Source organism: Artibeus jamaicensis, unplaced genomic scaffold, assembly GCF_021234435.1.
Source record: "Artibeus jamaicensis isolate MK-2021 breed Jamaican fruit bat unplaced genomic scaffold, CSHL_Jam_final contig_391, whole genome shotgun sequence".
In the NCBI taxonomy this organism is placed as follows: Eukaryota; Metazoa; Chordata; class Mammalia; order Chiroptera; family Phyllostomidae; genus Artibeus; species Artibeus jamaicensis.
The window spans coordinates 5,873,355-6,017,533 of NW_026521814.1; the positions used below are offsets into that span (position 1 = coordinate 5,873,355).

General features: G+C 37.3%; 1 protein-coding gene and 2 pseudogenes across 1 annotated transcript; 1 reads left to right on the forward strand and 2 right to left on the reverse strand.

The window, feature by feature from the left end:
• Positions 1 to 8,392: 8,392 nt before the first annotated feature.
• On the reverse strand, positions 8,393 to 8,710 carry LOC128627415 (60S ribosomal protein L35a-like; annotated as a pseudogene).
• Positions 8,711 to 31,736: 23,026 nt separating this feature from the next.
• XIRP2 (xin actin binding repeat containing 2) lies at positions 31,737 to 103,581 on the forward strand. Its single transcript, XM_037140708.2, has 9 exons — positions 31,737 to 31,795; positions 57,982 to 58,142; positions 63,663 to 63,806; positions 87,153 to 87,263; positions 87,652 to 87,724; positions 88,794 to 88,924; positions 89,558 to 98,948; positions 101,039 to 101,172; positions 103,518 to 103,581. Exons 2-8 carry the CDS (start codon positions 58,086 to 58,088, stop codon positions 101,131 to 101,133), a joined length of 10,002 nt encoding a protein of 3,333 aa, XP_036996603.2. The 5' UTR covers positions 31,737 to 31,795; positions 57,982 to 58,085; the 3' UTR covers positions 101,134 to 101,172; positions 103,518 to 103,581.
• LOC119045855 (uncharacterized) lies at positions 58,944 to 59,015 on the reverse strand (annotated as a pseudogene).
• Positions 103,582 to 144,179: the final 40,598 nt, after the last annotated feature.

The following is a 144,179-nucleotide window of genomic DNA, read 5'->3' on the forward strand; positions in this document are numbered from 1 at the left end:
TGTCATACTTAATTTTAAAACATGCTATCATCAAAGAAAGAGAAAAATAAATATAAATATTCCTCTTGAAAGCCATTCATTCATTTTACTTCCTTGCAATTGGAAAGAACTAAATATTATTCTTAAACATTCTACTTGTAAAATCAGAAATGTATATCTATCCCTAGAGAATATTTTTGGCATGTTGTTTTCATTTGTCCATTCATTCATTCAGCAAGTATTTATTAAGTGCCTATATGTGCCAAGTACTATTCTAGGTGCTTTTAGATATCAATGAATAAAGGAGACAAAAGAGAAAAAAAACCTATCCTTGTGCAGCTTGAATTCCAAACAGGAAAAACACACCATGAACAATAATAGCAAAGAAGTAAAATACCTCTCAGAAGGTAGTAAGTGTTATAAAAACTATAGACTAGGATAGAGAGGATGAGGCATAGCAGAGGTTTGCAGTTTTAATTAGGACGGTCATGATTAGCCACAACAGAAAGATGACTTGTAAGCAAAAACTTGGATAAAATATTTTCCCTTTAGCATTATCCTTAAAAGCATACAAAGTCATATTTCTAATGTGTTCAAGACAAATACATCCAGGAAGATTTGAGGCAGAATCCTTCCTGAGTGATGCCAAGACCCATGATTGGAGCAATTATGTTGCTAGTTTCTCTGCAGTTACTTGAAGCAGAGGAAAGATGTCTGTCAGTAAAACCCTCATACCTTACCACTGCCACCGTACGAAGTGTATAGAGCTCCACCTCCCCTCATTCTCAATATGTGTCCTATGGATTTGGGGTATTTGTTCCTCTATTCTGGTCTCCGGAGGATAGGCCCAGACAGGAGGAAACGTGTTTAGGCAGAATCACAGGCTGAAGACTTGGCGCCCATAGGTGGGAACCCAACCAGGAATTGGTTATTCCAGGGAAAGGGACATGAGAATTGTTAGCTAATAGGTTTAAAGTTAGAATGTCAGTACAAAGATGAAACACAAGAACTGCACATCTTAAATTGAGTTCATGATTCCATGTGTTTATCCAGGTTGGCATAGCTCATATGACCGTCAGTGTTCCCAAATAAAGGCAACATTAGAGGCTCACCAATGTGGTAGGTCTGCCCTGGACAAGACTGTTAACAGGTGTTAGGTGATGCAATCCTAGCTGGGTTTAAGGATAAAAAAAATGCAGTTGCTAAGGATTAGTGCATGACTAAGAAAACTCATTACCTTGAGACAGTGATTTTCAATGAAAGGGAAGATGGAAAGTAGAGAGAGGCAAAGAGGACAAGAAAGGGAAGAAGGAAGAAAAAAGAACTAAGAGAATCAAAAACAGGAATGGAGGAAGAAATGCAGGAAGAGAAAGAAAAATTATAATGCAGTTCTGTGGAGCTTTTGAGAAGCAGCTAGAATACAATGATTTAAGAACTGCTTTTTGGCGTCAGAGACAAACGCACTGGGGAAGCAGTAGCAATGCCTGTAAATTCAGCAAATGTCTGTTGAACATACACCATGGACCTGCCCATGTGTTTGATTGAGGAGTGGGGTATGTAAAGATACAGACCCTGGTCCTGAGTAGCTTATAGTTTAAGGAGGCAGATACATAAAAACATACCAGTATTAAAAGATGAACAATGCTACAGCAGAAAGACTCACAGAAAGTAACAACTTCAGTCTCTGGGCCCAGAGATGCTTCATAAAAGTGTTGATTTTCTTCTCTTTTCATTTTTTCCACTGATTTTGAACCATAATCTGGAGAGAGCTAGAGCAGAAAGGAGGGATGTGTGAAAAGGAGGAACAGGAGAAAGAGTGGACATCCCATGTAGGTCCAGCAAAATCATGAATGGGCATTGAAAGTAAGAAAGATGGGGGAAATAAGGATGCTTCTATATGATTGATGCTTAGCAGTGCATTTCAATAAATTTCCTTCTATTTCCATAAGCTGGAGCCCAAGTGGGCTCTAGGTTATAAACTGGGTGTGAAAAAAATGCAGGTGAATTATACTCAGCCACCAGGTTAAGAAGGCTGGTTTGACTAAAAAAGGAAGGCTGTATTTTTGTGCTTTCAGGGTTGATTAAGATGTTTTTGACATATTTAAACAATGTTTACAAAATTAAAAGAGTTTTTTGGCATTTTTCACCATGATAAGAAGTTACCATTCTAGGGGATAATCTTAAGATCTAGATATCCCCAGACATGAGGAGAAGGGAAAAAAAACACTATGGGTATTAGGTAATTGGCAATTTTTTAAATCCAGTTTTCAAGGTTTTTCATTGTATTTGCTGATTTTGAGCCAAGTAATCTTATTAAAAATGTGTATTTTATCAATAATAGTTTATTATAGACATTTAATATTAGGAATAACTTATACAAAGATTTTACTATTTTATCATCACCTGAGGGCATTTTTTATTAGTTTTTATAGAGAGAGGAAGGGAAAGAGGAAGGGAGAGAGAGAGAAATGTCAATGTGAGAGAGAAGGATGAATCAGTTGCCAGTTGATTGCCTCCCATAAGCACCCAGACCAGGGATCATACGTGCCCAGAGTGGGGACTGAACCGGCAACCTAGGTGTGTGCCCTGACCAGGAATTGAACCCACAGCCCTTTGGTTATGTGACAATGCTCCAACCAACTGAGCCACACTGGACAAGGTGTGGCTCAGCTAAGATTTAAACATAATATTTAACATTTAAACATAATTTCTTATTTCTGGTTAGTGTAGCTTCACATGCCATTTAAAATATATAGTCCATGATGAACTATATAAATAATAACTTATTAATAATAAATGTTAAAACTCAAGTAATAACACATGGATCTTTTTTCTTTGTGGAGTTGCATTTACAAGGAGCTAGATGTTTCTATATTTGGCTCATTTTTCCACATCTATAAATATGAGGATGGGGCTAAAATAATGTTCTATGAATAAATTCTGCATGTCACAGTTAGAATTCTTTATTTGCAACTTGCAAACTGATGAAATAGTAGATGAGGTACACAAAGTCCTAGCCAGAGGGTCTCAGGAACTCTTGAAGAACACCACATAACTTTGCATTGCCTAAGACAAAAGGCCAGTTGTTCTATTTTTTGAAGATCATCTATTTTTAAAAAATCAGCTCTTGCCAAACACAATAGGAAACTCATTCCGTTTAATAGTTTATTTGGTCTAATATTTCAGCACTTAGAATTCTAAATGGCTCCAGAATTATTATTGGATATGTGATCACTCTCTAGTGATGCGGGTCAGACCATTGTTTTTCATAAACATTAGGGAATAACTTAATATACCACCTCCAAAGCTGTTTTCTGTCATCATGTCACAGTACTTTTGGCTCATGCTTAAATATCTTCACTCTCTATCCCTAATAATGACATATTGCTTTAGGGGAAGATGGTGTCAGGGGATGGAGCCCATTGCTTCTGGTAATACTATAAGCTGAAAACTACTAAGAAATTTTAATATTAATTTATAATAAATTTAGCTTGACAAATAGCTGGTAGAAGCAAAATATAAATCCTCTTTGGAGGATTACACCTTCAACCAATGCCTCAAACATGTTCCAGAGATAAATTTCCAAGGAACATGAACTCATCACCAAAATTCACAATATAGATGAGAAACAAGGTTATGTGCAAGTCAACAAGTATGACAAGGCAAAACTATACTTCCATAGACATCAGGTATAAACTATAGATAATAGCAAGAGAACTCTGTATATTATAGTATTTCATTTGTAGAGCGTCAAACATTCAAGTTAATTGGAAACAGATGTACTAGAAGTTGAATAATGCCTATCATTTTTTAAAAAGTTAGATCTTTTCTTTCTGTACACACAAAATCTCCTCTGGTTGGTCTAAAGAGTGAAACATAAAACTCAAAACTATAACAAATATTAGATAATATGTCCAGAAAGACATAGTAATGACTTTAGAGCAAACAGAGTTTTATAAAAACCACTAAAAGCAGCAACCAGGAAAAGAAAATATAAGATCAAATATTATAAAAACATATATATAAGCTTCTGTTTTATGAATATAACAACTAATTAAAAGACTAGGAAATAGAAAGAAAATATTACAGTACAAGTAACCAACAAAACACTCATAGCCAGGACATATAGAAATAATCTAAAAGAAGAGACAATAAGATTTAAAATTGGACAAATTACATAAACCAAAAAATATATAAGTGGGTAATAATAATATGAAAATGTGAATAGCACTAGTACTATTGGGAAAAATTAATCTAATTAAGCATAGTATTTCCCTCAGAATGGAAAAAAAAAGGTGTGTGATGGTTCACATTTTTAGGAGGTATAAAAAAATAGAACCACTCAGATGTTGATAGTAAAAAATGGCGTGGTCTCTGGAAGAGACACTTTCACAGTGTTACTTAAAATTCAAAATGTCACCCAAATATTCTCCATTGACTTTTATCTGTTCTTCTAAGTGTAATACTGCAAGTGAGTACAATCACCAGTGATAAAGGACATTTATTCAGTATTGATTTTGTGAGAGAAAAATTAAGGGCAATGATATGCCCATCAATAAGAAAATAATTAAGTAAATTATGGTTCATGCCTACCATGAAATATTACACAGAAATGTTAAAAATTAGATAGTTCAGTTGGCCCTAACATAGAAATGTTTCTAAGATATATATTTTAGGTTGTTGTGCCACTTGAATGTTTTACTGCAAGAGAACATTTGTGTATTACTAATTTAAAATAGAAAATTTTCATTTGTATTTATTTGTTTTATGTTTGTTTAAAGCCTTTTAGTCGAGGTTGTTTAGTGCAAGAGTATAGGATTGAGCATAGATTGGAAGATAAAATTCTAGTTACTTCTACACCTGAGAATGTTAATAGACAAAGGTGTTGGCAGTGTGAGTGTCCGTTGGAAGCTTTAGAATACAACTGAAATTAATTTCTGCATTGCACTTGGTGTACTGCTATTTCTCTTTATGTCATCAGAACTAGAGTTGCATGGAAGCCTATGGTTCAGTCAGCTCTATAGGTAATACTGGGAAGCACATGAAAACAGACACAACAATTTGCACAGTGCTGTTTGTTAAGGTATGCTCTTATGTTTTTTTAGATTGTGTGGTAATCTTGTTACTTGTAGAATTGTGAGAAGGTTACACATAAAGGTCTCTTTTCAAGTCAGATATGGTTAACCTCATGTCTCGTTTTTAAAAATTACTTTATTATTGTTCAAGTTCAGTTGTCTGCATTTACCCCCCTCCACTCCCCCCAACCCCAGCCAACCCCACCTCCCTCCCCTGCTTCCACCCCTTCTTGGTTTTGACATGCATAGGGCCCAGAGACATATGAAGAGATGCTCAGCTTCACTAGCCATCAGAGAAATGCAAATTGAAACCACAATGAGATACCACTTCACACCAGTCAGAATGGCCATCATAAACAAATCAATAAACAACAAGTGTTGGAGAGCATGTGGAGAAAAGGGAACCCTAGTGCACTGCTGGTGGAAATGTAGACCTGTGCAGCCACTGTGAAAAACACTATGGAATTTCCTCAGAAAACTAAAAATTGAGCTGCCTTTGACCCAGCAATTCTACTGCAGGGATTATACACTAAGAACCTTGAAACATCAATCCAAAGAACCTATGCATCCCAATGTTCATATCAGCAGAATTTGCAATAGCCAAGTGCAGGAAGCAACCTAAGTGCCCATCAGTAAATGAATGGATCAAAAAACTATGATACATTTACACAATGGAATTCTACACAGCAGAAAGAAAGAAGGAGCTCTTACCCTTTGCAACAGCATGGATGGAACTGGAGAGCATATGTAAGTGAAATGAGCCGGGCGGTGAGGGACAAATACCATATGAACTCACCTTGAAGTGGAACATAATCAACAAAACAAACAAGCAAGCAAAATGTAACCAGAGACATTGAAATTAAGAACAAATTGACAGTAACCAGAGGGGAGGTGGGAGGGGATAATGGGGGAATAGAGGGAAAGGGTTTTCAGGACCAACTATAAAGGATGCATGAAAAATTTAATTTTTAAAACAAAAGTAATTTAAAAATAAAAATAGAATAATTAAACAATAAATAGAATAACTTTAAAATAGAAAAATTCCTAAATGTGTGCCAGCTTTTTGATTAAATAAAGATATTAAAATTTTCATGACACTATGAGTGAACATCACTGTGGTTAAGAATTGTAAAATGCTGTAAAAAGTTAGGGTGAAAGACAAACACCATATGATCTCACTTATAAGAGGAATCTAATGAACAAAATAAACTATGAGCAAAATAGAACCGGAGACATGGAAACAGGGAACAGACTGACAGCATCTGGAGTGGAGGTGGGAGGAGGATAATGGTGGAAAGATGGGGAAGGAACTAGTCAAAGAACGTGCATGAATGACCCATGGACATGGAAATGGTGTGGGATTGACTGTGAAAGCTGAGGGGTGGACTCATGGAAGAGAGAAAAGGGAGAAAAACCGGGACAACTGTAAGAGAATAACAATAAAAAGAAATCCTAAAAATCAATAAGAAAACAACCCAACAGAAAAATGGGAAAATGATGTGAGCAAACACTTAATAAAAAGGATTTTCAGATGGCAAAAAAGTTGTTTGTATTTTATAATAGCAGTATAAACAAAAAGTATAATGTTAAAATGTAGTCATCTGTAAGGTGAAATTGACCTTTTGTTGTTTATTTGATTCCAAGTTTTTTAGAGAGCACTGTTGTTTCAATTTCTCTTCTATCTGGTGGAAGATTTTCAGAGAATTTTAAGTTTAAAAATGTTAGTGAATTAAGTGTTCTAGGAGAGATTAATATAAAATCATTTAACTTGAAATAAAATGTATTTTCAATCACAGTTAATTTTATGACATTTCATTGTCTGAAGAACATAGTCTAGATTCTTCGACAGGTTTGCAAAGTAGTGAATTCAATGTATATTCATTTATCACTAAGCAATCTAGACTGGGTCCCAGTGGCTCTCGGGCTTTGCTTAAATTGTTTTCACCTAAGCTGGTTCTTAATAAGCAATTTAGATATCTTAAGTAATACTGGAATTTGTTAATGGTATAAAAAGGCTCTCATTAAATATAAATCAATAGACTGAATTCCTATTGAGGCTAGTACATAGAATCACATAAGAAGTAATAGGAAATAAATTTGAAGGCAGAAAAAGGTTAACAAAATAAGACAGTCATGAGAAAACAGTTCTCTAGGGAACATAGGCATCTACATTTTAAGAGAGTGTATGTTCACACCAATTATGTGTTAGGTCTAGGCACTAACAATGCAAGGATGGATGAAACATCCTTTCTGAATGCTCAACTCTTAGAATCTTGACATGCATGTGTGAAAACACCTTCCTAGCATGATTGTTAGAATGCAAATTTTTCAGTACAGCTATAGTTTAAATCAAAATGTACCTTGATCTCATTTCAAACTTTCTAAATATTAGTGCATTATAATAAACTTCCCAACTGACTATTTTGCACTGTAGTCTAGACTGGTCAACAATCTTGAATTTTTGTTTGCTAAGGAAAATACCACTGAATCGTAGCAGCTCTGCTGCACCAAGACCTACCTTATGTTTGGACAGAGGCTGCAGTTGGGCTGGAGTGGGATTAAAATTTCCAATGTTGAGTATGGGCCAGTCAGCATGGAAGTAACTAACAGCATAATGCACAAGAACACAGGAAAAAACATACAGTAAAAATTCAGATTAGCAAAAAATCTCTCTGGATGTACAGAAATAAAACTACTTTCAAGTGGATCCTGGGATCCTCCCTCTCATTCCATACAGTCATTCAAGGGAAATATATGCTGAGCTTTTTTGTGGGAGGGAAGCCATGCTGCACCATCTAGGTTGAACTAGTTCATTTAATAAGCAATGGCTGAGCATCTCTTATAAACTAGACTCAGCAGACACATATATCTGTTAAGACTAATTATGCTTCCACAGAGTTTCCAGTTTAGTGCAAAAGACTGATAAGGAATAAAAATACTGAGATAAGTGCTAACCGAACTATAGAAATTCATATGTATGTATTCAAGCAACAAGTTCATGAAATGACTACTGTGTGCCAGGCGCCAGATATACTATGATGAATGAAAACATGGTCTCTGAATGTTTAGATTTCAAAAGAATTGGCTCCTTTTTTATTTACTCTTTTAAAAAGATTTTATTTACTCATTTTAAGGAGAGGGAAGAGAGGGAGAAAGAAAGGAAGAGAACCATCGACATGTGAAAGAAACATTCATCAGTTGGCTCTCCTTTGCATCTTGACCAAGGACTGAACTCACAGCCCAAGCATGTACCCCAACCCAGAATCCTTCCTCTTCCCCAAGCATCCCCAACCAACTAAGCCACAACAGTCAGGGCTGTTTGTTTATTTTCAGTAAGTTTAAATCCTTGAGGGCTACAGCATTACTTGGATTCTGTGTCCAATGGCTTTAGCAGAAAGGTTGCTTTGGAATTTGACACAAACCATGCCACTGTTTCCATGAACACAGGTTACTCTGATTTTCCTCAGTTTGCCACCAGGAGTCACTGTGTTGTTCTTTGCTTTGTACACATAAGCACATCACTTACCCAGATAGAATTCTGTTTCATCTCGAGCATAAACACCTTCAATTTTAAGAAGAGCTGTGTGCTCCTTCTGGTTCCAGACACCCCGTTTAGAGGTGGCAAAAATAGCCTTGGACCAGAGCCTTCCACACATATTTGTCATTATAGAAAGCCTATTCCCAGTGGGCTTCAAAGCTCAGCCCCAGGAATTCAACTCCCAGAAGAATTAGCTCCTGAGTCTGGCATGCTATTTTCCAAAATGTTTGTGTTAAAAGGCTGTCGGATGGCTGCAAGTTGAAATCAATGCTCTTTTCCTGTTGTCATATTTGTAAATCAATTTACAATAACACCTGAAGTAAACTCCTTGTCAATAACAGTTCTTTCTCTGACAGGAATCCTCCAGATACACACTTGCCTTTCATGCAGCTCAAGCTTACTTTCTAAACCAGCTGGATATTGTCACATATGTTTTCATGGCCTCAGTTTTACATGTATAATATTTTACTTCCTCACAACAGTAAATTTGATTTGGTTTGTATGCCCAGTATAACCTGGACTAGAAGAGCAAAGCAAGTCAACTCGAATCATAGTTAATCGTGACTAGAAAAACAGTTCAGTAGAAGCCTCAGCCCTAGAGATGGGAATAGCAGTTTCAGAAAGAGAAAGTAGGCCATAGAGAGGTGTTCACCACTCTGATGCCCCCCATGTAGTCACTTGGAGAAGTACAAGATTCTGCACAATGGAAAATGCTTAGATGTCTTAAAGGGAAGATGGCATTTTTCACCACTGGCATTAGAATAACAAAGTGATCCCAGGTTGTCTTCTCTAGATGTTCCTTCAAATACAGCCCCTCCCCCAGCTGCACATGCAGCCTCTACAGATATCAATATGAAGATTCTGGCACGTTTCACACTGTTATGCTTTGTATCTTATTCATAATTATATACCAATACATGCCTGGTGTGGATGATATGTTCAAAATACTTGTTGAATGAATAAATGAATTAATTTTGAAATATCTGAAGTATTGAATATAGTTGTCATTTTTTAACATATCAGAGTATGCTCATTCATACACAGACTCATGATAAAATCATTGAACATGAATTTTAGTGATAGGCAAGTGCAGGTTAAATCCTATACTTGGCATTTAAAAATTGTGCAACCTTGAGAAAGTCACTTTAACTACTCTTGGCTTTAGTTCCTACTCTTCAAAATAACAAAGCTCTGCCCTGGCTGGTGTAGCTTGGTGGATTGTGCATGGGCTGGGAACCAAAGGGTCACCAGTTCGATTCCCAGTCAGGGCACATGCCTGGGTTGCAGGCCAGATCCCCAGTAGGGGACACGTGAGAGGCAATCACACATTGATGTTTCTCTCCTTCTCTTTCTCCTTCCCTTCTCTCTAAAAATAAATAAATAAAATCTTAAAAAAAATAACAAAGCTCATAATTGCTATCTTTTAGGAATATCGTGGACATTGCTGTAAATATTACATATAAATAACTTAGTACACTGCATAGCACTCAAAATGGACTATTTTTCATACGCATTTAAAGCACAGATGTAGTTTGCCATCTAGGGATACTTCATGCTATAAAACTTTATAAGATGTACTTAAAATTAGAGTGAACTATTTTAAAGCATCTCTCTAAGATGTTTCCAAGTTCTTTGAATAGGTAAATAAGTTCATCTCATGAAAGGCAAGTGGTACTTGTATCCTCAGTGCCTAGTAGACATTCAATAAATATTATTTGGGTGAAAATATGATTTACTGGTTTTTGATAAGTTGATCAGTTATAGGTTGTGGTTTTGAGGCATAAACTTAAATTATAAACTGTGCAATAAAATTGTATGATATGGAGTCTGCCATATCCTTATTTTTGTGACCTGTAAACAGAACTCTTTTTTAAAAAAAAGAGAAACTTAACTGTCAACCTAAAATGATAATGAAAGGAAAATATGAATAGCTTTTTGATCAGTCAGTGACAATGGACAAGGAAACAGGCAACTCCTCAGCTAAAAATTCACAGAAGTGAAACTGACAGTTCTTGGTCTCTTCCTTCTAAGGACCATTGCATTATTTAGACTTGTATTTTTTCTTGCTTAATGTTTTTTTTTTTCAATTAACGGTCTAAAAAATGCCTATCCTAAACACTTAGCACTTTTTAGACTTTTTTTCTTAATATTTTTTCAATTTACAATCTAAAAATGCTCATTCTAAACCCTTCTTACATGTTTTCCCAATTCCCAATATAAATAAGTCATGTTGTTTTAAAAAGTTTACTATGCTTTTTTTACTTACAACAACAAATGTATCAAGTGCAATAAAGGCATGAAAACAGTATTCTTGACAGACACACAAAACAACAATTCAAGACATTTAAGACATTCAAGAAATTCTTTTAAAAAGTGATAGATGTGCCCTGGCTGGTGTAGCTCAGTGGATTCAGTGTGCAACTACAAACCAAAAGGTTGCTGGTTCAATTCCCAGTCGGGGCACATGCACGAGTTGTGGGCCAGGTCCCCAGTAAAGGATGGACAAAAGGCAATCACACATTGACGTTTCTCTCCCTCTCTTTCTCCTTCCCTTCCCCTCTTTCTAAAAATAAATTTAAAAATTCTTTTTTAGAGGACTTCTGGCCAAGATGGAGGCATAGGTGAAAACACTGTAACTCCTTGCACGATCAAGTTTAAAGACAACAAAGTTTTAGTAACAAAAATGCAACCAAAACACAGAAAATTGAACTGTACAGAAGTCCAACAACAACAAACCATTCCGCCAGACCAGTAAGAGGGGCAGAGACAGCAGCTGGCTGAGCGGGGTTGGGTAGGAAAAATCGCCAGGACTGACCCAGGTGTGCATGCAGCAGTTGGCAGACCCCAGGCGTAGGGTGGCAGCAGGGGGACCCAGTGAGGGCGCAAGGTGGCTGGCTAACCATGGTCACACATCCGCACGCAGATAAACCAGGAGAGGGAGCAAGCAGTGAGACGGACTACGCAGGCTAGGCCCCCAGCAATGGGAGTTAAAGCCTAAAGGCACCAATTAGAGAAACTTTCGGGGTCGAGGTGCTGGGAGAAGCTCCCAGGCTCACAGAGAGTTTGTTGGAGAGACCCACGGGGTCCTGGAGGGTGCACAGGCCTACACACCCGGGAGTCAGCACCAGTGGGGCCAGGTTTGCTTGACAAAAGCAGTAGAGGGGACTGAAATCTGAGAGAGAGCAGAACAAACGCCATTGCCCCTCTGTGACCCTGCCCCCATGTACAGCACCACAACCCAGCGACTGGGTTGCCCCACCCTGGTAAACACCTAAGACTCTGCCCTTCATACATAACAGGTGCGAACAGACCAAAACATGGCTCAAGAACAGCTCAAAGCCCCAGAGCCAGTAATTCTAACAAGCCAAGAAATAGCCAACCTATCAGATGCACAATTCAAAACACTGGTGATCAGGATGTTCACAGAATTGGTTGATTTCAGTCTCAAAGAGGGACAAATGAAGGCTAAACTAATTGAAATGAAGGGAAATGCACAGGAAAACAATAGGGATAGAAAGGAAACTGGGACTCAAATCAAGGGAGTGGACCAGAAGGAAGAAAGAAACATCCAACCAGAAAAGAATGAAGAAACAAGAATTCAAAAAAATGAGAAGAGTCTTAGGAACCTCCAGGACATCTTTAAATGCTCCAACATCCGAATTATAGGGGTACCAGAAAGGAAATAGGAAGAGCAACAAGTGGAAAACTTATTTGAGCAAATAATAAAGGAGAACTTCCCCAATCTGGCAAAGGAAATAGACTTCCAGGAAATCCAGGAAGCTCAGAGAGTTCCAAAGAAGTTGGATCCAAACACACCAAGGCACATCATAATTACATTAGCCAAAATTAAAATGAAGGAGAGAATCCTAGAAGCAGCAAGAGATAAGGGGACAGTCACCTACAAAGGAGTTCTCATCAGACTGTCAGCAGATTTCTCAAAAGAGACCTTATAGGCAAGAAGGGGCTGGAAAGAAGTATTCCAAGTCATGAAAGGCAAGGACCTACAACCAAGATTGCTCTATCCAGCAAAGTTTTCATTTAGAATGGAAGGACAGATAAAGTTCTTCTCAGATAAGGTCAAGTTCAAGGAGTTCATCATCACCAAGCCCTTATTATATGAAATGTTAAAGGGACTTATCTAAAAAAAAGAAGATAAAAAATATGAACAGTGAAAGGACAGCAAACTTACAGTTATTAATAACCACACCTACAACAAAAGCAAGCTAAAAGGACAGCTAGATCAGGAGCAAAACCATAGAAATGGAGATCACATGGAGGGTTAGCAATAGGAGAGTGGGAGGAGGAGAAAGGGGGAGAAGGTACAGAGAATAAGCATAGATGGTAGGTAGGAAATAGGGGGAGGGCAAGAATAGTATAGGAAATGTAGAAGCTAAAGAACTTGTGACACATGGACATAAACTAAAAGAGGGGAATGGTGGGGAAGGGGGTGTGCAGGGTGGAGGGGAACGAAGGGGGAAAAAAGAACAACTGTAATGGCATAATCAATAAAATACATTTTAAAAATCTTTTTTTAAAAAAGTAGTAGATGTGGGAATGGCTGGAGTGGGGAAGAGTGGTGGGGGGAAATGGAGACAACTATACTTGAACAATAATAAAAAGTTTTTAAAAAATGACTCTGAGCCTAGGTCTAGGTACAGGAAAATAAAAAGTGATTCATGAGACAGCCCAGCATTCCCAGTTATGTACTGTTGAGCCATTCCTCATATCCTCTCAACTTTCATTCATTCATTTATTCATTTATTCACCTAATTATCTATATGCCTTTTTGTAATTTTATATTTCATAAAACAAATATATGCTTTGGTATAAATGTAGTATTCTTTTTTTTTTAATTTTTTTTTATTGATTATGCCATTACATTTGCTCTATTCCCCCCTCCCTTCCCCTCCACCCTGCATACCCCTCCCCCACCATTTCCCCCTTTAGTTCATGAACATGTGTCTCAATTTCTTTAGATTCTGTATTTCCCCTACTATTCTTACCCTCCCCCCTATGTATTTTCTATCTACTGTCTATGCTACTTATTTTCTGTACCTTCTCCCCCCTTCCCCTCCTCCCACTCCCCTATTGCTAACCCTCCCTGAGATCTTCATTTCTATGGTTCTGCTCCTGATCTAGCTATCCTCTTAGTTTGCTTTTGTTTTAGGTGTGGTTCTTAATAACTGTGAGTTTGCTGTCCTTTCACTGTTCGTCTTTTTTATCTTCTTTTTCTTAGGTAAGTCCCTGTAACATTTCATATAATAAGGGCTTGGTGATGATGAACTCCTTGAATTTGGTCTTATCTGAGAAGCACTTTATCTGTCCTTCCATTCTAAATGAAGTTTTGCTGGGTAGAGCAATCTTGGTTGTAGATCTTTGGTTTTCATGACTTGGAATACCTCTTTCCAGCCCCTTCTTGCCTGTAAGGTCTCTTTGGAGAAATCAGCTGACAGTCTGATGGGAACTCCTTTGTAGGTGACTGTCCCCTTAGCTCTTGCTGCTTCTAAGATTCTCTCCTTCATTTTAATCTTGGCTAATGTAATTATGATGTGCCTTGGTGTGTTCCTTCTTGAGTCCAACTTCTTTGGGACTCTCTGAGCTTCCTGGATTTCTCGGAAGTCTATTTCCTTTGCCATCTTGGGGAAATTCTCCTTTATTATTTGTTCAAATAATTTTTCAACTGGTGGTTGTGCCTTTCCCCCTTCTGGTACCCCTATAATTCGGATGTTGGAACGTTTAAAGATGTCCTGGAGGTTCCTAATCTTCTCCTCATTTTTCTGAATTCTTATTTCTTCATTCCTTTCTGTTTGACCATTTTTTTCTTCCTTCTGGTTCTCTCCCTTGATTTGAGTCCCAATTTTCTTTCCATTACTATTGGAATCTTTTGTATCCCCATTCATTTCAATTAATTTAGCTTCCATATGTTTCTCTAATTTGTGGCTAAAGTCAACCAGTTCTGTAAGGATCCTTATAACCAGTGTTTTGAACTGTGCATCTGAAAGACTGGCTATTTCTTCATCACTTAGGTCTATCGGTTCTGGGGCTCTGAGTTGTCCTAGAGCCATTTTTGGTCTGTTCGTGCTGTTAAGTGAGCGGAGCGAAGCCTTAGTTGTTTACCAGGACTGGGCGACCCAGGTCGCTGGTTTGTGACGCTGTGTGTGGGGGCAGGGTCAGAGAGGGAGTAATGGCGTTCCTCTCCGCCAGCCCAGCGTTTCCAGTCACTCCGCACGCCTGGGGTTTATCCGATCGGAATTGCGCAAGCCTGCTGCCCCACGCCAGCTTCCCTTCTCACTGGCTTCTCCCCACGTAAATGCGCGCGACCGACCGATCGCTGGGCCTCTTTCCTGTGCGCTCCCGCAGCCAGCTGGCTGGCGATCAGCGCCCTCGGTTGCCTGCGCGCACCGCGCACCGCCCCGGGAATTTTTTCTTGCTAACCTGCTCCGCTGCTGGCCTCGCTCCTCGTACCGGTCCAGCCGAGTATCTAGTTGTCCTTTGGACTCCGTATTGTCGATTTTCCGTGTGGCTTGGTTGTGACTGCTGTTAAAAATAGTTGTTCTTAGATTTGGTTGTGCACAGAGGCGAGGTGGATCCTCCATCTACGTCTCCATCTTGGCGGAAGTCTGTATTCTTGCTTGGGATAACATTTGATACTAGTATGTTCACTGGGATGTTCCCATCTCAAAGTCAGTATCCAATTTATAGGGATGTTGTTCTTCATTTACATGAGGTAAAGGGAAGAAAACTACACATATATCTTGCAGTATAACTATACATGAATAATAGCTGGAGGTACCATTTATCTTCAGTTTTTTTAAGCACCAAAGAGAGAGAGGGAAGTCCACTACAAATAAGCACTTTAAAAAAAGAGTTTTGGAAATCCAGAATCTTTGCCTTTCTTTCCCCTTACACTTAAAGGAACTGTGTAGTGTTATTAATACCATGCTCTTAAAAAGAAAACAGTGAAATTCCTTGACAAGGCTGCTGGAGAACTTTATGAAAATTTCTGCAATAGGAGGAATAAACAGTATATGAGTGTAGAAGCCCATGAATGGATTCAAGAAGAATATAATTGTACTGCTTCATTTTGGCCATAGTGACATATTTTAGCTTGATATCTGTCTAGGATTTTTGATAAAAATATGGTAGGAGGGGCTATTAAAAGTACAAAAAAATCTATGAAAACTATTTTTCATCTCACTGAAAATAAAGTGCATCAAATGTAAAGTTATTTATCCACTTAATAAATGCTTGAAACCATTTCACCCAGGTTTTCAAACTTCCTGGCAGAGAGATTTTCATAGTAATTTCTTACAATCCTTTGTATTTCTATGCTATCTATTGTATTCTCTCCTCTTTCATTTCTGAGTTTATTTATTTGGGTCCTCTCTCTTTCTTTCTTCAACTGTATGGTTAAAATCTTGTCAGTTTTGTTTATCTTTTCAAAGAACCAGCCTCTGGGTTTATTGATCCTTTGAATGTTTTTTTTAGTCTCTATGTCATTTAATTCTGCTCTGATCTTGGTTATTTTGTCCTTCTACTCTCTCTGGGCTTTGTTTGCTGTTGTTCTTTCAGTTCTTGTAGCTGTAAGGTTAGGTTGTTTATTTGAAATCTTTCTATCTTTTTTGGGTAGGCCTGTATAGCTATGAAAGCATATACCATGTGCATGGATTAGAAGAATAAATATCATCAAAATGCCCATACTACACAAAGCAATGTAGAGATTCAACAATATCCCTATTAAAACACCAATAATGTATTTCACAGATCCAGAACAAACATTTCAAAAATTTTTATGGAACCATAAACAAACCCAAATAGCCTCAAAATTTTGAGAAAGAATAACAAAGTAGGAGGGATCACAATACCTGACATCAAATTATATTACAAGGCCACTATAATCAAAATAGTCTGGTACTGGCATAAGAACAGACACGTAGATCAATGGAACAGAATAGAGGGCCCAGAAATAAATCATGTCTCTATGGTCAATTAATATTTGATAAAGGGGGCAAAGGTATAAAACAGAGTAAAAATAGCCTCTTCAACAGATGGTGTTGGGAGAGCTGGACAGCTACAAGCAAAAAATGAAATTGACCACCAACTTACACCATACACAAAAATAAACTCAAGATGGATAAAAGACTTACCTAAATATAAGTCATGACACCATAAAAGTCCTAGAGGAGAACACAGGCATGAAAATCTCAGATATTCCACACAGCAATATTTTCACCTATATGCCCCCTAGAGTAAGGGACATAAAGGAAACAATAAACAAGTGGGACTTCCTCAAAAGTATAACCTTCTGCACAGCTAAAGAAAATATCATTAAAATAAAAAGGGAATCAACTGTATGGGAAAATGTATTTGCCAATGATAACTCACACAATGGTCTGATCTCCAAAATATATAAAGAACTCACAAGATTCCACTCCAAGAAAACAAAAAATCCAATTAAAAAGTAGGCAAAGGACCTGAACCGCCAGTTCTCCAAGGAGGACCTACAGAGGGCCCAGAGACATATAAAGGGATGCTCAGCATCACTAGCCATCACAGAGTTGTGAATTAAAACCACAATGAGATACCACTTCACACAGGTCAGAATGGCCTGTGTGAACAAATCAACAAATAATAAGTTCTGGCAAGTTTGTGGTGAAAAGGGAAACCTAGTACATTGTTGGTGGGAATGCAGACTGGTGTAACCACTGGGGAAAACACTATGGAATTTCCTCAGAAAACTAAAAATTGAACTGCCTTTTGACCCAGAAATTCCACTTCTAGGGTTATATTCTAAGAACCCTGAAACACCAATCCGAAAGAACCTATGCATCCCAATGTTCATATAAGCAGAATTTATAATAGCCAAGTGCTGGAAGCAACCTAAGTGCCCATCGGTAAATAAATGGATCAAAAAACTATGACACATTTACACAATGGAATTCTACACAGCAGAAAGAAAGAAGGAGCTCCTACCCTTCACAACTGGAGAACATTATGCTAGTGAAATAAGTCAGGCAGTAAAAGACAAATATCGTATGGTCTCACCTATAAGTGGAACCTAATCACCAAACAAGCAAGCAAGCAAAATATAACCTGAGACATTGAAATAAAGAACAAACTGACAGTTGCCAGAGAGGAGGGGCAAGGGGGAGGGGGATAACAGGGGAAAGAAGGGGAAGAGTCATCAAGGAACATGTATAAAGGACCCATGGACAATGCCAAAGGGGAGTAGGATTGAGGGCGGGAGGTGTGGGTCAGCAGGGGACAGTGGGGGTGGGAGGGGATGGGGACAACTATATTTGAAAAACAATAAAAATACATAAATGCTTTAAAACAGTGTTCCTTTTTAAAAAAAATTTAATATATATTTTTATTTTATTGATTATGCCATTACAGTTGTTCTATTCCCCCCTCCGTTCCCCTTTACCCTACACACCCCTCCCCCACAATTCCCCCCTTTAGTTCATGAACACGTGTCTCAAGTTCTTTAGATTCTGTATTTCCCCTACTATTCTTACCCTCCCCCTATCTATTTTCAATCTACCATCTATGCTACTTATTTTCTGTACCTTCTCCCACCATCTCCTCCTCCCACTCCCCTGTTGCTAACCCTCCATGTGATCTCCATTTCTATGGTTCCACTCCTGATCTAGCTGTCCTCTTAATTTGCTTTTGTTTTAGGTGTGGTTGTTAATAACTGTGAGTTTGCTGTCCTTTCACTGTTCATCTTTTTTATCTTCTTTTTCTTAGGTAAGTCCCTTTAACATTTCATATAATAAGGGCTTGGTGATGATGAACTCCTTGAATATGATCTTATCTGAGAAGGAACATATGAAGGCTAAACTAATTGAAATGAATGGTAATGTACAGGAAACCAATAGTAATGGAAAGGAAACTGAGACTCAAATCAAGGGAGTGGACCAGAAAAAGGGAAAAAATAACCAAACAGAAAATTATGAAGAAACAAGATTTCAAAAAAATGAGGAGAGGCTTAGGAACCTCCAGGACATCTTTAAACGCTCCAACATCCAAATTACAGGGGTACCAGAAGGGGAAGAGGAACAGCCACGAGTGGAAAGCTTATTTGAACAAATAATAAAGGAGAACTTCCCCATTCTGGCAAAGGAAAGAGACTTCCAGGACATCCAGGAAGCTCAGAGAGTCCCAAAGAACTTGGACCCAAGAAGGAACACACCAAGGCACATCATAATTATATTAGCCAAGATTAAAATGAAGGAGAGAATCCTAGAAGCAGCAAGAGATAAGGGGACAGTCACCTACAAAGGAGTTCCCATCAGACTGTCAGCAGATTTATCAAAAGAGACCTTACAGGCAAGAAGGGGCTGGAAAGAAGTATTCCAAGTCATGAAAACCAAAGACCTACAACCAAGATTGCTCTATCCAGCAAAGTTTTCATTTAGAATGGAAGGACAGATAAAACAGTGTTCTAATTATACTGTAACATTAGCAGTTGCCATTGGTATCTACAATTGCACATAAAGATAACAAAAAATGTGTAGTCAATTATATGTCTTATTAGATTACAAAGTTAATATCCTTACAAAATTAACCTTAAAATAGCTAAATTTTGGCCTCTGAGACTACATACCATATTTTTTGGACTATAGGATGCACTTACCCCCAAATTTGGGAAGAAAATTAGGTTGCGTTTTATAGTCCAAATGTTGCTTACCTGGATCACTGTGGGGGGTGGCAGCCTATGTTATTTATGTTATTAAATACTTTACCACAATTGTTGTTTCAAAATTTATTCCTATTTTTCTCCTCTAAAACCTAGGTGCATCTTATGGTCCAGTGTGTCTTACAGTCCAAAAAATTCAGTAGTTTTCTCTGTTTTTTTTTTCATACTTTCTATCCTTGTTTATAAGTACCAGTGTGTTTGCAGCAAGAGTCTAGAATATTTTGGGATTCAGTTGAAGGATACTAAGTATATTTTTACCATATGATACTTACATTTTGCAAAGTTTAAAGAACTAGACTTATGTGACATTTTGAAATTTAACTCAAATGGATTTGAAGACCATGAAATGGAGCAATATCAGTGTGTTTATGCATCTGTTCATCAAACCAACATTTACTGAGCACACACAGTGTACCAGGCCCTATGAAAGGCACTGGGTGTTCATAAATGGCAGGACAGGAATGGACCCACCCTCAAAGGGTTTACTATCTAGTTGTAATTCACATGTTTATTGCACTTTCACAATATGTAAAGCATCTTCACAAACATTGCATTATCTACTCAGTTTTTTAGATAGCTAATATTACCAGCATATCAATGATATTATTAAAACTTGGGGATTTTAAGACTGTGATGTTTGGAAATAAGTACCATAGGTACATTTTTGGTGGTTATTCAACCACCGAAAATAGCCATTTATATTTGATTTCACTTAACATTTTGTCAGTAAGTCTCCAATCAAAAGACAAGAACTATACAGTGATTTGAACAGGGACAGAGAGCAGGCTGGCAGCTGGCAGGGTTGGGGGTGGGGGTTGGGTGAGGGAGGGTGATGGGATTGAACAAAAAGGGAGGAAAAGGATGAAAACACATGGACATGGACAACAGTGTGGCAATTGCCAGGTAGGGTGGTGGGGTGACTTGGAGGAGGGTATAGGGGAGATAAATGGTGATAGAAGGAGACTTGACTTGAGGTGGTGAACACACAATACAATACACAGATGATGTGTTATAGAGTTGTACACCTGAAACCTATGTAATTTATTGACCAATGTTACTCCAATAAATTCAATAAAAAGAAAAAAAGTGACAGGAAAATAGGAATTATTACCTATCACACTAGATGGGGTGACAGGGGATTGGGAACCAGAGGGTAAAGAAAACACTAATGAATATAAATAAAGGAAACACTCATTACCTCTATGGGTAACATATAGCACCCAAGAAAGAAACAAGTCAGTCACACCTACTAGAATGACTATCACCAAGAAGACAAGAAAAAACAAGTGAAGGTGAAAATGTGGACAATAGGTGACTATTGTGCACTGTTGGTGGGACTGTAAATGGGTGCAGCCACTATGGAAAACAGTGTAAAATTTCCTCAAAAATTTTAAAATAGAATGGTCATAAAGGATCCTGCAATTCTATTTCTGAACACATATCCACAGAAAATGAAAACAGGATATTGAAGAGATACATGCACTGTCATACGTCTTGCAGCATAATTCGCAACAGCCAAGCTATGGAAATGAGCTGCCTGTCAGCGGATGAATGGATAAAGAAGTCATGACGATGAAATATTGTTAAGCCAGGAGAAAGAAGGAAATCCTGCCCTTTTCCATAACATGGATGGGATTTGAATTATACTAAGTGAGATAATTCAGTCAGAAAAAACAAATACTATATAACACCACTTATATGTAAATCTTAAAAAAAGACCTGTAAAAACAGTAAAATGGTGGTTACCAGGGATTGGGAGTGGAAGAGTAAGGAGCGAAGTTTAAGAGTACAAACCTGCAACTAATACACAAGTAAATTCTGCAGATCTGATGCACGGCATAGTGATTGTACACAACAATATTGTGTATAAACATCAAATTTGCTGAGAGATGAGATCTTAATTATTTCCACCACAAAAAAGAAATGATAATTATCGTTATACTTGATAGAGGCACCAGCAATGGTGCTAGCAATGATTAAAATGACAACTGTATTGCATATATAAATGCATACAATCAGTATGTTATACACCTTAAACTTCCACGATGTCATATGTCAAATATATTTCAATTTAAAAAGTCTGGAAAAGGGCCAAACCCTTTAAGACTGAGATCCAAACTTATCTGGAGAGGGCACTACTGTTGCCCAGTATCCATTGCCAGAGAGATTCATTCATTGCAGGGCTGCCCTGAGATAATGACCTGGACATCCCCTGTGGGGTTCTGTGGGATGGCCCATGAAGACGTGCTGTATGCTGCTGGCCACGGGGTGCTACAGGAGCCTGCCGGGAGACAGGATGCACAGAAACCAAGGCTTGTTTCCCTTCAGGGATCCTTCCAGGGTCCTCCACTGATGAAGTTCACTCTTCTGCCAGCTGGCAAGGGAGAAATGTCCCAGCATTGCTAGTAGAGCCACAGAGAATAGGTTTGGATCTTAGAGGAATAGAATGATCCATGGAACATTAGTTTGTCAAACAATACTTAGATAAATTATATCATTTACTTGTCACACAGTTGGAGCTATACATTTTATTCTTATATCAGGGATGAAGTCATTTAAAAATACATTTTATGTGATTATTTCTAAAAGGAAGAATTTTGAAATTTAATGTTTTGCTCATGATTATAAAGATAAGACTTACTAGTCATCAAAATCATTGAATTTGGGACCATACAATTTGGGTCTACTTCCTATTATACCTTTTTTGGGGGAAATATTTAACCTCCCTGTATCTCTGTTTCTTCATTAAAAGACAAACAAACAAGCAAAAAGACATCTCATATTTCTTATGAAGATTATATTAGATGATGTTTGCAATGTGCTTGGACTATAACTGGCACATACATAATTCTCCTTTTGAAAATACTGTTGTTATATTCTATTGAGTTACTGCTCTCAGTAAAAACAAGTTAAATATCTAAAATAAAGTATAAAAATCTACAAGCATCCTGGGAAGAAAATCATTCACATACAAAACAGCAAATATCAAGCTGTACAAAGTATTCAATCTCTGCAATCCTAGAAAACAGGAGAGTGATATGCAGGTTTGAGGGGAAGAAGAGTAGTGGTTTTTCTTATTTGCATATATAGGCAACAAAAAATGAAACAAAATATATCTGGCCTTTAAAAGTTCATCTATCTTTAAATGTATATTGTCTAATGGAAAATGACAGCATGTTTCTCATTTGAAAAAAATTTAAGGGAGGTTTGTTGTTTTGTTCTTATTTTAAATCTAATATGTAATTTTATACTAGGAAATAGAGAAAGTTTAAATCAAGTAAAAGTCATTGATATTCCTACTCAGAGAGAAATAAGTGTTTCCTTTTAGTTTTTTCTCTATGCTTATACATGTGTAAAAGCATATGGAAATACACATTTTAAAAATTGATGTTCTACAAGATGTGCAATGGTATACCACATGCTACTAGATGTGGATTGGTATTTGATTATAGTTTTATTAGTTATAGTAATTTTGGAGGTTTTCAAATATGTAGTCATTCTGTCAATGTTAGTTGTACTTCTTCCTTTCTAACTGGTAGGTCTCATATTTCTTTTCTGTGCCTTATCACATTGGCAAGGCACACCAGTAGCATAAGTGGAAGGGGTGAGAATAGACATTTTTGTCTCATTCTTAATAAAGACAAAAATGTTCATTTATTACCACTAAATCTAATGTTAACATAGGATTTTCTGTACATACTGGTTATAAAGTTTAAAAAGTTTCCTTTTATTCTTAGCCTGTTGAAACTTTTTAATTATAAATGAGTATCCAATGTGGTCAGACATGCTACTTCAGTTAATTTATAGTAAATGATTTATGATAAGTAATTTTATTTCCCATCTTTGAAGATATGAATGGATTTGCAATATTGTTAAGTTTAAAAAAAGGCAAATGTGGACCACTGAGTATATAATTTTTTCATTGTATAAAAATTAAAAAGTATAGTTTCATATATACATATATGTATACATGTGCTTTATGCATATATAAACCCATATATGTGCTTTTATAGAGAGAGAACATTTCAGGATACAGAAAAACTTAAGAGCAATCTGTTGCCTCCATGAAAAAGGACCGGGTGGTTGGGCTCGCAGAAAGGTTTTATTTATACGTACTCTTGTGCTGTGTGAAACGTTGTCTATATATAACTTTGAAAAACACATACCTCTGTTTTTTATAGTTATTGCCTTTAGACTTAAGTATTTTACCAGCTTGTAATATATTTTGAAGTACAAAGTGAACCTTTGAAATAATTTTTTCAATTATTTGAGGGTGTAAAGTTTGGGAAATTTCTTCTGTTTTGTTACACTTTCTAAGCACTGCCATTTGAGTTAGAACCTTTATTTTTATTGCACTTAGAAAAATGTTGATTTTAATGCCAGATTCATAGCATTTGAATTTATGTAGCTTTGTAAATGATAAATTTTTGGTTGGGGCTAGTGTACCATATTTGTGTACCAAATTTTTTACCTGACTTTTTCTTATATTTATTCTGGTGAAAATTAAAATTTGGTCACACCTTAAAATGCTTACCTTCCCCGTTCAAAGTCTTATTTCTCTTCTTCATACCACTTATTTCTACTCCTTCATAAACTTATCCCATATATATATATATATATATACACACATATACACACACACACATACATATATATGTGATATATGTGTGTGTATGTAGTTTCTAGAGCACATCAATGTTTTGTGTATCCTCAAACATTGTATGTAACACAGCACTTGGCATACAGGTGCCCCATAAATATTTGATAACTTGCTTACTCAATAAATGAATACATAAATGACTGACTGAATAAATTCATCAATCTCCCAAAAATCCAAACTCAAACAAAAACCCTCCATTCTTGGCATTTAATGACACAGAGTTTATTTTAATTCATGACTAGAGTTCTGAACCATTACTGAACCATATGGTTCTGAACCATATTAAGATGAGATAAGGTGAGCTCAGGCAAGGTGGATGCTAAACTCTATTATTTTCCATGTATATTTTTTCAAAGATTTTTTTTTGCATTTACATTCAATTTTTTATACTACAGTTACAATATTTGTTTGGTTTTAAGGAATTGCTTCATACAATAAGTTTCCCATTCTTCTATTCTGAATTTTGAAGCATCTTTTGTAGGCTGGCAGATATATTTTAGTTGTTTCCTCAGTGAGGTTATAGTGATCGTTATTTTTATCTGAGAAAATGTTTATATATTTAAAATAGGTCTCTATATCCCTCATATATAAATAACAGAAGCTTGTCTATAAAGAAAATTCTTCATTCAAAAATAAACAAAAGAAAAACATCTTATATACAATATTCCACTCCGTCTTAGTATACAAGGTCTTTGTGAAGAACCCTGAAGCCAGTGTGTCTTTTTCTTTATTCATTACATTTTATCTTTAAAGTTCAAAAATGTATAAGGGCATATCCAGATGTCTTGATGAGCCTCAGGTTTTATACTCTCAGATCTTTCCCTAGCTCAAAAACATTTTCTTTTAAATTTAATTATTTATTTCTTTGCTATTTTCCTTTCTCTTTCTGAAACAGTAGTGTTTCTTTGATCCTATCTACATCCTTCATATTTATCATTATCAAAGCCATCATTTTTATCTCTTTGATTTTGCTCGTGTACTATGGAAAAAATTCTCAGAAGTTTCTCTATTTCATTGATAGATTTTACTTCACTTTTTTCCTATGTGCTCTTTATAATCTCCAATGCTCTTTTAGTTTTTCTATTGATTTTTATATTTTCTTGCTACCTATTGTAGCTTTCCCTTTTCCATTCTTTCATTTGATCCTATTTTCTCTTTAATAACACCTATTAGAGTCCTGTAGAAGTCTCTCCTCCTGAATTTTTTGGAACACATCAGGAATGTAAGTTGTAACTTTTTCAACTTTTTCAGCTTTTTCAGAAATAAACTAATTTTCAAAGCTCCCTGAATAATTTCCCTCATTAAGTCAATGCTCCTTAACATCCTAGTAATGCCTCTTTATGATGTGTTGACTTACTATGTCTATCGTTCTCAATAACTAGTATTGGAAATTCTGTACGAATCTCAGCATATTTTCTTCTCCTCCTTCTTTTCTCTTTTTCCTTTCCTCCTCCTCATTTTTGTCCTTGTGTTCATTTTCTTTCTCACACAAATACATATACACACTCCCATTATTACCAATTTTTGCTCTTTTGTGCTGCTTTTTCTTTTTTAGTATTTTTATTGAAAGTTAATAAGAAGCCTATCAAGAACAGCTAGTCCTCTCATTTTTTAACCGGATAGCTCCCTAATTATAACTTATCTCTTTTTTTCAGGATATAATTTCACAGATTCCCTAGAGTTCTTTTATTTTCCCAGGTTTTTCTCATAAGACACGTGTCTGATCAAAAGTATATTTAAAGACTTAGGATGGTGTACACACTGAGGTACCTAGTGAAGACATTTTTTCTCTGTATTTTTTTATATTGAGAGCCAGATCACTAGAAATCTTCCTGAGTGTGTACTCCAATGAGAAGGTCAAGAGAATTTTTTCATTTGGTTTATTATCAGGTGATTACGCACCCCTATCTGCCTTTGACTCTCCCAGATTGTTCTGTTGTGTTAACATAGTTATAAATAGTGTTCCTTTCACTCTCAAAAGCACCCTGGTTTACATGATAAATTATATGATCATTTTACATAACTCCATGAGATATGATTTAAATATGAGTCATATGCCTAAACACCTTATTCACACTTCCTTTACATCATGATGTAATTCTAGTGGAATTCAACTTGAATAAGTAAAAATTATAGTTAATTAAGTTCAGCTACAATTCAATTAATACTACCCTAATCCTGCTCGCATGACTGAATGGATTATGCCACCAACAATGTTCAAAGCAGATTATTAAACCCTAGTTGGTACGCTAGTACTTTGTGTCTGCTAGATAATAATATTGAATTTGAGTATGGATATATTCAAATATTTTTAAATCTCAAAATTCTAAGATTTTTGTTCATCCTTTCTAAAAATCTTCGATAAGCCCTATTGGTCCAGAAACTACACATCAGATAGCTAAAATATAGTGTTTCCAGCTTTAAAGTCCCCGTTCACTCCCTCCTCATGTCTTTCAGGTGAGCACTAACAGTTAATTTTGCCACCACGAACAAGGCCAGAGCCTACCTCCCGTCACCTACCCCGGGCCTCAGCCACAGCACTTACAAATGTGGGAAAGAGGTGATGCTTCTGAAAGCATGGCATCTCACAGACTAAACAGTGATGGGATGAAACTTTCAGACTCAGGAGTGGATAAATAATGTATCCCAAATAATGTAAAAGTATAAACAGAATTTAGTCTCATCCCCACTTTTGCTGATTATTACAATAATTTTTTTATCTTTGGAGCAGTGACTAACTTCACTCATTTTTAGTTTCTTTCTCCACAAAGTGGATAACACCAAAATCTTTGGGTTGCTATGAGAACAAGAAAAAATAAATGTAAAGCACATAATTAAATCCCTGGTACAATTCTCTTATAGAGTATACATATTATTAAGGAAAAATGAAAGGAATAAGAAAGATTTATTGCTCTTCATGGAAGCTTTTAATATTAACAAACAAGAAGTGAACTAAATGAATTCTTAGGTACATCTATCTTTTATGTCAAGAATAGGCTTTAGCCAACAAATGGTAGCACCAGCAAAAGTAGAAAAGGGAATAAATTCATGATGACTGATGACCTAGTGCAACAGTACATAGAATTTTGAAAGCCCCTAACCAGATAGATTTTATTTCAAGATATTGAGAACACCAACAAATATAGGTTCATAAGTGGATTTAATTCATATATCAGTTTCATCTAGGGGAGAGGTCTTTATCTATAGTATGACTTAATATACTAACGGCTACGTTTTGTTAAGTGCTCTTTATCATAGACCTAAATAAGCCATGGATTTCAGTGTGTGAAGAAAACAGGGCTTATAGATAAAAGAAGCAAACTGGGACCATGGTGGGTGGCACATTGCCACCACTCAGGCATAAGTGGAACAAGTATTAAAAAATGTACATGTGGCTTGTCCGCTGCAAATGCAAAAACCCTTCTATTTTAATGGACTATGGCTATATGATTCGAGAGTGTCATATTGCTGCAGAAAATCTAGTGAGTACCTTCTGACACTTAATATAAAATATCTAAACCAAAGCTTTCTATTTCTTATCTACCTGTCTTGCAAGTTACTAAACTTGTCTCTGGCTGTCTCCAATCTGCTGTTAAACCTTTCATTGAGTTCTTAATTTCCATGTTGTTGTTACTTTGTAGTTTTAACTTTCTCGTGAAAATCTCTACACTTTCTACATTTAGTTATTTCCCGTATTTTCATAAATATATCAGTCGTATCATTTTAAAGTCTTAGCCTGCAAGTCAAATATCCACAACAGATGCTGCTTTTCTGTTGTTTTTCTCTTCATTGTCAGTCAACATGTACTCAAAGCAAGTTTAGTGTTTTTTTTTTTTAATTGAAAGTCAAGCACTGTGTTTTTGAAAACAAACGTGAAAAAGCTCCAGATGATACTACTTTCATCAGAGAAGTTCGGTGTTTTCTCTGCTAGGCAGACAGAGTGGAGGGGGGAAGTGGCTGACCACCTTTATTCAGGTTTTTATTCAGAATCTGTCAAGTCCTTTTCTCCTCAGCAATGAGACTGCAGGGATGATCTGCTCCACTTTTCAGAGATCTCCAGCTTGTATATTTAGTCTTACAGTCTGTGAAGCCTCAGAATGTGTCAAATATCTTGAGAGGAGACTTGTGTGAGTGCCCTTAAGCCACCAATGTTTCCACCCTGAGCTTGATCAAGTGCCAAAATCTTTGCTGTTCATCTGTCTTTTATCTTCCAGGGGCCAGGACAAGACTTTTTATTCAGCCTCTAGCGAACTATACACTATGGAGCACCTCCAGGTCATAGCAGTTGCTGCAGATTATTTTAGAGTCAAATGTCCTTTCCTTGAGGAATTTTAACTGTTACCTATATTCCTAGTGGATTCATATCTCCTACGTATAATGAAGAAGGGCGAGCAATTTCACTATACTTTTCCATGTTTGGGCTTATGATTGTAGCCTGCTATTCTGTGAAATTTTGAAACTTAGCAAATATCAAGGGGAGAAAATTTGAGGTCCTGCCACTCTCCAATGTTGTCACACCAGTCCCATGTAACTGCCCAGAGTTTTCTGTTTTTCTGTCCCCCTTCAGCAATGCTCTTCTGGGGCTGAGCTCATATTCTTAGCCCCAGCTGCATGCAGAATTGACAGCAATCCTCCAGGGACAGTCTCAAAGCCTCAGCTCACAGTTGGAAGTTTCATGCCTTTCTTGAATTATACTCCCTCTGGTCCTTATTATTTGGCTGATCTCTGATGCCTTACATATATTATTTCTGTAATCGATCTAGCTTTTCTAATTGTTCTTAGTGGGAGCATTGGTCTGATGCTAATTACTCCATCTCATTAGAAGCAACAGCCTTAATGTCGGTTTCACTGAGTACAACACAGGTTTTAATAAATAGAGTTATCTGGGCACTGTGAAAATAATTTAACGTATGTTTATGGATTGGGTAGGGAACAACATTTTCCACTGAATCTTTCTAAGATGTTTGATACCAGGAATCACCCCGTGGATCTTTCTACTTGTCTATCTATCTATCTATCTATCTATCTATCTATCTATCTATCTATCTATCTATCTATCTATCTATCCCCATCTACCAGTTCATCTATCTATCACCATCCATCCATTGCTTTCATAGTCATTTATTATATTGCTCTTAAATAAAAGAGGAAAATCAGTGTCTGAAACAAGTAAAATAATGAATGGTAAGAATCTAGGTGCTAATGTGTTCACTGTCCTCATAACTTAAAAGAATAAATCATGCTGTATGATAACTAATTAATTATATAACTGAAATATTTTCTTTGACCTTAGGTCAGTCAATTTATGTATGCCAATAAGGACCTAAGATTTGTTGGTTTTAATCCATTATCAACTATTTTATAATATTCTACCAAGCTTTCTTTTCTATCAATTATTTTTTTACTTTTAGTAATGTTAATTATTGAGCCTCTGGACTCCAATATTTATAATAAACATTGGAAATTATATAATGTGAAAAATATGAAAGAAAACAATTTGTGTGTTCTTGTTTAAACCAAACCTATTTTTCTTTCCTGAAGGGGCAAAAATGAAAAGTTTGAGGTAAGGTAATCTTGACCGAAACTTTTAAAAAATGTGTAAAAGTCTATCACTGTGACGGAAAAAAACAGCAGGTAGTTTTGAATGAGGAGAGAAAAATGAAGAAGCCAGAAGTTAGACCTTTGAATAAGTAACAACATTTAACCACAATAAGCATCATCAGCATCTATGTGCAAATATGAGAGTAAAGATGACTAGATTTGCATTGTAGGGTAGTCTCCTAATAACTTAAATTGAACTATTACTATTTTGGATGTAGTGCTGTTTTCTTAAGTATATAGAAGGTAGAGTAATAATAATTATTAAACAAATATTTATTCTAGGTTTAATCTATAATTAGCATTTTATATGTGTATTATGTCACTTAATCTTCAACCACTTAATAACACTTAATAACAACCACTGTAAGTATATAAACTTAGTCCTGTTTAGTGACAGAAAAGTAAAGTGAAGCTTAGACAACCTGTGGAAAATTTACCAGGTCACAGAGTTTACTTAGTGTGAAAGCTGTGCTGGAATCCTTTACTATAAATCATCATTGTCTTGTAGAATTTTCTGCAATAATGGAAGTGTTCTATATATACCCTAACAGGGGTGTCCAAGCTTTTGGCGTCACTGGGCCACACTAGAAGAAGAAGAGTTGTCTTGGGCCACACATGAAATACACAAACACTAACAGAAACTGATGAGCAAAAAAATGTGTTAAGTGAATTTATGATTTTATGTTTGGCCACATTCATAGCCATCCTGGGATGCATGTGGCCTGCGGGCCGTGGATTCAGCACCCTGGATACGTGGGTACTAGCCATACTAGTGACTGAGTATCTAAAATGTGGCAGTGAAACTAAGGAAGTGAATTTTAATTTTATTTAACTTTCATCAATTAAAATTTAAATAGTCACATGTGTCCAGTAGCTACCCCTGGATAGCACAACTCTGAAATAGTTAGGCTATGCTAACTCCTGGTCCTGAAAACTCTGGAGGAGTATACAGGACCACCATTTGAGAAACTTTCTTAGAGTTCATCAACTGGAATATCATTGCTGGATAGGAATTAATGTTGTATATGGAAAAGAATGTGGTGTATTACTACTGATCTTCATTAGGAAGCAATATGATAAATAGCTCATTTGTAAGCCTTTCGTATGAAATAAACTATGTACAACTCAGGTACTTTCCTTAAGTCAGAGGGCACTTTCCCCTTATTTGGATTTGTAGTGAGACCATTTGGATATACACTTAACACTCAACTAGAATAATAGAAAAGAGGAAAGATAGAAGAAGCTGGTTGGTTTATATTTCCTTAGAATGCATCAGATATTGGTATTACGGAGCTGAATGGCAATTCCAGTGCACTCTCTTACTTCCTTCCAGGTCAGTCCAGCAGGGTGCGCTGAGTAAGTAGAGCGGCAGCAAAGGACAATCAATATGATTCCCTCAAAAGCATGTGAGGCAACTCCTTTCCCCTGACTGCTCTTCCTCATGCCCAGTGATTAAAACAAACTGAGTAAAGAACAGCCTAAGTGAGCCCTTTATTCTCGCTAGGGAGAGGCTCCTCACCCCTTCTTCCCCCATTTTAAAAAATAAATAGCAACTGTTTTATTCCATAAACACTCCAATAGTGTTTTGCTTTATATGTTAAGCCTCAAAGTGCCAGCTGATGTTTCCCATACCTAAGAACATTTTATAAACAAAAACTATGTTTCCTCTTTCTGAGAACCCAAATTCCACCAAAATAAATTGGAAGTTTTTCTACGTTTTATTTTCATATTTTGACTCCTAAAAGATTTGAAACTATTAAAACAAAGGCAAATAATTCCAGTGCTTTCATCTCTTCTTTTCCTCATGGGTGCCAGTTCTTTTTCAGACTTTGTTAAGAAGTCGGGAGTTGGCTGGATGGCATGGATGGGAAGAGAGTTTGATTGACTGCACATGTGTTGGAGCCACGCATACATACATACCGAGGACAGTACGAGGCACAGTGCCCTGGGAGACACACTTCTGAGAAGTGTGGTTGACTCAGGCCCCACCTATACCCAGCTCAGTTCCTAAAAATAGGTGCCAACTTGCATCCGTTAGACACGGGGCTAAAATAAATTCGTCCGTCTCGTCCACTTGCTTCATAGACCCTTCAGTGGAGCTGGCCTCCACTCCACCAATCGCTTTCAGGGGACTGGGAAATTCGCTGTACACGAAACAAGGGAGGAAACTATTCTGTGAAGAACTGTAAAGATATTTGTCATTTCCACGAACTTGGGGTTAAGACTAACAATTACAAAAGGTACGTGTAGCATAGTCATTGATGTGTGTCTGCTCCCAGGGCTATAAAATGTTCTTGCTGATTGCTTTAAATCAAGGAAGACCATAGGTCAAATTGTACCTGTTATAAAAGGAAATATTCAGTCAGATTTTGTTTTCATGGCAATATTTAGCATTACTTTATATTATTGAATTTAGGGCTTTCTATATTAAACTCTTTGTAAAATTAGCATTTTTCATGTTTAGTATTGAAGAATATTGAGTCAAACTTGATAAATGGCCATGAATAAAAATTATGCTTCAGCTTATGGCTAAAGGGAAAAAAATTTAATTTTATTTTTATGAGCACAAATTGATAATATATGCAAAGATATATTTAAACATATAAACTATTAAACTTTAGTGAGGGAAAGGGAGTGTTTTAAATGCCTTTGACTGTTGCAGTTTGCTCAGAGAGATGTATGAAAATGATTCCTTCACCAGCCTTAGTTCGATCTTGTACTTCTTGCTCCAGCCACAGTCTCATCTCCTCTGGGAGTCTGACTGGAGAAAGGATTAAAGAATCAGGTTCTTACAAGTTTTGCAGAATTAATAAAAGTCCTGCCAGGTGAATCTGCCAGCCCTAATTATAGTACCTACAAACTTAAAGAGGGAAGACTATGATTTTACTTTAAAGGTATTATGACCTACATATATTTCAAACGGATTTTTCCGGTCTTCGATTGCCTGTGAACACCTTGTGTGGGTGTTGCGCTGTGCGTGTTTAGATGTTACATACTGGAGTGGCTTGGGGAGACATTATAACAATCTCTTAACACGCCAACTGAAAGCAAGGGCACTTTAAGATTACATAACACAGGGTTTAAATTTAGCTGGCTGGTACTGAACAGAAATTTTATTTTTACCAGAGCTCTATCTGGTCACTGATGAGCTGTGGTTTGTTTGAATTATTTTAAAATTTTATGTGTTGGGTGCCAAAGGACGAGTAAAATATTTACCTCAGCTACATTCAGAGCCATGGATTTTAACATGACAGAGCACCTGTTTTGAGTTATAAAGATATGATCACTGAGAGGCAAAAATATTGAGTGAGAAATGAGAAAGGCTTGAATTCTATCCTTAAATATTTCTCTATATGCCTGCCTAATATACAAATATTTTATCTTCTTGTCATGAACATGTAAATGAACAACTAAATCCATTGCTGGAAGTCAGTCAGCGTTTCGCGTGTCTGCGTTTCTGCAAAGGGCCAGCGGTGTGGGACAGGTGTCCTCTGGGGTGTGGAGCAAATGTCTCTGACTTCATCCAGCGTTGGGCCTCTTGAAGAAACAGCTCCCCTCAACCAACTGAAAAATGAAAGTAGACACTTTTTAATGATTATGGAGTTTTACTACAGAAAATGGTGATGTAAAACTGTCAATCTGGGCTTCAAGTCTTCCTTGATTATAAAGGAGGAGAGGGTCGGTTGCCTTTCCTCAGATTTACCTTTGGGTGAAAGGCCCACCAAATGTATAGGTCATTTGCCGTCGTTTATCATTGAGAGTGCTGCAGAGGGGGACGGGGTCCGGGTCCTTGGCAGTCGTGCACAATGAATTGAATGGACTACACAATCGGAGTTAAGTGAAGCAAGCGAGATTTATTGAGAAAACTACACGTCCCAAGCAGAGTTAAGTGAAGCAAGTGAGATTGATTAGCGAAAGTACACTGCCCAAGATAGGAGAGTAGGCCACTACTGCTTGCAGAAAATGGTCCCGTTGTCTCACAGGGTGCAGGTTTCATAGGGGGCTGTTTTTTTCTGAATCCTTGTTTTGTTTAGCAGGCTTTTTATAACGCCTGCGCAAGTGGTTGTAAGGCTTTTAGGCTTGTGCGCATGCGGTTTCCCACAATCCTCCTTGATTCTCACCCAGGAGTCAAGCTGCAATGCTAACTTACTATAGTAGCATAATAATGAAGCAAGGTGAAACAGCGGTCAGCTGCTGCTGGCGTGCGCATGCACGGGTGCCCACGCTGGGTGCCACGAGGCCTCTCTTGGTCACCAGGGCGCTGGACGCTGGCTGATGGCAGCTTGGCGACTCAGGGCTTCCTCCTTCCCATTGTCTCCTGCCTCAGCCACTGTCTGCTATTCAACAACTACATTTGTCTTCTCACTTACGTTTACCACAATTGAAAAACGCCGCACATCAACATTCTTACTTGTTTGGTAAAATATTACTTATGATGAAGCAATTTGGGGTTGGACTCCCCTGTTAACCTTGGTGCTGGAAATTGGTATCCTCCCCCCTGCCCCCCCCCCACAGAGATCTGACCATTAAGAAACCAATTTGTTATACTTGTTTGATAGCTAGGGGTCTTGTCTAAATTCAGTAATCCATAGAGCAAGGCAGACTATTAATAAGTGTCTGGAAGTGTAATTTCAAGATTTTTGATTGAGCAATCAGTGGGGGACAGAATTTAATTGGCATTACATTGTCCTTTTTATCTGCTTCCCACAGCTTTTTTTGAAAGCATTCAAATTACACCTTGAAATTTAATTAAATTGTAATTTGTTTTTCTCATTTTTGAAACAAACACTTGCTCATTCAAATTAAAGGTTCTTCCCTTGCAGAATGATGAGTAATTTTAAACTTTTCTGATTCAGAAATGACGCTAAGAACAATGATTTATTCCATATTAAGTTCTTGGTCTTTATAGGACTATGTGACATGTCTGTTTGTTTCCTGACACTACTTCTAGTGCCAAATGAATGGTGTTTTCTGACACCAACCATTTCTCCAAATCTCTGACACCAACTGCGTATACGGCAATTCAATTCTCACATTAACTCCCATAATTAAAGCATTGCCCCCACTTCAGACTCCAACCCAAGTTGAACTCGAGAACAGCCAAACTCAGCATGAGGCAAAGTGGAACAGTGTTTCCATGCCCTCTCTGAGCTTGCCTCCCATCAATAGCTGCACCAACCTGGTAGTTCACCAAACCCTATTGTTTAGGGTCTTAATCAAGATTTCAGTACAGAGGGTAGCTGACTAATTCGTTGGCCGCTGGTGACTGGATTCAATTGTTAGCCCTCTCCTCTTCTCAAAGGTAGGAAATGGGGTTCAGTGTTTTAACCCTCTAACCATTCGATTGGTTTTTCTGGCCACAGGTGCCCATCCTGAAGTTATCTCCATCCCCGTCCCCTGCTTTGTAGGGAGGCCAGGAGTCACTCATTAGCACCCTAAAGGCCTATCACTCAGGACACTCCAAGGGGTTTAGGAGCTCTGTTCCAGGAGCAGGGACAAATAGCAAATATTTATTTAATCTTAAACCACATATGCCCAATGTGTCACTTCCTTTTTTGAAATGCTACCTATGAATTCCAGAGTAAAAAATTCAGATTGTTTGTTTTCCTAGTCTTTGGAATCTATTTCTTATAAATTTAACTAACCTGAGCATTTTCATCATAAAAATAAGGACAATTAGATAGTTAAGCAATGAAAAGAGCAAAGGTTTTGTTTTCTTAACAAAAAGTTGAAAATAAGAAATTCAGTGAGTCATTTGTATCGGTTTTGACACAAGTGACAATGTGGCTATATTTAATGACTTCTTGGGACTTTATGGGCTTAAATAATGGCATAAAAATAATCTGCCAGTGAGCCCCACAGTAGACAATCCAAATTCCTGGTGGAGTTGCTGCTTCTTAAACTGTCACCAAAGATAAAAGGAATTTATTGCATAGATAACTCAAAGAACCTCAATGACCATTTGGTTCAACATTTTAATATCTAGATAAAAAAACTGAAGCACAGAAACATGAAATAATAACTCATAGGATTTAAGCAAAAAGAACTAGTACCAACTACTAAAAAAATTATTTGGGGAAGTTTCTCTGTTAGTCAAAGATCTAATAGCATCTTCCCTGCAAATTTGAAAATATCAGCATGTGTATCTAAATGCATTAATTTGATAGTTACCAACACAGAAAAGCTTTTAAAAATCACATCACCATTAATTATAAAAGTAAAGTCCAACATTTTAAATGGTTTCCAAACATGTCCTCAATGTTGTTCGTTTAAAGTTTAATCTATGCAGACTGAATAAAAGAAAATAATGTTTAAAGAACAATTATTTTGTTTTGTAATTTGTAGAAACTTAATTTTGCTGAATAAAATATAGATAGACCTCACATTCCAGAGTAGCTGTGTCTTTTAAAAAAAATTACATATATTAAATATTTTGTAAATAGTCACTTTCCCCATTGAAATGCATTATAACTCAGTATCTCTGTCCTTGATAATTTGTTTTTAGTGATCACTGTCATTATAAGAATTCAAATTTATTTTATCTAACCAGTAACACTTTTTGTCAAATAATTAGAAGATTTTGAGTAACCATATTAAATATGTGTTTAGTGAAACAGTGAAAAGTCTTGTTCTAAGAGCTAAGGATTACCTTTTTAATTGATCTGTTTTGTAAGTTTTAATTGATCTGTTTTGTAAGTTAGAATTTTTGACTGTAGACACAAGAGTCATATTGTCAAAGTGGAATATTCTGGGAAAGGGACAAGAATAAAGTGTTCGTTCAATGTTATTCAAGGTTGTCAGCTCTAGCTCTGGACTTTATTTAAAATTCATTGTCTGCCTCTGTTGGAGCCGGAGCCATTCCCTGAGGCCTGGGTAAGGTAGAAGCAGCTGTTTCGCTGTGTAGGCAGGTGGGTGAATCCCTGCAGCAGTTTGCAGTTGCAGTGTAGGGGATGGAGCCAGGACTGCCCCAGGCAGAGCAAAGGACCCAATCAGCTGCTTAATTGGTTCCGTCTGCCGCTGTGCCCTTCCAGGTAATCAGGGTGGGAACAGGACCTCCTTACAGCCCTGACTTCTTCAGTAGGAACTGTGCTCATCCTCTTAAGTCCCCAAAGACTCCAAGACATTGCTTTTTAGGAATGGAACTGTGTTAGTGCGTGTCTGCTTCAGTTACTGACTCATTCTGGAATGGGAATAATTTCAGAATTCATCATCCATCTGTCAGCTAGAGCTGGACAACAGCCATCATTCTTACACTGTAAAATATCAGAGAAATGAAATTTGAAAAGAAAGCATGTGTTTGTATTTTGGTTACAATATTTTTTTTTCCTGAAAAGATCTAGTCCAGCTACTGGAATTGTCAACTCAAAACTACTCTTTATAGTTTTTAATACTCCACCCTTTAAAGAGAAGCAATAAATTTTCTCAAACTTCAATTTTTACTTCCCCACTTTGGACCAGCTGGGCCCAGCTTCTTGACTATGTCATTATGTTATATAACATTTCTTTCAATTATGCTTATATGTATACATATATGTGTGTATATGTCTATATGTCTATATTCTTTTGTGTAAATCATGGTTTACCTGTGCCTGCATATTATTCTATATTTCTCTCATATTCTCAGTCATTTGGATGTTCAGAGAATGATGAGTAGTCCTCAAACAACAACCAATAACCACACTGTCATCTTTAAATACACCTCATTTTACCCTTTGTGTAACGTTGTGTACACAGCCTGGTGCAGAATTTTGTGATTGCCTATATTGAGAAAATTCCAAGCTGGATATTTATTAAAATAATATAATAATCAACATTTCTACAGAATTATTCTCCCATAGATAGATATATAAAAGGAGTTCCAGGAGCTGGCATATAAAATTTTATTATTGATACCATCTTTACATTTTGATTAATTGAATAGTTGTTGAAATTAGAAGGATTTCAGCAATTATGTGCTAGGTTCTTTCTATCTTCCTTTCTTTTTCCTTAATAAAAACATCTCATTTCTATTAAAGATCTCTGGAAGGTCTTTGTTATATTCCTTAACCATAGAACTTAGGATATGGGAAGTGGCCTCAGTTTACCAGAATTACAAAAACATTCTTTTTTAGGGCCCAACTATTTCCAAAGGAACCCCACATACACCTTTGCTGGAATACAGAAATGCTGTCAGGTAAACCCTAGTTAGCTGAACACAGACTTTGGAGCCAGACTGATTTTGAACTCTGGCTCCTAAACTTACCTACTGCTTGGCCTTGGGCAAATTACTTAACTTCACTGTGCTGATTTGCTCATCTGAAAATGAAGGTGCTAATAGTAGTCACCTCATAGCATTTTTTGAGTTTAAATAAATTCATATTTGTAAAGTTACTAGAAGAATAGTGCCAGCTACATAGTAAATGCTTCATAAGCTTTTGCTATTATTATCATTAGTATTAGTATTTAACGTATGAGGCTAGTGTAATATAATAACAATGACCTTTTTCCCAGAGAGCAAGAAAAGAATATGAACTATAAAGTTATCCTAGATAATACAATGTTCCAAGTCATTCTATTTGTTGAGCATTCAAAATAACGGCACACTAAAAATATAGTTTAAGAGAGAAAATTGTTTACCTGATTTAATACATTATTCTGTTGTTGAAGGATGCCTCTTGTGTTCAAATTAATTTCTGTCCTCTTTGGAATTGTAGAAAGCTATTAAGTGCCCTCTTTCTATTATAATCATTTCAACACTTAAAACTAATAACCTTCCTGTTATCTTTGGTGATGTCCACATCACATTACTTTGCTAAATGGAATTCTACAACCACCTCAACCCCAGGGACTGTCTGCTTCCTGTTGGAGCTGCTCACAGACACACGATGGACCTTGTCATTACTTTGACTTAGTTCTTGGACTCTCAAAATAGCCTCTCAGAGCACAGTTTTCTTTCTTTTCAACTAAAACTGACTTTGACCCTCAGCATCCTCTCCCCACCCTCAGCCCATCCTGCTCCTCCGCCCCTCTGCCTTCACTTGCCTCCTCTCTCTCTCGGATCTATTCACCGTGTCTGAGAGAAGATGGAAGGAGCGCTGTCTCTCAGGATGGAGACACTGGGAGATGGGGCTGTGGGGACCAGACCGTTTATAAAGGGACTCTGCCGCAGCGAAGGCAAAGAAGAATTCAAGCATGGAAGAGAAAGCAAACAAGCATGAGCCAGTGAAACAGTGCAGTCCATCTGGTTTGAGGGATGAAGCTCGGCTTTAAACATGAAACAAAACACAAGGTCAGAAGTAAGGAGGACTAGGGACAAGATAGGATACTGTCTGTGATGGACTAAAACATGCATTTCAAGAGTAAAGCCAAGAACAATTTAGGCAGGTTGAAGACCTGGAATTAGAGGCTTCTGACTCCAAGATTCAGGAATAGGTGTAAGAACTTAGAGAAATTCAGTGGGTTGACTGCAGGCCTGTGAACCAGAGGATTGTGGTTCGATTCCCAGTCAGGGCATATGCCTGGGTTGCAGGCCAGTTCCCACTGCAGGCCAGTTCCCAGCAGGGGATGCACTAGAGGCAGCCATACATTGATATTTCTCTCCCCACTTCCCTTCCCCTCTAAAAGATAAATAAATAAAATCTTAAAATAAGAAACCATGCTACACCTAATGCCACTCAGCCTGGGCTCCACTGTGGGCGGCAATAGCTGCAGCAGAGCTTCCACTGACCCCTGTTGCGTGCGTCCCCACGTGCTTGAGCAACATCCACCTCACCCAGAGCCAATTCAACATTTCCCCATCAACTGCTGTTTTCCTACCATTTCCAGGCCTATTCTCTCCCTCTATAGATAGGTAGATGATAGATAGACAGATACAGAGACATTTGAGGGTTTATGGTTTTGCACCTATGCTAATACTCAACTCTCATTTTATTTACTTTTAATTGACTCCATGTCACATTTACCATTATTCCTGACAGGCGCAGATGTTTTCTATTCTAATATACAAATTAAAAGTTTGAGAATGGAAATAAGTTTGTGGCTAATATATTTTTAAAACCATGTAGAATTTTAGAAGGTTTGGTAAGATTGGGGGTTGAAAGTTACTGATATATTTTGGGTGTAATATGGATGCAACTGAGATCTGATGGATTGTGGTAAGACAAATGCATAAGACTAAGGGTGGAGCTTTTAAGACTTTCCATGGTCGTATGTTAGGAATTTTGTGTGTGTATGTGTGCGCGTGCACGCGAATGTGTTTTAGGAGACTGACTGGTCCTGATAGATGATGGTATTTTTGTCTGCTCTAAGCCACATATCAACTCCACACTCAAGTTTGAAATTTTATAAAGAACAGTGCAGAAAGTGCTTTAAAGCACTTGCATTTTTCATCTCCCCTCTTTAGACATTTTCTGTAACAACAGTAATCAGGCCTGGTGAAGTTCATGACATTTTTCTCAGACCCTGTGCAGCCGCAGAACAGAACCTAGGGCTTTCTGCTGCATCTGCTTTTTTTGGTAGGCTTCCAACTCCAGAGGGCACTGGGACACCCTGAAGACCTACTGAGGCCTTCCTCCTGGGTCTTGTGAATCAAGCAGGATACTATTTGTGATTAAATGGTCCTTCAAGGAAATGTGTGTGCGCACATGTGTGTGTGTGTGGTGTTTGAATGTTCTGCCTAGACTTGGCTTGCTGGGCTGAAGAGGCTAGTTATTTTCTTTTGGACTGAACTGTGATAAAGACATTAATGTATTTGGAACTTTTTGGCTACAACACTTTTTTAATTGCTCAGTGCAGCTATGTAGAAATAGGAGAATTTCTGGCAGAAATTGTCTGGAGGAGAGCCCAGAGTTGACTGGTTTCACTTTTCACCTGCTTGTGTGGTACCCTGCTGAGCATTTTTTGGTGATGAGCTGCATTTTGTTGTGGGAGACTCACAGGTTCACAGGCAAGGACGTTATTTTTGTTCTCACCTGGAAGATCTGCCCCCAGATCTCACATAACATCTCTGCATTGTTTAAATAACTTCTTTTGCAGAATTTGGAACTTACCTTCAACTCTTTAAAAAGATGTAGGAGAGAGAAGGTAACAAAATCTGTCAGCAGGACCCATAAAAATATGGGCATTGGGTTTTGCAATTTCATTGAAGACAAATTCAATCCATACAATGCTTAATGGGCAAGTACTGTGTGTAAGTCACAATGTGAAATGTTAAATTCTTGTGAAGTTATCACAGCTGTCAGTTTGCTTCTTGGCAGGCCATCTAGGAATTTTAGTTCCAGGTAATAATGAAAATTTAATAACCAGTTGGGCAAAAATGTTAGGAGAGGCTCTGCCACTCATTGTTAGAGAAAGGACCTGCATACCATTCTTAGAAATGCTTCTGTATTTTCCTACCACCCCTCCCCACATAAGGGCCTTTTAGCAGCATTTCCGACACTGAGTGACGACCGCCATGCCTATTCCCAATCTCTGTGTTGTCCTTTTGCAAACTGATAAAGCCAAGAGATTCTTGACTGAAATCATGGTAGATTATGGTTGTGCAAGCTTCTAGACAATTTAAGAGATGGAAACTGATGTTGAGCCTTGGCTAGTGGTTAAGTTGTAGTTGTGGTGAAGTGTCTAACATTTTAAAAATAACCTGTGAAGACAAACAGGGAGATGCCCAGCTTTATAGTCTAAGTTTCCTTTCGGGTGAGTTTCCCTAATGCAGTGAGTGATCACAATAAATTGAAGTGACTTCTCCATCTGCCAGGGGTTTTTGAGGCTTAAAAGGAATAGTCTAGGAAAGTGATTCTATCTGAAAGCTATGAAAAGCGAGCTTCATATGGAATTTTACAAAGAAGCCCAATGTGTGCATGTGTGTGTGTTTACACAGGGTGGGGAAAAAGTTGTCCTTATGATACAACAATGAATGAATAATAATACAAGAAGAAGCTCTGTGTTCTGTGTACTTATAATTTTTTAAATTGCTTTTTACATGTCCCTCTCCTCAACTTCTCTCCTCTCACTTTCTACTATACTTGAGTTTAAATATAATTGGTCTAGGACAACTTCAGTTTGCAAGTTTTAATTAAATTCTTTGTTGTTCACAGATGTGACTGTCTTTAATGTGCATGGAAAAGAGCAAGTTTCAATCTCAGTAACATTTCAAGGATGATTTTTACACTTCACCCTTTAAAAACAGGAGTGAAATAAGCAATCTAAACTGAGTTCCTCCACTTACAATGCACTTATAGGATTAGATTTTGAATCTGAGGAAAGAGAAACAAATGCCAATGCCAAACTTTTTAAAGATAAGTAACTATAAATAAATTAAGGGATGGTGGGACTGACTAACTATGTACTCCACGTGTTTCCGAGGCAGGGGAGACTATTAAATTACTTCCACTCTTGGGACTATTCCTATTGTCATTAGGAATCTGATCTCATCTCTTTCTTTTGAAATTACAGGCTGCTTGTTTTATGCAAACGGTATTCATGGCACGTTAATGGTGACAGGGAGAAAAAGCCAGCACCTGATTCGAAGTTTTGATACATTAAAAGTATGATAGCTTTAAATTATTCACATTCCTGTTCTAAATTTAAAAGCCTTCACATTGTAGACAGCATTACCCAGTGACCTCTACAATCTGGGGCCAGTGATCAGAAAGCCGTTGTGAGAGTAGCAACATTTGAACAAGATGACAACTACCTTTCATTCTAGAGCACATTCGAAGAACCTATAGCTTTGGTTGGAAAAACAGTATACCCGACCTACATGAATTCTTACCATTTTTGCTTAACACTCGCAGTTGTATATTTCCACCAAAGATTAAGTGATTGGAGGCCAAAAAGTTTTTAAAGCATTCAGTTCTTTAGGTAGAATGTTTCCAAGGACATCACTGTTCTGAAAAAGTGCATTAATTCCCCGAGGAGTTGGTGTTTGCCAAGCAATACGATGCATTATTGAAGCATTTCACTTCACTGCTTGATTGCTTAGCTTTTCCAAATAATGTTCTGTAAACAAAATGTGTGCAATTAATGTGACTTCACTTCTTAGATCAAGTTTATCAGCCACCAAGTTCAAAAAGAAAAGCACATCTCAGTATGCTGCTGCTTGTGGACCTCGGCACAAGGCATTTTAAACAAAGACTCATTTAAGATCACTGAAACAGTCTGTGTAAATTCAGCCTGAATTTCTCTAAGACAAAAGGCAGATTCAATTAAATACATTTATTATGCAAGGGAAAAGAATGATTGGTAGGAGAAAAGCTGCCACAGTAACAATTGTCTAAGTCAGTGAGAGTCAGAAATTGATTTGGGTTTTCTTTTAATATCGTTTGTCAGAATAAATTTTAGACGCTAACCTTAACAGAAAGGTGAAAGTTGGAAAGAGGGTAAAGAATTGGAGCATTCCTGAAAACAGATCCTCAGCGCCCTGGCTGTTTCAGAATGCCACTAGTACAGAAATAATTTAAGGTAAGAGTCAGCAAGTCATTGACTTTCTTACCCCGCCTACAGTCCAACAACATAAAGGTAGGCATGCCAGGAAGATGTTTTTCGAAGCTGCAAATTACTAAAGGTTCATTTCCACTGCATTACTGTTGTTTATTTTTGATCTGTTAATGCCAAGAGAAAACTTGGAACTAGACAAAACAGTTCAGTAAACTTGAACTAGCTCCATATGGAGTGTTACAAAGCCTGTGAGAGACAAAAGTGAATCATTTCAGGGAAAAACAAATTCTAATCTAGTATGCACAAGTCATCTCTATCTATCAACAAATTGCTTTGCCCCCAGAATGAAAGCACTGTCTGCGTTTCAGAGCCCTGTTGGTTGTAAAGGTGCTGGTAGATATTTTGGCCGGTGTGTTTCTGCAAGGCCCTTCAGAGGCCTGGCCCTTTGTTCTAGTCACAGGCTGAGCTTGATGGCTTTCTCTCTGGCTGAACGAATGAGCGCATTTGCTTGCCATTTCTCAAGCGCCAGCCTAGGAAAACAGAAAGAGGTTGATATTCTCCTCACAGAAGCACTGGCCACTGGTAACTAAGCCACACATGAAGGGCAATTTGGAGAGGTAGAATCATAGGCAAGTTTGGAAAAAAGGAAAAGCAGAAATGAAGCAGTAGTAATACAAAAATAAGATAGGAAATAATAGGTGAAAAAACATATCAAAAGAGAGCAACTCAGGGAAAGGTGGAAGAATGTAAAATGATATGAAATTTGTAAATTTTTCTAGAATAGACTTGCGAAGAAATAGATGACAATCAACTTACATAGAACACTCAAATTAAAGTGAAAGAATACCTGTGTTCAAATTAACCAAATATAAAAACACCTCTTGCTTTTGGGATGCTCCTCACAATGTAATTTTTTTGAAATTTTTAATTACATGTATTGGAGTGACATTGGGGAATAAGATTATATGAGATTCAAGTATACAGCATTGTAATACATCATCTGTATGTTGTGTAATGTGTTCACCACCCAAAGTTTGCTTTTTTTTTTTTAAAGATTTTATTTATTTATCTTTAGAGGGGAAGGGAAGGAGAGAGGGAGAGAAACATCAATGTATGGTTGCCTTTCGTGCGTCCCCTGCTGGGAACTGGCCTGCAGGGAACCTGCCTGCAACCCTGGCACGTGCCCTGACTGGGAATCGAACCGCGATTGTCTGGTTCGCAGGCCCGCGCTCAATCCACTGAGCTACACCAGCCAGGGCAAGTTTGCTTTTTTTTGTCATCACATGTTTGACTCCCTTTACCTTCTCCCACCTCCCTATACTTCCTTTCCCTCTAGTAACCCCCAAACTATTTGTGTCAGTGAGTTCTTTGTTTCTTTGCTTTGTTCATTTGTTGGCTTCTGTTTAATATCCCATAGAGGAGTGAAGTCATACTTTTTGTCCTTTTCCATATGACTTTTTCACTCAGCATGGTACTCTCAAAGTCCTTCCATGTTGTTACAGATGGCAGTACTTCATCTTTTCTTATGGCTGAGTAGTATTCCATTGTATACAATATATATAAAAACTTCAACCATTGTTAACATTAGAACAGTTTGCTCCACATCAGTGTCACCTGGCATCCAAGGAAAGTGGACAGGAATGCACATATGTGAACAGTGACAACTTCACTGCTCTAGTCAGTGGAGGCGGCAGATGCCATTGAGTGAGCATCTATACTGTGTGGCCTTTGCATTCAGAATGACTGATCGACTAGAGCAACAAATCTGTATGAAATTTTGCAATAAGCTTGCACATTCCTCCACAAAAACTAGCTGGATTATTCAAAAGGCTGCAGCTATGGGTAACTGATGTTTGGCAGTTTCACTCTGACAGTGCACCTGCTCATGCATCTCATTTCATGCAGAGTTTTTTGGTGAAAACGTCAAATCACCCAGGTGACTCAGCCCCCCCGATGACCCAGATTTGGCTCTCTGTGTCTTCTGCCTTTTCCCAAGGCTAAAATCAGCTTTAAAAAATCAGATTTCAGACTGTCAATGAGATTCACAAAAATCCCTTGGGGCAGGTGATGGTGATTGGGAGAACTGTGTGAAGTCCCCAGATGCCTACTTTGAAGGGGACTGAGGCATCATTGTTAGGTACAATGTTTCGTGTATCTTGTATCTTCAATAAATGTCTCTGTTTTTCATATTACGTGGCTGGATACCTTCTGGACAGACCTCATATGTATCCCATCCTCACAATGTGGTTGTGGAGCAACAAAGGAAGAGATGAAAAATGAGGAATCCAAGACCCTTCTCTTTGCTTCTGTTAGGCAGCAGCAAGGGCAGCAGAGACTTGGGGAGTGGCCCAGTCATCACCACCTGGCCAGTCCAGGCCAGGATTCACTGTGCCGAGCCCACTGCTCAGAGACTCCATGGGAAAGTTAGAAATGTGAATAACTTTGAGTGATGGTTTCATGATGTTACCTAAAATATATAGTGTAGGGGAAAATGTGAGGAACTTCTTGGGCAAGGGGGAGAGCCAATCTTCCCCTCATATATAATATATTAGGGTGATTTTCATGAATTTTACATTTTCAGAGGACTGCCATGTTGCTGTGTCAAAAATGCAGACAAATCTACTCTCTGAATATCACTTACACTGAGTTATTAATTTCTTCCCTTTTATATACTGAATGCTTTCCCCATCCCTGTGGCTGTATGAGTAGGATGATGCCACCTTCTTTGCCCCAATCTCATTGTGTAATTGCCCATTCTTTTCTGATGTTTTTGTTCTTCTTATGTCAGGGAACAATGAAGATTTTTGACTTATAAAGAGGAATGGAACATCCTTACGCAAGGCTTTAGATTCAGATAAACCTGAGTCAAGTCCTATCCTTGCTACTTACTAACAGAGTTTTAGAAAATTTTCATGACTTTTCTAATTCTCAGAATTTTATCATCTCAGATTGTCTGAATAATACCTAGAATATATAATAACACCTAGGTGAGCATTTATTTCCTATGTGCAAGATACTATGTAAAACTCTATTAAGATCTCCTTCAGTCCTCACAGCCCCATCATAGGTTTTATTATCATTCTCATCATACAGGATAAGAAGAAGGAGTCTTAGAGAAGTTAAATAATCTGTGTCCAGATATGGTGGTTAATCTCCCTGTGAGTCTGCCTTCTCCAGAGTAATGTGCCCAAGATAGAACCTAGTGTAAAACAGGTTTACAAAATTAGTTTGGTTCTGTCCTGTGCTGGAGAACTTACATGTTAGTGGAAGATAAGAGAAGTGGGCAGGTCAGAGGGACTCAGTCATACACTGAGAAGTAATAAGTAATACAAATGGAAGTATAATTTTCAAATGTTGGAAGAGAGAGGTGAGGGAGCTACTTGCTGCCTGGATTAAGTGGACAATCTGAAAAGAAACTGAGTCACTATGAAGCTATATGTAAGTGACTTTTCAACCCCATCAAGTCTGGTCGAGCTTTATCCATTTTAATCTGACTTCCACCTCCGTATACATAAATGCGGTTGAGGGGAAAGGGATGCAGAGTATGAGCCACCTAGTTCCTCAATATTTCCCACCTGATGGGAGCCTCCCTCCTTTTTTTTGGTTAATATTTTCAATTATTTTCTTTTTTGATTTTTATTTTATTTCTTATGCCATTACAGTTGTTCTATTCCCCCCTTCATTCCCCTCCATCCTGCACCCCCCACCCCTACCATTCCCCCCCTTTAGTTTATGACCATGTGTTTCAAGTTCTTTGGATTCTATATTTCCCATACTATTCTTGCCCTCCCCCTATCTATTTTCTACCTACCGTCTATGCTACTTATTTTCTGTATATTCTCCCCCCTTCTCCCACTCCCCTGTTGCTAACCCTCCTTGAGATCTTCATTTCTATGGTTCTGCTCCTGATCTAGCTGTCCTCTTAGTTTGCTTTTCTTTTAGATGTGGTTGTTAATAACTGTGAGTTTGCTGTCCTTTGACTGTTCATATTTTTATCTTCTTTATATTAGATAAGTCCCTTTAACATTTCATATAATAAGGGCTTGGAGATGATGAACTCCTTGAATTTGATCTTATCTGAGAAGCACTTTATCTGTCCTTCCATTCTAAATGAAAGGAGCCTCCTTTGGATGTTTCTTCAGCTTAGCCAACTTCCCTAGCAGGGCCAGCCATCTGGGAACTTGTTCTATTTAGAAGTCAGTCTGAAGGGATGATACAACCTCTTATATCAGGTTTTGTTTTTAGAGATAAAGCCAGATCAGTGCTTCTTAGAATAGTATTGAGGATCTCTCCGGTGTGTTTTTCTTCTTCTCTTTTCAAGTAGAGCAGGATTGAATATAATGGGGATTAATTGATGCCCACTTCTGAGCACTATGCTTGGCCAACTGGAGATGGGCAGTAGATGTTTACTGAACGTATGACTAAAGCCTCAGCGGAAAGGGTATCAAACACCCTGGTGGTATACCCGGGAGGCAGATTCAAACGAGAGGACACTTTGATGGAGGCCTGACACCACCTTTCATGCTCTGGGGTAAAACAGATAAGTAGAAAATGAGAGCAGTGGTCCTTGTTTTGCATTTTCTATCCTTTATAGTAAAGTTCATCCCTATTCCTCACATTTGGATTAATGCCTAACCCTATATCAAGTTTGATCTCCAAAGTAACCAAATAATGACAACTGAAAATTTACTTTGATTTCTAATTCTAAACTCGAGTTTCTAAAGATAAAAAAAAATTAGCCAAAGAACATTAGCATATGTGCATAGCCCATGGACACAGGCAACAATGTGGTGGTTATTAATTATTTTTTAAAGGAGGCAGTAAAAGCCATAAAAATTCAGCTTTTTACTTTCCCTTTGATTTAGGACACAGAAAATGTGGTTAATACCCTTAAAAAGTTACTTTGCCATAAAATACTATATTTTAATGAAAATATAACTTAGGTAAGTGACTCCATAGTCACTGGCTATGAAGAAATTGGATAGCCTTGTATTAAGAAATTCCTGAACTCAGTTCCAGGCTCAGCCACTTACTATGTGATTTCTTCTTTGGAATGTTACTTTACTTTTAGTAAAATGGAATAATACCCCCTCTCGGTAGGTTGTTAGAACTAGTGAGGTAATACACGTGAAATAATTAACCCATAACTCACACATTAACAGGGCAGCGATTGCCAACCCCTTCCATCTGATGGCACATATGAACCAATTACTAAAATTCTGTTGCACTCCAAAAAATATGTTTTTTGCCAATCTGACAAAAAATAATGGGCATAATTTTCATTCATTCACACCTGATGGCTATTGTTGTGTTGGCTGTTGCCATTTTTTTTTTACAATCTAAGGAAAAAGAGGTCAGTGCCCCTAAATAAATAGTCAGGCACTGCATGTTTTAAAAATTTCTGCAGCTCACTGGTTGGAAATCACTGTACTAGGGAAATGTCCAATAGGAGACTTACGCTGTGAGAATATGTGTCATCTACAGGCATTTAATGGTTCTAATTTATTTGACCATTGCAAATAAATTAATTTTTCAATTATTGATTTTAACTGGCCAATTCTTTAAACTGAGTAGTTAATTCAAAACTATTTAATAGTAATATGATTAAATGTCCAGATACCGAAACTAGCAATATTAACGAACTAATGATTATCTAATTTCTGACTAAATCTTGTTCATTCATAACTGCTCTATTACCAGAAGCACTTCTAGTGAGATGATAGAAGCTGCAGAAGACAAAAGACTAGTCTATGTAACAAGAAGTTATTTCAGCCTTAACCTGTGTGGCTCAGTTGGTTGGGTGTCATTCTGCAAAGCAAAAGGCCACTAGTTCAATCACTAGTCACTGGTCAGAGCACATGCCTGGGCAGTGGGTTCAGTCCCCAGTCCAGGCACATGCAAGAGGCAATCGATCGATATTTCTCTCTTACATGATGTTTCTCTCACTTTCTCCCTCCTTTCCCTTTCCTCTAAAGATATACAAATAAAATATTTAAAAGAATAAAGAAGTTATTACAATTAGAAATGACAATTTTATTATTCAGGGAGATTAGAACCCAAGTGGACATGTTAATTGAATTTTATCTAAAAATAGGTGTATGTTTCTTTGGGGGGACATGAAGAATAATTTTAAGGAGATTCCCATCACAGAGTAGTTTGTATATGTAAACCTCTGAGATGTGAGGGAGTTAGAAGTAAAACACACTTTAAAAAGAATTTATCGTGTAGTGATTTCTGACTTGGACAGGTGTAGGTATGTGTATAGTGGGTGCTTGTGTTAGTTTTCCATTGCTGCTATAATAAATTACCACAAACAATAGTAGCTCCAACGGAACAAATCTATTCTATTATATATAGTTCTGAAGTCCAAAGCCCAAAATGAGTTTCATTGGACCAAAATTGAGGTGTTGGTTGAGCTAAGGTGCTTCCAGAAGCTTGGGGGTGGGAGGAGAGGAAGATCAGATTTATTGCCTTTGTCAGCTTCTAGGAGCTGCCTGTGTTCTTTGACTCAGGGATCTTTCCTTGAAAATCAGCAGTGTAGAATCTGCACATCTCCCCCACTTCCATCTCAGGTTTCCATCATAACTTCTCTTTTCTAACTCTGACTCTCTTGCCTCTCTGTTCACTTATGAGGAGCCTTGGGATGACATTGAGCCCACCTGGGTAATCGTACCCTTCACATCTCAATATCCTTAACTTAGTCACATCCGCAAGAGTCCCATTTGCCATGTACACTGATATATTCACAGATTCTGGGGATAGGAATTTGAATATTTCCTTTGGGCAGCTAATATCTTGTCTACAACAAGCTGAATCTTTTCTTCTTCCTCATAAAGACAATTGGATGTACAAGATCACTTCCAGGATCTGGTTAACTAGGAGAATACCGGTTGGGGAAGGGTCACTAAGGAAGCAAGAACTAATCTTCTTTCTTACTTCAGAGTTCTGTTTTGGTTAAGGTACGAAGTGTGGTGATCATATGAATGAATGGATTTTGGGGAAGGTGAGAAGTGTCTGTGCAATAACACAATGCATTTGGGGAGAATAGGGCCATGAGAAAGCTAGTTTTAGGAGCAGAATATGATTCACTGTGTTCATATGCTGGATGGGTGCCACAGTATATATAGTCTCTCTGCTCTCATGACACACACACATCCATTCACTTTACCCTTCGCCCTTCTCCTCCATATTTTTTTAAGCACTGTAAATCAATGCAAGATTACACTCCACACTTGCTCTTTCATTTCATTCTCCAACCATTTCTTCTTGGTTCTATCATTTTCAAATGAAGGTTAAAATATATAAAACTCAAGTTGATTACAAATTTGAATTGACGGCAGCATTTCTAATGTTTAAGAGAGATGAATTTTATGATTAGCCAAGGGATACGAAAATATTAAGAACTGTAGAAGATTTATTCATGCTTATGGCTCCGAGCCTAAGATATCATACCATTGGAATGATATCCTGTATACAAATTCAAGCTGTGTTATAGATCATATATTTAGATTTCATAGAATTTAGTTCGTCACTTTCCCGATTTAGTTCTAAATCAATTTTCTGAGTAGGAAACAGTTGACTTCTTTATAACACATCCAGAATAAAATAGTGAGGCTACTGGTGTGTCCCAGAAAGCGTGCTTACCTTCTCGAAGCTGGAGTCTGTATTTGCATCAGCTTCGTGGGCTTGTTTGACACCCCGCTCACTCTCTGCCCTGCACTTAGTTCTAATTAAATAATGGCTTCTTGATGGAAAATTTCAAAGAGAAAAATACTAATCTCTTGTTTTTCTGCTAGAGAGTACAAAAGACTATTAAACCTTAGAATCTGAGTCATAAATATACACTAGTTTAGCTAAGTGGGATTATTTTAAATATTTTTATTGTTTATGCAATTATACTTCAGTTTCACAATAGAAAAAGGCATCCCTTTATTGTCTGAGTTTTTCTTCATCTGTTTACTGGGAAAGGTGATTGTTTGGGTTTGTGTTGGTGTTTTGGACACTTTAGAAGCAGCTTCGGATTATTGTAAAGTCACAGAAGCTGAAGCCAGACAGCCTGACTTCCCCTTCCAGCATTGAAGTTCACCAGCCACTGACCTTGAGCAAGTTTTATAACCTTTCTGTTTTTCTGTTTTCTTATCTGTAAAATGGAGATAAGAAATAAAAATCATTTCTAACTTATAGGGTGGTTTAGAGGCATTAAATAGATAATATCTGACAAACAGAAAGCACTTTATACATATTTGCTATTATTTTTACTGTGAATTATTGTTGTGAGTCATTTATCCATTTTCAATAGTGTTAGCATTTTCTGACCAATGTTCTTTACTAAAAATAGAACTTTAGCCTATTTATCATATATGCCCTTCTCCAGCTTTTATTTCATCTTATAAATTTTGTTTAAAAGATTTTTTTACTTTAACTTTTTAAGGCTTAGAAAATCCAACTGAAATCATTTGATGAATTATTTAATTTCTCTAAAGATCTTTTATCACTTAAAACTACATTTAAGCCTTTAATCCATCTAATATTCTATGGCAATATACAGTATAGGGGGGGACTCTTAATGTTTCCTCAGGAACGTACCCCATTTTCCCAACATGATTTGTTTCATCCCGTCTCCATGTCTTTCTTTCCCATATTCACAGGTCCAGCTGCTTCATGGTTCAGTGCAAATGTTCTGCTTCTCAGGGTGTCTTCCCTGCCACCTGCCCTTTGGCGACCCCAGGAGGATCATATCCCCTCCTGTGGGCCCCAGCGTACCTAGTGGAGACCCATTAATTCTGTAATTATAACTCCCTATCTCTCTTTCCAACTAGACTGAAAGCTCTGTAGCACAGTGGGCATGTTTAATATTTATTGCAAATAATATTTATTTAATGACAATAAAGAAAATAAACCTATTGATCATATAGTTCAAATCACTTATCTTTAAAAATTTCTTGGGCAAAGATGGAGGGAGATATGTTAATATCACCCACAGCAACTAAATTCCTGTAAACTTCTCCTGTTTTTGTGACTAATGGTCTTTTGTGTCTCCACTGGGCTAGTTGGCCTGCAGAGGCCTATGGTGTTGCAGCTTCATAGTGGGATGGTCTTCTAATTATAAAAGAGTCATATTTGCCTTTAATACTATTTTGCATGAAAGAAATATAGCCATAATAATTTTATTGACTTATAGTTGCCTGGTAATTTTTCCCAATATTTTCTCTTTAAATTGTGTGCTTATTTAGGTTTGTTTGTTGTAAGTGGCCTATAGTCCTTACTTGTTTTTGTCTTTCAGTGTGAAGTTTGACCTGTGTTTATTTTTAGGACTATTGCATTTGATTCTACTTCTACCTTCTTTTTCAGGTGTTTTACAGGGAGGCCCTTGGTTTTCTTCCCCGCTCACTTTTGCTACCCAGACTCTCTCTGACTTTTGTTGCCTTCTCACATGAGTATCAACTTGGGTTCATGCAGATGCTAGTTCACAAAACTAAGATTTCAGTAACCAGTAACCAATTTTCTAATTCCTTTTTTATTTCAGCGTTATAAAGAAGATACATGGATCTTTGAATGTTGTTTCATTATCGCAAAAATTCACGTGTCTAGATAATGTAGAATTTTTCTTTTTTCTTGAATATGAAAGTTTTACCAGGATTTGCTGGTATTTTGGTATTTAAAATTAATTTTATTTCTGGATTATGGTAAATATTTATAAGCTATGCCCAAATTTATTTTCAGTAAATTTTTCTACTGTTATATCTTATTTGTTCTGCTCATTTCCCCCACTACCCTCCTGCTGAAATAATATTATCTTGTTTTGATTTTTCTCTCTGTTCTTTCTCTCACATTATTTTTATGTTCTTTCTTTTTCACATTATTATTAATGTGTTAGGATTTTCTTTTCTGCAGCATATGTTATTCTACATGTATTTAATTCTTCTACAAAACTATAATAATCTTCATTCCTTTATAATCTCTGGCAACTTACTTTTCTTCTAATTTCACCGCAGCCAGATCTCTGCCCTAAATCAGACACAGCTAATATCAGCTTCATAACTCATGAGCAAGTGGTCTTTTTGTGAAATAAAGAGGTCAAATATTTTATACTTTATTCATAAACTTTCATATTGTTCATAGTGAGTAGGCAAAAGGAAAAAGAAATAAGATGACTCACAAAAACTTGAATAATTTGTGTAAGCCAGTTTCAAAGCACCTGGTATTTCATATTTATCTTTCATCCAACAGCATCCATTGTTTTGTTACATAGTCATCGCTCCATAAAATGTTACCCATAGCTCCAGTTTGGGAATGTGTGTTCCATACTGTGAAGTAAGAATAAATATTTACTATTAGGAAGTATGCTAAGATGAAATCTTGCTTTAGAAGTAAGCTCATGACAAAACACTTGGCCTTGTGGACTTTGTCACATTAGACAGCTTACGAGTAAACATTTGTCAGATTTTGACAGTGTTTTTGAATACCACATGGATCCTAGCTGTTTGTATCAAGCCATTGACCTTCACTTCCATTTGTTACTCTGTAAAGATCTTAGGATCATGTTTATAACTTGTCATTTCAGATATTTAGACAATTACTGGTTCAATGGGAAATGAGGATAGATTTGTCTTTTCTTAATATTATAAGAACATCATTTTTATAAACCACTGAATTCCATATATGAAATTTCCTCAACAGCTAGTTAGAGGAAGGTTCATAACAAATGTAGCAATGACCTTTTTGAAATCTCTTGATATTAGTCTCTGCGTATGACTAAGAATTCTTTCACTGATAATAGTAAATGTAAAATTAGGAGAAAATTCCAGAGTACATGAATTACACTGAGTATTCCTCATTGTTTTCTACATCTGACCTCTCAAAGCTATTATTTTGATACCTTCAAGCATACTCAGAAGAGTGACTATGCAGGCCCTTCTGTGAGTGACAGCAGGTGTGTAATTGTTCAAAAAGAGTATTCTGCCTTATAGCGTGTTACTTATTAAAAATGCTTTACACATGAACTTTTCATAGAAAGTAAAATTCTAGAAGGCCTAGTGAGTTGTTCAACCTGGGCAAATGTGATTGATTGATTGATTGATTGATTCAGTTATTTTGGTTTTAAAAATTACACAAGAAAAAGAACATGGTGGAGATGAAGGAAATAGATGTCTAGTTACACAGTCTCTCATGGTTTAAGAAAATACAAAATGGACATAAGTTGGCTTTATCTATAGTATATAAATTTTTGTATTTCAAAAAATTATACATATCTCTTTCCAAAGAACTTCAGAATTCTCATAAAAGACATTCTTGACCTTGCTATCTAACAGTTTTCAAAACAGCTTGACATTTTTAGTGCTTTATTTTCTTTCAAAGTACTTCCCTACATGTTTTTTTCTGCTTTATAATGTTGACATAAAAAAAATGTCCAAACCTGTAGAGAATTTTTATGAGTTTGTCTGAGCCAAACTAACAGCATATGCCAAGGAGGAAGATCTTAAATGCTCCAGAAAGTAGGGGTTTTGCAGCTTCCTTTATGCATTTGAAATTAAGAAAAAAATATTTTAAAAAGTACATGGAGGTAGGAGAAGCAAGGCAGGTATTGGATTACAGGATAGTTGGCAAGATTATGTGCTTTCTTGAGGGTGGTTACAATTTACTTCAGAGGTATGTTAACTTAGATGCCCAGAAACAATGGATAAGTCTTGCTTAAGGCAAACATAAATCTTTTATTAAAAAATTATATGCCTGGGGCATGACTACCCACCAAGACATGCCCAGTTAAGAATTCATGATCAGATCACTCTGTGAAGTTAGTTTTCATAGAACCTCCCTTTTTTCCACAATAGGACTTATCCTATTATACAAAGGATTAATATTTTCTATGGATCATAAATTATTTTTTTAGCTAGTAAAAGAAAACACTTACTATTTAGGATGCAGTGGATTCTAGGTCTTGCTATGCCATTAGTTCTGAAGCCCTGGCCAAATTCACTGAACTTCTTTGGGTTTTCATTCATTCATCTGCACAATAAATTAGCTCTAAACTTCAGAGACAAGTAATTTCTAGTACAATCATTTTGTAATATGAATATTTATGATGCTGTCTTACAGAAATGGTCATCTGAAATTTTATTTTTCCTTCCTCTTTTTCACAGAAAACTTTAGCTTTATAGCATGTTCCTCCACGGTCTGATTTGCATACTTATAGTTCCCTTCATTCCCTATTTTGCCAGGCATTTTATTACAGCATCATTTTTATTTGTTCTTCTACATATCCTTTCTCTTTGAAGATACCCTGAACTCATTTCACACTGTCCTCTGATCTCAGTTACATTCGAGTCTTCAGAAATAGTGCATTACAAGGTTGGGTAACAATGTTCCTATCTCTTCCCCACACATCCCTAAGAATGGGGCTGCTGTAACAGTCTTAAAAAATTACATTAGGTGCCATCAGCATCGAGAGAGGAGCAGATGGTAGGAGCACTGCATTATAGTAGGCTAGGCAGAAAGCATCATCACCTTGGTTTTCAGTTGAAGAAATCCATCAGAGATTCTCTTAGGAGGAGGTTAGGAAACAGTTATAGACACGGCTTGTTAGCTCAAGGAGTTTCCCACCCCATGACCTTACCTGAATAGGCAAAGTTACTAATGCTACTAATGGGAAAAAGGGGAAAGGGCAGAAATAGAAAAACAAAGAAACAGAGATATTAAAGAGAGAGATTGAAGTGTGGTGTCTGCTGTGATTAGAATAGGAAGCCACAAAAGCAATGGAATCCAAATAGCTTAATACTCAGGCCACCGAGCTCCTGATTATAAATCTTGAGCATATCTCAGTAAAATAAAGAAGATAAAAAATAAATAGTTGAAAAGTAAAGACTACCTGTAAATTTTTAGGAAATATAAACTCCTGACTTTCTGTTTAGTGAAATAGTGACTTCATTTTATGAGTAATAAAAATAAAATTTATATTTTAAGGTGGAAAGTGTTAGGGAGTCGTGTTCAATACAATCTCTATAGCAGTTAGATTATTCACGACAAAGTAAGAAGAGTAAAGGAATGAAAACTGAACTCATCTGTGCAGTAGGGAGCACCCAGGGAAAAGATGAGGACATATGTCTTCAGCATGTGAGAGACTTTCAGTGATTTGTGGGACGCTCTTTATCGAATCAATCAGAAGAGTGTCCTTTCATTTGGAAATGAGGTTTTGGATGGGGGTGAACTTCCAAAACAACTGATATTAACTGTAAACCATCAGTGTTGTACAATCACAGTGTTCATATACTACACGTCTTACTCCTTTGTATTTTGTTTCTTTTTGAAAGCATGTTGCATAAAATATGTTTCCAATTTTACTTAAAATATATGAAAAGATTTATTTAAATGAGAATTCCCTATCGAAAACCAAATAATCAAAGAGTCAAAACAGAAATGATGTTTCATTTTTTTCCTGGGTCATAATTTTTCTCCACTGTTGTTCTGTACATAAATCTGAAAGAAATGAATAGGAAAAGCAAACAGCTAAATAAGACGGTTCCATGCGGAGACTGGAAGAAGTGGCAGAGGAACAGCGAAGGGGGGAAAGCAACTTGGCTCTCTGTCACCTGGAGTTCTTGAATCACAGTGATTAAATGAAACCATTCGGTACAAACCGGGAGCTGTACTCCATGTCATTCCTAACCTGAAAGGCAGAGGGTGTGTGAATGAGTGATGAATAGACATAAAAATATACATGTATTTCATACAATGAGTGGTTCCACAAGATCTGTTTAAAACAGTTTCTAATTATAATATTCTTTAAGAGTAAATAGTAAACTATCAAGCAGTGTAGAAGCAAAAAACACTAGATTAAGCTCTGGCTGGTGTAGCTCAAAGGATTGAATGTGAGAGTTGGCCCAAAGGATCACGGGTTCAATTCCCAGGCAGGGCATATGCCCGAGGGCCAGGGCCCCAGTGGAGGCCATGTGAGAGGCAATCACACATTGATACTTCTCTCCCTCTCTTTCTCCATCCTTTCCCTTCTCTCTAAAAATAAATAAATAAATAATTTTTTAAAAAACCCACTAGATTATATAGAAAAAAACTAGTTTTGAAACTAGCTCTGGTGCGTTTAACTAAATGGCCTAGGGGATCACATGAAGGGTCCTCACATTCTTTTTCGACATTTAGACATATTTCCTCCTGCCTGAAAAGAGCTGGTTAGACTAAGCGAGACTGTATGAGCTCTAAGACCTTTCTGTTTCCAACAATGTTAGTTTGTGGTCAAGCAAACAGTGCTCTGCTCTCTTTCCAAGTATGTGAGCCCCACTACCCTCTGTTTTTGCCAGGTGGGTGGTTTCAATGGGCAAATAGACTCTGTCAAAAGCATTTCCCAATAGAACTATTATTTCTTTCTTATGTAATGTGTCAATGAATAAAAGAAAAAAAACATAGTCTATAATTTTCTTAGCAATCGCATATTTTAACTAGATCTATCTTCTTGAGGGTTAGGGGGTAGAGAGGGAAGAAAAGAACAGTTTTTAGACTTGCTGAAGGTTAAGTTCAACCATCAAATCTGTCACTTGTTAATTGTATGATCATAAGAAAGTTTTTTTTAACTTTGGCTCTCTGTTGTTTTATTTATGAATTTTAGAAAATAATAGCACCTACCTTATGAGGCTGATAGAGAAATAAATGACATAATGCTCTTAAAGCATTTAGCATTAATCCAACACACAGTGCTTCAGGAATGTTTATGATTAACATTATTATCTCTTAATAAATAACTATTTCTCATCAGAATAATTGTAGGAGTAGGAGTGGGGACAATATTTTCTTTTAACATTTGCGTAAGTATATGCTCCTGTCTTGGCATTTTGTAGCTTTGCTTGACACTTAAAGAGAAGAGGGTGACAGTGAAACATTGAAAATATTGTGAACCATCGCAGTCTGTTCTATGACCAGATATTTTAAATGGCTTCAGTGTGCATAAGGTATGCTATTTTCTTTGCAAAGCCTGACACATAGCTGAGCATGCTACATTTTTTTTCAGTGGTCATTGGCCCTCATAAGCCTGTGAGTGGATTTGGAGAAGATAGTGCTGCCTTGGCCGAGGGTGTGTCTGACCTCCAGGAGGTGGTGTCTCTGAAGGAGCGGATGGAGAGGTACCAAGCAGCTGTTTCCAGGGGTGACCACCGCAGCTTCTCTGCCAATGTAAGCTGCTCCTGGTAGTCTTGTATTAGGCAAACTGCTTGTTGTCTGCTGTTTACATGCCCTCTTTATATTGCAATATAAGAATACTTTAGGACAATGGGATAAAGAAGAAAAAGCACAGAAATAGTGTGACTCAAATTTGGAAGATCTAAATTTAAGCTTCAGCTCTGCTACTCATTAACTGTGTCAATTCAGGTCACTCTCTTAACCTGTCTCAGAGCTTCAGTTTTTTTAACTGAAAAATGGGAATAACCATCTACCATAGAGGGGCTTAGTGAGGAGTCAAAGTGATAATATATGTAAGCCATAAAGTACTGTATAAAATGTTATTATTCCCACCATTATCATTTAACCTATAGCTATTCTCCTCAGAAAGGTTGGGGATTAATTTCGAATTTTAATAATGTGGGCCTGCATGCCTCCCTCCTTGGTCTCATGAATAGTTCATTTAAATTCACTACCAGTATAATTTCCTTTTGCTTTTCTCATTTCTCTATATGTACTAAATCTATTAGGTGTAGGTTAACCAACATAAAAATGAGGGAGATTAGCAATGTGGGGACTCTGCTAAACCAATTATTATTATAGGAAACAGAAGAATTCAGTAAGACCACTAATTTTATAGTCAACACATAATAAAATCATATTCAAAAGAATTTCTGTTAGATATTCTGTGGTCTTCATTCCACAGGATTTGGGTGAGTCATTTTATTAGTAGCAGCTTTATAGCTTAAAGGGATATAAAGAGGTTATTTTTATAATTATGATCACCAAATTAGCAAAATTGTTCACTTAATTAAAAGAGGAAGAATAATTAAAATGGGTGGAATTCTAGTAACGAACTATAGAAATGATCCCTGAAAGTACAGTCTTTGGGTGGAATTCTAAAATAGCTACTCTTACCATTCTTTAAAAATTATTTAGAAACAAGGCTGGCTGTGCCAAACTCATTAACAATGTTACAATTCTAAATGACATTTAAGTTTTTACATAGTCATTAAAATCTACTTTAGATGCAGAACAGATTTTGAATGAATGTGAAGAAATGACAAGTCCCTAAGATCACTTCCAAAACAAACAGTATTACTCCAGCCTCTCCTGCCATTCTTCTTAAATAACGCCCCCTGCTGGCTCATCAAGGAACTTTAGTACAAATTAGTGTTCTAAACTGGTGAAAGGATTCTTGGGGAAACAAGCTGATTTTGAAAATACCTACTTAGAGACTGGATATTTAGTAAACCATCTTTTATTTAATAAGCTATCCTTCCATGAACTAGGAGAATATGCCAGAAAAACCATAAAAACTTGTGTAGGACATAATTTGCATTTAAAATATGCAAGAAAGAATATTTAAACTGGACACAAATGATGACTAGCACAAAACCTTTTAAACTGTAATCTTTATTGTATTTTTGTCCATTAGCATTTAGTCCCTTTACACACCCTGTCCCCAGCAATCAGCACACTGTTGTCCATGTTCATGAGTCCTTTGTCCTTCCTTTTTGCTCAATCCCACCACCCCTAACTTCCTCCCCCTCAACAAGCTAATGTAATTCTATTCTGGAGCTTTTTCACATATAAGAAATCTAATAATATGTCTCTTTCCTGCCAATTTACAAACCAAAAAACCCGAAGGAAAGTGATTTATGAAGATCATGTAGTTTGTGACAAAGCCATACTAAAGTTTTAGTCTCTTGACTTCAGTACTCTTTGAACTAAATTCAACTGCCTCCCCGTGTACAAGAAAGCATCTTTGGCCCAACGAATACCCTATTATCTTATTATCTTATTATTTGGTTTGGCCCTAAGGGAATATTGTAAGAGGGAAAAAGAGAAAACAGATTATCCCAGAAAAACCCTGGCAAATATCTAAAGAAAAGTAAAAAAAGAAGAAACTGCATTTTTGGTCAGCTACAACACATGTTCAATTTTTTAAAGTCATGGAAACTGTTTATGACTAAATTTCCGTCTATACAGATAAACTAGTTTTTTTTATTTTACTTATTTTTATTGTATGTTTTCTTCACTGTTTAGTCCCCTAATGCTCCCCTCCCCACACAGTCACCACCCTGTTGTCCATGCCCAGGAGTCCTTTTTCCTTTTGGTAGATCCCTCCAGCTGCTACCCTCACGGCCCCTCCCCACCCCACTCCCCGCTGTCATCCTGCTCTCTGTCTGTGAATCTGTCCCCATTTTCCTTGTTAGTTCAGTTTGTTCATTACATTCCACATATGAGTGCAGTCCCATGGTACTCATCTTTCTCTGACTGGCTTATTTCACTTAGCATAATGTTCTCTAGGTCCATTCTTATTGTTACAAAAGCCAACAAATATTTTATATGCAAAATCCGGAAGTCACGGATTCAGCCCCAGACTCTATCCATTGCATCTCAGTCACGCTGAGATGTCTGACAATGATCAGCTCTTCGTTGTCCTAGACTTGGCCAGATGGCATTCGGCTGAACCCGAATGAAAGTCGTGCTCTGGAAAAGGCAGCAGAGCGCAGGAACCCCCTGGAAGAGAAGGGGAAAGTAACATTTGTCAATAAGCAAATTAAAATCCCAGATTCTGTGCTGTGCAATTTTATTTGCATTATCTTTTGTAACAGAAGAAATCTTTGCGAAACATATTGTTATCCCCAGTTTACAAGAAATAATGCTGAGTTCCAGGAACTGTATCTAGTCCTAGGTGTTAAGTGTCAGAACTGAGATTGATTCACTGTCTGTCCAAACTCTCCAACTACGTTATTTCTATTATGCCCTGGAACCCAAGGACAGTTCTTTGTAAGGGAATTTGATGATTATATAATACATTTACCTACATTTCAATGTAGGGTATTTAAATCACCTTATTATTTATTAAACTAACTTCATATTAGGTTAAGTTCTGTGTAAGGGATTTGAATTCATTTAATACAATAACTTTACTATTGGCATGCCCATTAGATTCTAAATCTTATTTCTGACTCCAAGAATAAGAAACCTAGAATAAGGATAAACATGAAAAGATTCAAAACAAAGCAATCTAATGTTTTGTGGTGAGTTACAAGAACATGGTTTAGTTGGGACGTTTAGTACTTGGTGCTAAATAAGGCAAAATCATGGGAAGTGATCTCCATCTGAGCCAGCTTATGGCTACCAACCCCTCCTGGAATAATTCCCGCCATCTATCCCATACATACGTAAACCTCTATTAACAATCGAAGCTGAACAAGAAATCCTTAGCACCACCACTAACCCACAGCTTAAAGGACTTACCTCACCGAGGTGGGCGAGCACGGCTTCCGTGTAGCAGCAGTGCCAGGAATGTTGAGACGGCGGTAACACCACTAGGAAAAACAACCAACTGTGTGCATTTCCGGAGTGTAATTTGCCCTGTTTACAAAGCACAATGCTAAAGGAAAGCAATGAATATATCTGTTTTTTAATTCATTTGTTAGATGAAAAGCAACCTGTTCGGTATAAGAACTATTATTTTTGAGAAAAGACACAGAATAGAAAAGTATGCAGTTATTAGCATAATTAGTGGGGTTTACCAGATTAATTTGCACATGATTTGGACATTGTTTATATTTATTAGAAAGAGTAAGGTTCTTCTTAACAATAATTACCTTAATTTCTGTAATTTAATATTTATACACAGGGTGGGGAAAAATAGGTTTACAGTTGTAATTAATACAATTTACAATTAATATAATTTACAATTAATCTTATTTACCACTAGTAAATAATACAATAATCAATTAATAATAATAGAAGAATAAACTCTGTGTTTCCCATACTCAACACTATAAACCTGCTTCTGCCCCACCTTTGTTTTCTATATATGATCAACTGAGGAAGGCTGCTTAGGTAAATTCAATGGAAGGGGGATTTGAAAAATCGTAGCCTTAATTCACCCTTCCCCTTCATTATCTTAAATTTCAAAAGGAATGCCATACCTTCCTTTGCCTTTAACAAGTATCAAATAGCAGCAATTGACCAGGACTCATACATGGGGTGTGTTGCAGAATCTGACAGACATCTAAGTGTACGATATTATCCCTTCTTTCCACAGAGGCCGGGTGCATATTCTTAGCTACTTCACAGTCCATGTAATTGGGAAAGGTTATAAATTTAATGAAGCAACCATTTGAAAACTTGCTAGAATTTGCATAACTTTGAGCATTACCATAACTTAATGTCTAATATTTTGGCATATGAGGAACCCCAAGACAGTAGCTGTAGTTTTAGTATCTCTTTGAGAGAGAGGCTACACATGGGGGTAAAGATTCCAGGTCCACGGAAGCCCACAGTCCTTGGTATGGGAACATCAGCTCACTGGCATTCTGGGCATCCAGTTACTTTCAAGTCTCAAGGCTTCCAAGGTTATGTCAGGACGAGGCCAGACCTCAGAAGACCTATTGTGGTTTGATGTGTTGCTGAGTCTCCTTGCAGTTTTAAGGAGACCTGGGGGAGGGAGGGTTGGCCTGAGGCCTGCTTGCTTGAGAGTTGCCTTTCCCGTCTGAGCTTGAGTGCCTGCCGGGCTGAGAAGTGTGCTAAATTTTTAAAACCCAAACCCTTGAGTTATAGCACTTCCCATAAAACCTGACAGGACTCTGCAGTGTTTTTCAAGTCGTTCCAAATATTGCCTATTGAAATAGACTCCCTCATCTGTAAACTGCCAGTGATAGACTAAAGTCCCTATAATCTTCACCCCACCCCACACCGCACCTATCTCCCACACCAACCCTAAGAGCTGAGTCCAGGAGTAGTAGAGCTGCTGTTATCTGCCTGTCCTAAGGCTTATAAAGATTGACAGACAGCTATGATTGAGGCAGACAGATACAAGTTCAAATTCCTGCTCCAACCTGCACACCCCAGCTGTGAGCATTTAGCAAGCCACCTTACTTTTCCAAATCTCAATTTCCTCATTTTAAAATCAAGATGATAATTGTCCATATCTCACAGAATATGGAGAAGCACCAGATGACAAAATACGTGTAAGTACATAGCAACTCACTCTGAACTATTATTAAGCAGTTGTTATTATTGCTGGTATTGATATTTTTGCATACAAGATACTCTGAGGCTCTTTTGTTTATCCATGGTGATTTAAATACATTTTGGAGCAAGTCAAATGTTTTTAATATTCTATGTGTTGCCTATAACATTTGGGATTTTAATGATGACCTTATTGGGTTAAAATTGAATCTATTATTCTAATTTCTACCAGTCTGTGTATGAGTATCTGTGCATTTTAATAATTCTAATCTCCAGACATCAAAATCTGAGAAAAAGAGAATTAACTCAATATTTTGAGTATTCTTCTAATTTTAATATCAAAAGCCAGATAAATGAGAAAATAACATGAGAGATTATTTTTATTAAGAGATTCTGTAAGGGTCTACTGAAATAATTATATGTATTAATATCTTTTAAAATACATCACCCATTGATGATTGTCAAGCATTACAAAATAGCTTGGGAACTTATCCTGAGAAGACATGAAGCTGATTTTTCCTTTTTCTTAAATTGTCCCAGATGATGGAGGAATCAGGCATGTGCACAGTGCCCGGTGGTTTGGCCAGAGTGAAGGAACAATTTGAAAAGGACAAGATCGCTTCTTCCTATAATACCTTTTCTCAGCACCAGCACCAGCACCAGCACCAGCACAGATCTGAGCAGGTAACACTACTGCAGTTAGTGGATAAATCAATCGAAATGTTCCCATTTCTGTGCCAATGTGGGCGCCGCCACTACCACCCCCCCCCCACCTCTTTACTGGGGCATTTATTTTAATTCCTCCTGAACAAAAAAGGTAAATTTTAAATGTTTTAGAAAACCATTTTTAAAGCATATCGGTGTATTGATTTACTGGCTTGGAGCATTTTGACACGTTTTGGGGGCATCATGCTGGAATATATTTCCTCTCAGCATCTAATGTTTCAAACGTAAATGGAAATTAAAGAGCCTAGGTTAGTCAACAGACAAGTAGACATGTTGCGTGCAGTGTTTATATGGAGCCTCTGCTTCTAGACTGTAATCCTAGTCAACTCTCCACTGTTTGTGGGCACAGATAAAATCTGAAGCACTATTCAGCTGTTTATTGTGATGAATTTTCTGTTTTCTTTAAAAATCAACAAAAATTGCCTAGTGGAACGCAGATGTTATATACAAGTGTATAATGTTACCTTATATGAAATATTTCTTTTCCATTTTATTCTTCCATTATCATATATCACTAAATATTATCATGGGATATAAGCATTTTTGTGTGTAAGAATCTAAGTAACAAAACTCATTAGACTGAGCTCGTCACTTTTAAAAAAGTGATTGCATTTTAAAAGGCTATACTTAGGCCCAGGAGGAAGAAAGTAACCAGAGTATTTCTGAAATTCTGTAGTGGGAGATGAAAGTGGGTATTTTTTTTAATTCTTAGGATATTTAGATTTGCCTAAGTTTTAAAAAACAAGGCAACTGGGTGTGTTTAGTAGGGGGAGTATATCAGATTAATTGAGAAAAAATATCCTGATATGTGAAAAAGTATTTGTTTTGTATATGGCTTTGTTCAGCAAATTAAAAATGTGCAATATAGATATCTTAACATTTACATCTATGTAAGATTTCTTTTCATTGCACTTAGGAAACAATGTAAATAAGAAATTAAGATCTGATATACTTGTGACCTAGTATACAGATGTGGCAACATAGGGGTCCTCAAATGAGCCAATCATGCGTGTTTACTTAAAATTGGTCAATAATATGAAATACAGTTATCATTAATAATTTAAGCAACTGACCTAACTGCTGTGGCTCAGTGGGTCGGGTGTCATTCTGTGAACCAAAATGGCACTGGTTCAATTCTGGGTCAGGGCACATGCTTGGGTTGCGGGCCAGGTTCCTAGGTGGTGATGTGCAAGAGGCAACTGATTGATGTTTCTCTGGCACATTGATGCGTCTCTCTCTTTTCCTTCACCTCTCTTTTAAAAGAAATGAAATCTTTAAAAATAAGATAAAAATAAAAACCAATTTAAGCAACAGATCCTACATAGAAATGTAGGTATTTTCAGAGCCTCTAGTTTGCACGGAAGTGCTAGAGTATAAAGCCTACAGGACTCGTAGATCCGAGTTCACCACCCACTCCTGCCCCCGCTGAGTAACACAGACACAGAGCCACATTCAGGGGTGGATGGCTGCACATTTACACGGGGCCTCATTCTTAGAAGGACCCTGCACTTAGTTTAATGCTCCACTGTCATCATCTTGAAATTCTTAATAATTTCTTTTCAAGGGACCCACATTTTCATTTTGTACTGGGTCTGGCAAATGATGTGTCCAGTACTACATGAGCCAAATTTTTAACCCACTGAGGCCTTCGCTTCTGATGAGGAAGATGAAAAACCTGTTGAGTGATTTGTGTGTCTCATGAGATTATTATATAGGTCTAATACAATAACAAAGGACAATTTCTGTGAAAGTGTTTCATTATCCATGAAATTTGGAATCAGTTAGAACTCTAATATTACAAAAGACAGAAAACCCGACCAAGAGTGGCTGAAACCAAAAGCTACATGATGGATTCATCAAAAGGCAGTCTTATAGAAGGTTTAATGTAAGCTCTGTGGTGTTCTAGACAGCTGGCTTATACTAATTCTTCAATTATTAAATTTTTAGGAATTTTGCTTTCTAGATGATGTCATGTGAATAGCTTGAAATTAGCCATAGTGAGAATATTTACTCCAGGGAAATTGGCAAATGCGACAAAACAAGAATTCCTTCCTTCCTTCCTTCCTTTCTTCCTTCCTTCCTTCCTTCCTCCCTCCCTCCCTCCCTCCCTCCCTCCCTTCTCCTCCTTCTTCTTCTTTTTCATTTTAAACCCATTTTTAAGTAGGTATTACCCTACCACTAATGTAAGGGCTCAAAGTATGTGCCTAGCATGGTGGCTAAGCGCAGAAACTGAAGTCAGATCACTTGGGTCCAAATTCCTCCTCCATCACTTATTAGCTCTGTGACATTAGGCAAGTTTTTAATTTCTCTGTGCATCAATTCCCTCAATTATAAACTCAAGTTTATAATAGTTCCTCCTTAATAGGTTTTTTAAGATTAGATTAGTAATATTTGTCAAGTGCTTAAAATTGTGACTGGCCAATTGTAAGCACTGCACAAGTGTATGTTTTTAAAAAGTTAAGTATCCTCTTGATTGTATGTCCTCTTTTTTACCTCTCAGTCTCATTTCCTCTGAATTGCCCCCATTCTCACCCAGATTTCTCCCAAAGAGCTGTAAGAAAAATGCAGAGAAAGAGGACTTCTTTTTTCCAGAAACCCCAGGAAAGGGTCTTAGCACATCTAACTGGCTCTAAATGGAACATACATGTCCCCCCTAGAGCTAACTGCTGCCAGAGATGCTGGTTGGCTGAGGCCTCTGTACCTGTTTACCACAATCGAAATACTCAGCATATGCGGTTATCGATGAAGAAAAAATGACTACTGGGTAAAAACAAAGGCAGCCAAACAAACTATATATGTTCACAGTGAATTCCTTGCAAATATAGTTTATTATTCTAAGATGTAGTTGTTGTTCTATGAATATGAAATACTAATGTGTGTAGAAATAGCAAAAAACCAACCATGTACTAGAAGTCAAATCTGCATGTCTCTGGACCCGTAGTGACCTCTGCCTTTCATTATCCACATTTAAACATTCTAATAACACCCTGTAATTTTATGAGTAATAACTAAACCTAATTCATAATGCAATATAATGTAAGTAAAATATAAAGAAAATATATGTAAAAATAAACTAGTAATTACCATTTATTAAACTGTATACTGAAGTCTATGGGAAAATGAAAGAAAAAAGTTACCTGCACCTTAGAAAATTAACAATTTTAATTTATAATGCTTATTAGAAATTTGAAATACATGTCAAACATGGTAATAGAGTAGAAAATGGAGAAAAATAGTATCCTAGATATTAACTCAGGCTTTTAAAGCTATCAAACACATTCTAGGAACCACTTCCTTTATCAGCAGAGATTGAGGACAAGATGTTTACTGGCAGAGACAGTAAGTTCCACCTCTTGAAGCTTCTGTGGGCTCTCACAGTGGTTCCATCCCTTCACTTGTTAAAAGGACTTGTGATTGGTTTCTCTGCCAAGTCTGTCCCTGGCCCAATATATATATATATATATTTTTTGTTAACATATATCATTAATATTAATTTAGAATTAAGAAATCAATATTAATTTGGAAGTAATAATTAAGAAAAAGAACATTTCTTTGAGATTTCTGACAATTTAATGTCACCATTAGTAATAATTTCATAAGGTCTGATCATTAAGTCCAATCTTCTTCTTTTCTTCCTATGTATTGAAGTCAGATGTTTCAGGACACTTAGCTGACAATTTAGTAACAGTTTGGGAGAACAGCAATGGGGCTAAACAAGTTTTCAAAATTAAACTATCTCTGAGGTTAAAGATTCCTTCTGTTTGCTAACTGATCAGACTGTTTTGTACTTATTAGAAAAGGAGGTCTGAAATAGAAAAAAAATGAGGTACAAGATGTAGAAATATCCACTTATGCCAGACATTTTAAATTTGGGGTAATATCTTATTTATATATTCTAGACAAGTCATGCTTTCTGGCTCTGCCTGTTTCACATCGAACAGTGTCACAGCTAGCCTGTCTGGCATCTTTATGTAAATTAGAAAGAGGAGCTGCTCTGGCCAATGGGGCCTCTGCACTTGGGCAGTACGGGTAGGGGGTCAGCTTCTTAAAGGAATGCATTATTATTTGGCTGTGGTAGTTACTACTAACCATTTTTAACATTACCTGTTTAGCTTTTGCAAGCAAAACAGCCATTACTGATTTCAACATTTATGAATGAAACCCAACCCTCCTAAGAGATTATAAACCACTCTGATTTTCTCCTCTTGATATTTAGGTTAGAAATATCACGCCAGGATTGTGTCTGACTTTGCCTTAGGACTGAATTCTTGCATTCCATGTCAGTGAAGATATTTGTTATCCTTAATGGTAGTTTGAAAAGACAATTTTAGGGGGATGTTTTTAATCCACTTACTACAATAGGTTCCATTTGGGAAGAGCATTCAGAATAATCCATCCCCTCATCCTTAAGAGGGTGTGTTAAAATATGCTGGAGCAGGTTAGAATAAATGTGTTATTGGCATGACACTACCATTCTCTTTCCTCTACATTCGTTTTCACTTGCCCATTCTATTGTTTCTGCTTTTTAGACACTCTTCCTCTTCTTTTTTTCTTTTTGAGAACAGCTTTATTGAGATACAATTTACATGCCTTAAAATTCATCCTACAATTCAGCGACCAGAATACTTACAGAGTTGTGCAGTGTCACCACAATCTAGGTTTAGGACACTCCCGTTGCCCCAGAACACACTGCGGACTCATTGGCAGCCCAAGTTGTTCGTTCTTTGTGCCATAGTCTCACACCCAGGGTTTGATTTCCACCTTCTCCTGCGAATTTCTTCTTCATTTTCTTCCCTGAGAAGAGAGGGCTCTTTATTCAGTACTGAGTAGCTCTTTGCTTATTAACTGTGAAGTCCTAGAAGCCTCTTCTTTTCTAGAGTTGCTTTTGTATTACTTTTAAGTGGCTTAAGTAGAGAAGAACAGATGGAGCCCCTGATTTTTTGGACGTAATCAGGGCAATACAGAGCTTAGGTAATTGCTTTCATGTGAAAATGGCTGTACTGAATCCATGTCAAGAGTCGGAGGTACTCCTGACCTTCACTCCCTGCTGCCGCATCTGATGTGGACCAGGAGGGAGCTGCAAGAGACAGTGTGTTTCCTTCCACATACATCTGCTGCTGCAGAAATCCTAATGTCAACATCAGCACTCTCTGAGGTTATTTGGATTTGGAACAATTCCTGGACAATTTTAGGTTGATAGAAATCATTTTTGACAACTTGTGACAGATATAATCTGACATCTGTGTATTTTATACTCTTTAAAGGTGATCTGTAATTATTTTTTAGCAAACTACACATATTTTTATCAGCTTAATGTCCACATTGCAAATCATTTTTCATAAAAGTGCTTTGAACCTCCCTTTAGCTTTCTGCCAAATGCATAATTTTTCAAGGTCATAGATTGCTATTAAATACTCCAGGCTAACCTAGATCTCTATCAACATATAAGGTTGTGACCAAAAGCATGTCTTGTATTGTCTTTTAATTGCATGCACCAGTTTTAAATAATTATTACAACTTAAAGTAACCTTACTCACAATGAGACAGCTTAGAGTAGTGGTTGGGCCTGCTGGCTCTGAAGTCAGACAGCTCAGGTTATAATCTTCTGAGTTAGCCTCTCTTCCATGGAGAGGCTAATCTCTCTCTTCTAATCTCTTCCATAAATTGATGACAAAGTAACAGATATGTTTTAGGAATAAAACTAGATGGGCCCTGTAAAACTCTTACTATAATGCTCTACATATATGAATTGTTCAGTAAACACCAGCTATTATCATTAGCAGTATGAACAATGTAGCCAGGAGAGCATCATCCAGGGGTAATTATTCTCAAAGTTGAATAGGATTCATAAATATTTTATGTATACATAAAAAGACAAAGACAGATGACATCATTTGCTGCCTAACATCTTAGCTTTCTTTTCAGTTCTTTGGACCTGGACATGCGTCACTCTGGAGTAATCAGTAACTTTAGTGCATATTTAAAAAATTGTAATAGCAGGTCTTCTTTTGAGGAAAAAAATGCTTAACCCCGATTCTAGGAAATGACAAGATGAGGGGACAAGATGAGGGGACCTCTGGAAAGGCAGAAGAGAGGAATGGGCCTAGACTGAGCTTCCCACAGTGCCCTGCAGCCCTGGGATGCGTGCTGTCGGGAATCAAAGTCTGTTTTTCAAGGGGGAGCAAATGAAGAACACAGCATTTAGTTTTGAAGGCTGCTTTATTCAAAGTATTGTGACAAGATGTACCAAGGAGAAAATAATATAATTAATATGCGTATTGAATCAGGCAGGAGAGAAAAGGCCACTACACTGCTTGAATAAATGAGGAAAAGAGGAAGAGTTGAGGGAGTATTGATTTTTGTCAGTCTCTACGAACGTCGTGGCTTCTCAGCATGTTTTTGCTGATGAGTGGAAGGGAAAGAAAAGTATTTGTGAGGGATAAAAACTGTGTCATGACATTTTCTGGTTGGTGCAGTTGAAGCAATGAAGATAAACGTATTCCTACAATTGTCTTAATAAAATATAGCAAGCGTTTTTCAACCTAAGTGCTAATATGTACAAATGCTAAGAAACAAGGACTCCTATTTGCTGGAGAACTGTTTCTTTTCCTCTGACACAGGCCAGGGATTCAACCTGACCCTTTTCCAGGTGGGCTGATTGACACACGCACCTCACGCAGAGTCCCAATGCTGCTGAGCGTGAGCGTGGTCTCAGGGAAGCACAGACCAGAAAAGGCACGTGTCTTGGTCCCCAGAGGCTTGTGAGTGAGGCTAATAGGGAGGTTAGACCTAGCAGTTTTACCCTTAAAAATTAAAACTTTAGCAACAAATCTTGCACCTCTTTTCCCTTCCAGATTCAGTCCCTTGAAGCTGTTTATCTGTTACAACTCTTTCTCAGTGACTGTTTCTGAGTGGGCTTTGGTGAGGAAAAGAACATAAAATTAACTTTTGAATGCTGACTCAGAATCAGAAGACCGACTGTTTGCTAAGTAAATCAAACAAAACAGTGGCCGCAAACCACTGAGGCAGGGCTGTCAAACTCAGTTTCACCAGAGGCCACATCAGCCTTGTGGTCGCCTTCAAAGGGCTGAATGTAATTTCAACTCTTTAACAGTTAAGGAGTAGTTACATTTACACAGTCCTAAAATTACATTTGTTCCTTTAAAGGCAATCACAAGGCTGATGTGGCCCCCGGTGAAAATGAGTTTGACACCCCCAACTAAATAATAGAATGATATAAATGAACTAAAGAAAAAAATTAAAACATTAAAAATAAACCAATTAAAAATAAATTTAAAAAATTTAATAAAAGTATTACCTTAGGCCACACACTAATACACCAATAATTACTAATTAAAACTGAGATTTAACTTCTCATGGGTTATTGTAATCATTCATTAAAAATCCTTTCATTGTATGAGATTATATAATCCATATACCTAATGCCTCTTGAGTTTGTACCTTTGATATTTCTATACAAAAAAATACTATTTTCTGAAAGACACAGAACTTAATTATAAAGTAATAAACTTTATTAAATGATGCAAATATGCTCATAGCCATTTGACTCTTTAGAAAACTAAGCTGATGTGTGGTCTCCCCAGGGCTACATGGTGTGCCCATAAAGTACAATAAAAATGCTTTCCATGATCAACGGACATTAATAATATTACTTAAGAGCCACACACTGTAACTCCCAACCTCTGCTCTCCCCAGATGGAAATGATGGTAACTGCTAACTGTCTGCTGAGATGGGACCATAAAGTCTCAGTCACAGTCCCTTTGCAGCTTCCAGTTTCAGCTTCTCTCTGCAGTCTGTTGGCACTCCTACTAATGCAGGGAGGGACTCGCCCTCCCTCCCTATGGCAGAACTGCAGGCCATCCCAGGGCATTGTTATTAAGGGAAACTCGTTCCAACCCCACACTGGGAAGATATCCACAAAATGTTTGTCTGGGCTTTTTGTGAAAACTTCATCTTCTTGGTAAAATAGTGCCGCCTGTCCAGTGTGTGCATTCAGCCTGCAGTCTTTTACTGTGCCATTAATAACTAAACAAATGAATCTGCCTGGTGACTGGGGGTGGTTTAGAAATATCACCAGACGTGGGGTGCCCTGATACTGTTTCTCAGGCAGTGAGCACTTTACTGGGTAGGACAGATGCCCCTAAGTAAGACTGAGATGCAAGTACAGATTCAAGTACTTCCACAAAATCTTGAATTGGTTACTTTTCTTTCCATGATTCACCTTACAAGTTCTCTGAAGTAGGGTTTGTAGGAGCAGTCTTTACCCCAGTTATCGGAGAACCACAAGTGCGGCTTCTCCTCTTCTCAGTGGCATTGTGGGGCTCCTGTCTCTGTAGAGCTATTTGTTCTTATAGAACCCATTTTCAATTTCCCTGCAGGAGACAAGCCCACGTGTGGATATACCTTTTTATGTCTTTAAAGTAAAATAAACTGGGATTGCTTTGGGAAAAAGAGGAGTGGTGTCGTTCTTATCTCAGGGCCAAAAATTGTTGAGGGTGTATCACCTGGACCCTTTCCCCCAAAACACATCAGCACAACACAGAGTTTCATGCTCTCAGCATCAGAACAGACGCTCTCAAAAAGCATTTGATGTTGGAAAGGATGCAAAACACAGATATTTTGTCATTAAGCAATTTTATGTTCCTTATGAGAAGGAATGGACATTTAGGGAAAATTGGAATAGAAGAAATACATTTGTATAGTCTCTTCTTCAATAGGATGTCTCATATTATTTCATTTCATTTATAAAAATATAAATGTACTCTGTATAATTACACTTAAAAGAATATAGACAATAGGTTATAATATACTGACAATATACTTTTTAAATCATTATCATAGAATAGCAAGCTACAGAATTTTAAGCTCTTGGATTTTCCTCGTTTTTGAGGAGCAAGGAAAATCACAATGAAAGAAATCATTAACGTTGCAGAATCATCATGTTTGTAGAACTTAGTAAAATCTGCAAAATATTTTCCACATAATTTTATAAAAATGGGTGTTTTCTGTAAGCACTTGATGTAAGAAGATATTATTAGCTCTTTCTGCTACTTTTTGGTCTGGTGGTTTCTCAAAATAAATTTATCCTCATGGGTCTTTGAAAATGATCTGATTGAGTCAGGCTTGTCTAGTCTTTGGATGATCCTTTGTTTATTAGTTTGCATAATTACAAATGTATTATCATGCTAAACAAAACAAGGAAAATACAAAGCCTGAGAAAAGGAAGTACCATTAAGAAATTCTGTGTGCTGCCCTGGACAGGTTGCTAGTAGGTTGGAACATCATCCTGTATGCCAAAATGTTGTGAGTTCGAGTCCCAGTTGGGGCACATATCTAGGCTGCAGCTTCATTCCCCAGTTGTGGTGTTTACAGGAGGCAACTGATGATGTTTCTCTCTCACACTGGTGTCTCTCTCTTTTTCTCTCTCCCTTCCTCTCTCTCTCCCTTCCTCTCTCTCTAAAATCAATAAACAGATACTCAGGTGGGGATTAAAAAACCAAGTGATTCTTTTGCTATTGCAAAGATATCGTTTAGGAAATTTATTTTTTTCTAGCATCTATGCAAATGTCAGCATCACAGACCAAGGAATGAGGTTGTATCTTCTTCTAACAGTCTTTTATTATGCTTGTTCTTTATCACTCTGTGCCCTGAGTGACCTCCGCAGGTCTGGTAAGCAACAAGTATTTGTTCATCTCTTCAGGAATCAGCAGTGGCTACTTCATTTCCAACCTTTCAATAGGCCAGGGCACATTAGACACCAGCCAGTAGCTTGTTACCAGTAGGGAGAGACAAGCACTCAATCTACCTCCTTCATTCTTGGGACTTCTAGAGACATCGACCTACTGTGGTATTTGAAATTCATTTCTTTTCTTCAGAGGACAAATTATAGTAATTGAATACTATCATTCATCATATTGCACAGTATTCAGAAACATTCAGGGGAGATTTTGGAGACTTTGATGAAGTCTACTTTAGGCTGGGGGTCGGTTTGTGAACCTAATATAAACTTTTGTACCACTATTCTAAAAAATCAGCCAAGTCTTTCCAAATCATATTTTCTTTGTTTTTATTTTCATTTTGGAGGATCAAAAAAAATTTTACTTTTGTCCCTCAAATCCCTGTCTTTATTTTTTCCAAGGCTTCCATTACTACATAAGGTATTATGATAATGAGAAAGTATACAATCAAGTCTGGGTGTAGAAAAACAGAGAAAGAAAGGCAATAATTTGTGAGAAGTAAGGTGTATGAAAATAAATAGAGAGAATTATAGACACATATAAAACTACTGTTTCTATGTCATAATTAAATGCAAATATGTGGATTTCCTCCTATAAAATCACTAGTGAGACAGACAATATCATTTTGCACAAAACGCAGATTAAAATTACATAAACAAAATGATCATGGGCTCTGCACTTGGCATCTATGCTCATTATAATATCTCTTTTTATGTCTACATTACAATATCTCTTTTTATAATTTTGAGATATGTGATCAAATATTCATCTTTTAGTGTTTCATAAACCACAATACTTGAAATAAGTTTTAAAGATCTATCGTTATTCCTTTTTATTAAAGCCTTTTTGCATCTCATCTGCTCTGACCCATTTTTATAGAACAAATTTGGGCTTCAGTCATGAGTTTCCAGCAAGTGGGTGGATGTTCTGTCCTTTGCAATGCACTGGTGTCTGTAGCCTTAACTGGGACAAAATCCAGTCCAGGTCAAAGGGTATGTCCTCAAATTTCATCTGATTTATTTCTATTAATCCATAGGAGTTAACTGGCTCAATTTTTATTACTTGCTGATGTATATTTTTATGTAAGATGAAACTATTTAAGCATCTACTGAAAGCAAATAATCTTTGTCCTTTTTTGTAAGAACCTCTTTTCAATTTTAAGAGCACTTTAAATTCTGATATTGATTTTTCTATTTGTTGAATCTTTGCACTTGATGGCCAATATTTTACTGATAGAAACAATGTTTTCACTGAATTACCAGCCCTGAAAGAATGAAAGCAAAATGTGTAGTTACCTGATATCATAGTGAAAAGAATATTATGATGAAAGATTCAGTGATATTTTAAGAATTAATATGCAATAAAAGTTATTGCACGTGATTATTAATTTTTGGACTCTGAAGACATTTTGTAAATGTGCAGTTCTTTATCATATTTAGTTACTTAAGAATAATGACTTTTTTCTTGTCTTTCCTTTATTTTATTTTTTTAATTAAATTTATTGGGAAATATTGGTTATATAATTTTCCAGTATACAATTTTGTAATACATCAGCTGTATATTTCATCCTGTGCTCACCACCTAAAGTCTACTTTTCTTTCATCCCCATATATTTGACCTTCTTTACCCTCTTCTCCTCTCCCCACTTTGCTTCCCCTGTGGTTACGTCCACACTGCAGTCTGTGTCCATGAGTTACACTGTCCACCCCAGCAAAACAATGTCTCTTGACCAAATTACCTTCTTGTTTAAATCAATCAGACTCTGATGCTTGAAGTTGGGAGCAAATAGTAAATTAAATCACTACAAATGGTTGTATCAGTTCATGAAAGATTAAAAAAGATTACAAAGCCACTCTCTGGTCATGTCTTTATAAAAGTACTTTTATGTCCTAGGGACCAGCATGATTTGGAAGAGTTATAATATGCACAGGCACATTTTTGCTTATATCTCTCCAAATAACCCCCCCTCACACCCCAAATCCACTTCTGGGTGGGGGGAATATATGTATGAGGAACTGCTTCCTTTTTAGTTTGGGGGTTTAATTCTATAATGAAAAATTCATGGTAAAATTCATTGACATTGCCACAAACAATCTACTTTCATTCAATCTTTTTTCTTTTTTTTTTTTTTTTTGCCTTGTTTACTATATATACTGAGTTACTGGGAACATGGCAGACACAAAGCAAGTGTGCAATGAATATTTTTAAAGTGAAGATAGCAAATACTAATATAGCACTTATGAACCAGGATTTCTCATACTCTTACTTTTCACAATAACCTTCTATTGGTACTATTATTATTCCTTTTTTTGTACAAGAAATGGACACATAGAATGTCTAAGTTAATGTCCAAAGAAAATGGGCAAATGTGATCATAATGGGCAAGGTTGACTCTAGAGTCTCTGCCTTCATTTTTTTATTCAGCTGACGGTCATTAAGCATCCACTATATGTCAAGTACAAAAGATTCAATGACGAGTATGATCTTATTTTGCCCTCAAGGAGCTCACTCTATCAGAGAGACAGCCATATAACAAATAGTTACAACTGAAATATGGTAGATTCTATGAGAAAAATATAAATGAAGTTTTTTAGGGCACAAAGAGGTTGTGATAAACTTTACTCTGGATAAAGGATTATCAAGAAAGATATCTGGGGGCAGAGAATGCTTCAGCTGAGACTTAAAATAATTTTTCATGAATATAGAATTGCACTATAGGCTAAAGAAACAACTTATGCAAAAGGTAAAATAGCATGATATTGAGGCATAAATCTTGAGATGGGGGCAAAGGCCAGATAACAGAGAACATTATAAGCTATGCTAAATTTTCTTTTACTTTATTCTAAGATAATCAAGAACCAGTGAAGAAACTTACACAGGGGAATAATATGAATATATATGCATTTAAGAAAGACTGTTATGGCTGTATAAAATTGATATAAAGGGGGTCAAGGTTAGACAGAAGACTATATGTTAGGAGACTACTGAAATAGCAGGTTGAACATACACATGAAGACTTAAATGTTTCAGAAGTTCTACAATAAAGAGGGTATAGACTCAAGAGATAATTAAAGATAGAGTTTGCAGGGCTTCTAAATCAATTGGAATTTGGTGAGAGAAAGGTAGTAGTAAAGAGGTATAACAATTCAGTTTCTGTATTTGGGTTTGCATTATTTAACATGAGATACATGTTACCTATGGTTTTCTTTTTCTTCAGAGTATTTTCAATCTTTGTGCAGGCTCTTTCTGTCTAATTTCACTTCTCCTTGAGACTCTAAATTTTAACCTTTTTTATTGTATTTCAGGTTTATTTATATCCTAGCACTTCTTTGGTTTTAAGATGCATTATGTCTATGTTAGATTGATATATATATGTCATATTCATAAATATTTATATATGTCAAATACATATATATTTAACATACATCTACATAAAACTTCCAGAAGACTTTTTTACTGAAAATTGAATGTTTTTACATAATTTTGTTTCTTAGTTTATAAAATAAATATCACCTATATAACTTACATGTTTAATGGCCCTGTTGAGAGTGCATATTTTCTTTTTATGAATCTTCAGCATTTTTGAGCACTAGAATCTGGCTCTATAAATAATAATTTTCAGAAAGAAAAGGACATTCAGAATTCTAGGAGTTAAAGCAGGAATTGTTTACTCAGAAACCTACTTTTTTGCAGTCAGATATTTCTACTTTTATATAAGTGTTAAAAAGTGATAGGTTGTGCTATTTATGGCTAAATATGACCAAAACATAATTGTTTCGAGTTAAGAAACAGTTGAAAGTAATTGAATGATGACACTTCTCTCATAGATGTATACAATAAATCTGCACAATTCATGCATCCGTAGGTATATATTTTGTGCAGATATAGACATAGATGGAAAGATAAATGACTGGTAGGTAGATAGATAGCTAGATAACAGATAGAAATATAACCACAGAAACTTTTATTAAAATAGTGCTGACAATGTCTAGCACAATGTTATGTTGATGATCAACAGCTGTTGGTTAAGAAAATACATATGTGACACTATATAAGATCACTTATGTTTAGGGATTCAGTAATTTTAAAGGAAAAGCCACTGTCCTAATTTTCTTCATGTTTGTCATCATCAGTTCCTTAGGACACCAACAGTCCAACTTGTAGACACTCACAGTTTTAGGCAGGATGACAACTAAACCATGTAAAAGTGGGGGACTTTATTTCTGAGTATATTGAGTTATACAAAAAATCAAGACTAATGGGGCTTTGGTCAAGGTGGCAGCATAGGTAAATGTGGTAGTAGGAGCCTCCTCAACCACATCAAAATTACAACAAAGCTTCAAAACAACTGTTGTTCAAAACTGCCTGAAATTTAGCTGAACAGAAGTCTTATAACTAAGATACAAGTATATATAAGGTCTGTCCAGAAATATCCAGCCACATGATATGAAAAATAGACACATTTATTGAAGAAGATACCAGATACAAAAAAAAAACATTGTAAATAGAATAATGATGCCTCAGTCCCCTTCAAAGTTGGGACCTTGAGACCTCACACAATTCTCCCAATCACCATCAGCTGCCCCATCGTATTTTCCTGAATCTCATTGAAAGTCTGAAATTTCTTCTTTTTCAAAAGTGATTTTAGTTTTGGGAAAACTCAGAAGTCACAGGGCACCAAATCTGGGCAGTAGAGGGGTTGAGTCGCCTGGGTGATTGGATATTTTGCCAAAAAGTCTCTGCATGAGATGTGATGTGTGAGGGGGTACATTGTTGTGATGAAGCTGCCAATCACCAGTTGCCCATAGCTGCGGCCTTCTGAATCATCCAAATAGTTTTTGTGAAGGACTGTTTAAGGTAAATGCAAAATATGGTGCAGATATGTTGTTCTGCTGGCTCAGTCATTTTGAATGTGACCACCACACAGTATACATGTTCATTCAGTATCGCCTTTCACCTTCACTGACTAGTATAGTGAAGTTGTCATTGTTTATACTTGCTCAACCCAGTCTACTCACCTTGGCTACTGAGTTACATCAGTGTCACACAAACTATTCTCATTATATTAGCAATGGCTGGACTTTTCCCAGACAGACTTGGTGTGAAGAGGAAGCCACACTGAGACTGGTAGGAGGGGCAAAGACGCAAAACGGGCTGGTCTCACACCCATGTGTGGTGTTTAAAAATCAGGAGGGTGTCTTGGCTGTGGCAGTACTCCCTGATGAACAAGGGGCCCTAGCCCCACACTAAATGCCCCTACCCCAGGGTTCCAGTGCCAGGAAGAGAAGTCCCTATAACTTTGCACTGATAAAACCAGCAGAGATTGTGGCTGTGTGAGATAAAGGACTACTAAAGTCCCAGGAATTCCTCTTAAAGGGCTAGCACACAGACTTACTCAGACTCACTCACTCTGAGCTCTATCACTGCACCAGAATTTCAAAAGGCACCAGAGATATACCAGGAGGAACTGAGCTTTCTGGCTTCAGGATGAGGGCTGGAGGGGGAACTTTCCCCCAGGCAAAAAACTAGCAGAGGCCATTGTTCCATTGCTTGGCCCTCCCTCAATAGAGGCAATAGGCAGGTGCCTTATCTAAGTCTCTGTCAACCTGGCTAACACCATTAGCCCACCCTGGTGATTTCCTAAGAACTTGCTCTACCCAACCGCAGGCCCATTCAAGCATTTCCAGTGTCTTTTTCATATAAACTGCCTAGTGGCTCATGCCACACAGGCCTCCCCATAATCTCTCAAAGATTCACAGACCACAAACAAGGAACATCTGGCCTTGGCATGCCCCATACCTCTTGATAAGTGTCTCCAGACCTGGTACTAGCTGCAGCTGGCCTTGGTTCACAGCCTGAGCCTTCCCAGGTACCCCTAACCCAGAACAAGTAGCACTCATCTGAAGATCACTTTGTAGATCATGCTGTCCTGGGCAGGGCACAGGAAGGAGTTGAACTTTGCCTGCACCTCTTAGGAGGCCTCAGAGCCAGCATATCCAGTGGAGTGCTTCAGACTGTGCCAAAGCATCACTCAACCACCTCCACCACTGACACGTGCTCAAGGGGCAGACTCAGGGTGCACTAGAGCCCCAATGAATAGAGTTCTGCTTCATGTGGCCATTGCCAGTCCTTGCAATCAACCTCAGAGTAAATCTTTTCCACTGATAGCAGTCCAGGCTCAACTACAACAGGTGGATGCACACAGATCACACAGGGAGTGCAGCTGGAGTGCCTGGCTCAGGTGACTGGGGAGCCTGTGCCACTAGGCCCTACAGGACACTTAATACATAAGACCATTCTACTAAGACTGAGAGATGTAGCAGTTCTACTAGATACATAGAAACAAACACAGGGAGCCTGCCAAAATGAGGAAATAAAGAATCATGTCCAAAATGAAAGAACAGAAAAAAATTCCAGGAAAAAGCTATACAAAATGGAAACAAGCTATCTACGAGATTCAGAGTTCAAAATATTGGTTATAAGGATGTTCAATAATCTAAGTGAGAACTTCAACAAAGAAATAAGAAACATAAAAAAGAACCAGTTAAATGAAGAATACACTAACTTAAATGAAGAATGTATTACAGGGAAACAAATTAAGAATAGATGAACAAGAGAATCAAACCAACATTTTGCAAGGTAAGGAAGCAGAAAACACCTAATCAGCACATTAAAAAGAAAAAAGAATCAGAAAAAGTAAAAAATAGTTTAAGGAGCCTCTGGGACAATTTCAAATGTACCAATATTCACATTGTATGGGTTCCAGAAGAAAAGAGAAAACAAGGAATTGAAAACCTATTTGAAAAAAATAATGACTAAAAACTTTCTTTTTTAAAAAATATTTTATTTATTTATTTTTCGAGAGAGGGGAAGGGAAGGAGAAAGAGTGGGAGAGAAATATCAATGTATGGTTGCCTCTCATTTGTCCCCTGCTGGGAACTGGCCTGCAACCCAGGCATGTGCCCTGACTGGGAATCGAACCGTGATACTCTGGTTCGCAGGCCCAAGCTCAATCCACTGAGCTATGCCAGCCAGGCTTAAAACTTTCTTAACTTGGTGAAGGAAATAGACATGCAATTCTAGGAAGTGCAGAGAATCCCAAATAATATGAATCTCATGAAGCACACACCAAGACACATCATAATTTAAATGCCAAAAGTTAAAAACAAAGGGAGAATCTTAAAAGCAACAAGAGAAAAGCAGTTAGTTACCTACAAGGGAGCTCCCCTAAAACTGTCAGCTGATTTCTCAACAGTCACTTTGCAGGCCAGAAAGGATTAGCAAAAAATATTCAAAGTGATGAAAAGCAACGACCTACAACCAAGATTACTTTACCTAGCAAAGCTATCATTTAGAACTGAAGGACACACAAAGAGCTTTCCAAACATGTAAAAGCAAAAGGAGTTCATCATCATGAAACTGGTATTACAAAAATGTTAAAGGGTCTTCCTGAAGAAGGAGGAGGAGGAGAAAGAAGAGGAGAAATGAATAACAAAATGACAATAAATACATATCTATCATCCATATGTTCATTGCAGCATTATTTACAATAGCCAAGATATGGAAGCAATCTAAGTGTTCATCAATAGATGAATGAATAAAGTGATGAATATATACAATGTAATATTTCTCAGACACAAAAAAAGAATTAACTTCCATCTACCACAACATGAATAGACTTAGAGAATATTAATGCTGAATGAAATAAGTCAGAACGAGAAAGACAAATGCTACATGATTTAATTTACATGTGGAATCTACAAAACAAGATAAATGAACAAGCAGATCAGAAACAGACTCATAGATGCAAACAATATTTTGATGGTTGACAGGTGGGAGGGGGTTTCAGGGAATGGATGAAAAAGATGAGGGGATTAAAAGGTACAAGTTGGTACCCAGTAGTAATGGGGATGTAAAGTACAGCATATGGAACAAAACCAATTATTTTGTAATAACTTTGTATGCTGTGAGGTGGTTACTAGATTAATCAGGGTGATCATAAGTTATATAATGTCTAATCACTAGGTTGTACACATGAAACTAATATAATGTTGTATACCAACCATACTTAAAAAGTAAAAAATAATAATTAAGGAATTTTTTAAAGAATTGCAATTATCTTGATTCTTCTTTCTCTTTGATATTTTTGCTTTTTGTGTAAGTTAAAAATGAGGGTAAAGTATTGTTTTTCATCATCCTCATAAATATCCCCACTTCATTTTTTGATGTCATCATAATTCTGCCCAGTGCTCTTGGTTGCTGTTTCTACAATGTGCGCGGTAGCACGTCAGACCCCTCACCACAGTGAACAATTCACTAAAAACAATAGCATATGAACTGTGCCATGAAAATCATTTTACTAAACAACTATATGAAAACACACTTTCTTTTTTTGAAAGGTTCTTTACATTTGCGTATGTGATTGTTGCCTTTGTGTATATTTTGGTTTCTGGGTACAGACTCCTCCTTCTGGTGCTGCCAACTACTCATATAGCAGCACAGCACTCCCCAGATTTTTCCATAGATGCTCTGATCACTTGGAATTTTGTCAAGATGCTTCTTTCTAACTACATTTTGTAAAGTGATTGACATATGATTGTTATACACATTAGCTTCAGTGACTCCATCTACCAGTTATGAAATGTTCAGGATCCAAGATTGTCATTTGAAATACCAAAAAATAAAATTGTAGAATCATGTGGAAACATTTTAGAATCAACTTTTAAAGTAGATTTTTATAAAATCATAAAGTATTCACATTCCTAGCAGGGAAATGTTACTATTTGCCCATACATTCACTGCTTGATATCTTGGGGGGCATCTACTCCCTACCAGGAAACTAAACATTGGGATTTAAGGATCCATGAGTTCAGTTAAAGGAGAGTTTTGCATTATGAAATAATGCCTGTGAAATGTGATATGTAGATAATAGGCTTGTGTACTGACAGTACAGAAATACAAAAAAAAGCAGAAATAGATAACTCTGTCTAGAAAATTGGGGAAAGTTTCAAGGATAATATAATATTTGAGCCAAGACTTCAAAAGTGTATAAGTGACTATGGAAAAAGCCTTAACCTGAGGCTCAATTTCTAGTGATGTCAGATTTTATGCAGTAAGTTTTTAAAGTAAACTTAAAAAAAATAAAGAGACAAAACTCAGGGCAAAGAAAATCATGTTTTAATTTGAATATATCCAACTCTAGACAAACACAATATACCAACCACAAATTTTTTATGCTCATTGCTTAAAAGAAAAAACTGATTATTTCTTCAAACCTTGAATCTACTGACAATTTTGCTAAGATAAATAGCACATTTTGGGTATTGTTTATATCTGTTTGACAAAGATGAGAGGAATATTAATATATCATAACTCTCTAGTTTTATTAAAAATGAGATCAGCGATGGGTAAAATTGCTTAATTACTGGCATTGAGCATGAAATGCTTTTTCCTCACTCTAGTGAGGCAGTTATCATTAACTATTCTGCCAGTCTTTAATCACACTTTTTTTTCTACTGGCTATACTTCTAGGAATCAAAATAATACTAAGTCACCAAAAAAAAAAGTCTATCCTATTCTCTTCTTACTCATTATACTAGAATGAGTTTGCATTTTTTAGCGGAGATGTATAATGTCTTTTTCTATAATGATGGCAAGTTGAGTAACAATGGCAAGTTGAATAGGCAGAATGTGGACTCTTTCCTGTGCTGTAGAAACCTCCTTAGAAGAAGTATATATCAAGCATAGATTTTCATGATACACTGGGCTAATCCAAGAGTTGACCTCAGATTAGCATGAGCTATAGAAACATCATGATATTGGTTTTTAATTGTGTACATTTTCTCTTCTAGATTCCAAAATGAGAGTATACATATCATTTGGTTTTATTTTTCTTGATGAATCAATTGGAGGAATAAACCAAATTGAACTGTGCTTTTAGTGACTTCCCCAAGTTCAGGACATACCTAGTGGAGGAGGGAGTTAGCACTAATCCCCCATTTCTAGATCCTGGTTAATCCACTTGTGACAAAGACTGCATGTTGTCTCTTGCAGCCTTATCTGTATTTGAATGTAGTTTTAGGGAACCAATTTAATGAATTGTTTTGTATGAATTTATATGTGGTGTTCTGGTCAGAATTTTTGATTCTACTTTATTTGATTTCCTCCTGAGCAGTACAGTTGTTCATCCTTTCACCTAACCCTACACACTATAGATACCAGCTGTTGGGAAGAATGAGTGTTGGAGTTAAAATCCAAACAAAATAGTTGCAAAATGATGAAAAACAAAATCTTGCTGTGTTTTAAAACAGACTTTAAGTAAATCACACTAACCAAGGGTCAGTAAAACTGATGCACTGAAACAAGTATACCAAACTAATGTAGCAATGACAGTCTATTTAGTAATAGCATATAAGTGCTGAAGTAGAAACTTACAACTCTAAACTTGTACTGTCTGTGTGGTGTCATCTCTTACAAGAATATATATTTGAGGATGATAAGCATCGAGTGTTTTTACTCAAGTAGATGCATATTAAGTATAAAATGTTTGCCCTGGAAAATGATAATTTTTAAAATGTGTCCAACAGCAGACAGTGACCAGAAGGGAGGAAGGAGAGGGATAACAGGTAGAAGAAGGGGAAGGGGCAAGCAAAGAAACACAAATAGAGGACTCATGGGCACCAATGATGGGGGGCTTGACTCTGAAAGCGGGGGAGCGTGGGGGAGGGCTGAGCAATGGGGAAAAAGGCAGGACAAGTCTAACCGAACGACAACAACAACAAAAATGTGTCTAAGATACATGTATTTACTCCCAATGTTTTGCATTTGTCTTTCTCAACACGCAGATTCACATCACTGACTTCATTCTTTCAGCAGATGCTTAGCAACAGGTATCAGACTCTAAAATTTCTATGGGTTCCAGGCAGATCTTAAAAAATGTCAACTTGATGTTAAATATGCATGAGTGATGAGAACAGTGACTAACTGAGAAGCATGTGCCCCAACTAAAAAGGTTGGCTACCATTTTGGAATGTGAACCTACTGCTGCCAAATTTTCAAAGTGTTCAAAAGAAGGCAGAAATCTTCATTAGTGTGTGAGTGCTAACCAATTCGAAACTCTGAATACACCGAGGGGCCAGATAAGGCCCCATGCCTCTAGGCCAGCACTGGTCCCATGGGCTTCTAGGTACACATGTGATTCAATAGCAATGGTCGTGGTGCCCTTCAGGAAGATTACTGGTCAGATTCCCACTCCTCTTTCTCTTTCACTGTCTGTTTAATTTGTACTTCTTATTTCTCAGTGTGTCATAAGAAGGCCATAGAATTCTCCCATTATATCACTATAGAACACTTGTCGCAATTGTTAACAGTTGTCGTGCACGAAGATGATACACCTATGCGTTTCTTCTCTCTGCGGTCTCCAATGCCTGTTACTGTTCTCTCCAGCCTAATGTGTTGAAATCCTTAAGTAAAACTTGATAATTCAAAGCTTTTTATTATATGAGATTATGATTCTTTCGATTTAAAGCAAAGAATATGTTTTTTTTTAATTTCCTATACTTCCTCTTGAAAAAATAAAATACATGTTTTGTTGATTGTTCTACGCCCCCCCCCCCAATTCCAAAACATTCTCTGGCAAATAGAATTTTGAATAAAATTAAGTGACTAGCAGTAATTTTCTATTTTAGTCATTTATTCACTAAGTAAAATTTTCCTTAGCACGAACTGTGTGTTAAGCATATTATTAAATGTCATTTGATATATGTGGATCATTAGCTTGGCCTAGAAAACTATTCTGCTTTGAAAGAAATTACTGGTCTTCAATTTAGTGAGAAATAATCTATATTTTTTCAGCTTTATTGGGTTATAATTAAAAATGTTTAAATATTTAAACTGTATATCATGATGATTTGACATAGTATGCATTGTGAAGAAATTTCTCACATCTCTTTAATTAATGCATCCAATAAAATGTAGTCTACATTTTTAAGTGTGAACCTCATACATTTTTCTTTCAATTCTTTGTAGAACTTTTGAGAGAGTATCAACTTTTTTCCTTAATTCTCACTCCTAGAAAAGTATAAATAGGATCAGATCATAGCAGATATCTCTAAATATCTGATTGCTGCTTGGTTAATCAGAACTTTAACCCTTATACCCAATACTGCTGGGGGTGAGGGGAAACCGCACACACTGAAGTACACTAGTAAATTATATATAAAGTCAAAATCTCATGAATTGATTTTAAATGTATTCTTGGTTTAAATGATTAGATTTGATAACTTAAAACTATTTACCTCCATGTAAAGCATAAACAAAATAAAACTTTCATGCTCCTATTTGAGTAATAGTAATAATAAACATTTGCACACTTGACTACTCTACTAAATCTAATTTTTAAATATCATATCTCAAAATCAGTATTTGTTAGTGATGTTGATATCAAGATGAAAGTGAACTCCCAACTTTAAACAAATGTAAATACATGTGTTCTTGAAGAGTCATCTGTCCTAAGATTTTTAGCAGTATGTCTACTGCTTCATCATATCAATCAATCAGTCAATTAATTTTACACTGAGTCAGACCCCACAAACAGGAGCTTTAAGCTTACAGTTTAGCCTGGGTCACCAGTGCTAACCATAACAAAAAGTATGCCTGTGTGTGAAAAGACAGAGATACATACTAGCACAATCTGGTCTGTTTATATTGTTTATATTTAATGGTTACATCCTTCAACTGAACTCTGAATATGTCATGTAACTAGATGGCCAATTTGGAGACTAGACACCTTTCTGTAACATGCAAAGTTGGCTTATAAATAACTAAGTATATTTACATCAAGGATTTGCATTTTGTTTTTGAGGTTCACATTTCTCTTATTGGGTACAAGACACTTCCTTAACATTTGTTGCTCACCATGGGTAGGAGGCAAAATAATGGCTCCCAAAGACATCTATGTCCCAATCCCTAGAATTTGTGAAAATGTTAAGTTAAATGGCAAAGGAGAATTAATATCACAGACTAAATTAAGACTGTTAATCTGTTGACTTTTTGACAGGGTGATAATCCTGGATTATTCAGATTGGTCCAGTGTAATTATAAGGTCCTTAAAAATAGAAGGGAGGTTAGATGAGAGAATCAGAGAAATGGCAGTGCAAAAAACTCTCAGTCTGATAGAGAAAGGAGCCATGAACCAAGGAAAACAGGTACCCTCTAGAACTGTAAAAGGCAAGGGAATAGATTCTCCCTTAAAGCTGAAGAAAGGAACACATACCTTCTGACATCTGCCAAAGCCCAGTGAGACCTAGTCAAGGCTTTTGACTTACAGAACTGTAAGATATTATGTTTGTGCAATTTTAAGGCACTAACTTAGTGATAATTTGTTACAGCAGCCAAGCAAACAAATACACCTAGGAAACTTAATTTTTTTCAGAAGACTTTTGTCACTGAAATTGCATTAATAAAAAGTTAAAATTTTCAGACTTTCCTTAAGGTATTGTTTATTCATCTATTCATTCATTCATTCATTCATTCATTCATTTTCAGGAGGTAATTCACGGCAGCCAGCTTGACATTTCAAGAAGCAGCCAGGAAATGGGAAGAAATGAAAAAGAAGTTTCCAAACTACACAAAATGGGTGTTCATGGAACAGAAATGGTAACTACTTAGAAAGAAATCACTCTGTGAACAGTTTTCAGAAGTGTGTAAGAATTCTGACCTTATTGTAAGCAACTGCTTTTATTGTCCTGTGTGTATCTAATATCAGTACATAGCATTGTCCCCTTCCCTATTTTGGAGTTGACATTCTTAGAAAAACAAAAGAAACACCCTAAAAATATGTGTGAACTTTAAGTGTCAATTAATATATGTTCTGATATAACATGAGCCCATGCATTTAAATACATGATAATAGTGTTTAACTAGCATTTTCAATGTACACTGGAGTTTGGGTGAAAGTCACTGTGAAATGATGCATTCATGGGCAGTGCTGAAATCATTGACTTCTTGAAAACAATTATTTATTTAAAATTATCTTTAAACACAGATCTCTCATCTTGAAAAGCATACTGAGGAAATAAACCAAGCTTCTCAGTTCCATCAGTATGTTCAAGAAACAGGTAAGGATATGGCAATATTTGACCCCAGTATACCTTTCTTCTATTCATGTGTCTGTATTTGAATGGAAACCTTCCAAGGCACAGTCTTCTCACTATATAAACTTAGTAACTATGACTCATGGTCCCAAAGTGGACAGAGTAGTATTTCTGTCTACAATTAGATTCTGCCAGTGGAGATAGATGCAATAAGTTTCTAAAATAGTTCATTGATCATCAACCCAATGGTGAACTCATACTGAAAGCTACGTGGTAAGCCAACCCCCTCCGAATTAGTTTTGCCTCAGGGAACTGCAATAAAACTTGATGTTTATCAAGCTTCCTGAGAACAGAAATATTATTTAGATTGTATTACTTTTAATAACAGATTTAAGCACTTTTAGGTCCACTTCTCCAACCTACAGATATGACATTAGACTACCGGCACATCTGCCTGCAAGTTTGCATAATAGGGGTGTGGTTTCTCTTGCCTATATAAAAGGAATGAGAAGTTTCACTGTCCTGAAAAGCTAAAAGGACAGTTTTAAGCTAACTGTGAATGAAATGTCACTTGACTATATCTGTGTGTGGTTTTATTTTGTTTGTGTATAAGGAAGTCAGTCTTCCTTTTGTATTCTTTTGCTGTTCTTGTTTTATAACTTTTGTTATCTTTTCCTGGACATAAAAGTAAAACATGCTTACAGAAAATTTGGAAACTCTGTACAACTGAAATAAACAGTAGTTTCATGTCTTATAACTTACCATTCAGAGACAATGACCACTATTTTTCTTTGTATATTTCTTGACATATACTAACTTACATAATGAAATAATGTTGTATGTATACACTTGTACCTTGAATGTTTTACTTAACTTATATTATGAGAAGTTTCCCAGGGCATTTTAATTTCTCCTCAAATGTCATGCTTCCTTTTTTAAATTTTTATTTAGTTATTTTTCAAGTACAGTTTTCTGTTTATTTCTCCCATCCCAGCCCACCCCGCCCCATGCACCCCACCTCCCTCCCATTTGAGGGTGGAAATGTCATGCTTATTAATTACAGAATATCCTTTGTGTTCTTTTCTGTTTGTAGTCATAGATACACCTGAGGATGAAGAAATTCCAAAGGTTTCAACTAAGTTTTTAAAAGAGCAATTTGAAAAGTCTGCCCAGAAAAATGTCCTTTGTTCTGATAAAGAAACAACCCCAGCCAAGCAGATTAAGGTAAGATAATTTTTCTATACAGAAACATACTAAGTGTAACATCAGATGTAAATGCATAGCATCTTCAAATTATTGAATGTTTGGTGTGGTTTTTCAACAATGAAAAAATATTCTGAAACATTATTTATTCTGTTCCATAGACAAATGTTATTCTGTAAGAGAAAAGCAGTGGAGTCAGAACTTTTCTCACTGAAGAAAACAGGGAAAGAAAGGATCATGTATTCTCTAAGCTTTAACATTAGATAAAATAATAAAGCCAAGTTTAAATGTCAGATAACTAAACTAAACAAGACAAAACAACCCTCAAAAGTACTTTCACACTTTTATCATTTCCTTCTAGATTACTGTGTGTAGCACATTCAGTAAAGGAGGAAAAGTAATCAAGTGATATAAATATGTTAAGATAATGAGTAGATGGATTGAATGGAGAATATAACTCTAATTGTGCAAATGGGTTATGGGAAAGGTGGTAACAAACACTGACTATTGCTCCTAAGTCTCTTTCTAAATGAAGTACGTCACCTGTCATTCCCAATGGAGATGTTATAACAGATGGACAGGTGAAAGGCAATGCCTAGGAAGTCTCCACCACTCCATGTATCTTTATAAGATTTGATTTTCTCTCCCTTAAAGATTGAAAGTGAATATGAAGAGATTTTAAAGCCATCATCAATTGTGGGTACCTCTTCCACTTCTTGCTCTTCAACCAGCCAGAGGAAGGAAACATCAGCCATGAGATATAGTGACCACAGTGCCATTTCCTCAACTCTGGCACAACTTCATGCCAGTCCTTTGAGAAAGACAGAAGAATTTCCTCCTCCCCCACCTGATATACTTCAAACTCCATTAGATGTGACCGCATTTTCCCAGTCCCCTGAATTACCCAGCCCTCCTAGAATGCCACCAGTCCCCAAAGAATTGTATTCCAAGCAACGAAATTTATATGAATTAAACCGTTTATATAAACACATTCATCCTGAGTTGAGAAAAAACTTAGAAAAAGATTATATCAGTGAGGTTTCTGAGATTGTTTCCAGTCAAGTGAACACAGAGAGCTCAGTTTCAACAGATGTACAACAAGCCCGGTACACTTTTGAGAATACAAATGACAGTTCTCAAAAAGCTCTCAACTCAGAAAGAGAGCACTTGGAATGGGATGAAATTCTTAAGGGGGAGGTGCAGTCCATCAGATGGATTTTTGAGAATCAGCCATTAGATTCCATCAACAATGGCTCTCCAGATGATGATGATATCTCCAAGGGCATTGCTGATCAAGAAATCATTGCAGGTGGTGATGTGAAGTACACCACATGGATGTTTGAAACCCAACCCATGGATACACTAGGTGATCATTCTTCTGGCATTGAAGAAAATGCTGAGAAAATTCCTGAGCTAGCCAGAGGAGATGTCCGTACAGCCCGGTGGATGTTTGAAACAAAGCCATTAGACTCAATGAATAAAATGCATCAGAGTCAAGAAGCACCAGTGGTAACTGCCGTAACAGATATAACTGGGGGAGATGTGAAGACTGTGAGATACATGTTTGAAAGTCAACATCTGGATCAAATTGGACAACTTCATTCAGTGGATGAGGTGCAACTTCTGCAACTCAGGTCTGAGCTCAAAGAAATTAAGGGAAATGTTAAGAGAAGTATAAAATGTTTTGAAACTCAACCATTATATGTTATTAGAGATGGTTTAGGTCAAATACTAGAAATTAAAACTGTTCACAGGGAAGATGTTGAAAAGGGTGATGTGAGAACAGCAAGGTGGATGTTTGAAACACAGCCCTTGGACACAATTAACAAGGATATCACGGAAATTAAAGTTGTCAGAGGAATATCCATGGAAGAAAATGTCAAAGGTGGGGTGAGTAGGGCAAAGTGGTTATTTGAAACTCAACCTTTAGAGAAAATCAAAGAAGATTCACAAGAGGTCATCACTGAAAAGGAAGCAATAATAGGTACAGATGTCTCCAGAAAATGTTGGATGTTTGAAACACAGCCATTAGACATTTTAAACAAAGTTCCTGATGCAGATACTCTAAGATCTGAAGAGAAAATTGGGGGTGATGTACAAACTACCAAGCATCTATTTGAAACACTTCCAATAGAGGCGTTAAAGGATAGCCCTGATATAGGAAAACTTCAAAAAATCACTGCCTCTGAAGAAGAAAAGGGGGATGTTAGGCACCAAAAATGGATTTTTGAAACCCAACCTCTGGAAGACATTAGAGAAGATAAAAAAGAATATATACAAACAGTGAAACTTGAAGAAATTGACAGAGGAGATGTAAGGAATTACACACGTTTCTTTGAATCAAACAATTTAATTAAATTTGATGCATCACATAAAATAGAGGTGGAAGGAGTCACAAGAGGTGCTGTGGAGTTAAATAAATCACTCTTTGAAACAACACCACTATACGCTATTCAAGATCACCTTGGAAAATATCACCAGGTAAAGACAGTCCAGCAAGAAGAAATCCAAAGAGGTGATGTAAAAAGCTGTAGGTGGCTTTTTGAAACAAGGCCCATTGACCAGTTTGATGAAAGCATTCATAAATTCCAGATCATTAGGGGAATATCTGCTCAAGAAGTACAAACTGGAAATGTGAAATCTGCTAAATGGCTGTTTGAAACACAACCACTTGATTCAATTAAGTATTTTAGTAATAGGGAAGAACTAGAAAGTAAAACCGAGCAAACTACAGATATTGTTAAAGGGGATGTGAAAACCTGTAGATGGCTTTTTGAAACCCAGCCAATGGAATCACTTTATGAAAAAGTTTCACTGATGACTGGCAGTGAAGAAATTTGTAAGGGAGATGTCAAAGCCTGTACTTGGCTCTTTGAAACTCAGCCACTTGATGCCATAAAAGATGACTCAGAAGCAACAACTAAATTACAAACTGTAAAACACGAGGAGATACAAGGTGGGGATGTTCGTACAGCATGTTTTCTTTTTGAGACAGAAAATTTGGACAGCATACAAGGAGAAGAAGGAAAGGAAACGAAGGCCATACCAATGGATATCCAAGCTGGGAATGTCTCTGGCATGCGGCATAAATTTGAAAATCAGTCCTTAGATTCTATAAGCTCTGGTTCAGAGGAAGTTTTGAAAAAGATCAAAACCCTAAAGACTGAAGATATTCAGAAGGGCAATGTTTTAAATTGTAGGTGGCTTTTTGAAAACCAACCCATTGATATGATAAAGGAAGGCCAAGAAGGTGATGAATTAGTTAAGACAGTGACTGACATACAAGGTGGAGATGTGAGAAAGGGGTGCTTTATCTTTGAGACTTTTTCTTTAGATGAGATTAAAGAAGAATCTGACTATATCAGTACCAAAGAATCAATTGCTGAAGAGGTGATAAAGGGTGATGTAAACAGCTACAGAATGCTCTTCGAAACCCAGCCACTCTATGCAATTCAAGACCGAGAAGGGTATTTTCATGAAGTGACAACAGTTAAAAAGGAAGAGGTAATCCATGGAGATGTACGAGGGACAAGGTGGCTTTTTGAAACAAAACCATTAGACTCAATTAATAAATCAGAGACTGTGTTTGTTATTAAATCTGTCACACAAGAAGATATTCAGAAGGGAGATGTTAGTTCAGTCAGATACAGATTTGAAACTCAGCCACTAGATCAGATTTCAGATGAATCACATCATATTGTACCCACTGTAGACCATATTCAAGGTGGGGATGTAAAGACAGGCAAACAATTTTTTGAATCTGAAAATTGTCACAAGAATGCTTATATAAGGACAGTAAGTGTCAATGAAATTCAAAAAGGCAATGTTAAAACATCTACTTGGCTATTTGAAACCCACACTATAGATGAGCTGAGAGGAGAAGAGTCAGAATATGAAAATATCAAAACAGTCACCCAGCAAGATGTGCAAAAAGGTGATGTTAAGCAGGCAGTATGGCTGTTTGAAAATCAAACTTTGGATTCTATGAAAGAAGCAGATGAAAGCATCTCAAAAATCACCAAGGAAGAAATCCCTCCTTCTAATGTCAAGACAACTACTTGGCTATTTGAGACTACACCCCTTCATGAATTTAGTGAAAATAGGGTAGAAAAGGTGGAAATTATTGGCAAGAGCATTAAAGAAACCTTAGAAGAACTCTACTCTCAAAAAGTTATTGAGGCTCCTGGAATCATCATTGAAGCTGATGAAGTTGGAGATGTGCGAATGGCAAAATATAAGCTAATGAATCAAACATCTCCTGAGATACAGAAAGAAGAAATTATCAGGGCTGATCTCAGAAATATAATGGTGAACCTACTTTCTAAAAGAGACTGTACAAAAAGAGAGATAATGGTTAGTGAAGAAGAGAAGGGAAATATTAGTTTGACCAAAACTCAATTATTAAACAGATCAATGGAATTTCATGCTGAAAAAGAAGAGGTAGTGAGTGGTGACATACAACAAGCAATCAAAAACTTATTCTCCAAAGAAAATTCGGTAAAGAAAGGCATTTTAATTCAGGAGGATGAAAGAGGAGATATTAACATGACCATATATTGTCTTCTTCATGAAAATGCTGGTGACAAAATTGAGCGTGAAGAAGTAATAGGGGGTGATGTGAAGCATACCATTCATAATTTGCTGTCTTCCATATCAAACAATAAAATATCTGAAAGGGTTAAAATCGATGCCTCTGAGAGGGGAAATGTTCAGTTTTTTACAACATGCATAGAAACTGGAGCTTTAGATTATCTCAGACAACTACAGATAGGGTCAAATGAAACACTAGCAGCTGGGACACAAGAAACAAAGGAAGAAATAATTGGTGGTGATGTAGAGGGCACAAAACTGTTACTAAATATGAGGCAGTCTCAGGTTGAACGTACTGTTAATGAAACTGATATCGTTCCAGGAGATGTGCATAATACTGTTAAGGTTTTCATGACAGAGCCTCAGAGCACACCTTGTAAGACATCAAAAGAAGAAATTATTAAAGGTGATCTGAAATCAACCCTAAATTCCCTCAACCAGGCCATAAATCAGAAAACAGTGACTAAAACAGAAGAAATTATAAAAGGTGATATGTTGGCCACCCTCAAGTCACTTAAGGAATCAAGCCACCCATGGACAAAATGTAGACAGCCTGATGCCATCCCTGATGATTTTGAGAAAGCTATTGAATGCCTTGAAAAGACTACAAACACGAGAACGGAAATCCTGAAAAAGGAGCTCATCCGCGATGACCTTGAAGCCTCACTGAAGAACTTGAAAGAAGCACAACGAGCTTTCAAAAAGGTAGATAAAAAACATGGAACCCAAGAAGATGCACACGCTGTCATGGTAGGATCCTCACAAGAGCAGCAAACAAAGATTCATCAGATGGCCATCCAGACAGACAAAAAATGTTTTCTTCAGCCAAGACCAGGACCGTTGGAGCCAGCAGCCAGGTGGCATGGGGAAACAGACACACTCAACCAAACTACAGGCAAATCTTGTCATGAGACTTTAAGAGAAGAAAGAACTGAGGTTAATCTTCCAAAAGCCCCTAAAGGTACTGTGAAGATTGTCATAGATCGTGAACAAAACAATGATGCTCTTGAGAAAAGCCTTACAAGACTATCTAATTCACATCACAAAGCTATTAAAAATAGCTTAGATATGTTTGAAACAGGGGACAGAATGGGTGCCTGGGCTGAGGCCACAACAGGGCAGCACCTTAGAGATGAACATATGAGCAGGCAATTGACTTCAACTGTGTCAGTTAAGGAAAATTCAGAAACTAAAGAACTAGAGGCAGTGAGAGAAAAGAAAAAGGATGCAGTCTTCAACTCTGCCCAATCTCTTGATAAAGCAGTCGGAAAACAACAGACTGAAACTTGCAGGCTGAGGAATGACCACCAGAAGCCTGCATCTTTCCCTGTAAAGAGTTTTAAAAACACCAAGAACACTAAAATGTCAACAAATACACAAAGCTCTAATCCCAGTCCAACCCAGGCTCCAGTCAACAAGAGAGTTGAAGAAACTTGCCAAGTTTCAGGGAACTTTCAGAAGCAAACTATGTTGAAGCAAGAGTTGCAATATTATGATAAAGATATGAAGAAAAAGAATGTGAACCCTCAATCAGTGTGGCCTGTAGATCAAGACATATCAAATGTAACAGGAGTTAAAGTCTCCCCGAAAAACCACAATAAATTTAAGGCAACTGACAAGAAGCAGAAGACTGATCTTCACCTAAACAGCCAGGACTTTCTAATGAAGACAAATACTTCCAGAGACTTAAAAATAGCCATGGAGATGTCCTTTAATCCAATCAACTTGAACCCTGAAAATATTGTAAAAGAAAGTGAGGGATCTCTTCCACCTCCATCTCCCCCTCCTCCTCCACCTTCCAATTCATCATCTGAAATAGAATTTCCTCTTCCTCCTCCACCTCCTTTAATGATGTTGCCTGAAAAAAATGGGTTTCCTCCCTCACTGTCCACAGAGAAGATAAAGGCTGAGTTTGAAAATTTCCCAGGCCTCCCTCTTCCTCCACCACCAGAAGAGGAGAAATCTGAAAGAGAATGTCTATCAATGTTTCCACCACCTCCCCCTCCTCCAACGCCATCTCTAAACCCAGCACATCTCCTTCCCTCCTCTGTTCAAGAAAAGCACACTGGGGCATTGGTACAATGTTCCCAAGAAGAAGCTTCGAGTTCTCAGCAAACTCATTCTCAGGCTAAAATGACAACGGGAAAGTCAGGAGTACGCGTGCCACCTCCCACATTACCGAAACCCAAGTTTTTCAAGCAGATGGAAGATAAAATATACTATGGTTCCCCAAGAGTAGAACGGAAAAATTCCCTGACAGATATGGAATGTAAAATTACTTCCTCAAAGGATCAGAAAAGAGTAATATCAGAGACTAGCAGTGAGCACACAGAGAAGAAGCAGAACGTACCCAGGAAAAGTGCTCCTGAAAGAAAACAGTTATCTATGGACTCTACACGATCTCTCTCACAGACAGTTCCAGAAACTTTACCACCCAAAGAAAAACAAGGAAAAACACCTCTTGTAAAATCTCATTCATTTCCTGCAGGTTCAGGACAACAGAATCCAAAACCGTATATGAGAAAATTTAAGACACCTTTAATGATTGCTGAAGAAAAATACAAACAACAAAGAGAAGAACTGGAGAAACAGAAACATAAGAATTTTTGCTACAACATGGCCAAAACAGAATGCCAAAGTCCAAATACGTCAGAGTTGGAAAAGGAAGTGTGTTCACAAAAAACAAATGAGGAGTTTCCCAGACCTGGAATGGACTCTGGGGTCACTGTGGCCCAACCCCACCCAGACCCTGAAAGACATTCTCAAGTTCAAGGAGTGCGTGCTGATGACAGGCTCTCCACAGCCCCAACAGTAACAGTAGCCACCAAGAGGCTCCAACATGTCCTAGCAGCCTCAGAAGACAAAGATACCATGAAAAAGGAAGTTTTACTGAGCTCAAGGGACATGATACAATCTAAATCAGCTTGCGAAATTAAACAGAGTCACCAAGAATGCAGCAGACAACAAACACAACAGGATAAGTATCTGGAGCACTTCCACATGCCCCAATGCAAACCAGCCTCCCCAACTTTCAAAGTTAGAACCATCAAGCTTCCAACTCTAGATCACAAATTAAATGGTACGCATCACAACTATGAAAGCCATGAAAAGCAACCTGAAGTTGATGTTCAAATTGTTACCAAAGAACAGCATCAGGAAACTGAGAAAGCTGAAGCAAGCACATCAGCTGAATATAGTAATAAGCAATCTGCAGCTGAAAAATATTATCAATTACCCGAGAAGGAAAAAAGAGTAGCAATAAAATTGCCTATGGAACACTCAGGGAAAAGCCATGAAAGTAGGTACAATATAATTCAGGAGAAGCAAAAAGAATTCAGAGAATCTGAGAGTGGGAAACTTCTAGAAAGTGAAGCAACAATTCAGGGGCCACCAATGATTAGTCAAAAAGAGGAAGGAAGAAAAGTTGAAAGAAAACAAGAACTTTTTAATAAATCAGCACCAAAGTTAGTCACGCCGAAGGTTACTGATGCACGTCTTCATTCTCAGACTGAGAAAGTTCAGCACACACAAATACAGACTTCTGAAAGTCAGGTTGAACATAAAAAATTCCCCCAGCCAGACAATAATCTTCAGGAAGAAAAATGGCTTGGTGTAAAGGGCATACAACAGAAACAAGTCTTTTCTAATACTAAAGATTCAAAGCAAGAGATAACACAAAACCAATCTTTATTTTCCTCTGTAAAAGAATCCCAGATGGATAATGGAAAATGTCCTGTAAATATATTGGAATTTTTGAGAAAACGTGAGGAACTGCAACAGATTTTGTCTAGGGTAAAACAGTTTGAAGCAGAGCCAGATACAAAGGGCCTTAAAACATTTCAGACCCTGTTAAATAGTATTCCGGTGTGGCTGTTAAGTGACGAGAAAAGAGAGTATGGAGTTCGCATTGCTGTGGAGAATAACATAGAAAAAATCAAAGAAGAAATAACATATATTAAAACTCAAGCAGAGGATATGCTTGTGTCTTGTGAAAATATTATTCAGACAGCCACGGTATCCTCTAAAGCAGGCAGGCAGAGAAATAAACCTACTAGTCTCAATGAGACACCTAAAGTGTCTAGTACTAATATTAGCTATAATAAAAACACTGAACAGAAAGAGAATACCACTGTAGAAAAAACACAGCACCACCACATAGAAACCCATCATGCAGCCAATATGAATAATCATGTGAAAACCCATCGGGAAATTAAATTGGAAGATAGCAAGATTTCTCCTCCCTCTCTAAAGACACGCCCACCATCACCAACTTTTATAAAAATTGAGTCTACTGCCCGGCGACCAGAAACTTCCACTAAGGATGAGCTTCCTATGTCCTCTAAAAAGGACACTTTTGCTGAACCATCACCAAGAACACCTGTGTCACAAACATCTGGAAATCAGAGAGCAAATACTTCCCCTTCCCCACCCAGGAGCCGCTCTGAACAACTTGTCAAACTCAAAGACACCACTGCAAAGTTATCCAGAGGAACTCTCCCATGTTCACCGGTAACCCCAGGTCCAGTTATAGACAGGAGGTCTGAGATCATCAAGTCTCCTGCAACTCTTCGTCGTCAAATTAAGATAGAAACTCGTGGTAGAAACTCTCCAACAATAACCATACCTATAAATGTAAATCGAGTTGATAGTGGTTCCTTCAGAGAATCCACAGAAGCTCAAGAGGAAGTTAGGAAAGTAGAAAAAAGAGCGACTTATGTTCATAGAGATGGAGTAAATGCTACCAATGGCACAGTGCCGGATGCTGAATGTTTTGACTCAGTTGAAATCATCCGCAAAGTGGAAGGGCCTCGCCTGTCAGAGCATGCTCAGGGGTATGAAGCAGCCAACCGAACTGTGCAAATGGCTGAAAAATTCATGAATGACCATGAAAATGAAATAAACAGATGGTTCCAGGAATTTGAGGATAGCCCAGTTTTTGGAGCAAAGTCAAATACAAGAGTTTATGTAAATGGAGAAGCAGACCATAATGTGAAACAAGAAAGTCATACGTTTTGTAAGGAGGAATTTGGATTAACATCTTTAGAAAACACTGGTTTCACAGGCTTTTCTTGCAATCGTCCTAGAGGACAGCTAGAAAATATTCCTGTTAAGCAGCCCAGTGTACACTCTGAAACAAAATCTCTAAGTGAACATTTCTCAGGTGTGGATGCGTTTGAGAGTCAAGTTGTTGGGTCGAAGACCACAGTGTCTTCAACACATAATTCAGAAGCCGGCAAATCTGGCTTTGACTTCAAGCATGCCCCACCAACCTATGAGGATGTCATCGCGGGCCACATTTTGGACATTTCTGATTCACCTAAAGACCTCAGGAGGAATTTTCAAAAGACATGGCAGGAGAGTCAAAAAGTTTTCGAAAGTGTGGGATATGCAACCTCCGATGCTTCTGCAGCTGAGATGAGAACCACCTTCCAAGAGGAATCTGCCTTCAGAAGTGGTAAATGAACTTGAAAAATGTAAACTAAGATTAATCCATTTAAAGGCATGTGCTCCAAAGCTAAAAGGATTTGCAGTTCAGAGCGCATGGAAGTAACCAAACAACATAACCTAAGACTAATAGCTTTTCCTGGTTGCCAGTATCCTTCTCTTTACAATGCTTGTTTTTATTACTTTCTCTTTACAAAAGCATCTAATCTGATTTGTCTGCACTATGTGAGAATTAAAAATACTGCTATGTATATAGATTATTGAGATCTCTATTTGCTAAGGTAAATAAGGATTTGAATAAATTAGCAGATATAATCATCATTCTTATGATAGCATTATTATAAGTATTATTATATATAACTATATATTAATTAATAATTGTCCACCCATATGGCATTATTAATATTTTTATTAAAAGTTATTATTTTATCCACTTATTTAAGACAATATTAGATAATGTCGCTTGACCTACTATTGATGCATTTTTAACCTTCAGGCTTAAGTGGTGTTTGCATTTGAATTCAATGCAGCCTGATAATAGTTCAAGAAGCAATTTTCACTCATCATATGTGCTTTAAGGATTTTTATTGATTGGTGTTGCTGACAAAAGTGTAGGTTTGGAATTAGACCTGTATATTTAATTATTGTTATTGAATTGAAAGTAGTTAACTTTCTCTAATACCACTGTTTTTTTACAACATATTTTTTCACTTTTCTTAAGCCCAAAATGATAGCTCAATCGGCCTCAGTCACAGATGAACAAGGAAAAAATTTTATAAATTTGATTATATCCAGAAAGAAGGGGATTTAAAACCTAAGAACTTAGTACATTTTTAACATCAGAGAAAAGCTCATTTACTTATATTTCCCTACATTTTACAATTAATGAGGCTTCACAATAAAAGGATTTGACATAATTAATGTGTATCATTAGTGTAGTATATTCTTTTAGACAAGCTGAAAAAAATAGCAGACTTAAAAATAAAAGTAGCTGAAACTAATAATTATGCTTCTGTAATATTTGCAACATATGTGTCTTGTTTATCAGATTAATATGATTTCTTAATGTGCTTGCTTCTGGCATAGTTAAGCTAATCTGTCTAATTAATTTCTAATTTTCAGTTTCTGTTATAATAGCTAAAAACATATAAAAATATGTAAAAAAAGACTGATTTTAAATATAGAAATATGTCCCCTACTAGAACCAAATAAATAAGAGTACTCTCAGAAGTTCAAATTGAGCCTCAAAGCACTGATGTATATTTATATGTATAAAAAACTTGGGCATATGTGCTTATATATGTAACTAATATGAAAGCTTAGTTATTCTCACTGGGTCATTATGAGGATCAAAACTATTCTGAGCTGACAGGTCTGAGTCAGTTCGGAACCACCATGCAAATACGGGATAGTAGTACAAATTGCTGTTATTCACAGGAGCTCACATGCATATGAGAGGTAGGGGAACTATAAAAGGCAGATGTGCAAACCCCCAAACCATGAGATCTAAAGCCATTTAGCCTGAGTACAAATGACCCTGAACATTTCGATGTCATCGGTAGTTTCATTATAGTAAAGTTAAGAGTTGCTGTCATAGTCAACACTGAGTCATCAAGAAAATATTTAAATATATGCAATGTCCTCAGGTAACAAAAGATATGCACAAATTTTAGAAAAATTTCTCCAGAATGCTTTCAAAAACAAAAGGTTTGGGCCAAGTGAGGTCTAACCCCTAATAGACATGGGAAGTTTTAGTTATCCAGAATGAGTGCTCTCAAGGCTGCCCATGGCTAAGTTTACTATGTAATCTGTTGAAGGTATTAATGAATAGGTTTTGTTCATGGATGCTTTCTTAAATAATGAAAGTCAGCTTGTGCAAAGTATAACAGAGTAGAGACACTAGAATAAGATTGATTGTACCAAAGACTCAGACCCTGTGTTGAAATGGCTTATGTCCAGAGAAGCAGTATCACAATAGTCTTAGAGCTTTTTCCACTTTAACTGCATGGCCAGGGAATAAGCTGCTGTTTGTTTTTGTTTGTTTGTTTACGGTGTGATTAAAGGTAACACTAAATAAGCCTATGTACATTTTTATTTTAGAGACTGCCACTCCAAGACAAGGAAATATGTATACTTTGTCAAAAGACAGTTTACCCAATGGAGTGTCTAACAGCAGACAAGCAGAGTTTTCATAAGTCCTGCTTCCGATGCCACCATTGCAACAGCACACTGAGGTAAAGGTTTGTGGTCCATGGCTCAGATAGTCAACAGCCTGTGGTGTCCTTATGACATCGTGTCTAGGGAAATGTAGGCCATTCCAGATCTTGCTGGCGGCAGTTATCACAACTGCAAAAGGGATGTGATCATTTCCGTTATGCCTTGCTCAGGATGACCGTGACCATTTTCCTTTTGAAATTTTTCATTCCCAATCAAATCTAGAAGGTTTCCTTTTGTGCAAACATGGAAATCATATTGGTAAGAAAAATTAAGAGTCACTGTGCAAATCAGGATTTTTAAGTTACTACTTTAGTCTGAAGAATAGGCTTTAGATCAGGAGTCAGCAAACTGTTTCTGCAAAGGGCCAAGTAGTAGATATTTTCAGCTTTGCAGGCCATGCTGGTTATGTTGTTACTCAACTTTCCAATGGAGCGGAAAAGCAGCCATAGATAACCTAACAAACAGATGTGGCTATAAACTAATGGGCCTAGCTGTATTCCAGTAAAATTTCATATACAAAAACAGGAGATGGGAGCTGGAGTTTACCATGTTTGGGCTATTCCATCTAAGTGGGGGCAAAAGGGAATTTAGAAAAAGTCAAAATCAAGTCAGATAAATACTCTGGAAATTCTCTGGTGAAACAGAAAACCTTACCAACACAGTTTTAAATGCACTCATTTTTCAAAACTCTTGAAGTAAATACATTTAAACAAATATGGTGTTTGGTGTGGCTATAGTCTGAAATGCGGAAGTGTAATTACTTTTCTAAATCCCATGTGTATCTTTCAGACTATATCTTTCCTGACTTTAATTGACAATGTCTAACCCTCCTCATCATTGTAATCTTCTTTTCTCTTGGTTTCCATGGCACCAGAGTATAATGGCTTTCTCCCTACCTTGTAGGTGTTCCTTCTCAGATTCCCTCCTGTGTGGGTGATTCTTTCTCTGTCCATTACTCAGATATTAGAATTTCTTAGAACTTTGTTATGGGCATTTATTCTTCTCACTGTTTATATTCTCTCTTGTTTATCACATCCACGCTCATAACTGTAATCATCACCCACGTGACAATAACTCTGTACCACTAGCCCAGCACTCTTCTGTAAGTCAGACACTTGTATCTCAATGACTAATATATAAGCTCCAATTGGATTTCTCCTAAGTACAGCAAATTCAATATGCCCCATTATCTTCTCCCTATCAAAACTGCTTCCTTTACTTCATGGTCTGTATGATGTTCTCTCAGTAAATAACATTAACACTAACTCAATGATTGAGGCATGAAGTTACATTTGATTCCTATCTCTCCTTCATTTCCTGTCCCCAAGCAATGACCAAGTCACAGAAGTTTTATCCCATAAATAGTTCTTGAGCTGTACACTTTACTCCATCCCACAGACCAGGCACCTTTCAAACAAGTGTCATCTCTCCTCTGTACTAATGCAACAGCCTTTCTAGCTAGTTGCTCTCCCTGACTCCAGTATCTCTCTACCATCACCACCATCACCACCACCACCAGCCTGCACAGTGCTAGGCTCCATGATATAACGAGAATGCATTTTCTAAAAGGCAAATCTGAAGTCACTTCCCTGTTTCAATCATGTGCATATAATGGTTTACTCTGTCATAGTAAAAATTTAACATCTTACTATGAATTAAAAGGCAATTAAGGATCTTGCTGTTGCTCCTCTCCCAATATCCCTTCCTCCCATTCCATGCTACTTTTCATGAAGACCTGTCACTTAGTTTTGTTATAAGTTTTATCCATGGGTTTTAAGTTTTACTACCTAGTTGATACATCTGATTTTATGTGGAGATTCAGAGATATCCAAAAATGTTTCCACTGTCTTGAACTAAATTTGATTTTAATTTTTAACAGGCACACTATTTGTTAATTTCCCCCAAAAGGCCAGAAAAACAATTGTATAGGCAAGCTTTCTAATTCATTCAAAATTCAGTTGACAAGGAAATTCAAATAGTTGATTTTTGTGTGTGTGCTATTTAGGATATATTGAAAATAATAACCCCCTCATATAAATCATTGAGTTAACAAAGATTAGTCTTATCATTTTACACCATCTATAACTACATGGGCATTACACTATAATACCTATTATACCAATACCTGACATACAGCGTGACATTCTAAATACTACAGGAAAGGCACTGTGTAGGGCATTAGGGGTAACTGTCATTGAATAGGAATGCTCCATTAACAAGCACATTTCTATTACCAGTAAACTAATTGTACTAAATCTCTGACACATTCATAAAATAATTAATTTCCAAATTCCCTATGAATTTGCAGGGTATGTGTGGGATACTAATTTTTTTCTTTTTGGTTGTTTTTTTTTTTTGGCAGTTTGGGAAATTATGCATCACTTCATGGACATATATATTGTAAACCTCACTTTAAACAACTTTTCAAATCTAAGGGAAATTATGATGAAGGTTTTGGACACAAACAGCACAAAGATCAATGGAACTGCAAAAATCAAAGCAGCTCAATGGACTTTATTCCTACTGAAGAACAAAATATTTGTAAAAACAAGGCAGAAAACACTCCCATCCTTGGAGATCTTAGCAAACCTTTAGACATTCGTGACAGTGAAGGGCAAAGGGATGGTTTGCAGAAATTTGGAGAAAGAGGAAAATTAAAAATCATTTGGCCTCCTTTTAGAGAGATGCCTAAGAAAAGCATCCCCCTTGAGGAAGAACTTAAAATGAGTAAGCCTAAATGGCCCCCTGAAATGACAGCCCCTTCATCCACTGAATGTAAAAGTGAATCACTGATAGAGCACATCAAAACCCTGGAAAATAAAAGACAAGAGCATGATAGCACTTCTTTCCGGCAGCCATATCTGCCGCCCATCCATATGTGCCAGAAAGAGAATGTTACTGGAATCAAAGAAAAGGAAATGTACGAAGCAAGAAAAGATGAGAAAGAAAAAAATAAGAATGTGCAAGATAAGCTGAATGAGGCTGAAGAAACAAAGAACAAACGGAAAAATGAAATGGATCACACCGCCAACAATAATGTGGTTGTGCAGAGTGCTAGGAAGGAGAAAAATGGAAAAACTAATGAACCTGATGGTGCAGAAGTTTCACAGGTTATGAACACTGATGATGAGGTGGTACCAGGAAATCATAAAGAGAATTTGAATAAGAATAATAATAACAATTATGGAGCAGTCTCATCTCTGAATAATTGCAGGCAGAAGACAGCTACTTTAGAACTCCCTAATCTATTACCACTGTCAAGAGAAGCAAACTACACTGCAAATGAGTATCAAATTGAAAACTTAGCAAATGCATCTAGAATCTCAGAGTTACTTGGGATATTTGAATCCGAAAAGACTTACTCAAAGAATGTACTGGCTATGGCTCTCAATAAACAGACTGACAGAGTCCCTACCCAGTCTGCCCCCAAATCAGGCCTCAGTGGTGGGTTAGTAGTAAAGGCTAAAAGTTCAATAGCCTCTTCTGATACAAACATTTTAAACATCAAAGGAAACCATTCAAATAACAAAAGTCTACACTTCTTCTTTTCTAACACTGTGAAAATCGCTGCTTTTTCCAAGAAGAATGAGAACATTTTTGAGCGGGACTTAATAGATTCCGTAGATAAAATGAAAACCGTGCCATGTTTATACTTGAGAGAGTTTGAGAAGGGCATCAGACATTGGCACGAGGAGACAATAAGCGCAGCCCGCATCAACAGGAACACAATTTTTCATGCTCTGAGAAGTGACTGTGCCGCTAAACCCACGTTTCCCAGAGTGGAGGTCCAGTCTGAGCAGCTCACTGTGGAAGAGCAGATTAAAAGGAACAGGTGCTACAGTGATACCGAGTGAAACAGCCCTAGCCACTTGCGGTCCACACTCAGGCACTGAGACAGCAATGTTCTGAAGTTAGACTTTTGGGGATTTTGATAACCTTTTGTTGAACTTGTAAATGTCATGTTCAGAAATCTTCTATCACAATGGGATATTCATTGTATGGCACTATATAATGCTTTACATAATTGGTTGGAATCTACTTTTATTCTGAACAGAACAAAGACTATGTTTTTCTGTCAAATGGCGCTCACACATGTCACTCTGTCTTTCAACATGCCAGATACCATCACTGGTGTGATTCTATGCTGCTGGTATTTATCACAATACTTGCACTATCTCTATAATTTCTGATGAAATAAAATTAAATTACCTGGGGTGCATACCAAAAAAAACTTGTGTTATTTTGTTCTAGATATGTTGGCATTCTAAGCATATGTTTTCTCTGGTTTAGGAAGCATTTGTCTTGGGGCAAGTATCTAATGCACTCATGCACGTGTACACACACACAGAGTCCTGGGGAGAGTAAAATGCTAAACCACAGCCACAGTATTGTTAGAAAACAAGGCTTTCATTCTCATTTTTGCTCTCATTTTAAAGATGGAAGGATCATTACAGTTCTTTAGGCAATTGCCTATATTAAACTATCATGGAACATGCCTGCAAATATTTAATGAAAAATACCAGTTTTCCTCTAGAATTACGTGGTCCCCACACTCAGAAATGAACTGAAAGGTGTTAGATATAATGAAATAAATAATGTATGTTGCATTTTTTCTTACTTACTACATGTAGTTGACAAATGCACAAACCACACACCATGTGTGGTCAGGATGGGTGCATCACTTTTCTCAGATGACATGGGGGAGTGAAAAAAGCTAAAATATGCTTAAGAAATTCAAATAGCATTTTATTTAATAATGAGCACTGCTCCACTGTAATTATGACAAACCTTCCAGCAAAAGAAATATCAGTCTTTGAGAATTAAAGTATAGCTAAAGGCACAAATCAAACTTTAGTACATTTTCGTATTGTTCCAAGCAGTGTGCTAGGGCTGCCATAACAAAGCACCACGTATTGAGCAGCTTAAACAACATATATTTAATTTTTGTCATTCTGGAGTCCAAAATTCTGAGTGCAAGTTGGCAAACAGGTTTCTTCTCCTGAGGCCTCTCCACTTGTTTTGTAGGTGGCCATCTTCTCTCTGTACGTAACGTGGTTCTCTTTTTGTATGAATCTGCGCCCAGATTTCTTCCTCTCAGAATGACACCACCACATTAGGTTAGAGCCCACTTTTATGACCTCGCTCTACCTTACTCACCTCTTTAAATACCCTATCTCCCACTAGTTCTGAGATCCTAAGGGTTAGGGCTTGAACATACTAATTTTAGGTGGACACAATGGACACAATTCAATAGTGATCGCAGTTCACCTGTAGGGATTTTTAAAAATAGAGTAAGAGTATGCATTTTTATTTTTTAAAATATTTTATTTATTTATTTTTAGAGAGAGGGGAAGGGAAGGAGAAAGAAAGGGAGAGAAACATCAATGTGTGGCTGCCTCTCATATGTCCCCCACTGGGGACCTTGCCTGCAACTTAGGAATATGCCCTGACTGGGAATCGAACCAGTGACCCTTTGCTTCACAGGCCTGTGCTCAAACTACTGAGCTATGCCAGCCAGGGCTAGGTTTTTTTTTTTTTAATACATGGCTATTAATACCATCATACAACTTTCCAAGAATTTTTCACTTTCGATTTATAGCAAAGAACTATGTTATACATAGACTTATGCTATAAAAATTAACATTTCCAGGAACATAATTCTTTTTCAAAGAAATTAAGATAAGCTTATGATACACCATATGCCTTACCAGAGGAAAGTGCATGATGGAAGAGCTTAGCATGTAGGGTTTATGTATTGATATTTATTCAAGACTAGTGAATTTTGCAAAAATGTCCTATAGCCCAGCAAATTGTGATGAATTAATTGTCTTCTACAACTTTCACACAATCCTTGTAACAGTCTGGGCTCTGGGCAGGTCATTCTGTGGGTTGAGGCAATGGTTTCCCCACAGTGCAGTAAAACTGTGGAATACAGACCAATCGCCAATTTACTAGTGTGCAACTAAATGTGCATATTTTCCCCCAAACTATCAATTTTCTGTAACACCTCTCTAGAGTAATTTCTAAAGGCACATTAATTTTTAAAAGAACTGGAAGAGAGAAAAATACACTTTCTGCTGTGTTTTGATAATTCCTAACTACTGGTTACTATCTAATTGAGGAGTAGAAAAGTTTTTCCATTGCTAAGAAAATGAGCTTATAGAAAGACAATCACAGATGCTGAAGTGAAAAGAGAAGTGCAATACATTTTTTCTCTCTGAAAATGTTATTGAGAACAAAGGGTGATTTCTAAATCTAATGTAAAAGTTTTGAAATCCACAGGTATTAACAGTAATGCGAAACCCTATTTTGGAAAAACTGAATTTACATGGAGATCAGAAATAGGCTGGGAACATGATACTTAGATTCAAAGTAAGGACCATGAGTGCATATGAGAAGTGCTGAAGAGTGCAGAGTCTCAATCCCCTGGAAAGTAACAAGAATAGAACACAAGAATGGTTTGGGATAAATATAATCTAAAAGTAAATTAATCTCACATTTGATGGAGTCTTTCAGAAAGGCTAATTTAAGCTACATAAAAAAAAGTCCATTTACTCTGGGTGTTTTCCCCTGAATTGTTATGAGAAATTTTAAAACTTTAGGTACTTTTATGCAAATAAAGTGGTGGAGAGAAAATAATAGTATTAGAATATCTACAGTGTGGTCATTATCTTTTAACATAATACATTTTCATAGAAAGTAAACTGATCTATAGAAAGAACAAATAGACATGATGCTGTTGCCCAGTCGACAGCCATTTCATAAACATTATAGAGTTCTTGGTACATGTTGGCAGAGTGATATTAAAGAAAGGATAAATTATATTTTCATATAACTTCTATGCCAGAAAGAGAGCCATTCAAAAAAAAGTATAATTGATGTTTACAAATATGAAAGGAACCAACCCAAGAAAATGTATAACCAGAAAGAATTCTCTTAAACTGGAGTATCTCAGAATAATAGTAAATAAAACAGATAGAAAATGCCCAGGTTTGAAAGCTGTCTTCATGTTGCTTCAGTCACAATTCTCATGGACGTGATCATGTGATCGTGGACTCTGTGATGCTCAGCCAAGAGCCCACTGCAGAAACGAAGGGTTTACTTCCCCAGGTGCTGGCAGTGCTGCCCACAGAAAGCTCTCAGTTTTCAGCTCCCTACCAGAATTGCTGTAACTGAAGACAGCTACTTCCCCCAAATTGGACTGTACTAAATAAATGATCAGTGAAAGGACAACTTGGCACAACTCCAAAGAGTCACTCTTGTGTCACTCTCCCTGTAAGGTTGGCTGAGGCTTCCCCTGAGCTTGGATCATTGCTCATCTTCTCTTTCTATCCAGTGCTGCTTCTTCCCTGTCCCTTCACCTCCCTTGATTCCAAGAGCACATTCTGATAAACCTCCTCTGCTTTCATCTCTGTCTCAGAATTTTCTTGAGAACCCAACCTGGACCAGCTGGTGCTAGGAGTGGCCCAAGAAAGCAGACACTAAGATGGTATTTTGGAGCTGAGCTAACCGCAGCCTGGCTGACAGTAGGAACAAGATGGCAGCACAATTGTTAAAATGCTCAGCAGTAGTGAACTAAGATGGTTGTACTGGTTGAAGCAAATGCATAGCTGGTACCATGTACCAAATGTCTGAGACATGTAGGAGAAGTAGCAATGACAATGAAAATGGATTGAACGACCATTGCTAAACCCTATCACTCTGGGAAAAAAAATTAACAAAAATGTGGAAGTATTAACAATCAAATGTTAAATCAGATTTAATTGTAAGAGTATCTGAAGCCCATGGAAGGCTAAAGTTTTTGCTAAGGTCAAGGAGCTGTTTGGAAAAGAATGGGATCCAGAACATGGATGGAGATAAATCGACTGATGCAATCAAAATGTTGAACCTCTAGATTCCTCTGTGCCCTCTGAGCATATAATCATGGCCCATTCCTCCCTATTAAGGGTTAGCACCTATACTTTCACTCAAAGATAGTGCAGATGCCTCTCCCTAACTCAACTGAGTGCTTCAGCTGTTCTTGGCTATTCTCACTCGAGCATCAATGAGTCTGCTGGAAACTGTGTTCTAGGCCAAGCTTACTTGGGACACCTTAGCTGGGACATTTCAGCTCTAGGTAATTTTCATCCTCCTCCAGTGACCAGCTAATCTGGGCATGCTTTTCTCATGGTGATGGCAGAAGTAAAAGAGAAGGAGAGATACTGGTACACTGTTTGTCTGCCTCATTTTACTGGCCAAAGGAAGTCTTGTATTCAAAGAATCAGTGAGAGCACTGCAAGGCTCCAGTGCTACAGCATTCACTATAACAAGAAAGAGAGTACACAAGATCCAGCCCCCTGCAGTGCATCAGTTCCCCCATGGCTGGTGGACCCACTAGGCAGCAGACGTGGGCATTGTGGCTGCATGCACCTCACTTCCCGCTGCACTAGAAGGGCCCCAACCCTTGCCAGTTGGAATTTGAAATACAGAAAGCTGGGGTCATTCCAAGAGCCATTGACACTCCATAACTAAGCAATTCCAACAAAAGTTTGCATGTGCCAGAATCAGATGTAACAGGGATATATATACTGCCTGTGCTCTGAGCTCTTTGCCTGCCATGAGACTTGTGACCTTGCCAGCATGTCCTTCACCAAACACAAGGCTCTTGGGAACAAAGGGGACATGTTCAGCTGTGCTTGGACCCTTCCCACACATCACTGTTTTAACATCATTTCTGATGAATGAAGATTTAAAAGGGTCAAAGAAACAATACTTGGTATCAACCTTTACTGTCTCCAACCTCTAATTTAATGTATGTTTTATAAGATGGTGGCAGATGTTTATACATTAATTTCATGGTGTTCCTTTATCACCATTAAACCATTTCCTTTAGGAGAAGGACAAAAGGACATTTCTGGTAAGCACACCTTTTTGTATTGTCTTCATTTGCCTGTATAAAAATTTTCTCAAATGAATTAATTAAAAAGCCAGTTCCAAAATTATTCACTATTTCCTGAACTCTATATAACCTGAAATATTTATTGTTCAATAAAAGTTTCAATGATTTTGTAAGATGATATATAAAATACAATTAACTATATCAATCTTTGAACAAATAATGAAAAAAGTGATTAAACTCCATGCCCTATCACTAAATGATCTCTTAGAAATTTTAATCCTTGCATACTGTAAATATGCATGTTTGCACATGTAAATGTGAGTGTATGAGCGTTATTTAATAGTTAATGTCCAAACTGCGAAAAATCAGTGTCAGCATTTTTTAATGTTATTCAGGATGTTTTTAGCAAACCAACACATTCAATCTCAATGTCAACAACTCTGAAAACATATTCGTTAAAAGTTAATAACACTATTTGAATAAGTATTATCAAATGTATAACACATGACCAAATGCAATATTCCAATTATTCATTTTCCTCTTTTTAATTTCATTAATGCCCATATTGGTTTGTTGTCGATGCAGTTATAATACATAAAAGCAAATATATATTCACTAACATAATTTCTTACAACCTTATTATAGTTTTCAAAATTTTTGTGGATCTTTTTTACTTCTTCATTTATAGTGTTTGTAGTAATTTTATCCATGCCTAAGTCTTCACTTAATTCCTTCATTCTGATGACTCCCCCATGCATATTGCCTTCCCTGAGCTCTCTTCTGAATGCTAGAACCAGACAGAAAAGTGCTTCCTTGACAATGTCTCTTGGATGTTTCAACACAGCTAACAGCAACATGTCTGAATCAGAGAATCACCCACTTCCATACTGAACCACACGCCTAGGACTCTTTTAGTATTTCCTCTCTCAGACTCTGTTACCCACCCAGTTGCTAAAAACAGAATACTAGGATTCATATTTTATGCCTGTATTTCTCTTATCCACTCTCAATTAAAATCTCTCAGCAAATCCAGTTGATTTTTACTAACTACTTAAATAACTCTTGTCTTCCTAGTCTATATCACATTTTTCATTTTACATGTTTTTTTTTCAATTACTTCAGTGCTGTAGCAAGCACTCCACCCCCCCAGCCCTCTAACTCACCCCACCCCCGCCCTGCCATAGTGACTGCAAGCTGTACAAAGACAGGGACTGGTTCTGATTTTACTCTACAAATTTCCCTTACTCACAGTGCAAAGTTTTGTATGGCATACATTTGATATATTTTGTTGAAAGAGTCAATCACCGTATAAATCTAAAACTTTAACCACTGTATCCTCTCTCTGAGAGTAACATTCAGAAATCGGACACATATAGAATAAGGATGCATTCTGGAATAATGTTTGGATTATATACAAAGAATCGACCACAGCTGTATCGATAACATGTAAAAACAGTACTTCTAAGGAAACTGCGGTTTAATACCCCCCAGACTGCATATCTGACAGCCAAGGCACCCGTGGAATTTTTCTAGAAAAATGGCTGGATGTGTAGATTTCATTATTACTAATAGAGTAGGCAGATTTTACAGGAGAACATATTTGTTCTCTCGAAGATTCAAAACTTAGTCTAATACCTCAGGAAAAACTAGTTCATTTATATAAATATACAAATACATATATATGAAATTCATATGAATATTTATTAAAATTACCTCAAAATGTATAATTTCCTATATATTAGAAGTTAACTTTTTGTCTAAAATAACATATAGAACATTAAGGTTAGATAGTTAAAGATTAGAATGATGGCAAGTCTTCAATTTGGTGATCATATTTCAAAAAATATTCCCACATGTAAATAAAATGCTATTATAGATGGAATATTAAAGGAGATATTCTTTTAGCTATGTAATGTATGAGAATTCATATGGTAATACCTCTATCATTCTTACTAACTGAAGAAGTGTATACAGCTCTTCCTAGTTTATAAAGCATGCAGATGTGATTTGTCTCAGTCTTCACAACAACCCTAGCCTACCTTGTACATCAATTTTTATTAATTTGACATATGAGAAAACTGGAAGTCAGAGAGGTCAAGTACTTATGTCAAGACAACCTGGTGAGTTAGAAGTGGAAGAATTTTTAGTATTCTGAGTTTCTATGTGAGAAAAACAAGATTTAGACATATTGAATTGGCCAATATCACATAATTAAGTACTGTGATAAAGACATGAAAAAGAGTTATTGTTTGAAGTTCCATAGCCCTTCCTCCTTCCCAATAGTCTCTGTGAAAGTACTGTGATTTCTCTATCATGCCTTTAACTTTTCTTCTCTGGCTTCGTAGCTTGGTCTTGCACTTGTCATTGTACATAGTTGTGCTGTGTGTGTGTATGTATGTTTTGTGTGCATGCACATGGATACGCAGACACACTACTCTCCTAGAAACAAATAGGCACCCATTGCTTAATCGAGATCCTACTCATGGTTTGACTGAGAAATATCATCATTTATTAGGTTTTCCACAAGTAATTCATAATTTCAATATATTTATAAATTTAGCATGCTGATCATTTGATTAAACTTAGATAACCTGTGGAGTCCATTGGTCTGGGAATATTTTTAACAAAAATTAAAAAGAAACATTATCCTGGATTAACCATTGTTAATCAGAAATCACCTATAGGAAGGGAACAAGTTGCTGCTGGTTAGAGAGTGGATATGCATGCCCATGCAAAAATCCTATCAACCAGTAGGAGGGAGCATTCGTCTTTTGCTGTATTCCAAGTTCACGGCAAGACAAGCACTGTGATCTTGATCTTATTTAATACTTGCAAATATTCCATGGGTACAATATGAGATAAGCTTTTATTATCGCTGAACAGTCTGTGGATTTTGGAGTTAAAGATACTTGACACAGTTTGCCAAGTTATTCAGCTTGTGAGCACCAAGACATGTACTGAAATTAATCCTAATCAAATATGACTTTTGTGTGTGAATACATGTAGATAAAATGTTCACATGTGTACATGTAAATTTGAATATGCATCAGCAGTATGTCTATGACTATATAAATTTATAAAGACACACAAGTATAATGTACATGTACATTGAAGTTTGTGAATGTATCTATGTGCATATGTATGTTTATACACACAGGTATATTACACCACAAGTACAACCAGGCACCTATACCTGTACATTCAAACACATTTATAATGTAAAGTAGATAATCATAAAATAAGATTACTTATTGAAAATGTCATCAACTTCAGGGAATGGAAGTGAAGGAAATACATCAATCCTCGTGCCTACCTTAAAGGCAAGCAGAAAGCATGACCGCTGTTTATAAATCGATGGAATTAACAAGAGCAATTGAATGTGGCCGAGACGAGTTGTCAGGCAGGAGTCAGCACGTGCGGGGCCTGAGGGTGGTGAATAACTGAGAGAAAGACATCAACGCCTCTGCTGCCAGGGCTTACCTCACTCTCCGTGTGTCTGTAAAACATGGCAGCATTTGTTCCTGTGCCAGGAAATGTCAGGATGTTAAAGGCTCAGCCCTGGTTATGTGAAACAGGACAGGCACTTTTTGCCCTAAATACTAAATCTTTTAATTTTCAAAGTTCTGTAATATTTAAGCTAGAAATAGTTCTAATATGGGAAGATGTTTAAATGGCTACTTTATAAAGAAGAAAGGCATTTGCCTATTTTTTAATTCATAAGAAAATTATTAGGTCACTAGCATTTCAAAGAGCCCAGTTTCAATTACCTACGAAGAGATTGCCTACAGAAAACGCTAAATCCCAGGCTGATGTCTCCAGCCTATCCAGTCCACTGCTTCCCTTCCACCCCCACCTGTGTCCTCAGGGAATAGGAAGGAATTCAATATCAGCAGAAGTAAAACATAATAGCCACATTTGAAGAATAATTTCTTATGATATTTTTATTCCAAAGCAGAAGGAGAGGAATTATGAGCATGAATGGTATACCCTGGATTTCTGCTGCTTCTGCTTTCAAAGGCAATATTCTGCAAAATCCAGCTACAGGCCTTCCCTGTAGTCTCCTTTTCATCTTTCTCCTACCTTCAGGGTATGCAGCCACTTACTTCCATGCCAGCTTTTTCAGCTTTTTTCATTGGTTATGGTATCCCACCTCAGTCTCCCTCAACATTAGCTATGATGTGTGCTCAATAACTATTTAATGAATGAATAAATGGATGGATGATGATGAAAAATGAATAAATATCATAGGTTTCTATGCATGGAAAATAGCACTTTGCATAAGCATATAAAGTTATTTGTCCCCCAAACATAGCTAATAATAGAGGGTAAGAGGATAAGAAAGGAAGGGAGGAAACTTATATGGAAAGCCTACATTTTGCAAACGTTCAAGTTTTTCAAAATAAAGATCAATATCCAGTTGATACTTACATTAAAATACATGGCATACACTAGCAGCATGATTTTTTAATTGAAGTTACTGATATTCATTTAGTTGGGACAACATACTTCCAAGATAAGATATTATTATCTTTGTGTGGAGAACTTAAGTCTTGAAAAGGTTAAACTGCTTTCCCAAGGTCACCCATCCAGAAAGTGGCAGATTGTGGTAAATTATAAGAGACCATGGGAATACTAGCCAAAAATTATCCTACCTAAATCAATCTTGGAGATCTGGAAATTAGAGATATGTGGGAAGTAGTAAGAAAGAAAATTATATTGACAAACAGTTTTAAAGGATTTTTTTCATTTTTGCTATTGTTTTTTTCATTTAAACAAAGGTGGTAATGAACAGATGAAAAGTAAAGGGTATAGCAGTGTAACAGGAATTCCATCAGCAAGGATGGGTACAATGAGATTAGTTCAAATTCTATGATTGAAATGCCAGGTGTTGAAAGACAAATACCATATGATCTCACTTTTAACAGGAAGCTAAACAACAAAACAAACAAGCAAGCAAAATAAAAACAAAGACACTAAAATAGAGAACAAGGAGACAGTGAACAGAGGGGAGAGGGGAGAGAATTTAAGGGGAAAAAAAGGGAGGGATTTGGAGGAACAAGTATAGAGGACACAGGGACAATAACTAAGGGGGGTGGAAATGGGAGGGAGGTGGGGAGCAAGGGGCTGGGGGGCTGGGATGGGAGAAATAGACAGAAAACTGTACTTGAAAAATAACTAAATGAAATTAAAAAAAAACAGAAACAAAGAAAGCAGTTAGACATAATATAGAGGTATGGTCAGTCAGTAATTCCAGATGTAACAGATAAGCCCTCAGAACTCTGTGGCTTAAAAGAAGAAAATAGTAATTCTTGCTTATATTCCAATGCACTGTGGTGAGGAAGAGGCCCTGCTCCATAAAGTCCTTCAGGAACTCAATCCTTCTACGTGGTGGCTCAGCCCTCCTCTGAGGCCCTGGAGCTGTTCAGCTGGAGGAAGAGAGGGAGAAGAGAATGCGGCTCACCAGTGAGAGTTTCTATGGGCCAGGCCAGGAGGTAGGGAGTACCATTTCTGCCTACATTTTATTGCCCAGGACTCAGAGACACAGCCCCATCTTCCTGTACAGGAGCCTGGGAAACGTAGTCGGTACCAGGACCAGGAAGAAAATGAAAACATGCACATAACTAAACCTCCACCACAGTGAAATAAAAGGAAGTCCAGACTTTCAGATACCCAATCATCTTTCCTTTTTGGTACCTTTTTAGTGCATATTTTTTTTTAAACTTTGTACTTCTATGGTCTATAGTTTTTCATTTAAAATCTCCAATAGATAGTTTTTATATGTGTAAATGAATCTAAGTCAAAGCAGGCAGTAGAAACATCTGGAAGGTTGAACACTAGGCTCAGGAATATCCCAAATGACCAGAAGCACACAGATTCACAAGTTAGCAATTGGTAATGAGCAGGTAAGGCAGGAATGTACTTTACATCACAGAACTGAAGGTAGGAACACAGGCTGGGGGATTTCAGTGAAACCTGAGTCTCTAGAAGACCTGAGTTCAAAGCAGACCACAAGTATAGAAGAGCTAGGAGGATGTCCAGGTGAGAGACATGGCAGGAGAGAGGCTACAGTAATTACTCAGCTATGACAGGTAAGATGCAAAGCAGAGTATGACTGACTTTGAACAAGGTGTGAACCTGGAGATATGACTGACACGCTTACTGCTATCAGCTTCACTTGCAGAAGTTTTTCAAGACACCGTGCCAGAGACAGAACTGCTGTTCAATCCATAAGAATGTAGAAAGTAGAAAGATGATGAGAACAGAAATGGTGAATGGGTTGGCAAAGATATGGGTCCAGCTTCAAATTCAAAGGGAAAAAAAGGGACGAGTTCCAAGCTGATCATTGGTGTTTTTATATAAACATGCTGGAGGGAAAGCACTCTAAATCCAAACATGAATCTCTTTGGCATGAGCATTATTTACCACTTTGCATTATCTGTCACTGATGCTTTAGCAGAAATAGATTATGAAAAAGCCCTCAGTCTGGGAGGCAGGCCTTGGCACATGACAGACCCATGGATCACCTGACTTGTTACTGCTGTTGCCACCAACTGCTGAGGCTCTGCCCTCCTTCTGCAGGGATACGTCTTGGTATTTCACCATCAAAGTCCATTTAGTTTAGTACTGCAGTTTTCTCTGTGTGTTTTCTGTGTCCTCTCATGTTTTTTTCTTGCAGTTCTTCACACTGGGTGCCTATTTAAACTTACAGATGCAAAAATCGGGCAATACTTTGGCAGGTATGGCATTTATTTTCAATCTAGGTCTTCATATATGTCAAATAAAGGTTCTTACTTGATTCTTGTTAAGAGAATAAGAAAGTGGTTTTTTAGAGCCTGGGTGCAAGAAGCACAATGCAGATATTTAATATATTAGTGGATAAATATATTTTTCTTTTAAGTATTAAAATGCAATTATATTTATAGAGATACCTTGCTTAGATGTCTAATCAGACATGGGTGTTTTCTGATGCTTATTTGAATTGTAATTGTTGAAATATACTTCAAATATATTAACCAAGTTAATTCAACTATGCTGAATATAAAATGGCCAGCACCTACTATGAGCAATAGGTTGAAATAATTTAATTTTCTGCAATATCTGACACTGTTGATGACACCCTTACTAAAACCTTCTAGCTCTCACTGGAGCACACCCACGCCTCTCTTCCCTCTCAGGATTGCATGTTCCCTTTTCTCTCCTAAACCCTAGGGGTCCCTGTGAAACTTATAACCAGACTAGCAGCAGGTGGTGGGAGCTTGTCCTGGGCTAACCCCCTGAGCCTGTGTCCAAGGCTCCCATTTCTCTGAATTTCCAGTGAGCTAACAGCAGCCCCATGTCGGCACCCTTCTGATACTGTGACTTTTACTTCTCAGTGAATTCACACAGCCTGGAGTGGTTCACTTTTTTCCTATAAGATTTCTAGAGAGCCAAAACAGCCCCACCCAGGCCTTCTCCTGTTATTTATTCTTTCCTAAGGTCTTCCTTTGCTTTACTGTCCCCAGCTTTAACAAACACACTCTATAAATACATACATACATACATACATACATACATACATACACACATACCATCCTCTACCTTAGCTTCCCTGATACACATCTCTGCTCTTCAACTCCAACTGTCTAGTTCATTCTCTGCCTTTTCCATGTGCAGTTTCTCCTCTGCCTCTCCCTGGAATATGTATGCTCCAAACTTTTCAGCTCTCCTCCTTCCTGTCATTATGCATTTGCCTAGGCAATCTTATCCACCTCCGCGAGTCACCTTGTATGGATAAATGTCACTGCCATGTCTCTAGCTCTCAGACTGGACCCTCCTCCTGAAATCTGGCTCTTTGTTTCCAACTGTTTGCTCTTCCACAAAGACTTTAAACACAGCAGGTTTAAGTGTTCCCTGCAAGCATCGCCCTTCTGTGCGTGCACTTTTGTGTTATGGCTCGTTAATTGAGTGGGTTAGCTGCAGACAGCTCTCAACTCGGCCAGCTGGGGACCCTCCTTCCTTTCCTACTGTTTCTGTCTTTTTTCCTTGTCTTTCTGCCTTCTCTTTCTTCACCACCCACCCCCCTTTCCCAGGCTGTGTTTCTTTGCCTGGAAATTCTTCCTCTCGTTTTGACCGTCTTAACTATATCTCATCTATGTCTTTCAAGATCATTGCAAGTATCGCTTATTTTGAAAATATTCTTACCACCCTCCACTGACTTAGTTGCCTACCCTCCATACTTCTGATTGTCTTTATACATGGAATTATAACAAATTATCTTGGGGTTGGAAATGTATAAGTTTATCACATCTGTGTTCTCAGTTATAGGAAAAACATCAGTCAAGAGTAGAAAACTAAAGACACTGAAATAGCGAACAGGCTGACAGGGACCAGAGGGGAGAGGGGAGGGAATTTCAGGGGGAAAAGGGGAAGGATTTACAGGAACTAGTATAAAGGACACACGGACAAGAATTAAGGGGGGTGGAAATGGGAGGCAGGTGGGGAGCACTGGGAGGTGGGCTGGGATGGGAGTAAAAGACAGAAAACTGTACTTGAACAACAATTAAATAAATTATTTTTAAAAATAAATAAAATAAAACTAAATAACCCCCCCAAAAAGACTAGAAAACGAAAGGCTTCAACCTGGGAACCATCCACACGAATGGACGTGGGGATGGATGACACTGCCTAGACACAGTATGTGGGAACCGATAGACTGAACACACCAGAATGACACGTGACCATTCAATATGTGTGGTTTTCACAATTAATGGTTGAACTTTGTATGTGGTACTTTGTATGAGCTCAGGATTTATGACAAGTAACATTTGATGCTGACAAACTAATAAACAACCACAACCAAATACAACAGGAGTATAGCAATACCTGCTCAAAGAATAACATAAGCCAAAGAGACTAAGAAAAACCCAAAGGCTTTCAGAGGTAACTACTCTGATTTCACTCTAGCAAAAATAAGAAGCAAGGTTTGAGGCAGTATTTGGATAAAACAAGAAGAGAAGTGTTGCATAAGATACTGGAGAGGAGAAATGCCAGGAACAGGATGTTAATTATGAAAATTGGACTAGAACAATCAGATAAGGAGTAAGTGTACTGAAGTAAATGCACCCGAGGCATGAAGGACTAGAATTGAGAGAACAGTAATCAAATTTCCAAATAATACAGGAAAGAAGATATTGCTTATGATATGATTCCTTTCATTTTTAATGTTTAGACTCTAAATGCATTTGTTTCCTATTGCTGCTATAACCAAAACCCACAAAATTGTGACTTAGCATATTTATAATCTCATATATCTTCTGGAAGTCAGAAGTCCCTAAATCAAGACATGCACAGGATTGTGTTACTTCCAGTGGCTGTGGGTGAGAATCAGTTTCCTTGCCTTTCCTGACTTCTTAGAAGCCTCTTGCAGCCCTTGGCTCCTGTGTGCCAGCATAGTAGCAATTCAGAATAATCAGGTCATCTCAATATCTCTAATTTAATAATATCTACTAAGTCCCTTTAGCCATGGAAGAAACTTCCTTTAGCCAAGGATATACGTATCTTTTGGGGTGGGGATATATATTATTCTAACACAGGTAGTCATAAGGATATACAATTAAGCAAATATTTGAATTCTATTTCTTTGTAAATTTTAATTGAATTTATTGTGGTGACATTGGCTAATAAAATTATATAGATTTCAAGTATACAGTTCTATAATACATCATCTGTGTATTGTGTGTTTACCATCCAAAGTCAAGTTCAAGTCTCCTTTTATCATCATTTATTCCTCCTATAACATCTTCTAGTTCCCCCAACCCCACTTTTCCTCTGGTAATCACCATACTGTTATCTGTGTCTATGAGATTTTTTCCATAATCCTTTCACATTTTTCACATAGCTCCCTAACTTCCATACCATCTGACAGCTGTCAGTCTGTTCTCTGTATCTGTGAGTCTGCTTCTGTTTTGCTAGTTTCTTTACTTTGTTTACTAGGTTCTACATAAAACTGAAAGCACATGGTATTTGTCTTTTTCTGACTGGCTTATTTCACTTAGCATACTACTCTCCAGGTCCACCCATGCTGTCTCAAAAGGTAAGATTTCCTTCTTTTTTATGGCTGAAGTACTATTCTGTTGTGTAAATGTATGGCAGCATTTTTAGCGACTCATCTACTAATGGGCATACTTAGAAATCTTGGGATTGTAAATAATGCTTCAATGAACAGAGGGGTTAATACATTTTTTGAATTAGTGTTTTGAGTTTCTTTGGATATATTCTCAGAAGTGGAATTGTTGGGTAGTAAGGCAGTTCCATTTTTAATTTTGGGGGGAAACTCCATACTGCTCTCCACAGTGGCTGCACCAGACTGCATTCTCACCAACATCCGATGAGGGTTCCCTTTTCTTCACATCCTCACCAACACTTGTTGTTTGTTGATTTATTGGTGATAGCTATTCTGACAGGTGTGAGATGATTTGTCATTGTCAGTTTTGAGTTTCATTTTTTAAAATTTGAGAGTCTGTTTTTCATTTAAAAACAACCCCTTAACATAAAGAGCTTCATGCTTTATAAGACACTTTTACACTCAGAATCATACTCAAGCCTTAAAACAATCTTGTGAAAGAGAAAAGAGAGACATTATATCCAATTTATAGATGATTTTAGTTCATGTTCATAAGAGTTTAGTGGCTTGTCCAAGGGAACTCAGCTAGTCAATACCAGATTAATTACAATACCCATTTTTCTAACTATAAGTCTAGTGTTTTTTTCCACTACTATATAACTTTTCCTTATGAATAAAAAAATAGAAGAATATTCCTAAATTCACCAGATGTTTCACAGCAGAAAGAAACAAAATGGTAATTTAGATGTCGATCCACCATTGTATCTTTCCTAAATACATCTACATTTCTATTGCTTTTAAACTTTGGATTTAAGGCTGCGCGACAGAGTGGTCTAGGAGACACTGGACACAGAAGGATGTACAGACTTGGTACACTGCTTGTTTCTGTCCTGCAGGTCTGAAAATGCAGAGAAGTCTCAGAAGCAAACACACATGCCCTCGGAGTCAAGCAGAGCTTTTAAATATTGTAAGCAGATTGAATATGGAACGCAGGCTTAATCATAAGCAGTAACTATCACACACCTTCCACAACAAGGAACCGAGAAGAGTAGTAGAGCCTGTGGCAAACTGAAGTGTGCTTCGTTTATCAATAGGCTCAGTATCTTCTCAGTACCAGAATATTGCTGCTTTGGAGAATGTGAATACAATATTCACAGGTAAACATCTTTAAAATATATAAGCCAGAAATTGGTATTTTTATATTAAATCTTGCAAATTTTAATGGTTAGAAGTTTAAATTGTTTAGAGACACTGAATGGCTGGAGAAAATGTGTAAAAAGACCAGAAAAAGTCTACATTGGATTGCCAGTTTATAATTTCTAGCCTAAGGACACCCACTGTACTAAACCTATCTGTCCCAGAACCTTTGGAGACAAAGGGATGAAAAGTTCTTGAGAGGTGGCCAACAGGAGATTGAGTTTGGAATCTTGTTCAGACTGTCCTTTTCACATTTCTTAAACAGTGACATTTGTTCCTTCATGCCTTCTATTTAAAAATTTACTGATGGAAACCCTGATGGTAGCATTAATAATTATTTCAGAACATTGAAACAAATAAAAGAAAGAGGATGTAGTTGTAGCAATTATACAAATTTTATTTTTACACACACGCACACACAAATGACTGAATCACCAAAAAGAGCTTTTAGCCTTGAAAATGTGATGAGTGATTTTGCAGCTATAGATCCTTCAGTTTAGTGGGAGTATATTCTAACATTCTGAACCAAAAATCTGCATCCTGTTTGAGAGGTAAGAGTAAAGTAGGAGAAAAATTAAGGGAATTGTATAACTGTAAGATAAGAGGACATTCAGTATCAAGTGAGGATCCTCTTTGTTAGAAGCTGCTGAGCAGTCAGGACAGACCAGAGCAGGGAGACATCCAGCAGCCCAGGCACCAAGGACAGCATGGGTGACCTTGGCAAACAGCTGTTTGCTCTCACACAGCAGATACCAGCTGGAAATCTAGCAAGAGCTTCCTTGGTAGCTCAGGGACAACGTCCTGGTTTGTAATTTTTGATGATTTGGACAGCATTGAATGGAGTGTGCAGTGGCTCTGATTATGGAAACTCAATTTGAGTCTGTTAGTCTTCTTGCTGAGGAAGGTGGGATACTTGAATTTGTGAGGTTGGGAAAGTCTCCACAAGCCTGGATTTTGAGTGGTTAAAGTTGTATTAGCCAAGAAATGCGTCAAGCAAGATATGGGATTTGTAGTGCTCTTACCATTTTGATATAATTGAAATAACTTTCTTTTAAAAGTCCATGTAATTTCATAACTGAGTGATAATTATTGCTATTTCCAAGTATATATTTATTTATATACCTTTCTTCATGGGATCCACTGAACCCCTAAATTATTTCTTGTTAGTTTCATATGTTAAGGTTCGCTCTGTCTGCTCCATGACTTTTGAGAAATGCCTCATGTTATGTGTCCTCCATTGTAGTATAGCACAGTAGTATAGAACATACTGTATATATACTGTATATATAGAAAATAGTGTAATATAGAATAGTTTCACCACCTTAAAAAACCCTGTGTTCCAACTATTCAGCACCCCCAACTTAAATCCCTGGCAACCACTGATCTGTCTGTTTAACATCTATGTGGTTTTGCCTTTTCCAGAATGTCACACAAATGGGATGACAGAGTAGGTAACACTTGCAGACTGGCTTTTTTCACTTAGCATTTTGCATTTAAGATTCATCCATGTCTTTGTCTGCCTTGATAGATCATTATTTTTACTTTTTTAAAAAAGATTTTATTTACTTATTTTTAGAGGGTAAGGGAAGGAGGGAGGGAGAGGAACATCAATGTGTGGTTGCCCTTCATGTGTCGCCTGCTGGAAACTGGCCTGCAACCCAGGCATGTGCCCTGACTAGGAATCGAACCGAGATCCTTTGATTCACAGGCCCGCATTCAATCCACTGAGCTACACCAGCCAGGGCATTCATTATTTTTACTTTTCTTCTCTGAATAATATTCCTTTGTATGGACTACTACTTCAGTAGTTTATCTATTGAATGCCATCTTGGTTACTTGCATATTTATTAATAAGAATAAAGTTATTTTCCACATTTGTGTGTGGGTATAAACATTTTGTGTGGGCATAACTTTTCAAATCAGGTAGGTAGATTCATGGAACATAATTCCTCGATGCCGTGGTTTATCATGCCATCTAACAAGCCATAGTGTGTTTAGTTTGGGGAGAAACTGCCCGACTGTCTTCCAAAGTGGCTGTACCACTCCGGTTTTGTACCAGTAATGAATGAGAGTCCCTGTTTCACCATGTCTTCATGAGCAGTCTTTTTTAAAAGCCATTTTAACATGTGTTTAGTGCAATCTCATTATTTTAACTTATATTTCCCAAATGGTTTGAGTATATTTTCAGATGCTTGTTTGTCATCTGAATATCTTCTGTGTAGATCTTTTGTCCATTTTTAAGTTGAGTTGTTTGTTTATGTACTGTTGAGTTTTAGGGGTTCTTTGTATATTTTGAGCTCAAAAGCACTGTGATGGTCAATTTGATAACCAAGGTGGCTACTGAATGACTAATGACAGGTGTAGACGGCATGGACCTGCCAGACAAAGGGATGATGTTCCAGGCAGAAAGGAGCAGAATGACATGAGATTTCATTACATGATTCAGAACTGCACATAATTTCAAATGCGAATTGTTTGTTTCCAGAATTTTCTTTTTAGTGTTTTCAGACTGCTGGTAACTGCTGGTAACTGAAACCATGGAAAGCGAAAACCACAGATAAGTGGGATTACTGCAGATGTAGAACATCATCTTTGCTAATAAATATACATTTACTGTTTAAAAAAAACAGAAAAATACTTTTAGACAGATACAAGAAAAAATTAAAAAGGAATGTTTTCTAAGTTCATTAAGCATAAAATTAAGGCAAAACACTGGTCTTGGTGTTATGAATAGATTAATGTATTATTTGAAATACAATTTCCACAATATTCCCTGTGTTTTTCTGCTTCTCGCTCCTTAATCTGAGTTCTGTTCTACTGCCACCGCTGCTGCACTGTCAAAGAGGATGTTTTCAAATAATCTGAGTCAGTGTCTCTGGGTTCACTACTTCTAGGTGTAAACTGGTTCTCTGTGATACAAAATGAAAATCTTTAAAAATCTAAGAATGGGCTCTCAGAGAAGAAAAGCTTAGTTGAAAGGGAATTTTAATTATAGAAACACTGACTTTAAAGATGACGTTTATAAGGAAGATCAAGATTGTGGGTCCTTTGAGTCCCTTAGAACACCTTTGATTGATAATAATCAGGACAAAAAGACATTATAAATTAAAGGCTTATATTTAACCTTCCATCCTATAATGTGTACACAAATTGTTTTTTTTTAATTCTGATAATGTTAATTAAGTAAATTAGTATATAACATGTACCAGAAGAAAGAGAATATCTTATGCCATGATATCCTTTAATCTTCACAATTTCTCTACAAGGTAGCTATTATTCTTATTGTAAAATAAGTGAAAGTTATTATACTAGCAGAAGCTAGTAAGCTATTCAACAAACTCATTTCCCTTTTCTTCTGGACAACTAGACTATATTTATCAACCTATCTTACAGTTAGTCTGGCCATAACTGTATATCACTTCTAGGCCTGACCCATAAAACCACCTACATAATTTTCCTCTCTTTCTTTCCATAGGCTTCTATTCATCTGAATACCTGAATGTAGCCATTACTACATACCCCTGATAGGGATTTATGACATCAAGGAATAAACTTTCAATAATCTAAACCAGTAATATTCATAGATTTATCTGTCACAGCATCTAGTGTTACCTTGGCTAACACATACATTGGTACCAGAATTGGGAAACTAAAAAAAACAACAACAACATAAAATATGTGGCACTGGCTTACTAGTTTGGCAGTAGGCTGAAGGAAAGTTTGAAAGATGTAGAATAATGTCCTATACAAGGAAATATTTAGAAAAGCTGTTGGCAATAAAGTGATTAATACCAAGTACTCACTGAGCCTAGGACTAGAGAAAGAAGTTGACAAATGCATTTGTGACAGCATGCATTATTTGCTAATAGCTAAAGCTAGCAATGTATTTTTTTTAAGAAAAGGTGAGGTTGGTCAAGAATTGATCAGTTTGCAAGGAGAGAGGAAAGGGAATAGTGAATAAACAAAAAAATGGGGACTGAATGTTGGCAAATTTGACTGACACTGACCCTCACAGGGACTACAATTTAAAAAATACATTGAGCAACTTGATCCATTAGGTTGGTTTAAAATATATTCGCCCCTGGTGAAATCACCATAAATGGGCAAGAATGGACAGAAGAGCAAGAATAACTCCCCCCCAAAATAACTTAGGCTTGAGAATTACGCCTTAGAAAGAATTTAAAGTATGAACCATGGCATAGAGGGTTGTCTGAGAACAAATAAGGACAAAAGCCTATTAATTTTTTTGTGAATTTTACTGTCAAAGATATTAGAAGTCCAGGCTTTCAAAACAACTACGACTACAGCAATAACCGATTTTGGACTCTTTAGGGTTTGAAATAACCATTAAGTTTCCAAATTTGCATTAGCAAGAGGCAGGCTGCAAAAGGAGAGCAGCTTCCCCATCACTAGCTTTACATGGGATCATGAAGAATAGCTTCAAAGGGAAAATTCCTCTTGCAGGTAGAAGCAAGGCCATGGAGAAATGTGCAGAAGACAGTTCCTCCAAGAAATTAGAATCAAAGCACCCGGGAGAAACTTCCGCTCACCCAGACTTGGTGCTTTCATACAGCATGCAGTAACCACTTCTTTTTTTTTAAATTTTTTAAAGATTTTATTTATTTATCTTTAGAGGGAAAGGAGAAAGAGAGAGAAACATCGATGTACAGTTGCCTTTCATGCGTCCCCTGCTGGGAACTGGCCTGCAGGGAACCAGCCTGTAACCCGGGCATGTGCCCTGACTGGGAATCGAACCACGATCCTCTGGTTTGCAGGCCTGTGCTCAATCTACTGAGCTACACCAGCCACGGCAGTAATGACTTGCTGATTGCGGTGAACCAGTGTCTCCTTGGCATCACCTGCTATTCTAACTTCTAAAAAGATAGCTTAATTGCTATCATTATTCATTAGGAATAGAGCGGGGTGTAGATAACTAGTCTTTTAGATTATAGTTTATGAGCCCATCAAATTCTGATGAAGGATGTATAACACACTAGCACCTTGATTTTGATCCAGACGCAGTATCTGGCTGGGAACTGGTTTAGCTTCCTGACCCACGGGGGCAGGGGGATGAGTGAAATTAAAAAGGGAAACCTGTTGCAGAAACTGATGAGCTGTTCACTGAAAGTATTTTTCTTTCCTTCAAGTACACAGTTAGAATGCCGTTCCCACACATCCTTGCAGTTGATGTAGCCATGTTATTGACTTTGGGCAGTAAAATGTCAGTAGAAATGATACATGCCACTCCTGAATAATCCTTCTTACTCTCATATGTCATCTTTCATCTAGATGTTGATTCCCAGAACCATTCTGAAAGCTTGTATTGAAGGCGAAATGACTGTGCAGAGTAAACCCCTATTTCACCTCCTTGTAACACCAATAGAACAAGAATGAGTGAGAAGTAACTCTTTCTTTTGTTAAACCATTGGTATATTGAAGTTTATCCCAACAAATATTTTATGGAAAAAAAAACAGCTAAATGGCTTCTGAAATTCACTTGCAAAGTAAAAAAACATATTTGCTTTAGTGGAAAAAGCATGAGCAAAAATTAAGACAGGATTGAGCTTAATTTTTTTTAATTTATTGATTTGAGAGTGGGGGGTTGTTGCTTTGTTGTTTCACTTACTTATGCATCAACTGGTTGTTCCTAGTATGTGCCCTGACCAGGGATTGAACCCACAGCAGTGGTATATTGAGACACCACTGTAACCAACAAAGCTAGCTAGCCATGGCTTACATTGTACTTTAAAAGAATGAGTGGAAGTTGAGGCAAGTAACTACCTCATTTTTAAATTGCTCCTGCTCTAATGATATTAATTAATAATAATGATAATTATCTAAATAGCTAATACATATTGAGCTGTTATATTCCAGATACTGAGCTAAGACCTTAGAACATATTATCGCATTTAAATTTCAAAGCCCCTCTAAGAACTAAATATTATCATCATTTTACACAAGTGAAGAAACTCAGGCACAGAGATATAAGTAACTTGACTAGATCACACATCACATAAGAGGAAGATCTAGAATTTTAAGTCAGGTTGATCTGTCTCCAGATTCTCATTCTTAATTACTTCATTCTATTGCTTACAAAGCAAAACACTTTAAGAAATTCCTGCCATTAACCACTCAATAGAAATGAAAATGTACATAAAGTGATTGAGGTTTGGTAGTTGAACTTTCTAAAATGATCCAGAAGATGCTTCTGTTAATCACATTTTCAGTCAATCACCAGAATTAGCACTCATAATATTGTACCACTGCCACTCAGCTAGTATCCAGAAAAAGCCAGAAAACATATATCCCACTTGTATTTATGGCATTGTATACTAGCCATTCCATGTAGTCACAATGTATTAATAACTTAGTGGTTCATTTTCATTAGTTTCTCACTAAAAATCAGGCAGAAAAGGATACTTGCACAATTTCTGGTCTTTCTCTTATTTTATTTTTCTGATCTGAAATTATGCTTCATGCAATTATCCTATTACTCTTCAGAAAATTATGATGTTCTTGCCCCTAGAGGCTAAACCTAACAAAGAGAATCTATGTTCTAGTGCCAATACCAGCTGTTGGAAATTATCTTCCAACTCAGATTTGATCTGTTGCTATTAGATGCCAGGGTCTTCTCTTCAATTCCTGGAAATAGCAATTTTTCAAAGATAAAAGAGTGCTAATTAGGTACATTGAAGTACCCGATTTGAATGTTCTGTGAAGAGATTTCCAAGTTGCTTCAACTTCTTGAGACTTTTTGTAACAGCTAACATGTTGCCCTGTTACCAATTTGGTAAACTTGTCTAGGGGATGATGAAGCCCTGGGGTGCTGTGGAAGGGCTGAGCTAACCTGTGGCTTAGCACTGGATCTATTCAGGAAGATTTGTACTGAAAACTTAGAAACCACAGGACTGTGGCTTTAGGAGAGCTGACCATCCAGAAGGCACTTAACACATATCATCACCTATTTTTCTTATACATGTTAACATTAATATAGCATATTTCTACTGAACCTAAAAAAAAACAAAATTAAAAACGAATTAAGCAAACAACTAGAGCAGGAACAGAATCACAGAAATGGAGATCACGTGGAGGGTTAGCAACTGGGGAGGGGAAGAGGGATAATTGAGGAAAAGGTACAGGGAATAAGAAGCATAATAGGTAGACATAAAATAGACAGGGGGAGGTTAAGAATAGTATAGGAAATGGAGAAGCCAAAGAACTTACATGTATGACCCATGGACATGAACTAAAGGGGAGGAATGTGGGTGGGAGGTGGTATGCAGGGCAGAGGGGAATAAGGGGGGGGATGGGACAACTGTAATAGCATAATCAATAAAATACATTTTTTAAAAGTATAGCATATTTCTAGAACACTTAAGCCTAACAGAGATGTTACAAATATGTTGAGAATCTGATTTATCTTACCCTGTGAGGCCACAGTTTGAAATGTCCTTGTTATAAATATTTATAATTAATGTCTCAATTGAAAAGTGCTTGATAATCAGAATTGCTTTTTAAAAATGAAGTGCTCACGTCAAGTACTATATAGTTCTAACTTGTGAGTATAATTAAGGAAAAAACTAAATGCTGTGTATACACATACAATCTCAATTAAACACTGAAGAATACAAAAATAGAAGTCATTATTATTACAAGTTTTTCCGATTAAATGAAATAATGAGTTTTTAATTTGCAGACATTCACATGAATTGTTGAGAATTCACATAATTTTGGAGAGAAAAATAATTTATAGTGGAATTGAGTTTCAAGTATTTTAGAAATGATTGTAAACCTGGAACATAGAGATCTAGACTAAGATTTCTAATATTCTACTTTACATAAGCTAGATTTTTAAGAAAATTCTGAAAATGTGAAGCCAGATTTTGACTTTATGATGAAATGAATGGTAATAAGAAAATTAGGATTTTCTACCACTGTTTACAAAACTGACTCCTATTTTCTCAATCACATCTAAGAGTCCTTTCTGCTAGCAGCTAACGGCAAATGGGCACTGCTGATATTAAGTTCATAAACACATGCTCTCAACTCCCTGGTTTATTTTGAAGCCTCGAAAACTCTTGACATGACAAAGGTATAAAATCTTTCATTGGGTATTTTTATTTCAGGCCTTCAACTCAGAGACGTGCAAGTCTATTTATTATATTTCCCCCCGCAAACGTAGTGTTCCAAGGTGCTCACTGGGTCTCACTGTACTCAACAGGCAGTAAAACAGAAACAGCAATGGCTTCCACGCTTCATTCACCAACTAAACAACATAACCCACCTCTCCCTGGCACCAAGGAGTCAACAGCCAGTACATGAGCACATGGCAAGCAAAGTACTGCGATATGCTTGTGACCTGGCATTATAGACATTCAGAAAAGGGAATGTAAAATATCAACTCTGTTATGAAATATCAGGCCAAGGTTAAATAAAAAAACCAAAGGTGTCCATATAAACCCTCATGCAGCCCATCTCCACAGTAACATGACACCAGCAATAAAAAGATTGCTAAAGGAAAACATTATAGATACAAAGGCAGGCTTTCAGAACAGACAATGTTTTTTAAGGAACAAAAAAGCTTTACAAACTTAATTTTTAGAAAGTAATTATCAAGCTGCATGGTAGCATAAAGTCCTATTGATCCAAATTTCTCTTTCTGAATGAACTTCACAGACTTGCATGACTTGGCATCAGTAAAGGCTAATGATGATTCATGCTATAAGCTTCCTCAGCCTCAGTCCCTAGGAACTGTGCTCTGACCTTTTATTAGCACTTTTCTCCCAAGCAGGTAGGATCATTCTCCAGGCACACTTCCTAATCTCCTTAAATTACCTGGAGAATTAGTTAAAAACTGGACTAGATGGAGGGGGGAGGGGCAGGAGTGCTAAGAGAAAATTAAGATTCAGTCTAAGGAGAGAGTGATTCTGATGGTGTCATCTGACCAGCAATCCGGGGAAACTCTGGAAAATAAAATTACATGTTAAGATTTTATTTATGTATATTTAAAATAGTCATAATTACAAGAAGCATGTTAAAAGTTATCAATTTGACTTCGACTTTCAATTGCAGTCCCCATCCTTTACCCCTCCCAAACCCCATGCAACATTTATACATTTATTTTTTTCTCAGTCAGACATTTACTGAGCTCCTAGCACTATGGTAGGTATGTAAATAGCATTCTGTTGTGGTAATCATGCTTTTTTTTTAATGAATTTTTTAGTGTCTTCTGCTTAAAGTGGCTTTTGAAATAAGTGTTGATTCTTGAGGCCATGGAGAACTGTTCTACAAATAACTTAGAAATATGCCTCCTTTCCCTCTTGCTTCTCCCACCTCCCACTGCTCCTTCTTCACCTGCCTACCCCAACCCCAAAGTACACACACACACACACACACACACGCCCATGTCTCCTTTCCATTTTCCTACTCGATGCTGGACCAATGTAATATACAGCTGCTCTTTAGTGTTAGAGCTAAAGGAAAAAGAACCTCACTATTAGAAGAGGTTGGATTCTCTTATTCAGGCAAAACCCCTAATTTTAAAATATAAAACCTGCAGGTGGAATCTGTAAGGTATATTAAGAAGTATATTGTCTTCTACTTTGGTAATGGTTTGACTTCTATAGCATGCACACTGATTGAAGGATTGCATATTTTTATGAATAACTTTGTTTTAATAATAATAATATTGTCAATAAATTAGGACTGTGAGACTTTATGGGTATTAAAGTTCTTCATACACCTTTCTGCATAAATCATGACTCTATTTTAAAATGTTGAATTTATATAAACATAACTCTTTTCTACCATAATGGAAACATACCCCCTTGTCCCACCCTTTCTTTGTGTATGAATCAAATGATTTTCAACTCAATTACCCTCTCATAATTGTCCTTTCAAAGGAAACCAGGGATTTCACTTATTCCATGATCTCTTGTCAATTCTTATAGTCAAGAGTTGATATAATTCACCTTCCACTCTTTTTTAAAAGATTTTATTTATTTATTAACAGAGGGAAAGGGAAGGAGAAAAAGAGGGAGAGAAACATCAATGCGTGGTTGCTTCTTGTGCACCCCCTACTGTGGACCTAGCTTACAACCTAGGCATGAACCCTGACTGGGAATCAAACCAGCGACCCTTTGGTTTGCAGGTTGGTGCTCAATCCACTGAGCCACAACAGCCAGGGTATACCTTCTACTCTTTTAAAACCTTCATCTTTCCTTGGATTACACAGTACCACATTCCTTTTTATTGTCTTCCTAGATTCCAGAATAAATTTTGCACCACTCCACAAATAAATACTCTCCCCCTCATTTTTCCTTTCTCTTAATTATAAGTGGTTTCCTAGGTGTGTTGCTCTGTCAACACTTTGTCCTTGGATATCTTTTATACTCTCTCAGTTTCAGTGATTCCCTCTCTATTGATAATTCCCAAATCTTGGGAGAAAATTATGATATGGTGGGAAAGTATAGAGTTAGGTGCCTGAACATTTGCTGAGTTTGGAGTCCTGTTTCCTATAAAATGTTGATGAGTGACTTTATTCCTTTACTCCTGTGTGAGAAAGAACGCTGGTTCTGGTATATAGTACATTTTAAGAAAATCCTCATTGTGGTGAACTGAATAGAATCCAATTCCACTCTGGTAGTTTTCATTGCTGTTTTCTTGTCTAGATTTTGCCTCAATCTTTTCACATAAAAGACTTATATAGTAATCTTTTAATATGAGCATACATAATATCCATTATTATAGGTGTTTTAGAGTTTTAAATATGAGAATTGAGGCTTTATGTCTTTGAAGTTATCTAATTAATTTTATTATTTTGGGAAATAGCTCTATTCGAAATGCAACTGGAATCCAATATTAAATGAAATGAGTTATCCTTCATTTAAATTATGGTGCCAGCATTTAAACTTGGATATTTCAACAGTATTGGAAATGGCACTGTAAAGAAAGCATGGGAAGAACACTCTTGCTGGATAACATCAACAAAGTGCATCTGATGGTCAATTTATTACAAAATTACTAAAAAAACTTCTTTGGAATTTAATATGTTCATCTGTAGAAATAGGTATTATGTATCCATAATGAACAGGCCTATTGTGAGAATTAAACTAAGTCACATTTGAGAGAGGATAATGTTATTGTTCAATTTCAGTGCTTTACCCTTTTGGAAGGACTGTTCTGCAAAAAGCCAATTGCAGCTTGCAGTTCCAATTCTAGTTAATCCTCACATCCTAGAAAGGCAGCTATGGGTTTTGTTTTCTTTTTAATCTTTATTTTCCAGACAAGGAATGCTGGGAAAGTTGAACTGACCTCTGACTACTCACCTAGTCAAAACCAGAGCTGGAACTAGACTGATTTCTTTCCTTTTAATTTGTTTTTTTGCCTGCTACATATAGCTTTTTTTCAGAACTAGCTTAATGAAATATTCAGTTTCTGTTCTGGACATATGCTTTTTTTTTTCACCAATGAATATGAAATTATGTATTTTTGAGATTAGGCAATAGTTATTGGTTAAAGTACTGCCTGAGCAAATTTCTTCTACTAAAAAGTTGAGTGAGATCTCTCTTTGTGTGAGGAGACAAACAGACATATCTAAGTAGGTAAAAAATCAATTATTTAATTAAATATAATTATCTCATTAAATAGACATATACTTCAATAACACTAGACTTCCTGCCCAGTACCTCCCACAAAATTTACAACAAGCCAAAAAACTAATATTGACATGCAATCTTTTCTGTTACTTTTAAATTCTTTCCTTAAATTTTCATTCTCCTTGATTTTAAATATCTCATGATTTTCATTATTAGTAGATTGTTCATTGTGCAAGTTTATTTTGCTCAGGGATGCTTATGCACACCTCTGGTGATATGAAACATTGCTGTTATATCTGCATGCATGCTGTTGACTTCAATTTTTTTTGCTTCTGTAAGATAGTCATTTAAATATCTTAATTGCTAAAGAATACGGTATATAGGGCCCATGTATTTTTAGGATTAACTGTTGCAAAGTACCAGTTAACATTAAAAAATACTGAAAAAATCGTGCATTTGGCAGGACAGGTCGGAGATGTTAGAAAAATTACATGGGCATTTGTGTGTGCATATCTGTGAAAGTCTCTAGAGACCTTACAACATTCTAAAAGTTTGATGACATTTTCATATTTTACATGCTTTCTTTAGTCAAGATTCATTTTTTGAATGAAGAGTATTCTAAACTTACCTTTATCAGAGATATTTCTCAATTGCCATTGCATTTAAATCTTCTAATTTCAGGAGTTAGATTTTAATATTTCTACTTTTTGAAAATATCAGTTCCCTTTTCCCCAATGAAGTCTCAGTAAAACTTCATTTTTCTTTTTCTCCCATATTTAACTCCATTCCTCTATTGATCACTTTATGTAGTAAATGAGGATATTGATTTTAAGTTACACAATAAAAACAATGAATAAATAATAAATAAACTTAAGAAACGAAACAAAAAGTAACAAAAACTTTTTCTAGATTAAAAATTCAAAGTAGTATGGTACATATCTCTATTTGTAGCCTAAAAAATAAACTTCCCGTTATTTCTTTTTAGGACAGTTATTTCCCTAAGAAGAGTTTGACTAGCTCCCAAACTAGTTTGGTCAAATAACCTTAGGGGAGAAGAACACGAGACAATTGAGAGGAATGGGATGATATGCAAACATTGTCTATGGTACTAGAAGATGGCAACACACGAATCTACTCATGTCCAATCAAAGTTGGTTTTATAGTGCTCATAATGTTCAGGCAGGGTTTATTTTAGGCATCACAGAATATTTGGGGAGTTATCTTAAAGGGGAGATAAATGAAGATAGGAGGAATTATTGCAAAAAGAAAAGGGTCTCTCAAAATATACTTAGAAACATCAGCAGCAGAACTAAGACATACGGAATTCCAACTGTTTGTCAAACAACTATGTAGTTGACTTACACACTAGATTTCTGGCCTTCGCAGTAACCTTGTAACATAGGCATGACTATTCCCACCAGAGAGAGGTCACTTGGGTAAAGACCCGCATCTATTAAAGCATCCATGTAAAACCTGGTTTGCTTTTTAACTGCAACATGGATGACATACAGTCTTAGGACTTCAGACCGTTCAGACATATTTGCATGCACTGAAGGAACTTACAAGGCTTCACAAGGAAAGATCATTACGGTGGTGGGAAGAGAATGGGGAAGGGAAAGAGCTTGCCGCTATCGTTTTCTATGTCCTTGCTAAATAACGTCACTTCTTTGGTGTTTGAGTCAAACACCCTCCTCCACCCATCAAACACACACACACACACACACACACACCCGCCCCCAAACCTATTGTACGTTCAGAAGTGATTCTCAAAAAAAAAAAAAAAAAGCAAGAAAAAAAAAGCAAAGCAACTAGGTTGCTTGCCTAAGCTTTCTTTCTCCATTGCTTCTGGAGGTGTTTTGTTCTGTTTTGTTTAGTAGTGTATGTGAAGGTGGGGGGTGCTTATTTGGAGGGCACGCAGTGAAGGTCCACTCCACTTACAACTTTGAGAACATTCCCCCAAGTGCCTCTTTCATAGCTCGGTCACACTTCTGGGCTGATTGCTACAAGGAATGGTTCGGAGGCTCAGGACCACTCTTCACAGCTGCCAAAGCTGCCAAAGGGAGGACGGGGGCGCTGTCTGGTGACTAGTTTGCGTGATTCCTTCAAGGCGGCGACCACCTCCAAGGATTCGCTCTCCAGCAACGCCGTTTGTACTCGGGTCCCAAGACCGTGCCCAAGACCGTTAGGCAGGGATGCGGAGATGCTGAACTACCCAGGCCGAGCCTCTGGAGACAGAGTCACCCCGGGGTGCCCTTCTCGGCCAGCGCGCCGGATCCTGGCAGTTTGAAAACGCCCCAGGCCCACCTCGGTGGACCGGGTTGTCTCTCCGCACCTATGGCTCCGGAACTAGGAGTCCCCCACCCCAAGCCTCTCCAGCGCCGCCCCCATCCAGAACCCCAGCAGCATTGCCGCCTCTCCCGGAAACTAGCCTGCTGAGCAAAGGCGGAGGAAAACCTTGGGCCTTCCGCTCTGATTGGTCTTCCCCGGCCTTGTGGGGAGAGTCAGCGATTGGCTGCTGGGCGTTGTCAGTCGGCGAGGCCCGAGCCCACGCCGGGGAAGCGCAGCAAGGCTCGGGTGCTTCGGCAGCGGCCGGGGCTGCTCGAGCTGGTGCAGCTGGGCAAGCTTGCGCGGGCGCCGCCACTGCCTCCGCTGCCCACCCCGCCGCGCTACTCGCGCTGCCGGTCTTGCAGTCGGCTGCCGGGGAGGGGCAGCCGAGAGAACAGAGCACTAGGAGGCGGAGGTGGCGGAGAAGTGATGCTGGCGCCGGGCATCCGGGCAGCGGCAGCGGAGCAGCAGCGTCTTTGGGACCCCAGCTGCAGCGTCCCTTTGGCCCGCGGGCCAGCTGAGCTGCAGGAGACCACACGTTCCACGGGTAGGTCTGGCTTCGCAGTGCCTGTGCGGCTCCCGGGACCACTGTAGTTACCTTTGGGGTTAGGAGGCTCATTGTGCCTGGGGCATCCTGACAAAGGTGTCTAGGACCGGGACAGCGAGTCCGGACTCGCTATGCTGATGCCCGCGCCGGTGCCACTCCAGTTCGTGCGTTCTCCCCTTCTGGCTAACAGACTTTGATAGCGTAAGGTTGGCTTTGTGTTTGTATATGCATGTGTGGGCACGCGGTTTGGGGCACTTTGCAGGGAGCGAGGCGGATTCCCTCTCGCGTGAGCCGACGTCCTTCAGGGATCTAGGCTGGGATGGAGTGAATGGCACTTGGCTCAGCGGGAGGGAGAGCGCACGCAGCGCACGGGGAAGTCCACCGTGGTTCTAACCGGCAAATTGAACTTTATTGCCTTAATGAAAACAAGGAGCTGTGGATGTAGAGCGTCAGGGACAGGGGCATTCACCAAGGTTCCCCAAAGTCCCACTTTGCACCGGTGACTCAGAGAAGGAGAACATGGGAGGGTAAAGTAACGGTTGGTGCGCCCTTCTGGAGAAAAGGACGGAAAAAAAAGGAGAGTAGAACTAGGCTTGGGGAGTGGCGACTTTTTTGTGTGTCTGATGTCCCTTGTAGGAAGCTCACTACACTTTTAGGGAGCGCAGATTTGGGAATAGAAATAGTCCCGCTTGGAGGGGCTGGCTGAAGCTGCTACTGGCCCGGGCTGGAGTGGGGGCTGCGGCGTCAGCGGTGTGACTCGCTGCCGAAGCGGGCGGGGCTCCTCTGCGCGTCCAGGTGGAGCCACTTCTCCGTGGTCTGGATCCCGCTCGAAGAGCACGTTGGAGCTGTGGACTGCCCCGCAGCTCCGCCCTCCGAGAAAGTTCCCTCCGGTAGGGGTCTGGACGAGCAGACTTAAAGCACGTAAACCACCAAGTGTAACTAGATTTTTGTACCCTGCCTCCTCTGGTGCCTACACTCTTTTTATTTTAATTAAATTACTTTATTTTATAAAGCCATTGGGAGTTCCATCGTGCTGCAAACCTTTCCTCAGAAGGCGAGTTTCTTTCTTTTCTTTCTTTCTTTCTTTCTTTTTTTTTTTTTTTTTTTTTTTTTTTTTTTTTGCGCTGCTACAATTGTATGGTGAGGCCGGGCAATGCCAGCATATCCGTAGCTCATTACAGTGGCTGCTCGATCCCTCTTCAGGTCGCACAGACTTACTCTTGGCGATTGTTTTATTTGTGGTCATTGTCTCCTTGGGAGTCGGTACTTGGGAAAGTTCTTGAAATACCAAGACACGAAGGAACCGGCTGCACCCTGGTTCACACGGAGAGGGGGCCGTGGTCCTAGTCAGAGGCCATGGGATTGTAGTGGGGCACGGAAGTGGAGAAGGCAGCTCCCTGCTTGCCAGCTAGAATCTTTGCAAAAATAAACATGGGTTCAATACAGGGAGCGATTTACCTGTAATGTAGCTCCTTAATCTCTTTCACTGAAGGAATCTTTTGCCCCCAAACACAGCACGAGGAATATCAAAACCAAAACGAAACCCAAACTACAGAAACCACTTGATTAAACTCATTTCTGATTTGGTTAAACAGGAAAAAAAATGCAAGTCAGACACCTAATAGAAATACTATAGAAAAATCCGAAGGGAGCTGTCCAAAATGTCAGCATTTCAGGTGGTTTTATTTTTTTTCCAAGTTTCCATATTCACCCAATTTAGAAATATAAATTATTCTGAAGCAGATGACTAATTTACTGGTAAACCAGTAGTGATGTTAGTTTTGTGTCCGAAGATAGTCGCACATTTTTCATCAGTTAATTCGTGAGCTGTGCATAGAATTTTTAGCACTATTTTATTGAACGTTTGTACATTGCATTTGGGTTGGTAGAAAACTGGTAGTAAATATGTTCTTTGTAGCCATCATATCTGGTTTAAAAGTCTCATTTTCTGACAGAATTGGAGTATAGCTTGTAGTGGTGGCTGTTACATTCCCATTCAAAATCTATCTGCTGCCATGTAATTATTTTAATAGTTGCAGTAGTTTAGTTGTAACTTTCAGGACTTTATTAAAATTATTAAATGCATTAAGCAGTGTATTTTAGCTTTGTGTTTCACTTATGCAATGCTATTAGCCAATGAAAATACTGTTTTCCCCCACCAGTTGATATGGGGAAAATAGGATTAAAATGTGTTATGCATTCCTTGACCTGCGTGGCTCAGTTGATTGCGCCGGTCATTCAAGGTCACCAGTTCAGTTCCTCATCTGGGCCCGTGCCTGGTGGTGCAGGCCCCCTCCCCAGCCAGGACCAGCAGGAGAGGCTCCTGATGGATGTCTCTTTCATATCAATCTCTCTCTCCCTCTTTCTCCCTTCCTGCTTCTCTCTCTCTCAAAATAAGTAAAATAAAAAATCTTTTAAAAATGTGTTATGTGTTATTAACCAATACTTTTCAAATAACTTTAAATGAAAACTAAGTTACCAGGAACAGCCAATGATAAAAGTGGAATATCTAAGGAAATGTTTAATTGCTTGGCTAAGGACATGGTTTTTCACATCCCTATCAAGTAACATCTTGTAAATCCATTGCACTATGTATTGAGGTAAGCCACAAGTCTTTAAGCAGAAACAGGGCCTTTTTACTCATTTATGGATTTATTGTTCTGGAGAAGGAGGGACTTTTACTTTGGGAAAATTTTTCTCTGATAATTAAATATCTGTTCAAAGCCATCAGGACAAAATTACAGAGGAATGTGTCAATGAGCATAAATATTGGGATAGAGCAGCGGGGTTTATGTTTGACTAAAAGCAGAAAAGAGAACCTGTGTGCATGGGGGTGGGGCACAGGCTTAGGGGAGTAACCGATAGTACTAACCATTTAGTTTGTGAAAACGATTCTAGTTCTGCCAGTTCTGTAGATTAGACCGGTTCGCTTCAGGGCAGCCCATGAGCTCAGTCTGCCATATTTTCTGGGTAACTCAGAAAATATGCCGTATTTTAGTAACTCAGGTAAATGTCAACTGTCAAGACTCTAGGCCACCTAGTTCAGTTTTAGACCTCTCCCAGATTTCAATTCGAATGCTGCATAACTTTTCGAAAAAAATTTTTTTTGAATAGTAATGCAATAAATAACATGATCTTATTAAATAAAACATTTATTTTGTCATGTGGTTGTGATTAGAGTTTCTACATTGTTAGGTAAGACAGGTTTCTTTTATCTTAATATTAATTTGCTTTCATTTAATCATTGATGAATTCATTGTGTGTATGTGTGTAAACTAACACATTTAGGAGAATTGAAAACCTCAGCCAGTTTATTAAGTCTGAAATTCATGTTCATTCCCCTCCTGCTCTCCCACCCGGGAAAGGCTCTCAGAAGGAATATAACCACTCTGCATTTGAAACAAATTCAACAATCCATCCCAAATGATGACTGTCATTTTTAAAGTGAAATTATCATCTTATGTAATCTATTACTAAATAATTATGGCTTGTTCAAGTAAAATTTAACCAGTTGTGCTGTGTTCCTACCATGTGCAAGATGCTGTTCTAGTTATTTTGAATATATCAGAGAGTAAATCAGCCAAAGACCCCTGCCCTCATGAAGATTATATTTTATTGGGGTGAAATACCATATTTTGGACTATAAGATGCACCCCCCAAATCTGGGAGGAAATCGGGGTCCATCTTATAGTCTGAATGTAGGTTACCTGGCTCGCTTGGGGGGGCAGCGGTGGAGTGGGGTCACAGGTTATTAAATATTTTACATTTTTTGCTTCAAAAAAATTTTCCTCCTCTAAAACCTAGGTGTGTCTTATGGTGCAGTGCATCTTATAGTCCTAAAAATCTGGTATATCATAAACAAAAAGCATAATAAATAACATGTACTAACCTGTGTTTTCTAATCCCCCCTCACCATCAATCCCATGTTCTCTTCCATCCCAGTTTCTCTCCAGTTAATGCTTATCTACTCACACCCATACAGATATACACAAATTAACCTAAAAAGGGAAGGCATGTATGGTGATGATCTAGTGTTTGTTAGTCCTGAAGCTTCGATCCAAACAACAACACTGTGTATGATAAGGACTGAAGGCAGGAGAGGGGTTCAAAGATGATTAGGCAATAAAATGACTATATATTGCTTTAAAAAATCTTTAAAACCAAATTATAATATTTTTCAGAGGAGCCAAAATGGGAAGGAAACATTGACACTCTCTATGCATTTGTTTCAAATTAACAGCAGTTTAAAAGACATTTGTGACTGTCCAAGGCTGATTTACAGAACCTCATTTAAAGGGGGTGAGTGAATTGGAAGTAGTAAGGAAGGGTCTAAAAGTGTAATTGTAATGAGAAACATTCTGCTTTTTACCCATTCAGAGAGACATATTTATGTACCTCTGTGAAAGCTGATCCAAAACTCTAGGGTCTGAGGTCAAAGTTTCCCTGAAGTTTTCATGATATGCTCTCCTAAAAATAATTTCTCAAACAGTTGCAAAATTTCAAAATAAGTTTGTCTTTAATTAAAAATCAACTTGGTTATCCAGTCAGTCAATGGTGGATAAAAACTTGTGATATTTTCCCATGTTCTATTCTCTTATACATAAAACAGTGTGCAATTATGATTCCAGTTTCATTTTCTGTGCTTTCCATTTCATTATTTAGAGTCTTTAGCTTATATCTGAAAAGAATTGCAATCTTTTTTACCCTCATGTGAAGAATGGAAAGTAGCTTGACTTTCAGAAATTGGTTTGTGAAGTATATTTTAAGGAAAGCTAAAATGGGACTCCCAAGAAGGCATACCACATAATGAATTAATGCCAAATTATTCACAAGTTTTCTTACTACAAGGTATTAATGCAGGGTACACAGTGCTAACAATCATTTCTGAATGGATTTCCATTTCAAGAAACATCTTCAAGACCATTGCTTTACAATCCAGGAGATGGGAAAGGCTTCTGATAATGACATCTCAATATTTTACTGATCCAGATTCAAGAATGCATGCACCACCCAGTTAAGCCTTAACCTTTTTTTGCCTGGTTTTTCTCCTTTGTACCCCAAGTGCAAAACTTTAGAACAGAGTTTTTAAAAAGCAAATAAACCAAATGTTACCACCAACTATTACCATATCCAGTGTACAAAGTCAACTGTAGCTGATTACACAACTCCTAGAAGAAAGCTAAATGGGAATCAGATATTTGGAGCTGAGAAGAGCTCAAGTCATTTGTCCAACCTCCTCTTTGTATAAGGAAGAATTTTATTTGGGGAAGTTGATATTAATTATCCAAAGTCAGTTGAAAGGAGGGTCAGGTCTAGAACCATTGTTTATTTACTAAGTTAATCCCAAGCCTATAATTTAGCTATGCATTTTGTAAACTGATGATGTAAGAAGTGACTATATCTACCAATTTGTACATGTACCTATTTTATTATCTGATATACTCATAATGTTGCATTGTATTAATATTTTTTAATATTTTATTTATTTATTTATTTTTCGAGAGAGGGGAAGGGAAGGAGAAAGAGTGGGAGAGAAATATCAATGTATGGTTGCCTCTCATGTGTCCCCTGCTGGGAACTGGCCTGCAACCCAGGCATGTTTCCTGACTGGGAATCGAACCGCCATACTCTGGTTCGTAGGCCCAGGCTCAATCCACTGAGCTACGCCAGCCAGGGCTGCATTGTATTAATATTATGTTGCTATCAAGAAAATGATAAATTGGGATGCATTGAGAGATGTCATTTAAGATTTATAGAGCCAGAGGTAAGTTTGCAAGTAAAATATTTGTACTTAATTCAGTCACGATGTCTATAGAATTTCTTTTAGATATTTACTAGTAACTACAAAACAGGATTATTTATTTTCCAGAGGTATTTGGACTTTAAAGTTCTTTGAACGTAATTGGGAAGCCATAGGCATTATCTAGCTACTAGAAAATTATAAGTATACAACAGAAAAATAGAAAAAGAAATAAATAATCTACAAAACCCAGAAATATATAAGGCCAATGAGCATCTAAAATTTTAATTAATGATAGAGAATAAAGGAAAAATTTTTAAATGATAGCACTTTTGAACATAATAGCAAAGATTATAAGTGAAGGTTAAGTCATTTACAAAATTGATGGAGGTGATAAAGATGAGGTGAATTGCAGATTCTTCTAAACTTTTCGGGAGGTTATTCATGGGTGTTTACAGAGTTCTTCTGTTGCATGCTACAGAAATTAATTATGACTAACTTAATCAGATCCACAACAAACAGAAGTTATTTGTAGCCAACAGAATTCAAAAGAAAAGGAGAAGAAACAGGATAGCTACAGAAATCACAGGAAAAGCTGACGAAGTTGCTGCCAGATGCCATCATTGAGATGAATCAGCATTGGCCCTTTCCTGTCCATGTGTCAGTTTGTTCCAGACCCATGTTTCTAGAATGACAAGTATGACTGACCTAGACAGGTTTCCTGCCTATGCTTTCAGTCAGTGGATCACTGGGGCACCTTGACTGCCCCTCTTGCAAGATCATATTCAAATGAAAATTAGGGACTGTTACCAGCAGAAGGGAAAATGGATGCTGTGCATATCAAAGTCTTCGAAATGTTCACTTTGTTTTAGTAACACCACTTCTAGAAAATAATTACATGCAATTAATCAGAAATGCGCACAGTTTTATTAAAATGTCATTTGTAGTAGTTTGATAGTAAAAATAATGTATTTGGCTAATGATAGGGAAATAATTACATTATGATATATACCATAAAATCATGATTTTTAAAGGTTGGTAATAAAACTTGGAAAATGCCGATGAAATAATAGTGAATAATCTAGAAGATAATATTTAATATAAAGAAGGAACTTGCATTCACATATACAAACGGCTTTGACAAAATATTAATATTTGAGGGAGACAGTGAGATTATGGAGGTTTATTTTTGAAGAATATAAAATAGTTTTTGCTACGAATAGGCACTACTATAATCATATAAAAGCCTTTATTAAAACAAACAAGGGAGAAAATGACAAGGAATGACATAGTGCCTTTGGCATTCAGACAACTGTATTGGAAGCAAAACATTGTACTGATATACTTAATTTTGGCAGGAAAGGAGTTTATTGTGCAATATCCCTTTTTCCATATTAAGTTACTACATATCAAACAAAATTTTACCCATTTCCTACTTGAAATAGTTTTCAGGAATCACTTGGACTTTGCTTTTTAAATCTTTATCTCAGTATAATAGAATTTTAAATGTACTTGAATTTTATGGCTCAACTAAAGGATTATTATTGGCATGGCAGGTTAAAAAGGGGAATAAAAAATAAAAAAGAATAAAGTAATTACATATATTGATATGTGTATGTATCTCATCAGTTACCCTGCTAATTCTCATTAGCTCAAGATGAAATTGTGACATGAGCTATTATATCCTAAGAAGATAAACTATAGCTTGGCCCAGTAATTTATTAAGTACAATGAAAGGTTCTGTTAAATTTGGTTATAATAAAGTAGAAAATGATGATACCTTATATAAATCAGAAAGTAAGTATAGCTGACTGTTTTGAATATTTTATTTCTCTTGGTTCATACTTACAGCTCAAAATAACTTCCAAAGAACAAAGTCATCTACATATAGGAATGGGCGGAATTTTCCTGGAAGCATAAATGCATTGTTATTGTAACACATTTTTGAGAACAGTTTACTCTGGCATATTGGCTGAGGTCAGTACAGGGTGATTTTGATGATCTCATAAATTATACTGGAATAAATAATGCAACTATTGGAAAAAAAGAAGGGGAGGAAGAAAATTGCTTCCCTCTAATAGCCATTGCCCTCTTGTCATTCACAAGATGTGCAATCTATTAGCTATACAAAGCAGTACACTTTTAAATGTTTCCCTTTTTTTATATAAACGCTAACACTTTATACACATGTTTTTCTTACTGCTTTTAAAACTCAACAATCTTGGAGGAGTGTCAAAGTTGATACATAAGGATTTTCCTCATTTATTTTTACAACTCCATGGTATTGCATTTGTTGAAAGTACCATAACTTATTTGGCATTCCCCTTTTGATGAACTATTATATATCTTTTTTCAGTTCCTTGGGGTAATACAACCAGTGTTGCCATGACTATTCTTGCACACATGATATAATGCCAACTTATGCACATTATATCATGTGTGCAAGACTCTGTAGGACCTAGAAGTAGACTTGTTGGATTATTTGAATGCGTGTGTGTCTTTGTTTATTTTCACATGTGAGTATCTTGCTTTCCTTGCCTTCAGTTGCATAATTAGTAGTGCTGCCTTGGATTGGATCAGACTTGGATTTGTGACATTTCTCTAGAGGCCCCCTGACCAGGTTTATGTTTATCTAACA

What these genes read in the sequence shown, in the direction of transcription:
- XIRP2 (XM_037140708.2), top strand. Translation starts at nt 58,086, where the DNA reads ATGGAGAGGTACCAAGCAGCTGTTTCCAGGGGTGACCACCGCAGCTTC. An exon ending in ACCGCAGCTTCTCTGCCAAT is followed by an intron (nt 58,143 to 63,662) that starts GTAAGCTGCTCC and finishes AAATTGTCCCAG; the next exon opens with ATGATGGAGGAATCAGGCAT. An exon ending in TCAGTATGTTCAAGAAACAG is followed by an intron (nt 87,725 to 88,793) that starts GTAAGGATATGG and finishes TTCTGTTTGTAG; the next exon opens with TCATAGATACACCTGAGGAT.